The sequence below is a fragment of the Vigna angularis genome, chromosome 6, assembly GCF_016808095.1.
Source record: "Vigna angularis cultivar LongXiaoDou No.4 chromosome 6, ASM1680809v1, whole genome shotgun sequence".
NCBI classification, from domain to species: domain Eukaryota; kingdom Viridiplantae; phylum Streptophyta; class Magnoliopsida; order Fabales; family Fabaceae; genus Vigna; species Vigna angularis.
This window is the reverse complement of record NC_068975.1, coordinates 22,705,624-22,849,802: the sequence shown is the minus strand read 5'-3', so window position 1 is coordinate 22,849,802 and position 144,179 is coordinate 22,705,624. Positions and strand designations below refer to the sequence as shown.

At 33.2% G+C, this 144,179-nt stretch overlaps 7 protein-coding genes, 1 long non-coding RNA gene and 1 pseudogene across 12 annotated transcripts; 5 read left to right on the top strand and 4 right to left on the bottom strand.

The window, feature by feature from the left end:
* Positions 1-26,619: 26,619 nt before the first annotated feature.
* LOC108343291 (asparagine synthetase [glutamine-hydrolyzing] 2) lies at positions 26,620-31,125 on the top strand. 2 transcript variants are annotated; one of them, XM_017581481.2, is made up of 13 exons: positions 26,620-26,699; positions 27,665-27,803; positions 28,187-28,282; positions 28,477-28,618; positions 28,730-28,920; positions 29,158-29,319; positions 29,419-29,499; positions 29,598-29,819; positions 29,916-30,050; positions 30,133-30,213; positions 30,296-30,382; positions 30,470-30,577; positions 30,658-31,125. In XM_017581481.2, the coding sequence occupies exons 1-13, from the start codon at positions 26,620-26,622 to the stop codon at positions 30,871-30,873; spliced, it is 1,740 nt and encodes a 579-aa protein (XP_017436970.1). In that variant the 3' UTR covers positions 30,874-31,125. The 2 variants fall into 2 exon arrangements, with proteins under 2 accessions (XP_017436970.1, XP_052735088.1); XM_052879128.1 differs by lacking the exon at positions 26,620-26,699 and having other exon boundaries at positions 27,658-27,803.
* Positions 31,126-32,240: 1,115 nt separating this feature from the next.
* Positions 32,241-37,343, bottom strand: LOC108340985 (protein PMR5). Its single transcript, XM_017578576.2, has 5 exons — positions 36,840-37,343; positions 36,275-36,446; positions 35,604-35,782; positions 35,283-35,441; positions 32,241-32,758 (listed from the first exon to the last, which is right to left on the bottom strand). The coding sequence occupies exons 1-5, from the start codon at positions 37,175-37,177 to the stop codon at positions 32,416-32,418; spliced, it is 1,191 nt and encodes a 396-aa protein (XP_017434065.1). The 5' UTR covers positions 37,178-37,343; the 3' UTR covers positions 32,241-32,415.
* Positions 37,344-39,667: 2,324 nt separating this feature from the next.
* LOC108341489 (uncharacterized) lies at positions 39,668-57,790 on the bottom strand. 2 transcript variants are annotated; one of them, XM_017579165.2, is made up of 11 exons: positions 57,612-57,790; positions 53,815-56,664; positions 53,556-53,673; positions 53,359-53,441; positions 52,879-53,120; positions 52,569-52,655; positions 52,357-52,456; positions 40,783-40,990; positions 40,608-40,686; positions 40,236-40,293; positions 39,668-40,154 (listed from the first exon to the last, which is right to left on the bottom strand). In XM_017579165.2, exons 1-11 carry the CDS (start codon positions 57,693-57,695, stop codon positions 40,026-40,028), a joined length of 4,038 nt encoding a protein of 1,345 aa, XP_017434654.2. In that variant the 5' UTR covers positions 57,696-57,790; the 3' UTR covers positions 39,668-40,025. The 2 variants fall into 2 exon arrangements, with proteins under 2 accessions (XP_017434654.2, XP_052734694.1); XM_052878734.1 differs by lacking the exon at positions 40,236-40,293 and having other exon boundaries at positions 40,025-40,179.
* Positions 57,791-66,738: 8,948 nt separating this feature from the next.
* On the bottom strand, positions 66,739-69,580 carry LOC108341865 (gibberellin 2-beta-dioxygenase 8). The gene is made up of 3 exons (XM_017579523.2): positions 68,981-69,580; positions 67,167-67,491; positions 66,739-67,078 (listed from the first exon to the last, which is right to left on the bottom strand). Exons 1-3 carry the CDS (start codon positions 69,475-69,477, stop codon positions 66,833-66,835), a joined length of 1,068 nt encoding a protein of 355 aa, XP_017435012.1. The 5' UTR covers positions 69,478-69,580; the 3' UTR covers positions 66,739-66,832.
* A 12,101-nt stretch (positions 69,581-81,681) lies between these two features.
* Positions 81,682-85,492, top strand: LOC108341162 (PHD finger-like domain-containing protein 5A). 2 transcript variants are annotated; one of them, XM_017578815.2, is made up of 2 exons: positions 81,682-81,838; positions 84,998-85,492. In XM_017578815.2, the coding sequence occupies exon 2, from the start codon at positions 85,020-85,022 to the stop codon at positions 85,350-85,352; it is 333 nt and encodes a 110-aa protein (XP_017434304.1). In that variant the 5' UTR covers positions 81,682-81,838; positions 84,998-85,019; the 3' UTR covers positions 85,353-85,492. The 2 variants fall into 2 exon arrangements, with proteins under 2 accessions (XP_017434304.1, XP_017434305.1); XM_017578816.2 differs by lacking the exon at positions 81,682-81,838 and adding an exon at positions 82,760-83,020.
* Positions 85,493-86,703: 1,211 nt separating this feature from the next.
* On the top strand, positions 86,704-88,776 carry LOC128197451 (uncharacterized). The gene is made up of 2 exons (XR_008250057.1): positions 86,704-86,826; positions 88,515-88,776. It is a non-coding gene; the product is annotated as an uncharacterized LOC128197451 (long non-coding RNA).
* Positions 88,777-89,112: 336 nt separating this feature from the next.
* Positions 89,113-92,746, top strand: LOC108343361 (internal alternative NAD(P)H-ubiquinone oxidoreductase A1, mitochondrial). Its single transcript, XM_017581594.2, has 8 exons — positions 89,113-89,732; positions 90,449-90,662; positions 90,934-91,094; positions 91,198-91,263; positions 91,451-91,614; positions 91,756-91,870; positions 92,043-92,222; positions 92,304-92,746. The coding sequence occupies exons 1-8, from the start codon at positions 89,250-89,252 to the stop codon at positions 92,454-92,456; spliced, it is 1,536 nt and encodes a 511-aa protein (XP_017437083.1). The 5' UTR covers positions 89,113-89,249; the 3' UTR covers positions 92,457-92,746.
* A 50-nt stretch (positions 92,747-92,796) lies between these two features.
* On the bottom strand, positions 92,797-96,267 carry LOC108343360 (jacalin-related lectin 3-like; annotated as a pseudogene).
* A 31,137-nt stretch (positions 96,268-127,404) lies between these two features.
* Positions 127,405-134,503, top strand: LOC108343525 (U-box domain-containing protein 44). Of its 2 annotated transcripts, none has more exons than XM_017581862.2 (5): positions 127,405-128,080; positions 128,681-129,478; positions 131,235-131,541; positions 131,762-132,226; positions 133,170-134,503. In XM_017581862.2, the coding sequence occupies exons 1-5, from the start codon at positions 127,649-127,651 to the stop codon at positions 134,285-134,287; spliced, it is 3,120 nt and encodes a 1,039-aa protein (XP_017437351.1). In that variant the 5' UTR covers positions 127,405-127,648; the 3' UTR covers positions 134,288-134,503. The 2 variants fall into 2 exon arrangements, with proteins under 2 accessions (XP_017437351.1, XP_017437353.1); XM_017581864.2 differs by lacking the exon at positions 127,405-128,080 and adding an exon at positions 128,395-128,560.
* The last annotated feature ends 9,676 nt before the right edge of the window (positions 134,504-144,179 follow it).

The following is a 144,179-nucleotide window of genomic DNA, read 5'->3' as shown; positions in this document are numbered from 1 at the left end:
CAGATAAACAACCCCAATCACAAGATCAAAACCCAAAAACATTACAATCTCAATGGTTTTCTTCTTCACGGTTCATTCCCATCATTGACGCGTCGCCGTCGTCTCCTTCCGCCATCGCGATGTCGATCGCACTCCGGCGTGGTCGGAACTGAACCCGCGTCCACCATCGTGAGTCCCTTCGAAGGAGGAAAGCTCTCGCGACTCCCACCGCCCAGGTATGCCCACACTCAGATCACCGTCGGCGCCACTGCTGTAGAACCTCACCGCGTCGCAAGGAAGGGGTTCGCGCCCTAGCCACCAAAAAACTTATCTCCTACCTGCAAAACCCCTACCAGAACCGCGAAGGAGAAGAAAAGAAGAAAGTTGTCCCTCCTTAGGAGGCTGTACAGAACACCGTCTGAGTTGTGCCTCCGCAGCGTCGTCGCTTCCCGCCACCACTAGGATGTTGCTTGAGTTCGGGATGTAGAACATTTGCTTCCTAACTCTCGTTCCCCAACTTGAGTTTTGGTTTTCTTAAAAGAGAAATTTCCCAATTGAGGATTAATTAGGGTTTAGTAAGAAATTTCTCTCCTTTGGGGGCTTTTCCTGAGTAAAAAACCAGAGCTTTCTTTATCCCAAGCGCCTTTGGCTTTCTGATCGCATTGGGATATGTTTGTTCTTAGTACTGACAACATATGTGCACCAGCTTCATTTGTTCTTGTTATATGTTTTATTTTTCTTTTGCATCTGCTAGCATTATCAACTACAGCTTGGAGAAATGATCCAAGTTTATGAATTTAACATAAGGTGTGCATTTTGTTCTTTTTCTATCATCAGAATGAAGAGTGGAATTGGTCAGATGAAGATGACGTGAAAAGATGTTCCAGACTAATGGATTCTGCTTCATAACAATGTTTTCAATGCACTAGATCTTGTTACCCTTCTGAATAAGACACTAAGGATTAATATTAGAAGTCCGATGCTCAATGTTGTGGCCAACAATGGCACCATGGCAGTAGGGGAAGGCAAGGTCAACGAGAACGATGAAATTAAGGTGCCATGTAAGAGTATGTTTGATTCTGGGGTATGTTCTTTCTACAGTCTTGTTATTTCTACTTGGGAAATGGTTGACCAACGCATTCCATGAACCCTGATTTTAAACAATTTTTAAAATGTTTTTTTATAAAATACCATGTACAAGGATTTTTTTAATAAAAAGCCACACACAGGGAATGTGCAAGCCACGTGTCAAAAAATGTCCACGTCACCCTCACAGGTCATAAAAAACTTAACTTCGTTAAGTTGATTTAACGGCAGGGACCCAATTGAGTTAATTTTTCAATATAACGAATCAAATTGGCAAAACTTATAAGACGATGATCAAACTAGAAAAACCCTACATAAATAGGGACTTCCGAAGGAGTTTAACCTATTTGTAAAATAGATATTTCACTCAACCTCTTTCTAAATTTTACTCTTGTTTTCAATAAGTTTTTTTTCTTTTTTTTTCATTCTTATTCTCTACTCATCTTTCCTACATCCTTTGATGTTTTTGGTTTTTTACCATGTCTTTTTTTTTCTCTACATTTTCCAACTCCTCCTGTTGTGATATATGCTAATGAATAGTAGAGGGTTGTGTGTCTTTCAAGGTTGCATAAATCTTCAAAATTCCTTCATTAATGAATACTAAAATATTTTCTATTAAAGAGTTATTTGTAGATATGACCATTGACAGCATAGTTTACTATTTTTAGATATAAATGCACAAACTTTATGTTTGAATAAAAAAGGAAAAGTCAACTTTTTAAATCAGTCATAATATGTTAATTTTTCTAGAAAAAAAAAATAGTTTGCATGCGTTGATTTAAAGTAGATAGCTAGTCTAATTGTGATTTTATGAGATTCTTACACCTTTTAGTATATATTATAATTTGATACAAACATTGAACTGAATCTAATAATTCAATACTTAGTAACTTATATGACTTAAGTATTGAACATAAAATTGGCAAATTAATAATCAAATATTCATCAATAACTAAATATATTTGTTTAGTTATTCAAATTTACTAGTGGATCTCAAAAGTCCATACATATGTATCAATGCTCAATGAATAATAATTGATGTTGTATGTGACATTATTTCATCTATAGCCTAAATTAGGTGAGTTAAAGGATTTTTTACATTTTAAGTTAAAAGAAAGATTTTATGATTATTAACTATAACTTTTTACTCTTTAATAAGTGTTTATCATTTGTTTAATATTTATTATATATGTTTATGTGTATTAAAAATGTTTGATTGATTTATTTGATTATATTATATAAATTATTATGTATAAAATGTAGTTATAAATGGTCACTAGTAAAAAATATGGATGTTAACTCACATATTTAACATTGATTTCAATGCAATCGAAGTATAGAATGACATGGTGACATTTTTGCAATTATTGCAAACATATGGTTTGGGTTCTATGGCTAACTGAAACTTAAAGGGGTCTATGGTTTCGGTTCTATAAACAACCAATGTTAAATTCTACTGAAAATTTGACTTTTCAGTTGACTCATTTTTAAACTAGGTTTATAGCATCGGTTGTTTATAAAATTGATGCCATAGAGTCCTTATGCTTTGGTTATGCCGCGAACCGAAACATAAAATAACTGAAAATATTATTTTTTTAATTTTTTTGAGAGGCTTTAGGTAGTGGCTCTTAACAGAACTAAGGCCATCGAACCGTTATTGCTTTGGTTAATAAAATAACCAATGTAACAACATATGTTTCTAACGTTAAATTTTGTAAAGTAACAGAGTCTCTTCCACATTTCTTCGTTTTCTCTACTCTGCCGCTTCGCTTTCCTCTCTTCATCTTCCATTTTCGCGACCATCATCCTCAACATTTCTTCCATTTTTCTTTCATTTTATGTTGATTAAGTACCTAAGTATGATTTTCTTTCGTTTTGACTAATTGATTTTGTGTACAGGTACTCTTTGGATAAACGCTTTTGTGACGTTTGTTTCGTTTCGTTTCGGCATTAAACTCACCTTCAATGTTAGTTTCGTTTCGTTTTAAGTTTTTGATGTTTTTGTTTGGTTGTTTGTTCTTCATACAACATATACATGAAAACATAGGTATATGTAAAATTGAGAGTATGCTTAAACGAACTCGAAATGACCTGAAAATTTGTTTGAAAGAAGAAAAAAATCATGAAAACCTCTCACAAAAAATTGTAGCTCAAAATTCAAAGTCTAAAAATAAAAGAATTAGCGGCTATATGAACTATCACGACATTAGAAATTCTTTTTTACCTCAAATTGATATATAATAATGCTGTCAACTACAATAAAATTATAATCATTTAAAAATTTACAATTCAAATAACTTTTAAACTTTAAATTCACCTAAGGAGCTTCTCGAATATTTCGCTTGAAATAGGAGTGATAAAAAAGTATATTGAAATGATAAATAAATTTGTGAGAAATGTAAAATATATTGAAACCCAAATCTAATTATAAAAGTTGTTAAGTATTTATATAACAAACATGTTATTATGTGAATGTGATGTTCATGAAATCTAAACAAATGATACCACTGGATTTTAACACAATATATAGAAACTTGAATTAAATATATAATTAAATATGTATTAAATGAAAATGTTATAAAAATAAAAATTAGAAACTCAAATAATTTTATTTTTATTATGAAGATTTGGATTACTAACTTACTTTTTTTCTATATGATTTGTGTTATGATGAGATATATTGGATTGGTCATTGAATAATTTGTAATTGATTTATTTAATTTAAAAGTTGTGTTAATAGTGATAAAAAGGTTGAGGTGACATTTAGTTTAGGCTATGACTTTATAATTTTAGGAATGTAATTCAGGGAAATATTATAAAGTTGGTTTTATTCATGTATAGAAATATATTTAATTATTTTTCCACAGTTAACCAAACACATTAAAAATTATTTAAAAATGAAAGCTATTACAGAATTTAAAAATATTTCTTTCTATAAAAGTATTACTCACCTCTTAGTACAAGAATAAAATCGGTATAATCAACTAGATGTAAAAGATAAAATACTCTAAAGTATTTTTGTATAACTGTTCAAAAAATATATAAAAATAAATTTTCATATATTTTCGAAGAGTATAAAAAATTATGTGAATCAAATTTTCCTTAATTATTATTATTATTTAAAAATTAAAAATATGACTTGTAATATACTGTATATTCCCTGTGTGTGAAAGACGCGTTTGGCCACTAGTTTCCACAAAGTCAAAAAATGAGTGCAGTAGATTTCACAGGTAAAGTCTGTTGGATAAGTTAAATTTATTTTTGTTGCCATGCTACTTGACATATTATGCTGATTTGGTTATAAAATTATTAAAAATATAACTAACTTCAGTAATTAAATCTCACTTACTTTTGATGTGATGGACATTTTTTTTTATCATTAGTCAACATACAAATAGAGTTTAACTACTGTAAAAAAATTATATTACCAATCAAATCATGATGAATTTTAAAGATAATATAATTTGTAGTTCATAGACAGCATGTAAAGCGATTGCATGATGTGTGCATAGGCTTGTTAGATAATATAAAAAAATAATCTAAACTTATTTATCTATATTTTTATTATATATATGTATATATTTATTTATAATGGTTGATGTTGTTATAAGATTTCTTCAACAGTGTTAAGATGTGGACAAAAACATACTTATAAAATACACTTAAAAATAAAATATTAAAGTTGACAAATATTTTAAATTAATAAGATTATATTATTTTAATATTAAAAGTTTGATAATATAAATATAAATTTATAAACACGGTTTATTATTTGAAACATATTATTTTTCCTAAAACTCTTTTTTTAGATTTATTCTTTCTTTTCTTTAATTTTTCTAATACGTGAGTTATATGTGATATCTTCAACTTCATCCAATCAATTTTTTAAAATGAGTAAGTTAGTTTCTACTTTTTTTTTTCAAGCTGATTTTCTTTCATGTATGCGAGAATATCCTCTTTTGCATGCATATTCCTAGAGTTCTTATGTGTTTCTTGTTGATCAGTGATCGTAATGGTCTACTTTGATCAAAATTTTACGTTTTGTAGGTACAAATAGAGTTATTTGAACTGAGACAATGATAGTTTACTTTATAGAGTTGCTTGAGCTTTCCAACCAGGTAAGAGAAGGTAATAATTTCTTTAATTTCATGTTTATGAATGTATGTTTCATAGGTTGTGAGATTTATGATTGGTTGAATGTGTTAACAATTGAGATGAATGTTGAGTGATATTTGTATATTGACGAGTGAATATTGTTTATTGATGAATAGTGCTATGTATGATTGTGAAATTGGTACTTGCTTGAATCTTTAGGGCTACTGTTTTGAAGTTTAATTAAACTGTTGTAGAATTAATTGAAAGTGGTGAAAATGGAGTGTTGTATGCTTGTTTGGTTTAAAAAAAAGGGTTTTGATAGAAGAAACTTTGAAGGAATGGTTGGATGTGAAAACTTGATGTTTAGAGTATGTTTTTGGGCCCTTTAAGAGTTGTTTAGATAATCAGTTCACTTAATTCTGGTTAGTATGGTGTCAAATATGATGTATGTGTGTTTGGATAGTTGGGTTAATCTAATGGACCAAGACACTAACCAAATGAGCCAATTTGTATTCAATTTGAAGGGTAAACATGTTTTGAAATGAATTATAGTGTTAAAGATACAAGTTGGATCATTTGAATAGGTCTTATATTCATACAGATCAACTTTTGAAGTTTTTAAACTAATGGTGTGACGCTTAGCGATAGCCAACGATGCCCAAGTGTTAGAAAGCCGAGAGCTTTGGCGTTCAATGACATTAAGGTAGCGCTCAGGCACCAGTTTTGCTAGAAGAATGGCGCTCAGCGACAAGGATGTGCTGCTTAGCACCAGGTTTCTTTTCCAATTCTCCTTGTTGTGCAATCCTTCTACTTCTATGGTTTCTTTTAAGGTTTGGTTTGGCACTTAATCTTACTGCAAATGATCTTGATACACTTTTAATGTATGTATGTTTAAATATGCTACGTAAAGTTGGCACTAGTGCAACGAAGGGAAATGACAGCGGTTGTTTTTGACAATATGTTTTGGTTTTCGAACCGAGGTATATACGGACGAGGTAAAAAGGTTGGAGACTTTTGGCATCAGTTACAACCGAGGTAATATGTTGAACGATACTGCCTCGGTTCTTCAGCAACCGAGGTAATAACTTGGACCTATGGCAACGGTTCTAGCTTGAACCGCTGCCAAAGCGCTTTTTTTATTTTTTTAAAATAAATTATTGTGCACCCTATGGCATTGGTTGTAGTTGAACCGAAGCCATATGTAGGCTTTCTACCTCGGTTTTGGCTACAACCGAGGCCTATTCTCCTACAATTTTTTTTAATAGCAAGTCTGTTTTTGTGATATCCACTATCACAAAAACATACCTGCATATCAAACACAATATATATAACACATATTCAACACAATATTCAATATTTACATCACATAATGTTTAAAACATAATGTACAAAGTCTAATAACTATAAATCAACTGTTCTAATGTATTTTAAATCTAATAACTATGAAATATTATATAATCTAACTAAATGTTTTGCAAATGCCTTCCTCAGGTATGTAAGTGGCTTCTCAGGAAGTGAAGAAGGAGTCTTGAATCTCTGCACAAGACAATTGATATTAATTAGTGTATATGAATTGCAAATGTTGGAGAAAATCAAAATTCATTAAATTTAAATATTACCGTTTCCCAGCCTCTTGTGATATGGGCACAGATAATGTGGGTCATCCAATACATTACATAGTATCCGCACTCATATTACCCACTCTGTCTGTTACACCACAATATATCATCACAATTGTAAATAATTAGTGAAAATCATTAAAACAAAAAACTATAAGAAGGTATGACTTTAGCATATGTCAAATCTTGAGAGAAACTCATGCAAGCTTTCTACCACTAGCAGTTGATCTCCCAACCAACATCATACGTGCTGCAATAGAACTATATAAAAAAAAGTTTTAGCATTTATTTATATAACAAAGAAAGTCCAAACATTGAGGTTCTTACCAATCAACTACTTGTCTGAGATGTTTGGGAGGAGACTTGTGCAATGAGCAGAACCACAAAGCATAGCTCTCTCGTATGGAAATAACAAGTAGTTGCCTGATGCCTGAAATTGATAACAACTTAATTGTTATATATTAAAATCACACATGGATCTTTATGAAGTTAACAAACTTCACTTGCCCAGATATATAAGGAATAAAATATATTTCCTTCCCGCTTCCAAATCTGCTGGTGAGATATGTTGTGATGTCATCAAAATCATTTGCTTTGTGAATGACTTGGGGATCAATGAACCCATAGACATCATTGTACCCCAAGTCGTTACTGACACCAAACATATACCTGAAATCAAAAATTACCTTTGATATAAGTATACTTGATATATAAATCAATTTTATATAAATAATTGCTCATAGACTTACATCATTCATAGCTGAGTTAATGTAATATTCAACTCTTCTCTTCCTGACGCAAGCTCCCTAACATCTTGGCTATGTAGGTATATTGGGACCTTAGAGCCTCTCCCAAATACATTAGCATCATATTCAACCTTCATAGGCTCATCTCCAATGATGTCACAAAGTTGTTGCAATGCACCAATAGGATTGTCCTCAGATAAACAAATCTTCTCTTGTCCATGCGTTTGTTGTTACATGGAAAAATAGGATAAGTTTCGACATCAATAACATGTAAAATTTAAAATTGACAAGAGTAAAGTAGAAGTCCATACCGAGGGGTCAGAAACCGAACCAACCAAGTGTTTAGGCCAAGCGATAAAACATTGGAATGCCTATGCCACTGTGAAAATCTCATCTGTGGACAGAGGAACTAAGGCATCCGATATGATAATGTCATCTACTGAGACCTTCACCTCATCCTTTGATAGCTCCATACCATGAACAACAGTCACTACCTTAAACATTATTCCACAAGCTACCAACATCGTCCCGGTACCATCTAAAACGTATAGCAGACATGGACTATCATCGTCCATGTCATCCCCTAGGACGGCTGGTGCTGAACAACTTCCTTTTCCGCTTCTCCCTGTTAGAGTAAAGCTTAGATTATAAAAATAATAAATTATTGAACATAAATTTTTATTTATTTTACCTATGTGAGGCACAATAGGTTCCTGTATTGGAGATGGCTGCGGGCGCATTGATAACACTCTAGATTTGCATATTTTTCTAGGTTAAAAATCTTTTCTTAGAATTCTTTTCTTTTTAATTATTTAGAATTAGGCTAGTTTTAGGTTTTTCCTTGAATTCTTTAGTTTTGTATAAATTTAGTTAAAATTAGGTTTTTAGATATAATTTTTAGTTTTTGTTAATAATTAGAAAATTAATATTTTTTTTAGAAAATCTTTTAATAAAAAAAATTCTTTCTTTTAATTATTAAATTTTCTTCTCTTTAAGTTTGAATTGATCTCTTTTTGCTGCAGATTTGGGCCCTGGTTTCTTTGGGCTGCAATTTAATTGGGATAGTGAAAAGCACATACTGGGCCGCTACTGTTGGAAGTTGACGTTGAAGCAATTGGTTTCTACTAGGATTGAACCTGTCGCTGGAATTGGACTGCACAAATTGGGCTTGCAGATTGAGTTGAACGACACCGTTTTGGTGTGTTGCTATTGCCCTAGGAATAATTTGATCATTTTCCAAATGCACAGGTGCTGATTTGAAGAGCATTGGGTTGCACCCGCTGGAATTGAGCCGTAAGAGTTGATTGTTGCACCTTTGCTGGTCTAAGCCGCTGCAATAGAGTAGAAGCTGCCACTAGATTAGGCTGAAATACTGGGCCATTGCTGCTAGAATTTTGGGCTTTAAGTGCAACGACGCCGTTTTGGTGCGTCTTGGTAGTAGTTGCTTTTGGGGGTCTCATTTTTGTAATCCATTTGGCAAAGAGAGAGCATTCTTGAGCAATTCACTTGAGTGGAAACAAACCCCCAAAGCTAGGGCTCCTGTGCGAGACGAAGAGAAGAGGCGTCCTGACCAAAGATGACGACGCCAAGCTAGAGCGTATCACCTACCCAGAGAGATGACCGGAGCTTCCCGCTGGTGAGGATTAAACGACTAGAGAAAAAAAGCAAGGAAGAAGATAAACGGTGATCGTCCGATGAAGAAGAAGAAGTGTCCCAAGCAAGTTTCTATTTCCTTTCCCCACTTTTCTTTTTCTTTATTTTTTCTGTAACCCTATATAAAGGGGTTTGTTTCTGCCATATAGACTACTACACAATTTATACACTTTCACGGAGACGAGATACTGAGTTTTCTAGTTTACATTTTAGTCTTAGGAGTAGATAGAGAGGACGCGGGTTCTAGGGTTCTATCGCGCTTTCAGTAGAGTGAATTTGAATTCTCATGTTCTTACGCCTCGTTTGTTCGGTACATTTTCGTGTATTCTCGTTTCTTGTTAATAATACTTTCGTTTTTGATGTTCTTATGTGTTGAGTGTTTGTTGATTCTGTTATCTTGATTTTTCTCATTATTTCTGTGTTCTTGATTGATGATGTGAGAGTCTTTCTCGTTGTGTTGTATAAAAAAAATCTGACTTAGACTCTATTACTCCACATAGTTGAAATTCCTTAGGGAATTACATGCCTCCACAGTGAGCATGACATACCGAGATGTCTTCTCGAGTTTGGAGATGAGTCTAATGAAAGAAAAACACTGTAATTAGTATTTTGTTTTTGTTATTTCATTTTAATTAGAGTTTTGCATATTTTAGAGTATATTACATGTTTCAATTGCATTTAGATTAGGTTTTGCATTTGGTGATGATTAGAAACATGAATTAGGATTTGAACTTGCTGTGATTTGGTATAGTAAGTGGACATTTACCCAATCTAGGTTCTAATTTGGAACTTAAATACCACACAATGGGTATGACTGTCCAGGATGTCTTCCTGAGTGGTAAATGACTGCTTTTCTACACTAAAATTGGCACTTTTTATTGTAATTCACGATTCCAATCAACCAATCTTCTTCTACTCATTAGTTTAGGTGTTTGCTCATTTGATTTCAGTTTTATTTGAGAATAATATTGGCATTTTTGTTATTAGTTACTTCTGTTTAGAGTAGGATTTGTTGATTGATTTTAGGTTTTATGTTTTACATTCTAATTCAAATTTGATGCTTAGTTTAGAAATATATCTTGATTGTTAATACATTCTTTTAGATTTAGGTTCTGCTTCTGTTATGCATTTCTGTTTTAAAGACTTTCTTTCCTTATTCATTTTAGCATTTGAGTTTTGTTTAGATTGTAGGAAGTTGTAGTAAGTAGATTTTGTTGTTGTTTTGATACTGTTATTTTCTTCTCTTTCAGTACATTTCAAATTCGTTATTCTTTTAAACAGATGTTATTTTAGACTAGTTTCAACTCTTTTATTTTAGTTTCATTCATTTTAATTGTCCCCACCTAGTTTAATAGTAAATATTTCGTAAATAAAAACAAGACCTTAACCATATACTGTCATCTTAATTAGCTGAGTCTGCGGATTGATTCCCTGGTTGCCCTATACTACATTAGTGGGGACTAAGGTTTGTTGACTTTTTGTGCGACCAAAAAGCCTTTCAACAGGCATCCCATAACTCTCAAATTGCTGCTGGAACTTGCGGCGAGCCAACTTCATCTTCTCATGCCGAGAAGGTGGAGAAGGAGGCTGTGGGCTACCACCCTCAGATGATGGTCTACCTTCTGCCTTTTGCTTGAAGATTTTCTCCTCAAGCTTCCTATACCCACCACGAGATAATAAGTAGGGGTTCTTATTTTGAGCACTTATTCCTTGTGTTTTGCTTCTTGTTGCTTGTTACATATATTGAATTAATTAGTTCATATGATATACATTTGTTAATTAGGAATTGAATAAACATCAATTATACTAACTTGCCATTCCTCTAATGTCCAACTCTGTACAAAGAGGCGCCAAGTCTCCTCATCAATGGCCTTATATTTTTACATGGAGACTCATTTTTTTTGCCTCCAAATATATATCTCGAGGTCAACTTAGTCTTAAAACCCCGGAATTTTTCAGCAATAGATGATAAACACTTATTTCTAAGTGTGGCGACATTTGGAATGTCAAATTTCGTCTGCAATAGACATAATAAAGTTGTATCAGTATAAAATTATCAATATAAACAAATGATATTAATTAACTTACCAATAGATCGTTCCATATAATGTTCTAATCAATCTCGGACACATGTTCAAAAGATGGAGTAAGAATATTAATCCTATCACGGGCCAGTACTCCAAGGTATGATCTGAAGGCATCTGCATTTGAGCCAGATGCCACACCAGTAATGACATTAACATCCACAGGTGTCATTTCACCACTATTTCTTCTGACAATCAATTATTTCAACCTAGTGGCTCCTCTAGTAGGTCTGGATGAGGGAGCCTTATCCCTTGATGAATGTGGGTGGTCAGCCATATATCTGTCAAAATAAATAACAACATGAAATATTAATAAAAGACTTATGTAATATCATATAATTTAACAAAACATGTAATAGGGGTCATATGAAATATTATTAAAAGACTTATGTAATATTAATAAAAAAACTTATACAGAAATTTTAAATTCATACATAAATAAATCGATTAGTTATATGTATATCCCCTCATCATGATATGACCGAATTGCATGTACATCGTCAAGTAAAGGGTGGTCATCTAAATTTGTCGTTGTTTTCAATGAATGGTTGTTAGCAATATGAATATTAATTAGATTTTCTTCATTAACTTCAATTTGTTTTTTGCCTTAAAGAGCCACATACCAATGATTAGACGCATGATCTTTGACGTAAAAAACCTGAGATGCTTGATGTACCATGATAAACAGTTCGTCTCGATAACCCACCTTTCGAAAATCAACTAGTGTCATACCCGATTCATCTATTTTCACACCACTCTTATTGTCAAACCACTTACATTTGAACAATGGAACAAAAAACTTAGTGTAATCAACCTCCCATATCTCTTCTATTATACCATAATATCTCATTGATCCAAGTACATGATTTTGATCTTTTGATGTGGAAAATTGGAACGAGTCAGCTTCTAGACTAACTCTAGTATTTTGTACTGTGCTTTTATCATCCAAAGTCTTCGTATAGAATGTGCAATTATTGATTTCATAACCTATACAACATATGACATCAAACTTTTAAACCATTTGCAAGTCACAACAAAGTCTGAGAAGAATGTGGCTCTTTATCAACTTCAGATTTGAACCAAGACATAAATGTTCTATTATGATTCATCAACTGCCATTTCTCTGATTGTCTTGGATTTTTATTCTTCACAATGACTTTGTGTGCTTCCAAAAAAGGGATTACCTCATCTGTGTTGTTCAATATATAAATATGTGCTTGCAACAATTCTTCGCGGTCTTTGGTCGCCTTATTCATACCTCGGATGCTTTTACTTGTAGAACATTTATTCAACCATGATGTGAGAGGAACTCCTATTGGATTTGTTGAAGTCATGTAATCTGAACAAAACTCAATACTTTCTTCAACAATATACCTTTCAATCATTGAACCTTCGGGACGATACAAATTTTTAATGTACCCTTTCAAAATCTTCATATAATGCTCAATAGGATACATCCATCTTAGGTATATCGGTCCGCACAACTTGATTTCTTTAACCAAATGAACAAGTAAATGTACCCTGATGTCAAAAAAAGATGGAGGGAAAAACATCTTTAGTTGACACAAGATGATAACAATCTCGCCTTGAAGTTCATCTAACTTTGTAGGATCGATGACTTTAAAACAAATTGACGAGAAAAATGAACACAACATGTTTATGGTCTGTCTAGCATTTTTGGGAAAAATTCCACGAATAGCCATTCGTAACCATTGTTGCATTAAGACGTGACAATCGTGAGACTTCATGCCAACAAGCTTTAAGTCTTGCATCGACACTAAACCCTTCATATTTGAAGAGAATCCTTGTGGTACCTTGATACTCTTTAAACAAAGGAAAAAACTTATCTTCTCTTGTCTGGACATTGTGTAACATGTAGGGGGAAAATAAGTACGTTTACCAATCTCCCTGGGTGCCAACTCTTCTCGGATCTTCATGTCAACCAAATCCAAACGAGCATTCACTCTATCTTTTGTCTTTCCCTGAATGTTGAGTAGTGTACCAATCAAGCTATCACACACATTCTTCTCTACATGCATCACATCTATGCAATGTCTAACATCTAACTTTGACCAGTATGGAAGATCAAAGAATATTAATTTCTTCTTCCAAGGGATCATTATAGATGACTTCTTGGAAGTTTTCCCAAATATATGATGTATTTTATTAACTTTTTCAAGGATTTGAAGGCCAGTAAGTGAATTTAGTGCTTTGTCCCTCTCTTGATATCCATTGAATGCTTTTTTTAACCTTCGATATGGATGATTACATTTTCAAAATCTCCGATGACGCAAATACATCATCTTCCTTCCGTGTTTCAATTGCTGAGTTGCAGTGTTTTCTTCAAATATAGGACATGCTTTATGACCTTGACACTGTATCCTGACAAATTACCATAAGCTGGGAAGTCATTAATGGTGCAAAATAACATTGCACGCATCACAAAAGTTTCAGAAGCGAAGGCATGAAATATTTCAATCCCATCAACCCACAAAAACTTCAAGTCTTCAACTAGTGGGCTTAGATAAACAGTTATATCATTTCCAGGATGCTTTGGACCAGATATCATCATAGAAAACATCATGTACTTCCTCTTCATGCACAATGCAGGAAATAAGTTGTAAATTATCAAAATAACTGGCCAACAACTGTGATTGGTACTTAAATTACCAAATGGGTTCATTCCATCAATGGCTAAACCAAGTCTAAGATTTCTACATTCTTGACCAAATTGGGGGAATTGTTGATGAATATTTTTCCATTGCTTTGAATCAACTAGATGACGAAGCAGCCCGTCAATTTTTCTCTCATCTGCATGCCATCTAAGGTTTTTAGAATCTTTTGGATTCGCAAACAAACGCTTATGTCTGGGCACAATTGGAAGGTACCAAACTACTTTCAAAGCATATCCATTTTTTTCTATCTGACCATTATCTTCATTATTATTTTTTGACTTGTATCGTGATAACCCACATTTTGGACACTTTGTCAAAAATTCAAACTCTTTCCTATATAAAATGCAGTCATTGGGACAAGCATGTATAATTTTATGCTCCATACCCATTGGGCAAAGAATTTTCTTCGCATCATAATTACGAGTGGCTAGCGTATTTCCATATGGCAACACTTCATTCAACAACGTCAACAATTTTGTGAAACTCTTATCAGTCCATCCATTGGTCGCCTTCAAATTCATGAGCCTTAACACCACTGACAACCGTGTGAACTTAGTTGAACCGACATACAAAGGTGTTTCCGCATCAGTCGACATCGTCTCATACACATGAGCTTTGGCAAAATTTTCTACGCCAACATCGCGGATCATGTCCTCTAATTTGTCTTCATCCGGTCGATCTACTTCCATGGAGGAATCAATAACATTTTCAGTTTGGGAGACAATCGCGATCGCAGCTTCTCTGTGGAAACCACAATATCTTCTGAAGTTGCAAGATCACTACTTGTTAGAGTTCTGGGAAAAAGATCTTTTGCTGACTGCAATGCCTCAATCCACATGGCTCTGTCTTCTCGGGATACACACCGCAAGTGGAGAGTTTTTGTCCCAGAAAATATGGAAAGCCACTTTTCGTCAGACTTGCTGGAACGAACCGAAGAAACCTGTGAACAAGACATTTATATTCAGACTTTAGCATTCGCACAAAAAGACAAGCAAGGAAAGCTTATATAAGTAATTAGACATCAAAAACTATGCATCAAAGAGTCATTTTTGTCCATGATCAAAGTGCAAGATATAATCAAAACATCGTAATACTACTTCTACAGATATCAATTCAGTAGCAGCTAGTTAAAGACATTGTAATTGCACGACCCAGGCACATTTAACCAGTAGTCAATTACTCAATTTAACACAATGTCAGCAAAGTGCCGAAAAAGTAAGGATTCATGGATCAATATTATGAATTCAACACTACTCGATTTTGGTCAAAAAATAAAATACACCAGAATACATGTTTTCAAAATATTTCAGAGTAGATGCATGTATACATGGAAATGCCAAAAAAAAACGTGTAAGCGTCAGTTATAGATGACTCTCACATATTTATGAGCAAATTTGACCAAACAGCATACACAAACTCATAAAACTTAGAACACATACAGAACTAAAGCAGTGATCTAACTTGATAAAGTTGTGATCTAACTTGATAAAGTCATATCCATGTTGTATAACATCATAGGAAACCATCACAGATAAGATGTTCCCTAATTTGAGTTGCGTTCAACTTTCATCTATTCAAACAATTCACACAAGGACATCTAAACTTCACTTCATCATCACTTCTACCCTCATTACGTTGCGCAAATTGTATAAATTCCTCTACCCCTCTCTCGTACTCAACACTAATGCGTGGTAAATTAATCCAATTTCGATCCATACGATCCATACGTAAATATTCTGACTTATATTCTACAAAATTACAATAAAAAAAATTATTCACCATTTAACGACAAATTAAGGTTAATTCAATTCAATCATACAATCATACAATAAAAAACATTGAAATAATCACATATTCAACATAAAAAAATTTAAAAATAACATTGTAAAATAAAAAAAAATTAAACTTTATAATCATACCTTCATACAAAATTATAAAATCATACAAAATTATTCAATCATACAAAATTATATCATCATTCAATCACATATTGAATCATACAAAATTATACAATACTATTAAAAAGTAAACTTTAAACATTAATATAAGAACCTGATAGTGTGAAAAGCCAATACCGATGGACAACCCGCGATCAAAAGGTAGAAAATTCAACTCTACAAAATTCAAACCTACACAAATATACAAACAAATATTAGTTTTAGAAATAAAAACAAACAACAAAACACAATTTACCTCTAATGGGAAGAATAAAAAAATCCAAATCAAAAAATCGTTTCAAACGATTTTGATCAGTTAAAAAGCTTCCTAAACGTTGAAAATGGCCACGACACCAAACAAAAGCAAGTTTAAACAGTGAAAATGGATGGAAAATGGCAGCATTCCGCAATGGAAGTCGGGTGCTAGAGGAGGAGGCTCTGAAACTGTTACGCGCGAGGAAGACGATATTGTTCCTTTCGCGTTTTCTTTTTTTAACCTATGACACGTTATTACCTTAGTTCCCCACTTAACCGAGACCTATTCTCCTAAAAACAAATTAAAAATTCATTTCAAATGGAAATTTTGAAATTTTTTTCAAACTATATGCTTTGGTTTACCGCCAAAACCGAGGCCAAATCCTCTGTCAAATATTACATTTTTATTTAATGTTTAAAATTTGTTCAGATCAGGGAATAGGCCTCGGTTCCAATCGAGGCCTATTCCTTGACGGTCTAACTGCCAATTTAATGAAGGACTACACGTGGGAAGTATGTCAGAATTTGCAGGGACCTATGGCATCGGTTCTAAGGTGAACCGAGGCCTATTCCCTAACCTTTATGATGTTCAGACTGCAGATTGGGGAATGTCAGGAATTTGCAGGGCTCTATGGCATCGGTTCTAAAGGAAACCGAGGCCTAAATATCTGACCATTTCAATTGCCAACTTTCCATCAGTTAACTTTACTTTCCATCAGTTAACTTTCCATCATACAACTAACTGGATTGTCAGTGTTTTGCAGGGTTTTTGGCTTCGGTTCTGCCACAACCGAGGCCTATACTGTCCTTAAAATTGCAAAATTTCCATCGCACCATATTATGTTTCGGTTTCTACTAAACCGAAGCATAATAGGCACGATAATAAGTCCTGTTTTTACTAGTGTGGTGATAAGTTATGCATGTCTTGTGAATGGAAATGATGAAAGTGTATTCGGTTAAAATATACGATGAAAGGAATTCCATGGAAAGATAATTGTGTTCTGCTTGTGTAATGTATTGTTATAGGAGCTTTGAAATGGGGGAATGTTTTTGACACTCCAATATCTATCCAACCTCAAGTAGAGAGGGGTGATTATGTCATGAGGAGCAGCAAAAGATCTTTATCCTATGGTTAATTTGACATTAGGTGTTTGACGGATTAACCTTGTGTGGTAGTTTGAGCGGTATGTTATTTTACCATACATTCATAGGTCTCCCAATAGTTCGACACCAATACATATATTTGAATGGTCAAGTCTAGAGTCTAAATATATGTATATAAATTTGTACTTTTGGTTTTTTATGGACTTGATGTTGAATTTGTTATCACTAGTACAAAAACACCGTATAACGTCGGTGTTTTTCGATCTTTCACGTTGAATTCGAGGTCGACGTCATATCGGGAGACGTTAAATTGGCGTCGGACATAGAACAATTCGATGTTCACAGTAAAGCAAATTAACGTCGAATTTTTTCAATATACGACGTTAATAATTTTTTTTAATTAATTGTAATCTTTTTTTACAACTCTACGAGACCTGAAAAACAGAAAAACAATAAATTTCAGTTTTTGGTATTGTTTAATAAAGCATGAACTATGAACGTGTAGTGTAATATTAATAATAAACAACAATAATAAAACAACAAACAAGTTCAATCAAACAACAACAACAAACAAGTTCGACAAAAAAAAACAACAAACAAGTTCAACAAATAAGTTCTTCAAAACGAAAATGAAAACTAACCTTCAAAATGTGGGTTTGTCGGAATAAAGTGCTGTCACCAGTGAGAGAGAAAGCAGAATGCGCCTATGAAGGACAAGAACACGAAAATAATCGGTCAAAATAAACGAAAATGATATCTAAAGTAGTTAATTAACATGCCTTTGTAACAAATGAAAGAAAGATTACATGTGATGGTCATCAAACTTCATTCCAGAAAAGTTTGAGCAAAGAAGAGGATCTCGCGCACTAAGATAAAGTGAATAAATTTTCAATCTTCCGCTCAAATTATTGAATTCACTAACCTTTTAACGTCTAACACTGGGACATTCGACGTTTTATATCCTTTTAACGTATAATTCTAGGGCATTTGACGTCATATGTGGATACATGTTCACCTTCACGCTAAGCATTTTCGCAAAATTTACTTAATATAACAAATTAACGTCGAATTACAATTCTAAACGACGATTCATAATTGCATTTATTTATAAAAATGTCACCGATCTTTTTTAGCGTTGACTATTCAGTGTTTGGATGTTGAACATGTGACATTATATGTTGTGTTTGCACTAGTGTATATTTCTGATTTGATTGAATGACATGTTGGATTATTTTAAAATTAGTTTATCCTGTTTCTTGTGTTTTTGTTTGTTTGAATCTTTTTTCTTGAAAAAAATCACTTGATTAATTTGAACAAAGAAAGATATTTCAGTTGAGCAGGTGCTGGGTATCGAAGATGTTTCACTTGATTGGAGTAGTATAAGTTTTAATTTTGGATGTTTTGAAAAAACTTGAGTTTATGAGTGGATAATCTTATAAATAGAATACTTGTATATAAAATTTAAATTATAGTTATATTTTGAATAAATTAAATCTTATTTTATAGGTTTCCTTTTATCTTAATTGATCGTGATAATTTTATAATAATATTAAAATTATAATTATTGGATGTTACACTCAATACAAGTCATATACATTAAATTTAATAAAAATTAATCAATAATTTTATCCCATAATTTAATAAAAATTAATCAATAATTTTTATCTCATAATAAATAATGTTTTTTTTAATATTTTAATATACATTTACTTGAATGAATGAGTAGGTCAAGACTAATTTAAATGAGTATAGAACGATGTAATATATAATTAAACATAATTTCTATTACCTTAATCTTGTTATTTTGGTATGGTGTAATTTTTTAAACAATTTCGTCTCAACCTCTTATAGTACAATATACATATAGAAATTAACGTTGACACTTATGTAATAATTAGTATTATCTACATTCAATATTAAATATTAACATTTTTCAATTGTTAAAACCAGCATCAAATCCACATCCCCTTCATCTATAATGATATAACTAAGTATACAATTATAAATTAGTTCATTCAAAATCATTAGGAATCTTAAAAGAACTTCAATTTAACCCATTATTAAATTAATATTGAAAGACACATATTGAATCTCTAATATAAATTAATATTCACTCAAGATTAGTAGGTAATTCTAAAACACTAAAATTGGTTTTTTCATCCAAGAAGTATTTATGCAAAAATTTACACAAAACTTCTCGTGTCATACCAAAAATTAAATTTAAATAATATTTAAAATTTTGAAAGTAAAAGTCACTCTCTGTCACGTTAACACTTTTCAGAACAAATATTTTATACATTTACTGACACTTACAAATCTTTTACATTTTAGTGACATCATTCAAATTCAATTAACTACAACATCCATTTAAATAAATTATCATTTCATACCAATTTCTAACTTTCACAAATCACACTTCACACATCATACATTATTAAGTATTAGATGAACAATAAAAATCAGTTTCACTTATTTAGATAAATGCTCTTAAATACAAAGGTGCTCCACAAAAGTTAATCTCATATAAATTTCTTTATATCCATATAGAAAACTTTGATTAATAAGAACATATCTTTATAATCATAAACAAACATATTTATTAATAAGACTCAAAAGATGAATTTACTCTATTTAAAATCTTGATAGGATGGAACTGTAAATCTTAAAACTAGAAATCCTATGATATTCGAACAATTAAAGGATAGAATAAAATATTTAGAAAAAGATAAAAAAAATATTTAGTATTTTTTTTTAAATTCTTATAAAATAAAACTTGAATAATAGAAAATGATATTTATATTCTAACTTTTAATAATAAAATAATTTAGTACAATATTATTAGTTATTTTCTGAGTCCTTATGGTAGATATGAAAAATAATTTGAAACATCTTATCATATATTTTACACATATATTAATTTTTTTATATAATTTTCTTGAAATCATTTATGAAAACCCTTTTTTACAAATGAAACCTAATAAAATATTAATAATATATAATTAAATTAGCACGGGTGTTACGATTTACAACTTGAATTTTTGTTACTCTTGAATTCAACTTTAAATACTATCAAAAATTTATTTAATTAATTAAATTGTAAAAAGTTAAATAAATGAAAACATATACAAAATTCAGGATTAGACGAAAATTACGATTTTTTTTATAATCCGGAGACTAAAATCCCAAAATAACGTGGATCAAAATCACAACTGAAAACTAAAACGAAATCCAAAATTATAATTTGGTTTTTTATACAAAATTTTCCCTCAATAAGGAATTTTTAGTGGATTTTTTTTTATTCTTTAATTTGTGGGACTGACTTTTAAAGCATTCATACGAAAATTTAATATTCTAAAACGTTAATATTTTTGGAAAAATTTAAAAAGAAGTTTTCTATAAAACACCCTCAAAAGCAACTTTTAAATCTAAATGAAACTGGATCAACCTCTCTGACTTCTGTATTTTCAAATATTGATAATTTTGAGGTTTCTTTGAACAATTCTAAATAAGATACTCATAAATTCTCAAACCATGAAATGGAAGTTGAATCGGTTGACTCTAATATAAAGTTAGAAAATAGGAAGTAACCAATTGTCAAAGCCACGTCGATAACACGTGTAAGGGTTTCTACAATTAATTACTTCAATAAGTAATGTAATCATTTTGAGCTTTTCAAATTGAAAAGTATTATACATGCATAACATACAATAATGTATATAATATTTTTTTTAATCTTTTTTCATATTACTTTTTCATATAGAGATATATTTAGGAAAGAAAATAATGTTATTTATATTATTGGATAATCATGTTTTTTGTTTTTATGATTGATTGTCAATTTACATTTTCTCATGAAAATTGAAGCAATAAATGATTAAAAAGGTTAGCAATTTTGGGTTTTATATATATATATATATATATATATATATATATATATATATATATATATATATATATATATATATATATATAATTAAATATGTTAGTGTATATATTATTAATCAAAGTATTAAAATTATCTAACTATAATTATATTTATAACAAAGAAACAAAGAAAAATTTGCTGGTTAGTTATTCATTTTAAATAAGTTGCACAGTAAGATATAATTGTCACACTTTTTCTGGTACATTATTTTTTAACATCATTTTTCAATTCCTCGAAGTTATTTTGAGCAACTATTTCTGACCAATGCATTTACAAGTCCCACACGTTATTAGGCAAAAGTTAATTTCTTTTAACAAGTTGCTTAATACAGAAATCTCCATTCTCTCTTCAATATTTTATTTTTCTCTCATAATTAATAAAATTATTATGAGAAAATAATAAATAAAAATATTAAGTAACTTAAAAATCTATCATTTTACTTGCTTAAATAATTTTATTTTAAATTTGGAGTCTTATATGGATGTAAGATTCCACATAAAAATGATTTTAAAAGTTAACATTTCTAAAATAATTATTTGACTTAGTATAAAATTTTCTTTTTGTAAAAAATATATATTGGTACGAATCAATTAATCAACCTTATTTGTGAAAGATCTCATGCAATATACTCTTACGTCTTTTGTTTTAAAGAATTTTTTAATTAAATAACTAATGTAAGTATGTGTGCTGGATATGTTCTCCAGAGAAATGGTTATTTATTCCCACTTAAGATAATCCAAAATCAAATGTAACATATTAAAATTATCTTTTTGGAAAATAATGCTTGTACACTGTAGGTAATAAACACTGGAAGTTGGAGGTGAGATGGGAGTAACTTACCTCGACTTGTTTTGGTAAAGCTGAATTTTCGAGGACGAAAATTTTTGTTGTTGGGGAGAATGTAAGGACCGGGTTAAAAATGAAATGGTAGGGTAGGCCTTCTAATGGGCTGCTGCACTTTGTTAGTGGGGGAAGGAGCTCAGTGGACGGCTGCACGATGATGGTGGACGGCTGGGTGGAGTGGGCGGCTGGTGGATGGTGGACCTCTCCACTTCCGAGTGCTCCAAGCACCATGAGAACACCATCATCTCCTTCCTTGGTGGGCATAGCACTGAGCAGTGGCTGTGAGAAGCAACGTGTCCTTCTTCTTAAAAAGGGAAATCAGAGATTGAAGGAGGTTGGATGATGTATCTGGAGAAGAGAGTAAGCTTGCTGCAGACTTGGGAGAAGTGAGGTAGAGGTCGTCCGGCGTTGCAGCTGCAAGCTTGAGGAAGGTAGATTCAAGTGAAGTGTTGGGTGCTACATCCAGAGGTGAGGCAGAGAACGTCCAGAGCTTTACTGCATTCAAGATTTCTAGGAGGTCTTCAAGAGGTAAGGGGAGCTAGATCCTTTTCTTTGGATTGTATGAACCATGTATGTGTGTACTGAGATTTATGACATAGTGTTGTTGATGAACAAATTCCGTACTTATAATGACTTTTTTATGCATGAATCTGTATGCCTGGTAGTAAAATTATGTTGTTGAAGAAAATCTGGGTAGAAGGGGATGAAAATTGGGATTTTTCTGGGTTTCTGGAAAAACCTGCAAATCTGCATAATTCTGCAGATTTACGCGTGCGTCCAAATTGTTGGAGTGAAAATGGGACGTTCGTCCCATTATTAAGAGCGTTCGGTTTTGTGTTCAGCATTGGCGTTCGTCCTTCTATCATAGTATAGCGCTCGTCCTTCAATCTAAGAATAGCGTTCGGTCTTTTGAAATAGTTATATTAAACATTCGGTTTTGTATGTGTTAGCGCTCGTCCAAACAGTATTCCACCTGTAATCTGCCACTTTAACGTTCGGTTTTGATGTAAAAGTAATGGTGAGCGATCGGTCTCTTAGTATTGGCTGTATGTGCGTTCGTCCAAAACACTGTTTACATATTGAGTTTCTTTATCTATGTACGTTCATTCTGACTGAATGAACGTTCGTCCAAACAGTATTTATATGTTCGGTTTGCCTATATACGTTCGGTTATTTGATCTGTGTAGCGTTCGTCTAAACAGTATTGGCAGTAATCTAATAGTGTTCGTCTTAGTGAGCGTTCGGCCAAACAGGGTTTATGCTCTATTGTACGTTCGTCTTTCCCAGTGAGCGTTCGTCCTTCCAAGTGAGCGTTCGGCAGTGAGCGTTCGTCCCAGTGAAGCGTTCGTCCAAATAGTGGAGCGCTCGTCCAAATAGTGAGCGTTCGTCCAAATTGTTGAGCGTTCGGTTGCATGTTGAACGTTCGTCCAAACAGTGAGTGAGCGTTCGCCCGAATAGTTGACGTTCGTCCGAATAGTTGAGCGTTCGTCCGAATAGTTGAGCGTCCGTCCAAACAGTGAGTGAGCGAGCGTTCGTCCGAATAGTTGGCGTTCGTCCATTTTAAAGAGACGCTCGTGCAAATTGTTAAATGGCGTTCGTCCATAAACGTCCGTTCCAAGGTGTTGGGTGAATAGTGCTCGTTTGTATAGTACCCTATAACTAATGTTTTCTTCTATTAAATTGAACTACGTGTACAAATGTTTGGAATGTATACTGTGATGAGAATTATGTGAAAATATGTGAATTTATTAGGTGTGTTGGATTTACTGTAATATATGGGGATATCTGGTATTTGTCAGTAACTGTATAATTCACAGACGTAATTCCATGGTCCTCAAGGAGGGGATACATGGTGGTGGACGTAATTCCATGATCCTCAGAAAAGGAGACATAGTGGTGATTTGGGATGTACTTACCTTGCATAGTGTTGGGGAGTGCCAGCTGAACTATGCGAGCGTAAATATGAGTTGTGACTTACTCTACATAGTGTTGGGGAGTGCCAGCTGAACTATGTAGGTGTAAAGATGAATCGTATGTGTTTACCTTGCATAGTGTTGGGGAGTGCCAGCTGAACTATGCAAGCGTAAATATGAGTTGTGACTTACTCTACATAGTGTTGGGAAGTGCCAGCTGAACTATGTAGGTGTAATGATGAATCGTGTGTGTTTACCTTGCATAGTGTTGGGGAGTGCCAGCTGAACTATGCGAGTGTGAATATGAGTTGTGACTTACTCTACATAGTGTTGGGGAGTGCCAGCTGAACTATGTAGGCGTAAGGATGAGTCGTAGGAGGTTATGAAATGTGGGTTATGAGTATGCTGTAATTGTTCCTGTATATGTACCTATGTATGATATCATGAATTAAATGTACTAGGATATAATATGTTTTTTTATATCTAGCTCACCCTTGCATTGTTTGTGTTATGTGCTGTTTGGGTATGTTTCTCTAGCGATGATCATCCACTTGGATGGGAGCAGACGTCGTTGAAGAGATCACTTTGGAGCAAGAGCTGGACGATACTGAGGCTGCGGAGTAGTCTTCTTAGGAATCCCTATCTGAACACGTGTAGTGTTCGAATCTGTAAACTGTTTAAGTTTAAATTTTCCGTTTCTGTTATTTTGAATGACTGTAATTTTACATTTAATTACACGTCATGATCCGACTGTTCTCTTTATTGGAATGTTGACGTCTTTATTATGTAATAATTGTTATTATATAATCGGATGTTACAAATAAACTTTTTGCTCTAACAAATTATTTTTTTAAAGTAAAGTAACTAGTATTTTTATTTGATTTACTTATATTATAAATTAAACTTATAACAATGCTATTTCCCCACTAAATATCTGCTTCCAAATATAATAATTGAAAATTTGTCCTGTACTTCTCTTTTTCTTCCCAACACAAAGTATAGATCAGAAGGCGATTAAGAAAATATTTCATTTTTAACCAACATCTCAAATTACAATAGTTTACATTGAACAGTGCTGTTTAACAAATTTTGTACCTAAAGTAAATGATATGACATTATTTATATAAATATATATCGTTTATATAAATAATACCGTTCAATAAATTATATATATTTTTATTAAAGTAATTAATGATGGGATTTTTCCCCTTAAAAGTAACATTTTTTTAATGATAAAATAACGCAAAAGAATGATATTTACAATTAATTAATATAACTAAAATATTTTTCACTAATCCATAAACTCTATATTTACGAGTCTTTTTTATAAAAGAGTTTCTCTGGCTAATATTTTAACTAAGAAAAAAATATCAATACGATCATTATTATAGTCCTCCATAAAAAACATGTACTAAGTATAAAGAATTTATACATTCTAATACTAATAAAGATTAGAACTTTTTTAAAAGAAAACACATTATACATAATTAAACTAATCTTAACTATAATGTTGCATCTCCCTCACCTTGCATGGGATCAACTAGAAAATCTTTATTTCCTCACACCATCAAGATGATTATTACAAACAAAAATAATAAAAAAACATACAAAACAAAAAAGAAATGATAAACTAGATAAAAAAAAGTAATTATGCCACACTTATAGAGATATTAACACAAATAAACATTTATATAACAAATCCTAACACATACAATCATTTATATTAGACTTGACTATTCAAATACATGTATTGATATCAAGCTATGACTAGTATACACAATGTTATATTAATTTTTATAAATGAAAATTACATTAGTTATGTTTTCTTTTATTAAAAAATAAATAAAAGTTTTTAAAGTCAATTGGAAACTTCCCTAATCACTAATTAATTAATTAGTTAATTAAAATACTGGTTACATTCAGAAATTAAAATATTGGTGACGAAACATCCCAATTAAATCGAATTCCAATATCAAGTAATCTCACAAGAATCTTAACACTTGGCCTAATAACTAGAATAATATAAACACATATAAGAATAATATTTTCCACTTTCCAACAATTAAATATCTGAAAAACAGAACCCAAGCTGACGTAACACTTAATTGATTCTCATAAACTCTCGAAGAATTTAACCAAAGAAAAAATTATTAAATTTGATGATAAAGTGATAAACATCTCTCTCTTCAATCTGAGACGAGACAAAACGGGAAGCAGCGAATCGCTCGTAACAAAAGTGAAAAGGAATCAAATAATAAAATAAAAAATAGAAAATAAAAAAAAATTGTAATACAATAGTAATAATTAAAAAAGTGACAAAAATATCCCATAGCAAACCACGTCATACCACGTGGCGATACGCAAGAGGAAATTGGCGGTGGTCCCTGTGTAAGGGACCGGACACCCCGTAGCCGGTTAAATTTCCCACGGCATTGTGAAAGCGACATCAGACGAAACGACGCGTTTAGGCTCCAATTTTTGCATATAAATACGTGTACGTTGTTATGTGAATCACTTCACTCTTTACGTGTTGTCCATTCCCCTCTCATTGCTTCATCTTCGTTTCTCAGATAATTTCCTTCTTTCTCTGTTTATCTTCTCTTTTTATCATTGATCTCTCTTTCTTTTCTTCCTTTTTCTCTCTCAAGATTTTCTCTCTTCGTCATACTTCACATATCATATCATAGCAATTTTATCATAACGCAATGTGTGGCATACTTGCTGTGCTTGGTTGCTCTGATTCATCACAAGCCAAGAGGGTCCGCGTCCTTGAGCTTTCTCGCAGGCAATGATTCTCTTTTTGTCTTCTTCTTATTCACACAAAATCAAACAAAGCAAAATTAATCTTGAGCTGTTTTCTTTTCAAATACCCTTTGCTTAACTTTGATCTTTCTATTCAAAGTTTATTGTTTTGTGCATTTTTTCCCAGCCCAAAAAGAACAATTCTTTTCTAACTGAACTTTTCTATGCTAATATTTACTGAAAAGTGGAAAACTCAGCGTGATGGTAACAGTATTTTTAGCAGCTAATATACTGAAACTTAATCAACTAGCTGTAAAAAATGACTATGACACTTAGGAAGAGATAAAAGATGGAAAAATAAAGTGTCCCAAAGTTGTTGTTTAAATTATCATTATTATACTCTGTACACTGACAGGAGAGCAGAAGAACCATAAAAAAAGGTGGTGCTTGTAATTTGTTTCCTTGTTTTAAGTTTCATGGTGGTATCTTTTAGGGAAAAAAATTGTTGGACACTAATCTTTAGTTAATGCCAAGAGAGAAGTGTTTGCAAAAAGTTATATGATGTGATAAAAATCATGATAAAGTAAACCTCTATGCTTGTTATTTTCTACTATCAAGTTCATTCAATATTTTAAAGGGAACGACTAAAACATATGTAAGTGTTAAAATCATAGTTATTACTTAATATTGGGGGCAGTATGATGCCAACCTTTTAGATGTAACAAGTATTTAAGGATAAACATGTTTGGACTTTGACAAGCTAAGTGGATTCTAGAATAAACAAGTGTTCTGGTTAGATCATTAACTTATTTGGATAAACCAGTGGCATGTGGGGTCCACCTTGCTGTGAAATTATTGGTAACTTTGTGGTGGGAAAGTACAACAGAAGAACAGAAGTTGGAAAGTAATGGATAGGATAGGAGTTAATTTGTCTGAAAGTGCTAAAGGAAATTTTCAAAGTGAAGTTTGAACAAGTAGTTAATAATTTGCCATTCGATGACGTCACAGATTGAAGCACCGTGGTCCTGACTGGAGTGGGCTCCACCAATATGGAGATTGCTATTTGGCTCATCAACGGTTAGCCATAGTTGATCCAGCTTCTGGTGATCAACCTCTCTTCAATGAAGACAAAACTATTGTTGTTACGGTAAGCCTTTGTTCAATTATTTGAACTTACACTGTCATGGTATGGAAAATTGGTAATAATACACAAGAAAGTAGAGTCCTGCAAACACAGATTAGTCCGAAGTTATGAGCTTTAAAGTACTGTGTGTGAATTATGTCCATGAAAAAAAATAGTGTTGTTAGACTTTAACTATAATTGTCTTCAAAATCATTTAAACAACAGCTTCTGTTAATTTACACTGATTTACAATTTGACTATTAAACTCATGATACATAAATAGAAATACAAAAAACTGGAATGTATACCATAGTAACATATAGCTTTTGTTACATTTATTTATTAGTCTTACGAATTTAACAGCGATGAATTATGACTCACGTTAAATGTCATCCACTGAAAACCAGGTGAATGGAGAGATCTACAATCATGAAGAGCTCAGGAAACAATTACCTAATCACACGTTCCGTACAGGAAGTGACTGCGATGTTATTGCTCACCTGGTTAGTCATCTTTATGTATAATTTTGCAACAATTCTGACCTGGTCATGTATGCATAAAACCCAACAGAAACTTTATAAACTTTTTTGTTTTATTCATTAATTCTTGTTAACACTTCTTGAAGTTTTCATTTCTGTGGCTACTCATGATTGGATTTCTTGTTCTTATCATCTGTATGTTGTTGGTGTTGTTTTAGTACGAGGAGCACGGAGAAAACTTTGTGGACATGCTTGATGGTATATTTTCATTTGTTCTGTTGGATACCCGTGACAACAGTTTTATAGTGGCACGAGATGCAATTGGAGTCACTTCCTTATACATTGGTTGGGGTCTAGATGGTAATGATAAAATATGTGCCCTGCTTTTGAATTGAATTTGTGTGTTCTATTTGAAATCAACCAGCAGATTTGGATTGAATAATAGTGACTAATTTGCATACTTTTGTTCAGGCTCTGTGTGGATTTCATCAGAATTGAAAGGGCTAAATGATGATTGTGAACATTTCGAGTCTTTTCCACCTGGTCACTTGTACTCTAGCAAAGAGAGAGAATTTCGTAGATGGTACAATCCTCCATGGTTCTCTGAGGCTATTCCTTCAGCCCCTTATGAACCTCTAGCTTTGAGGCATGCCTTTGAGAAGGTAAGATACACAGAAGACTCAACACATCATTGTAATTGAAAGTTTATCCAAAAGCCACCAACTTGGTTAGCTTTGGAAAAGCCTTCGTGTAAACTATTTTTAGTTTATTTCAATAAGCTTCATCTAGAAGCTTATCAAATATGCTTTCAGGTGATAAGCTTTTATTTAAACATGTAGTTGATTAAGTTGTTTATCCAAACACAGCATTTTCATAGAAACATTGAATGTTATTTGCAGGCTGTGATCAAAAGGTTGATGACTGATGTTCCTTTTGGTGTTTTACTCTCTGGAGGTTTGGACTCTTCATTGGTTGCAGCTGTCACGGCTCGCTACCTGGAAGGCACAAATGCTGCCAAGCAATGGGGAACAAAATTACACTCTTTCTGTGTAGGACTTGAGGTGCGTGTGTACCTATTCTTGCAAGTGTTGTAGCTTTCTTCAATAAAAGAAGGAAACCATGAAGTTTGTCTTAATCTTTAATTATATTATGCTGAGTAGGGTGCACCAGATCTAAAGGCTGCAAAAGAAGTAGCAGATTACATAGGAACTGTCCATCATGAATTTCACTACACTGTTCAGGTATATATACATGAGATAGTAGTTTACTGCTCAAAATTTGGGGGCATTTTGATGTACAAAATCATAATTAATGAATACTTTATGTATGGTAATTGCAGGATGGCATAGATGCCATTGAAGATGTGATTTACCACATTGAAACATATGATGTAACGACAATTAGAGCCAGCATTCCCATGTTTCTTATGTCTCGTAAGATTAAGTCACTAGGAGTCAAGTGGGTTATCTCTGGAGAAGGATCTGACGAGATCTTTGGAGGTTATCTATATTTCCACAAGGCACCCAACAAAGAAGAGTTTCACCAAGAAACATGCCGCAAGGTTACAGGGTTATCATACTTATTGCCTGATCAATTTAATTGGCTGGACTTTTGAAGTAAAAGGGCTAATAGATGATACTTTTTCTATTTAATGCAGATTAAAGCACTCCACCAATATGATTGCTTGCGAGCCAATAAATCGACCTTTGCATGGGGTCTAGAAGCCAGAGTACCATTTTTGGACAAAGAGTTTATCAAAGTTGCAATGGACATTGATCCTGAGTACAAAATGGTAACTGCTGAGAAAGTTGCAATACACCATCACTTAAAAAATGTTACACTTAATTAAGTGGTTTACTACTTCATATTTTCAGATAAAAAAAGAAGAAGGGAGAATTGAGAAATGGGTACTGAGGAGGGCATTTGATGATGAAGAGCATCCTTATCTGCCAAAGGTAATCTCATTTGCAGCAAAGTTTTACAACGTTACAGAATTCATTTTGTTGAACTAACATGATAGAGTTTCATTTTATGCAGCATATTTTATATAGGCAGAAAGAACAATTCAGTGATGGAGTTGGCTATGGTTGGATTGATGGTCTTAAAGCTCACGCTGAGAAACATGTACAACTTGAAGAAAACTCTTTTTCTCTTATTATCATAACATTTGATATTGCTAACTAATTATTGGTTCTTCAAATTTTCCTAAAGGTAACTGATAGAATGATGCTCAATGCTGCTAACATTTTCCCATTCAACACTCCAACCACCAAAGAAGCATACTACTATAGAATGATATTTGAGAGGTTCTTCCCTCAGGTAAATTGAATCAAAGATACCAAGACATTGAAAAATCCATGCTGATCTAAATCCATGTGTTCCTTAATTTGATTTTGCAGAACTCAGCTAGGCTCACTGTTCCTGGAGGACCAAGTGTTGCATGTAGCACAGCAAAAGCTGTTGAGTGGGATGCTGCATGGTCCAACAACCTTGATCCATCTGGTAGAGCAGCACTAGGAGTGCATTCATCAGCTTATGGGAACCAGGTGAAAGCTGTAGAACCAGAGAAGATCATACCCAAGATGGAAGTTTCTACCTTAGGAGTTGCCATCTAGAACAAGCATGAGCCATAGCAAAGGACTATTAGAAATACTAGTCATCATTAATGAAATTTTGCCTGCTTTGTATTTTATCCAGGCAATGTCATATTATAGATAAAGGCTCTCCTTATCTTCCGGTGTTAAGTGTTGTTATCAACTTCTTGTGTTTACTTTCAATCTGTCACCTTACACTATCATAATTGTTAAGTGTTGTTTACCTGGCTCTCTTGTATCAGTTAAATTTGAATGCAAACCCCACTGTTTCAACACCATCTGTCACCAAAATTGAATCATAATATATGTTGGCCTTAGCACGGACATGTGAGTGTGATGACATGTCAATAGGAATAAAAAGATTGAGATTTTATTGCTCCTTTGCACGGACATGGTAATGATATTTCAATGGAAAAAACTTCAAGTTAATGATATGATCCAATATAAGATTGCATCTAATGGAATGAGATTAAGGTGAAATTTTCAATACTTTCAATACAGATAAGAGAAAGAGAGAGCAAATTGAGTGGGAAAAGTATGGAGAATAATGGAGATAAAATGGAGAGAGTAGATTTATATTGTTTGTATATCAAAGGATATTTCTAAAAGAAAAAGAGAAAAGGAGAAAAAATTGAAAATTTAACTTAAAAATGATTTTTTTTTTCCTTTTTGAAATTTTAGTTTTTGAAAACAACTTTTCGCGTTTTTGTCTTTCTCTTTATTCGTTCTTCGACTAAATAAAGAACTAACACTACAAAAATATCCCTTCCTTCTAATAATGCAAGCATGTTTCAAAGGTCACATGCATTTACTCCTAACAAAGACTTTAATATTATGTTTGGATAATAGGGAGAAATGAGAGAGGGATTAAAAAACAAGTTCTTTTGAATTGAGTGAAATAAAAAAGAAATAAGTAAAAAGTTTTAAATTTGTTTTTAATAAATAAGAAAAATGAAAGTAAAAATTGTTATAAAATGATCACCATACCTTAGTATGCATATTATTTTTACTTTTGTTTTCAAAGAAAAACTAGTCCTAAAATATGAAATACCACGTACATGAATGCATAACCAATTTCTGCCAAGTTTATCTCTTTGATTATAAATAAAATATTTATATTTATTAATCCCATAAATATTATATTAATCGCAAAAGATCTTAGGACTCAATATTTTAATATGCTGAAATTAAACGTTATGAACTGTAAATTACATAATTAAAAAATAACTGAACACAAATCATGAATGTGAAATATATCTTTAAGAAATGTAGTAGTTAATATGACTTATTCGGATCAAGATCTTGGTAAGTGTGATAGGTTACATTTGATACACTAACTTTTCTTACTTTGATCTACAGATTATCCCTTCTTCCTAAGATTTTGAAAATAAATAAATAATTCTTTCATTTCATTTCATTAGCATATCCTTTACACATGACAGAGTTGAGTTGCTGCTATTATGTAACTATCTAACCCTCTTAATAAATGCATTATCACCTATTGATACTCATAACAACAATGAAGTGGAAGAAATGTGTTAATTAGTTAGCAAAGAACAAAACTTAGTAGAACAAAGCAGTGTAGAAAAGTTCATTCCAAGTATCTGGCAGTCCAGGAAGACACCAGTGGCTACAATCTGCAGAATAGTCAGGTTTGGCTCTCTGTTGAGGGTTCAAATCACCACTGTAAATGGAGGGATGTGCATCTTTTCTGAATGCTGATAGCATTGTAATGTCAAGAAGATATGCAGGGTTGCTCATTTCTCTAATTACCATGTCTACAACCCTCATCTGTTCAGGGTATACACCAGGATATGTAGTGCCGGTGCTCATAATTGGAGCAGTTTCACCATAGCAGTTCTTTGTAGTTAGTCCTGCTGTCACTCCAGAATTCCATTCATTTGGGCTGCATGGCAATGACACGGTTTCACCGATTTGTATAGTGCAATTAGTACAAAAAAGACAGACTTGGTTAACCAAATTGATGGTTTTTTTTTCTTCTTTTGTTTTTTCAAGGAGGTTCATTAGGGGAGATAACACATATATTTGACATTAGTCCTGTTGGAAATAATTCATCTGAATCAAAATTTCACATTGAATAAAACAGAAAAGTTAAGATGAATGACTCGTTACCTTAAGGTTTTAGGTTAAAAATGAAATTTAGGCTAAAGTTATATATATAATCTCCCCTTAACGACACCTCTATATGAAAAAACTATCAGCAACTCACGTAAGTAATTCACACCACTTTTAATGCAAAATCTCAAGACATTGGATTTATGAGTTAGACTTATATTTGAATTATTTCCAACACAAATCACTAATGAAGATTTTACAAAATGTTAAATGTGACATTATTTGTGAAGCACAAATCTCTTTTTTTTCCTCTTTGTACCACAAATTAATGCCACTTGCATGGATGCATATACGTAGTATAATGAGAAGGCTTGTGTTTAGAAACTTTGCAGATTCTTTTTGTTCAAGGATTGACTAAGTTTAACTCACTAGTTATCATTTGGTACTTTTATGTTTTTGGGTACAAAATTATTCATCAAAGTCTTTCAATGAACTAGTTTACATCTCTTGATACATAATATGACCGATTCGTTCAATGTTATTTATTATACATAATAGTTTGTAATTGAATGCATGTACGAAAACTTTATAATGCAGTGAACATAAGATTGTCTCATAATTGTTTATTGTAATTAATATAATTATTAATAGCTATTAAAATATTATAACAGTAACTTATATATAAAATTAAGAATTAAAAATTATTATTATGTGGACTATAAATTAAGTTAAAAGCAATTGAAATGAAAAATAATATTAGTCATAAAGTTTAGTATTTATAGGTTAAATTAACAATAAAAAAGTCACCAAAACTTAAAAAGTGTGAGTTTTTTAAGAACCTTAAATGCTCAGGGCATCGGAAATTGACTAAAGCATTTCATAGGAAAAAAGGACAATAATGACCATATTGGTCAATAGCGATTTTATTTTATTTTGTCTAAAAAAGTTGTGTAATTGTTAAGGTCCAAAAGCCCATAAATCAGTATTGGGCTCCAGATCTAGACCAATGGACTAAATCTAGCCTTGCCTTGTTAAAATATGATAAAGTCTATATTCTTACTTTTTACATCACTTTACTTTTAATGGCACAATGCCACTCTCCTTTGTTTTTTAACTTTAGTTTTAAAATCTCTAAAAAAGAATTTATAGCTAGAACTTTTGGAAAAAAAAATTGATAAAAATTAATACATTTGAAATTAAAAACTTTAAAAATGAGAAGTCCATGTCACATCATCATATGGCATTTAAACAAGTGTTGAATGAGAAGCTCAAAGATAAAAACATATGAAAGGGGCCCACACATAAATGTTTTATTTTATGTACAAAAGGTATTTAGTAGGCAATTAAAACAGTTGATACATGAATTTAATTTCACCCACACATTTTAAAAGAAAAAACTGAAATTTTCTCAGACATGCATCAACATTATTATGCATTAAGGAACAACTTTTCTTCAAATTGAATTGAGATATCAGATTGTTTAAGGCTACTAAAAGTGCCAACCCACTTCTTGTGAGCATCAGTATTCACAAAAGTCACTAAAAAGTCTCTTTTGCATAAATTGCAGAAGTATAATCCAATTTTTCATCTTTTCTATGTTAAAATACTCGTACATATAATATAGAAACTAAAGTAAAGTTCAATAATATTAATCAAATTATCAATGATAAGAAACAAACAACAAAGGGCTTTCTTATGTGTACTTAGACACTCTTTTATGTATGCTGTTCTTCTAAATGCAGTAACTCATTCAGAGGCAAGATAACAAATGGTGTAAAATTTAAGTTTAACTCAACTTTGCAAAAACAATTTCTAAATTTCTAAGATGATGTTTTCATCAACAATGAATTTTAAATCTAACTTAATTTTATAAAATTAATTTATAAAATAAAATTTGTATTATAAATTGATCTTATTTTTAGTTGTTATACTGTTCTAAGGTGAGATTTCCAACACACACTAATATTTGAGCTTCTCATCATCAACTAAGATTACTCATTTGATGGTCACCCATTTATAGAGAGCTAAAAATCCATAATCAACAGTACTAAATGCATTATTAAAAACACTGGAGAAATTATTGACTAGTGACCACCAGGCAAAGGCAAAAGTGTCTGCCAGACTGATGGAGATAGGACAAAGAGCTAACACAAGCACGTGAATTTCAGCTCTAAGATAGGTAACTATAATGGGTCAAAAGAGGAGGCTCTTAATCCCTCCCTTAACTCATCAGACAGAGGCAGATTTATACGAGTTGGACATGCTATTCCAATTGAACAAACACAATTAGAAAAGCCACACTATGTTACAGTACAATAATTTAAGAGAGAGAAATGCAGGGTCAGAGTTCATACTTGGTATGTGAAGGAGAAATTCCCAGAAAGAACACCTTGGTTCTGCTTCTGTCAATATTGCTGTCCACCCAATTAGCCCATGTTCTCATACCCCTTTCCAAAGCTGCTAAACGATCCATGTCTGGATAGTATTTGCTTCCTAATTCAATGTAATCCCACCTGCACTTATTATCCAAAACACCAAATTACTTCAAAATTCACTTCATGATTTAAGAAGAGAAAAAAGTGCAGACTCAATCAATCAGAAATCGAAATCATACTCAGCATCACACATACTTAAGGTAGTAATGACAGTAAAAGTTTACAATATTATTTGCCTACCCTTGAAGAGAACCTTGATGCTCCCACCAATGTCCAGTGTTGAAAGAAAGGACATCAGCATTTCTCCATAGGTCACCATTCCCATCAACCTCCTCCAGCCTCAAAATTCTCTTCCCTTGGACCACATCAATCTCTACCAGATAAGGAGCTCTGTAAAATGAAATGGTAACACCGTAGTCCTGCACATAGCATACCAAAACCCAGTCATGACTTGGGACCATCTTTTGCAGCTGTAACATGCTGCTTTTATACAAGTCTACTTTATACAAACAAAAAAGCTTGAACATAATTTAGTGTTCCAGTTTGCATCAACTACTCCAAATATAATGGCTTAATAGTACATCTGGGCCCCTCTCTCAGAACCTTTTACAACAGATACTTTGTCTTGTTGAAAATATCAGAACCTACTCCCTCTCTAATTTCGAATGAAGCCTAACAAAGAGGGACACTGCACAAACTGTTCTGATCCAGGAAAACCACTGTGCTTACTTTCCTTTTCCCTAAACCAAAATTTGGAAAACTTTGCCCAGGAAATAATAGGGATCATTAACTGACAACATCATGACCTAAATCTAAAATCTCAATTAATGGAAAATAAAAATAGTGAGAAAATGTCCAGTGGGTAAACAAACATTATGATTGCTCGGAAGAAAAGCAGTGTTCTCACTCACCAAGAATCTGAAGGTTGAGAGTGGTTCCCCTCTGACTAATTGTGTTTGTGTCTGAGGAACTGCAGTGTATATCATGCAAATCAACGACTGCCATTGATTGCGCCCCAGTGAGTCACCCACAAACATCACCGTTTTACCCTTCATTTGCAGCAGAAACTCCTCCCCATTGAACCTACCATGAACATGCTACAAAACCATTTAGAGGCATACATAGCATACTTGGGTCTTCTCATTCAAAATTTATCAAGTTTAAAGAAAACCCAAAACAACTGGGAAACATTTTCTCATGTCTGACATCACCCTTAATCAGCTATTTGAATAACCTTGTTTTTTTAACAGGTATGTTCCTTGAAAGAAAAACATATTCTAAATATTAAATCATTCCACCAAACTCAACCCCAGCTGGTGAACAGTCTTGTTTACTTACACTCAAAAGTGAAAGCAGTTTTCTGAAACTAGAAATCAAACACATCCAAAGACACCATTTTCTGCAGAACAATTAACTTGAAGAAAACTAAAAATGTCATCTTTATGCACAAGTCTTTGTTTTGAGCTTGGGGGGTACCTTGGGAGGTCACAGTTGAGGGGTCTCCATCTGTATCTGAGGTATTCGGAATCCGGGCGACCAAACATTTTGCAGTTGAACTGTGGATCTATGATGGGGCAGTTGGAGGATTGGTAGAGAGGGTATGAGTCATCTTGGATCCAGGTTCCCACAAAGAGTGCACAGTTGGTTTGGTTGGCATGGATCATGGGTCTCTGCTGGCGGAGAGTGTTGTGGTGATGTCTCAAGCTTAGAAGGAGGGCACAGGAGGCTGTGTGGTGGTGAAGGGAAAGAAGGAAGAGAAGAGCAAACAAGTTTTGAAAAGCAGCAAAGGGAGACTGAAAATGGAGAAGTGCCATTGCAGAATCTGTGGAGAGAAAGAGAGAGAAAAAAGGTTGAAGACAAAAAGGACAGGGAAAGGGGAGAGGGAAGAAGGATGTTTGGACTGTTTTGAAAAAATGTGAATATATAAAGGATTGAGTTTTTTTTGTTGTCTGTGAATAAAATCATGCAAAACAATGGTGCAAGTTTTGTTTGGTTGTGTATATGGGAAGAAGGTAGATCAAATTCTTCAAAGTGAGGTAAAAGAAATTGTGCTATTTTAGTGTAAGCATAAGTAATTTTAAATGGAAGTTCAGTTTATCATCTTAAGGACACTAATCTCATTAACATAATCAATTAAGTATAATTATTGAATAAAAATATTGTACAGTGATTTCTTACATTGTTCATTGAAAAACTATTGAATTTGGACATGAAACCAACATTGTGTCTACATAGCATGAACACCACTTGTTTCTGTTTTTACATTTATATTTTTAAAACGGCACTAATTTTTTATGTGAGATATAGAATGAGGAAATAAAATATATCAAGTATGTAAAAATAAAAATAAGGAAAAATAAAAAAATAATCTTGATATACATTTTTTTTTTCAAATAAAATTTCAATGTTATTCCGAGCATCTTCCAAACATCTTTCTGCAGTGGAATTTACACACCCACAGTTGCATGTGCATGTGCCTCCCATGGTTATTTCCACTTTTCTCCTTACATATACATCAATTTTATTTGATTTTTTTCATCATTTTTTGACACCACACCAGCTTTTACAGCATAAATTCATATTCTTAATTAAGTTTATTAATAAACAAAAGTAAGCCGGTTTGTATAGTTATAGTCTGTTGGGATTACTCTTTACATCTCAATATTTCCCTTTCCATCTTAAAAAATAATTTTTGACATATTTTTTTTTAGATTGTATAATTTGATTTTATTTTTTACTTTTAAATTGTGTACTTTAAAAGTATGTATGAAGAAAAAATTATGAATTATATAATTCAAAAGTCATTTGACTTCTAAATTGTGTAATTAAAAATTTGTTTATGGATTATGCAATTTAAAAATTATCTTTTTGTCTAAAAAAGAAATTTATGGATTATACAGTTTGAAAACTATTTTTTCATAAGTAAAACTTTTATATTGTGTAATTTTACAGTATTTTTCAAATTGTACTGTCCAGAAGTCAATTCTTTTAATTGTATAATCTGAAAAAAAAAATCTCATGAAAAATTAATTTTTTGATTGTCCAAGACACTTTGTTCCTTGAATCCCTCATAACACTATACATAGATAAAGATAGTGATAAGAAAATTGTGACAATGATAAAGGAGCAACACGACTATGATAAAGAGGATCACGATGACACAAGGGACATAAAATGAACAATTTAGTCTTTTAACCATCCTACATACGAAAAGTATAGAAATACAACATACTTAAAAAATAAGTCAATTTTTATTTAAGAATTGATTATTACTAAAAAAATAATATTTTTTTTATAAATGTTGTTAAATACTTTAAAATATAATAATAATTTAATTTAAATATTTTTAATATAATAGAAGTCAACTTTATAAGTTGATTTAACAAATATATATATATATATATATATATATATATATATATATATATATATATATATATATATATATATATATATATATATTCCTATATAGTATTATTTGAATACAATAAAATACATTAAAATCAAACGAACCAACTTTTACGAGGATTTGTGATATAATTTATAAGTATGGATTTTCTTTTGATTAAAAGTATATAAAAAGAACTTTTAGAGTATTTTTGTTATTAAAAAAAATTCATTTTTATATTTATAAAAAAAATAAAGAGTAAAATAATAAATATAAAGTAGGTGTAAAAATTTGTTAAATGTCACTCAAAACAATACCCAACATTAAAATGCAGTTATTTTATATTCAAATTCAAATGATATTACAAGTATAACTTTAATAAAAATAATTTATATAGAGATAATCTAAATGATATATTATACACAATAACATTAGATTACAAGTATGACTAATAAAATAAAATAGAAATACAACGAGAATCTAAATATTTTCTTTAAATTTTATCTAATCACGAACTATTATATAATTAAGGATGATTAACTTTTTTAATCATTATTTTAAAAGTCCCAAAGAACATGAATTTTTATCAGTTGACATCATAATCAATGGTATATTAATATTGAATTCTTGAAATAATTATTATAAAACCTAATTATATAACAATGATTAATTAAATGAGTTTGAAAAAGAGAGAGAGAAAACATTTAGAATGTGCATTAATTCTAATGCATGTTTAAAATTGTAGGTGGCTGATAGGGTGAGATTTGTGGATGCTTGTCTTCCCAATTAGCACTTGGTAGCATTGTGTTGGTGGGTTAGTATAATAGTATCTCTCAGTGTAAGAATCCTAACTTGTATACTTAACCCAATGAAAGTATAAGTATAGATACATGGCCCAAAAGGGTTGTTTTACCCCTTCCATCAAAAGAACCAAATTCTGATACAAGCATATGTTCCTTGCTTTTCATAGCACATTACATTTTCAAAACAGAAAAATAGTAAAACAGATAATGTCCAATGTGCAACTATAACCTCACTCAAATTTACCGTTTCTATTTCACAAACTCAGATGACAGCAAAAAAGCACAGTGATGCAAGGTTGTAACAACATGAATGCAGAGCAAAATTACAGCTGCGCAAGCGCTTGTAACTGAAGTAGAGTTTTGTACAAGGCTATTTCTACACTGTACAAAAGTCTACTACTTGTGACATTATGTGGACAGATGGAGGATTTATCATGCAACAGCCATGATGCCATGCTAAATCCCTTGGTATCATTTTCTCATTTTCTTTCGTGTGTAGACAAACTTATACAGATCATCATCATTCCTTTCAACTAGTTCATCAAACGAGCACACACTACTGGTTGTTCCTTTCTGACACTGTTGATCCGGTTCCTTTACCTACGAACCAAGGACATTAACAGTCCTAACAAACAGAAAACATCCTTAAACAACACGAGGTGACAAAGGAGAAGAAAATACCATTCTAAATGGGTCAATAGCTCTTAAATCATGGTGATCATTATTGCCAGCACAAGCACTAAAAAAATATCATATATGTTAGTATAACAATGATTATATTATACCCCAAATAGATTACACAATTAATGCAGGATACATTATAAAACATACAAAGCAATCTTATAACGGAACAACTTTGAGAGCATCTTAAGTTCCTAATTTAAGTAATATTATAAAAATATACTAACGGGTGAAAGTACAGGGGTTAGACACTTCGTGTCAATTAATGTTGTCCCATAACCATATATACCATACACACACATAGCAATCATTTAATGTCGTTATAATTTTGTTCTCTCATGATTAGGATCAAAGGAGAGAAGTGTGACTTACTTTTCGTCAATAGCTTCTCCTTGGTGCACTTCACATATGGGACCAGACTTACTGGGGTTAAAACAGCAACGTTTAGACTCTGCAAAAGGAAACATCATGATGTAGTTCTTTCGTGTGATTCAAACTGGTTTACTTGTCTACTTTATGAAAACAAGAAATATAGAAGATTACATACCTGTTAACAAAACTGAATCTGAAGATGCTATGTTCATCAACAACTTTTGGCACATAATGGTACCCTCAAAATCTAGGAAAGTATAGTCCAGAAACTGAGATCTCTCATAATCAGTCATCTTTGCAAAGCCAAAAGAGCCGGTCCATGTCTCTAGCACACTAGGAACAGCCGGCAAAACCAGCCTCTCCACATCTAATTTCATGAGCTTCTGAAGTAAGTAAAGTACAAGTTAGAGAAACTGTAAGTAGGACTGCTCAAGAATAAAAAAATCATGATATTATAATTATCACCACTATTTATTATCTAGTCTCACCGCACACAAACTCTTCTTTAGACCTGAATAAACACCATTTCAAAAACCCCTAATCAATCACTATAAACAGATTGTATCCAGGGGTGTGCAAACTAACCTGTTCTAACTTGAACCGTTTTGAAACGGAATTGAACCAAACAGGATATAAAAAAAATTAACTAGACCGAATTTTAAAAGCAGACAATTGAACTGAACAATGTTATTTTTTTTAAAAACAGGTTTGGTACTCTTATAATCTAACTTTCTTCTTCTTCCTATACAACACAATACCGTTCTCCCAAATTCTTTTTCTTCACTTTTCAGTGGCAAATTTGAAACGCGAGGCTCAGATTCCTAATCTGACACTGCTTTTACTATTTCTTCTGCTAGAAACCGTGCTATGTTATGTGTAGATATGCAGAGATTAGGAAACCTTTCTGTAACCGTTAGATTCTGAACTTCTTGATTATTATTTTGACCTCCCTTTGATGATGCCTAAGTGCAACGCTTGTCATAAGAAAAAAATATCTAGTCACAGGTCAACTTTCATAAACCATATACTCGGCATTGAAGATGGTGCAAAAAAAGTAGAAAACATGGCGAAGACATTTTTTCTACTACGAAGTAGAAAACATGTAAAAAACAGATCCTGTACCGACAAGCCATAACATACGCAAGCCTCACCTTATAAATTTTTTTTAAAGTTGAGTTGGACTTAAAAGTTTATTTCCTAAGATTGTATCAAGAATTTTTTCTAACAATATTTCGTGCAGCCACTACTAGACCACGTAGATGTGTTTAGTCCTTGATATAAGAATATATATTTAGTCTTTTACCTAAGGAGATGTTACATCTTACATCGATTAGGATATACCAAATTATAGAAACTAATTATATGCCAGTTGATTTTATAAAATTGAGTTAAATTTAAAATTTATTTTCGAGAATTGTGTTCTCATATTTATTCTTGTTTATTTGCCTTTTTCAAAAATGGGTAGAGTTTGATGTTGCTCTCTTTTTTAGGTTCTTGATGTTGAGCTTCGAGTGGGGGTGGATTCTAAACCCGGTTTTTTAATTAAATTACAGCGTTAGTGTGTCCGATGGTTGTAAAAAAAGGGTTTTTGAAAAAAAATATTTGTTTGTTAATATTTGAAAATTTTATTTGGTGATCTCCTACATAAGTACAATAATTGATAATATCTCCTCTTAACTCAACACAACCTCTTAAACTTTTCAATGGTAAACGAATGTCTACTATTCTCATCTTGCCTCTAAGATCATAAAACCAATTTGGGGGAAGACCCTTTGTATAAGGCTAACTTTTATTTGTGAAGTGTTGATCTACATCCATGTGTTTGGTTCTATCATATTAAACTACATTGTGAGAAATACAAATAATTGATTGGATCCTTGGTTCAACATTGGTCTTACATGTGAATAATTAAATTTAAAGACAGTTATGCCAAAACTACATTGTGAATAATTATATTGACCAGTTATCTATCTAAAAGGATGATGTGAACGTGTGTGGTAATTATAGAGTTATTCTATTTAGTGATGGATAAAAAATAAAATAAAAAAATACAACCTTATTTGTTAGGAAATAGGTTAAATCAGAGTTCACACTACATTATTTATTTTTATTATTACTTCTCATATAGAAATTTTATTTCTATCGACAAATGTTAATTATTAGAATTACAAGTCCAAATTCTTTACTGGGGGCTAAGCATTAAAATTATACTGATGATAATTCTTTGTACAAAAAACCCAATAAAGAATCCAAATTCTAGTATTATGTTAGTGGGCACAACCTTTCTCTTCCTTCCTTAACCAACCTTATAATTCTAAGTGTTAGTAAGGGGACTTAAACCCACAACCTCTTTCACCTTCCAATTTTACCATCAAACCAACCTTATAAATACCAGATGAAAAGATTGTGCTGATTTAGAAGAACAAAAATTTCTCCTCTCTCATTTATAATCATGAATCCAGAGACATATAGATAGTTGGGTTCTCAAGAGAACAAGTGTTGACCAAAAATCTCTCCTCTTTCTTTCATAATCATTCCTCTCTCTTTTCTAATCATGAATTTAGGGATATGTAGATGGCAGCAGCGGCAGTGAAAATGGAAAAGCCCCAACATACATCTAAGGTGGATAAGGTTAAGCATTGAATGGGGAGTAGACCTAAACACCCTAGAACAATACTTCAACAAATTTAGGAGGAAACCTCATTTTTACTTGACAGTAAAGTACTAAAGTACCAAGAGGGTATATATAGGAACTCTGCCACCTTAAAAGATTACAATAATTACTAATAACTTATCCTACTACGATATCTAATTGTGGTAATTATAATAATTAATAATTTGTTCTTCTAATTCAAGAACTTAATAATATTTTCTAGTAACTCAATACATTAATTATTTTACTTGTTCTACTATTTGCAATATTTTTTTTTTCATTTTTACATTAAATTTGAAGATATTAGTATATGGTAGTTTTTTTATTACAGTTTACATTGATTAACATGATGAAGGTAGGTATCTACTTAACATTATGATATTTTTACTTTAATTTAAATTAGAATTAAATGAAAATATATTTCAATATGCATATTACAATGCATAGTATAAAAACTAAAATTTAAAAATTATAATAAAGAAACGACATACATGTATGTGTACTTTTGTTAGTGTATATTTATTAATTATCAATTAGTTTTTCGGCTTTTAGCTACTTTTCAGATTTCAATTATGTTTGTAGTTAGTGTTGTGAAGCGTAGCTTAACTGTGTTGCATATTATTAAAGTGGAAAATATAAATGGAAAACAACACTCCATTTCTCCATTTTTTAAAAGGGACGATAGAACCAATGAGAATCAAATTTATTAATCATTTCCATTTCAGGCATAAAGTTTGATAATGTATTTGTTAGGTTCTTAAGGAACCTAATTAACCACACAGTAGACAGAAAAGATAATAAAAGAATGAATCTCTCTTAAACCTAATTAATCACACATTATAATTTTTGGAATAAACAAAAACTAAACATGGATAATTGGAGCATAATCTTCCTTATAGGACTTTAACCGTATGTTAACAAACTCAATAAAAACATAACCCTTACAATATAATTTAGTTCTATTTATATTAAATATTTTTCTAGAATATGATTCTATTTACTATAAATATCTTATACGGAATATTTTTCTAAAATATAGCTCTATTTATTATATATATCTTATATTGAATATTTTCCTAGAATATAGCTCTATTTACTATAATTATCTTATACCGAATATTTCCATATGATATAATTCTATTTACTATAATTATTTCTCACTCATCCTAACTGCTACAACAGTTAGGATAATAACTCTTCAATTGATCGGCTCCAGTTCTTCATCTCTTTCCAGCGTTCGGCATCGAACCCTCACCGCCTTCAGTCGTTCGGCTTGACATCTCCCCGCTTTCCACCATTCAGTGCCCTTCTTCTTCTCCCTCACCGTCTTCCACCATTCGGCTCAATCTCTCCCCGCCTTCCACCGTTCGATATCCTTCTTCTCTCATATACTTTCTTCTTCTCTCGTATACCTTCCTACCCCTAACATTATCTATTACCTTATATCCTATCATTACACCCCGCTGCAAAACAACCTTATCCTCAAGGTTGGAAACAGGAAGATTGATCTCATGGCTCCTTTTCATCCTTGTGTTATCATATGAAGGGAACCCATTAGCTACAACCCTCCAATTCAGGTATGGAGGCTTGGGTGATGGCAATTCCTCCTTTAATGACTCCCCTTCTTCCTGGATCCTATTACCTTCCAGCATTCTGGACACCTATTTTCCATAATAATAGGTCTTGAGAAAATGGTCTTCGAGGTCTTTCCATACTTCAAACAACTCTCTCCCCTCTGTAGGTGTATCAAGAACCGCAAGCCCCTTTTTCTGTTCGCTAGCCCACCTCTTCACAGAATCCATCCTTCTCTCTGAGGCATTGATTCTTCCATCCACCCTTCCCTCCAAAGCCTTCATTCTTCCTTCCATCACGCTTCTCTCCCCATGATCCAGCCCTCCTCGCTCGTTCGGCTTCGGCCATCCTCTTCCGTTCGGGTCCATGCGTCCTCTCCCGTTTGATTCCAACAGTCCTTTCACGTTTGGATCTGGTCGTCCTCTCTCGTTTGGGTCCTACAGTCTTCTTCTGTTCGGGTCCGGCAATCCTCGCACATTCGGATCCGACAGTCCTCTCCCGTTCGGTTTCGGCCGTCCTCTCACGTTCGGATCTTGACTGTATTCTTCTGCGGTCCCCAACTGCTTACTGGCCGCCAACCTTTCGAAGATTGTACCCTTGTTCCGTTCTCCAAATCGCATCACTACTACTCCCTTCAGACCTTCCTAAGAACGATTCTTGGCTTTCTCCTTCTGGGCTCTGAACCAGTAGCCAACGCTACCTTCCATACTGATGTCGGCTAGGCGCGCCTTTTCCTCCTCTGCCATCCCTTGCAACTCGAAGAACTTCTCTACCTTAGAGATCCACCCCAACGGATCAAACCCTTCAAAAGTGGGTACTTCTACCCCTTCTACCCAATTAGGTTGGGTGATAGGGAAAATAGGAGATGGTTGGTTTATGAGAGAAGAAAGAGGGGAACTAAGGGGAACTAATTGTAACCGCTTAACTGCTTAGGACAGTTAAGAGTGGGCGGGAGAGGTTGTATAAATAGAGGACAGTTATATAGACATGGGAGGAATTGTTTAGTTGTTTGACGGGTTCATACATGTGAAAGAGGGTTATGCCTCTGTATTCTTTCTAGATACATGCGATATTGTGAATAATATACAAATCCCAATCTTTTTGGTGTTTCTTGGAGAGGAATAGAGTACTGGAATTAGGTTCCCAATCTAGGAACCTAACATTTGGTCCGACCTGCCGGATCATCCTATCGGGGAGGAGACACGAGCAATTGATGGAGGGAAGAGTGGTGGCAGTCGAAGGGCACTTGGAGGCGGTCGAGATTGCAATCGCCGAGATGAAAGCGAACACGGGGGCTTTGCGTCGGGAGACGATGGCGATACGACAGGACATTCAAGCAATCTTGAAAGCTCTTGGAGAACGTAACCACAATCACATAGACCAGCATCAGGATGAGAGTCAATCATCGGTGAACGATAATAGGGGTGGACCCAACGGTGGAGGGGGAAGAAGCGGAGAAGGTAACCAAGGGGGATGGTCAATTAGAGGAAGCGGGTCGAGTTACCTGTATTTGAAGGGGGCAAGCCTTGGGTATGGATAGGCCGGGCTGAGAAGTTTTTCGAGGTCCAGAAGGTGGCTGAGGAGGAGAAGCTAGAATTGGCGTTCATTAGCATGGAAGGTTACGCCGGAAGTTGGTTTCGATTTTGGCGAGAGAAGACCAAGAACCTTTCTTGGGACGGGTTGAAGAGGGCTATGGGAATACGGTTCGGAGGAGGAACACGGGGGACAGTGTACGAAAGGTTGTCGACCATCAGACAGGCGGGACCGGTGGAGGAGTATATACGCGATTTCGAAGTTCTGGTTGGGCAAACGGCACAAATACCCGAGGAGCAGATTATGGGTTACTTCTTGTCTGGCTTACGGGAAAAGGTGAGCGATCATGTCAGGCCTCATGGCCCAACGGATTTGATGACCGTCATGTGGGTGGCGAGAGATGTGGAGAAGTTGTGTACCACTTCCAAGGCAGGAGGAGGATGGGTGTCCAAGAATCAAAGTTCTTGGGGAAAAACGACGACTTCGATAACGCGAATAGACCCAAATCGCGACCCGACGATGCGAGGAGTACCGACTGAAAGTGTGGGGTCTGTTAAGAAAGACGCGACCCATGGGCGAAATAGCGGGATGGCTAACAGCGGCGGAGGTGATCGGAATGTTCGCAATCTTCCATACTCGGAGTATCTTAAACGGAGGGAGGAGGGACGATGTTTCAGGTGCGACGGACCCTTCAGCCCCGGCCATCGCTGCCCAGAAAGGGGACTGAAAATGCTAATTCTAGTGGAAGAGGAGGAAGAAGCTGAAGGCAATTAGAGTCTTGAGCTGAACCTCGCTGCGATGGAGTTATCTGCGCTGTCCGCCGGCGGATTGACGACACCCAAAACGATGAAATTACGAGGACTCATTGGGCAACGGGAGGTGCTGGTGTTGATTGATAGTGGCGCGAGCCACAATTTTATTGATCGACGGCTGGTGGAGGAACTGAAGATGGCGATGGCGGAGACCCAACCATACATGGTGAGCCTGGGTGACGGATAGAGGAAGAGAATTAGTGGGTGCTGTGAACAGGTAGAGTTGGAGCTAGGGGAAGCTAAGCTTGTTGAACGTTTTTACCTTTTCGAACTTGGAGGAGTCGAGGTGATCCTAGGGGTGGAGTGGTTGGAGAAACTGGGAGAAGTTCTGGTGGACTGGGGAAAACTGAGAATGGTGTATCGAGAAGGAGGGAAGGAGGTGATGGTGAAGGGGTGACCCCACGCTAGAACGTAGAGTGGTGGGCCCTAAGGCTTTACTGAAAATTGACAGGGCTGAGTCTTGGTACATGGTTTAGGAGTTGGGCTCAATGGAGGCCCAAAATAATAAAATGAGGGATGCGGGCCTCACCGGAAAGCAGAAAAGAGAGATGGAGATCCTTCTGAAAAAATATGACGTGGTGTTCACAGAACTCACGAAGCTGCCACCTAGCAGAGGGATAGAACACAACATACAACTTAACGAGGGGGTGGATCCGGTTAACGTCCGGCCCTACAGATACCCACATGCCATGAAATCTGAGATAGAGCACCAGGTAGCCGAAATGCTCCGCACAGGGGTGATCCGACCAAGCCACAGTCCATACTCAAGTCCGGTGTTTCTGGTGAAGAAGAAAGACGGCAGTTGACGTTTTTGCATATATTACCGAGCACTCAACCGAGCGACGGTGCTGCACAAGTTTCCGATACCGGTGATCGAGGAGTTGTTGGACGAGCTGGAGGGGACGTCCTATTTTTCGAAAGTTGATCTAAAAGCCGAGTATCACCAAATCCGTATAAGCGAAAAGGATGTTGGAAAAACGACGTTCCGAACACATCAGGGGCACTACGAGTTCGTAGTGATGCCATTCGGGCTTACCAACGCACCGGCGACCTTCCAAGGTGTGATGAACGCTCTATTCCAGCCCTATCTGCGCAAGTACGTTCTCGTATTTTTTGACGACATTTTGGTATACAGCCGCACCTAGGAGGAGCATATTGAGCATGTCGAACACGTACTCTTTACTCTGCAATGAGATCAGTGGGTTGCGAACAGGAGGAAGTGTGAGTTTGGACAGACCCAAGTTAAGTACTTGGGGCATGTTATTTCGAGTAGGGGTATGGAGATGGACGACGAGAAGATCAAGGCGGTAGTGGAATGGGAGAGGCCGAAAACTGTGAAGAGCCTGAGGGGATTTCTGGGGCTAACGGGGTATTACCGGAGGTTTGTCCACGATTACGGCAAGATCGCTAAACCCCTGACATAATTGCTGAAGAAAGGTGGATTCTCTTGGAATGAGAAGGCGGAGGAGGCATGGATAATACTGAAGAGAGAGAAGACGACAACACCAGTATTATCATTGCCCGATTTCACACAACCTTTCCACATAGAGTGTGATGCGTCGGGAAGTGGCGTGGGAGCCGTGCTGATGTAGGGAAGAAAACCGATAGCCTATGTTAGCAAGGCTCTTTCCGAGGGAAAGTTAAGCAAGTCCATCTACGAAAAGGAAATGATGGCCTTGGTGTTGGCCATTCAGCATTGGAGGCCGTATCTTGTGGGGCAGCGGTTTGTGGTTCATACGGATCAGAAGAGCCTCCGTCATTTGTTGGAACAACGTATCACCACACAGAACCAACAGGATTGGATCGCAAAGTTACTAGGATATGACTTTGAAATCGTTTATAAGGCAGGAGCTACAAATAAAGTTGTGGATGCTCTGTCAAGGCAGTTTGAAGGGGAAGATGAAGGGGAGAAAGAGTTAAAGGTGGTAGCGAGACCTTTTTGGCAAGATTTCGGAGAGATAACACAGGAAGTAGAGGGGGATGAGTTTCTGCAGAAGATAATGGACAAAATTAGGAGAGATCCTAACACCCATCCCGCTTACACAATAGAACATGAGAGGCTCCACCACAAGGGTAGATTGGTGTTGTCGGCACAGTCAAAGTGGATCCCAAGGTTGATAGCTGAATTCCATGTAACACAAATAGGGGGCCACTCTGGGGTGTATAGGACTTACAGACGTTTAGCACAATCATTATATTGGGCTGGAATGAAAAAAGATGTAACGGAGTTTGTGGCTAAATGTCTTGTGTGCCAACAACACAAGTACATAACATCTTCACCTCAAGGATTACTACAGCCCTTGTCGGTGCCGAACGCAGTGTGGGAGGAGCTGAGTATGGATTTCATAGTTTGCTTGCCAAAGTCCCAAGGGTATGACTAACTCTTGGTGGTGGTTGATTGCTTAAGCAAATACGCACACTTCTTTCCGCTCAAGCACCCATATTCGGCGAAAATAGTGGCTGAGGTTTTTATAAGAGAAATTGTGAGGTTGCATGGGATCCCACAATCTATAGTGACCGACCGGGACCCGTTGTTCCTAAGTATATTCCGGAAGGAACTGTTTAAGAGTCAGGGTACGCATTTAAAGATGAGCACCGCGTACCATCCTGAAACGGACGGCCAGACGGAGGTTCTAAATCGAGTTTTGGAGGGTTATCTTAGGTGTTTTTGTTCGGAGCAGCCCAAGGGATGGATGATCGTGCTGTCATAGGCAGAATATTGGTACAACACAAGTTACCAAGGAGCCATAAGGTGCACCCCTTTTGAGGCCATGTATGGGAGAGCGCCTCCCTCTTTGCATAGGTTCATTCCTGGTGAATCATTGGTGGAGGCAGTGAGTCAGGAGCTCCAAACCAGGGATGAAGCCCTGAAACAGTTGAAATTTCATCTGGAAAGGGCACAGAATCTCATGGTTAGGCAAGCTAATAAACGAAGGAAGGCTGCGAACGTGGAAGTAGGGGACTGGGTGTATTTGAAGATACGACCTCATAGACAAACATCCATGCCAACTAGGCTCCATCCAAAGCTCGCAGCTAGATACTTTGGGCCGTTTCAGGTGGTTCAGAAGGTGGGGGTGAACGCCTGTAAGTTGCAGCTACCGGAGACAGCCCGAATTCATCCTGTCTTCCATGTTTCACAGGTGAAGAAGGCAATAGGAGAACAAAGGGTGGAGAGGGACTTACCACAAGACCTGCAGGCCAACGGACCTTCATTCTGGCCCGTAAACATGTTGGGAAGGAGGCAGCTGCAGGAAGGAGGGGAGAGTGTGCCACAACTGCTAATTGAGTGGCAAGAAGGAGGGTCGGAAGGGGCCACCTAGGAAAATGAAATAACCCTAAGGGAACAATACCTCGAATTCAATCTTGGGGACAAGGTTAGTGTTCAAGGGGCGGGTATTGATAGGGAAAATAGGAGATGGTTGGTTTATGAGAGAAGAAAGAGGGGAACTAAGGGGAACTAATTGTAACCGCTTAACTGCTTAGGACAGTTAAGAGTGGGCGGGAGAGGTTGTATAAATAGAGGACAGTTATATAGACATGGGAGGAATTGTTTAGTTGTTTGACGGGTTCATACTTGTGAAAGAGGGTTATGCCTCTGTATTCTTTTTGTATAGATGCGATATTGTGAATAATATACAAATTCCCAATCTTTTTGGTGTTTCTTGAAGAGGAATAGAGTACTGGAATTAGGTTCCCAATCTAGGAACCTAACATTGGGCGTCTCCTTGGTCTTCATCCAGTTTCTCCTCCGAGCTCTCCCTTCTCCTTCTCCGATTCTCGTTAAGGACCCCTGGCTTTCATCCGAATTTCCATCTAGTTGTCGGGCTCGCCCTCCCATCATCCTCGTCAGTTCTTGTAAATCTTTGTGGATTGCCGCCGTCTCCGCCTCCAATCCCCCATGGACAACTCCACATTCTCCAATTTCAGCCCAATGTTCTCCAGTTTCCCTTCGACTGCATTCATTCTCCCCTCCATGACGTCTTTCACTCCTCTCAATCAGGATCCGGCAGGTCGGACCAATTGTTAGGTTCCTGAGTAGGAAACCTAATTAACCACTATCATAGTAGGAAGAAAAGATAATAAAAGAATGAATTTCTCTTATTAATGGTAACATAATTCTCTGAATAAACAAAAGTAAACAAGGATAATTGGGAGCATAACCTCCCTCATAGGACTGTAGTCGCCTATCAATAAACTCAATAATAAAAAACATACCCTTCACAATATAATCTAGCTCTATTTATATTAAATATTTCCCTCGAATATGACTCTATTTACTATAAATATCTTATACTGAATATTTCCCTAGAATATATCTCTATTTACTATATTTATCTTATACTGAATATTTCCCCAGAATATAGCTCTATTTACTATAATTATCTTATACCGAATATTTCTCTATGATATAGCTCTATTTACTATAATTATTTCCTGCCTATCCTAACTGCTAGCAGTTAAGATAGTAACTCTTCAACCGATCGACTCCAGTTCTTCATCTCTTTCCAACATTCAGCATCGAACCCTCACCGCCTTCAGCCGTTCGGCTCAATTCTTCACTGCCTTCCATCATTCAGCTCGACATCTCCCCGCTTTCCACCATTCGGTGCCCTTCTTCTTCTCCCCACCGTCTTCCACCGTTCGGCTCAATTTCTCCCCACCTTTCACTGTTCGATGTCCTTCTTCTCTCATATACTTTCTTCTTCTCTCGTGTACCTTCCAACCCCTAACATTATCTATTACCTTATATCCTATCAGTATTCCTAATTGATTGATGAATAAAGCTTTGGTATAAGCTAAATTCGTCAACTGGGAATACATTTGACAGTGAAATAAGATAGTGCAAACAGTAACTAGTCACCACATTACAGTATATTTTTAATGGTTTTCGAACATCCACCAAAACATAAAGGGGTGATTTACTTAAAAGAAAAAGAAGTGAATGATTTACAATAAATGTTTCGGAAGAATTAACGCTATTGACTGCTCGATATAGCAACAAAAACTAACTTTTACGTGGATTGGTTTCAAGTGAATTGCTATACCACTTATTAATTTGAATAGCTTCAGGTGATGACACACTGCAGTTATACTATACCACTTATTCCGGACAAAAAGAGCTTCCATAATTAAGGTAAAAGACAATAAAAAAAAAGGACATGTGTGTTTTGTGGGTTACCTTTTCAAGCTCATTTACTAAAATGCGACACATTCCATGTCGACGATATTGTAATCTGGTACCAACAAGAGGTATTTCAGCTACCTTCTTCCCATGGACCCTAAAAAGTTGACATAACAAATGAACTATGAAATACGACAGGCTAATAAAACAACTCAAATAGGACATGCACTAGTGCAATCAAACAAAAACAGTAAAAGACCTATACTTACCTAACAGTTGCCACACTAACCAGTTCTTCATTTCTCTCAAGTAGCACAGTGTAGAAACCCTGGAAATTTATTCGGTTAAGCTCTGACCTGTTAAGTTCCAAGCTATAGATGTCAGGTATAGATCAAGAGATGAAACAATAATGTATGACATTTCTTTAGAGGCAGATAACATTATCATGGACAAAGTAAATAAAGTAGATGTAAACACACCCATTAGTAAATGTCATCGATGTATCAATGTATATAACACAAATGCAACAAGCAAGATAGAAACATAATGATCAGGTCTTGAAGGATAACAATTTCTGACCTTCTGCTGAATAGAGCATCTTCCACGAGATCTCTGGAAGTCAAGGGTTCTTTTAGGGGCTCAAAACATTCATGCATCAACGAAAGAGCAAGATTGAGTTTGCAGTAACTTTCTGCCACTAAGTCACTTTCAACATTACCAAGATCACAACTGTCAGGGTTGATAAACTTCACCAAAGTCCAAGTTAGATTGCTAGCCACTGGAATTGGCTCTCCTAATAATTTATGAAGGCCCTCGTATATCTGCAAAAAATAGATACCATATTGTTTAGTAGAGCCAAACTAGTGTCCTAAAAAAGACTCTGAATGAAAACACACAAACTAACGGTCATGGAGGCTCCCATTTTTCATCAAATCGCAACAAACAAAAAGCTTGATGGTAAACCACAAATAGTAAGAAGCAAGTTTTCATGCACATTATAGCTATTTTTTTCTAAAATGGGGGAGAAATAAAGTACCAGTTGGAGTGGATTTAATCTACCTTTTCACAGTCTTTTCCACAGAACCAGTTTCCATTATATCTTGATGTATTTGCAGCTCCATTTTTCAGGCACCTAACATGATCTACACAAGTTTGACAAAAACTAAGACCACATTTACGTATGCGCACAAATACACTTCAAAGATATTCAAGAATGGAAATAAAATGAAAGTAAAAATAGGGTGTAGCTGGCATACATTTATGTTCACATTGTATGCAAGAAAGGAAGTGTTCAACCTCATCTCCATCAATTTTCCTTTGGCCACAAATCCCGCAACGACATGATGGACAAAACCAGTCACCTTCAGGGACATCCTATACAGAAAAATATAATACAAGCGGAAGTAAAAACCTAGATCTAATGTCAAAGCACCAAATTAATGTCCTGTGCTGTGATAAGTAAAAACAGGATAGCACTAAATATAGCATTATTCAGAAGGAGAATAGTTAATGTACCTCCAAACCAAGACACGTCTTATGGAATGAGGATGGACATTTATCACATAAAATAAGTTCACCACCATAGCGACAAACTGAACAAATGTAGTCATTATCAGCTAGAGAAAGATCACTTAATGCTTTTCCACTAGCTACACTATTCTTTTGACCTTGCATCATTTGTATCTGGCAGTCCAAGAGTGACTTCCCGTCATCCAAAAAGATATTAGCAGAGGGTCTGCAGGTACTACTGCCAGTAGCATGTTTTTCAAATCCAGCAAAACTGTATATTGTAAGGCAACAGTTACACTTGATTCCATCATGAGTTATTTTCCCCTCAGCCAAAGTTCGGACTGCACGGTTCGTGCCTTTTGCCTTATAATAAACCTTAGACCTTGGTAAGATGATGTTGCTGTCTATCAAATAAGACGGAATGTTTAGAGGCTTGTGATGTAAATGAGTAGAGGCAGACACCTTTTGCACCCTCTTATTTGATCTTAGCACCTGTCGAGGTCCATTGCTTTGGCCCTTAGGTGTGTTGGCCTTCAAATCCCTCTTGTTTTTCTTCTTTTGATTTGTAGTTGGTTTAATACTAGAAGCACCTTCATCCATCTCCTGCCATTCAAGGTCCCAATTAGGAATAGTTTCTTCAATGCAAAATTTGCATGCTGCATGGAGTGTTGGGAATTTCCGATTTTGTGGAGACATGTATATTATTCCCCTTCTCTTATTAAATGGAGGTGGATGGTCTAAAACCCATCCCTCTGATAACAGATGCTTCTTTGCCTTTAGTATCCACTTTTTTTTATCAGCCCGGCTCTTCTTGTATATATACATGCGATAATACTGCACAACAGCCCAAGGACAATACTCAGGTACTTCTTCAACTTCATCTTCAACTGGAGAAGATGGCACAGCGGGAGGAAAGATATCTAGATTCTGAATATTTTCAGCAGGAGGAAAGATATCTAGATTCTGAATATTTTCAGCAGGAGGAAACATATCTAGATTCTGAATATTTTCAGCAGGAGGAAACATATCTAGATTCTGAATATTTTCAGCTGGAGGAATGACATCTAGATTCTGAATATTTTCAGCTGGAGGAATGATATCTAGATTCTGAATATTTTCAGCTGCATGAATGATATCTAGATTCTGAATATTTTCAGCTGGATTAGAAGGCACATCAGAAAGATGACAATCAACTGTAGGATGCATTATAGTGTGACCATTTTGGAGATGCGTTATAGACTGAATATGTTCAGCTGGACTAGAAGGCACATCTGAAAGATGACAATCAACTGTAGGATGCATTATAGTGTGATCATTTTGGAGATGCGTTATAGACTGAATATTTTCAGCTGGAATAGAAGGCACATCTGAAAGATGACAATCAACTGTAGGATGCATTATAGTGTTATCATTTTGGAGATGCGTTATAGACTGAATATTTTCAGCTGGAATAGAAGGCACATCTGAAAGATGGCAATCAACTGTAGGATGCATTATAGTGTGATCATTTTGGAGATGCGTTACAGACTGAATATTTTCAGCTGGAATAGAAGGCACGTCTGAAAGAGGACAATCAACTGTAGGATGCATTATAGTGTGATCATTTTGGAGATGCGTTATAGACTGAATATTTTCAGCTGGAATAGAAGGCACATCTGAAAGATGGAAATCAACTGTAGGATGCGTTATGGTCTGATCATTTTGGAGATGCAAGGAGTTCATGTTGGGGTCCTGTTTCATAGCTTTACAAACTTCAATGAGTGAAAGGTAATACCTTTGGCCCTTCGTGTAAGGGGAAATATACTTGTAACGTTTAATATTTAATCTATTTGACCATTCAATTTTCCATCCAAGACATAAAAGATGCTTTTGTAATTTGTCCATCCAAAATGCCCTAACTTCACGTTTGGAAGCAAGTGGATATTCCCTAACAGCATCAGGGCATAATTCAACCCCAGACAACTTCACAGGATTCCAAAAAGAGGACATTAAATGACTTGAGGATCTATCTTCTCTGCTTTCATCAAAAGGACTATCACCACAGGGTCTAATTTCATTTTGAACGTCAGATAAGGTCCCTTTAATACGAGGGACAGTTCCTTTCTGCACAGCAGTTTGCTTATTATGCCAGATCATGCTTAAGTCAACATTAGGCATAGCTTCAGCAAATTCATGCTCTGGTGTTTCATTTAAAAGACTCCGAGGAAGGTTTAGGACAGAGATAATTTCCTTTAACGTTAGAGAGAAGTAGTGATTAATTATCTCCTTTATCAACTCGGTCCACAAGTACTTCAAATTACATGTCCACTCTCTAATCGTCTCAAATTCCTTTTTAATGCGTATATCATACCAAATCTGCTTGGCCGAAACTGTGACAAACAAGTTCCTCTTCTGCTCCTCCACCAGATCAAGAAACACCCAGTTCCCTCGTCGGGTCCACTCCTCAGTAATTTCATCCCAGTCCTGAGTAATCCGCAACTGATGAATTTCAACCGGTATTTCATCACCCAAATCAGGGAAAAACACACTCCTCTTGTCCATTCCATCACAGTAGTCAAATATAACTCCTTCCCACCAAGCTTCCTCATAGTTCACATCAACACATAAACCATATACAAGGTCCCCCATATCAAACTCAACCAAAGGAGGCAGTGGCCTGATGAACCCGCGTGCATAGAAGTCTGCACATTCAATATCACCGTCCAAAGCTTTTGAAACAATCACAACCTCCTCAAGATTATACACCCCCTCGTTATCCAAAATATTGTTATATCTGACACGCCGTTGCAAATCCTCACACATGATAACTGTCCCGGGGTGCCACGATCCTTGAAACCCGTTGTCCATACTCCGCACCTGCAATATTTTCTAAATTCAATTTTCAAGAATAGAAAACGAAAATCGCAGATGAAAATAGTCTCACACTCGAGTTTAGTACACCAAAACTCAACATTTAAAAAAATGTCACTTTTATTCAGTAATTATTATTACACTAAATCTTGATCAAAGTTCCCATTCTTGAGGGTATATAGGGGCACGGGATGGATTTAGAGGGTCACTTCCTTATAAATTGGTTGGCGTGGTGTCTGCGAAGAAAGACAGAGAAGATTGAACTGAAAAACAGAGCAAAACTATTGCATACAATCATCCTATTTACTTCATAATGCCTAATATCATCGTTCATGTCCCATCATACCTCTCTTCTAAACCCTTCTTCTTCCTCACTCTCACACTCACTCCACCCCACTCACTCACTCAGTCACGTTCCATAAATCCATATCAGCCTCCTTCCTTCCCCTCACCTATCTCTCATATCACAACAAACCATTACCTTTCAACACATCCTCTTCAGTGTCATTCGCATTATCAGATTCCCGAGGCTTCCAGACACCGCGGGAGTTTCACTTCTTCCGGGACGACCCAGCCATCCTTCAACCGGGTCTCCGAAAACTCTAAATTGCTGCGCGTTTACAACATTGAAAACTCAAAATTTGATTCGAGAAGAGCACCTAAATCACCATAGTAATGTATGCAAGTTTTGTCCAAAAAAATTGAAACTTCGTATGCAGGGTGTGAAGAAGGGAATTGAATAAGAAAAACGGCAATACCATGTGTACAAAAGCGTCTAAATAATTAAGTATCCGATCATGAAAAGAAACCAAAGGCAAAAATTATCAAAACCAAAAATAGAAAGAGATGCAAACAGAAAAGGCCAATAACACCCAACACGAGAATGCAACAATTCGTAATTGTATTTTTTATCTCAAAGAAACCCCAGAAATCCCAACATCGAAAAAAATTACCTCCACTTTTGCATCCACTCCAAGCTTTCTTGAAGTCTGTCGTTTGCGCTTTCTGCTCCCATTATCAAGACCTTTCATTACCATTGGAGCAAGAGTTCGACGACAACACTATTTTTTGTTAGAGAGTGCAGTCTCTCTCACATTCTGCCACTATACGCAGAGTGAATTATAACAGAAGATGAAAGAGATTTTTGAAAAAACAATGTGAGCGGAACAAAACACAAAATTTAAACCAACGAGATTTCAGAAAAACCTACGACCTTTTCGGAAAACCCACAACGTTCAGACTTGTGGCCCAAGTTATCCACACTCTTAATAACAAATTATATATAAATAATTTTCAGAATTTTGTTATTCATCCTTTTTAATAAAATTAACATAAACTAAACTGCGAAAAAGTTTTTCTTTTGTGCGTATATCTGAGCTCTCATAACATGTATTGATGAATACAACTCAAAATCAGAGACCCTCTGATGATTACTGTTTTACATAAAGTACACACTATTTATCAATATGAAATTAGCTCCTTAATAAATTATAACTAATTGATATTAAAAATTTAGAAAATAAAATGTATATAAGAGACTAATTAACATAAACACCAGATAACTTTAATTTATAAAAAAACATTAATTCATTTTTAAAAGAAGTTGTTTTGAATCGTGTTTATTTTCAATTCAAAGCTTATAAATTTTTCTATCATTTTTTAATTAGAAAATTTTATCTTTAATAAATAAATTTTATTTATTTATTTAATAAAATAATTAATTAAGCAAATTTCTCTATTTAAAAATAATTAAATAACTTTTATTTTAAACAAACAAGCACATAATTATTTTAACACTGTTCTTCCGAAATTATATATTTTTAAAATTTTTATAATTATTTTGATATCATTTCTACAAAATCACGTTTATTTTTATGTTGTATCATTTTAATATAATAAAAATTATAAATACACATGTATAGAATTACATATGTTTTTGTACTTGCGAAATTATTTTTATGTTTTCACATGAAAAATAATATGAAATATATGTTATCATATATATATATATATATATATATATATATATATATATATATATATATATATATATATATATATATATATATATATATATATATATATAATAAATAATAATAAAATGTTTAAAATCGTTCTATTTTATTACTTAATTTATTAAATTGATTTAATTAAGATAAATCTATATTTAAAGAAATATATATTATAAAAGATTAATTATATAAAAACTATAAATAATATTTTAATTGAATCAGAATCCAAATTAACAGAAGTTATATGATTATGGTTCCCATTTTATTTATTCTTATTTCTTTTCTATTCATTCCGGAAAAAATCAAAATACAAAGTGTTTTACAATTTAAAGATATACTTTTAGATATTGGAGATTGCTCAATGAATTAAAAAAAAGTTTAATTATTCATCTGTTACTAATCTATTTTTAAGAACATAATGTACCACCTATGGATGGATATAAGAGCATTTGTTATATTTGAGATTAAGTTGCAGGGCTTTGTTCTTCAATCCCGCAAATCTTCGCTCGTAATTACTTTCAAATTGTTACAAACGAACAATCATGTCACTCGCATATCCGTCTTTCTTAACAGTAAATCCCTTCATACGAACACAACTTTAGGCTTTGTTCTTTTGTAGGGATTTGGAGGAGATGATTTGAATGGATTTGAGTGGATTTGAAGATAATTTTTTTGTTATTTTTTTGAGTGGATTTGTGGATAATTGAGAGTGGATTTGAAAGTAAAGTTTCTCAGAATTAGTGTAGGATTTGATTGATCTGAGAGATAAAAGAAATTTGTTTGATGGGTAGAAATTGAAGATTACCAAAATGCTCCTAGTTATTAAAGTAATATAAAATGATAATTGTTAAGGTTATATTTGATTGTAAAATTTTTTATATAAAATGATAATATTAATTATTAAAATTAATTTTAATATTGTAAAAAAAATTTATTTTAGTAAAATAATTTTATTTTTATTTGTAATATTTTTGTAATTCAGCATCTAACTTTCTTTAACAAGGTGCACTTTAGAATGAATATTTATTAATTTTTTAACATTACTATAGCACATATGCAGATTTAAAATAATAAAAAGACCTTATAACAAGAACTTTGGCATACTACTGACCAAGTTATGGTTTTTTAATACAATTCAGTGACGCCTGTGCCATGTTTTCGTTCTTCCACGATAATCTATCAGCTACCTGCTCTGTAACGGAGAAGAGAGTCAATCCTCTGCAGCCTCAACTACTTCTTGAACCTGTTGATGAAATCATTAGCTTTCGCGTCCACCTCTTCGTCTTCTCTACACGATGTCGCTTCAAACCCTCGCCGTTTGTGGTCTCCGTCTCTCCACCTCCTCTTCCTCTTCATGTTCTATCGAGCCCCTCCTCTTGCTCGCCGATTTCGGCATCTCCGCCTTACCCGACCCGCCACTCGGATCCTCTCCCTGTATGGACTTCGATCTATACAGACGCGACAAGTTTAAGGACTATAGCCGCTGCAAGAGCGAGGGATTCCGAACCAGTTCCGGTGTCCACCACCGAACATGGCGCCTGTAGCTTTGTCGAACATGGCGCCTGCAGCTTCGTCGAACATGGCGCCTACAACTTTGTCCAACATGGCGCCTGCACCTCCACCACCAAGCTTCGAAATAAATGCTCCAAGGGAACCGAATAAGAAGACGTTGTAACCGAATCCATTATGAAACGCTACCCCAAACATAGAAGGAACCGAATACCAACGTTAGGAACTGAATACACCTTTCTTGTGCAGAATGAGAATCGAATAACCCCAATTAGGAATTGAATACGGGGTTTCATATAAACTCTTCACACTCCTGAAATCAAATACGAGTTGAAGGAACCGAATACACCTCCAACAAATTTTGTTTCAGCCGCCACTCTTATTCATCTTCTGCAGCTTCAAACTCCTTTTCATCTTCAATCATAATCTTCATATGACCATCTTTATTGCGTAAGGCTTCTCTCAAGCACTGAAACTCGACAGCTCAAGAATCTTTGCTGAAGCACGTGCATACTCGTGAGTCCACAGTAAAAGGGTAAATCAGATATTGCACCGTAAATCCCTCCAAATCTCTTCGTTCTCATGAGTGATCAAAAAGTGATGCATCCCGCAAATCACAGCAATTCCTTACTCGCTTTTCGTCTGAAGTGAACACAAAAATCATCACATTTCCTCGCTCACAAATCTGCGTAAACAGTGCGATATGCTGAAGTGAACACAGCGTTAGAGTTTTGTTACTTTGAAAATTTTCAAACTTGCTGCTCCATTTTATCTTGCTCGAATTTTCTCCTTTCTTTTGATGGCGGAAGCGTGACTCCTTCATCAATCCAGCGAAGGGTCTTTCGCGCATCAGTGGTGGCGTACATGTGGAGCTGTGAGACGCGACAGCTTCGTCGGTGGTGACCTGCGTCTTCGCAAGCGCGATCTGGTGCGTGGGACATGACGCAGGCACGATGACACTTGAACGGTGGTACGTTCGCAGTGGAGGTGTTCTCGTTCGTTGATGTGGTGGCACGGTGGCACGTTTATGTTTTTACAGAAAGCTTTAATTGAATTTTTGTCTTTATAACAGGGAAAATGTACATTTTCAACTTGTAGTTAATCTTTGAATTTTATTTTTTGTCCTCTCCATCTAATTTTATTTTTGTCATTTCTAACGAATATAAACAATAATTGTTTATAATCATATGTGATCACGTGTTCGCTCCTTAAACTAGCTTCAATAAACTTTTAGAAAGTAGACTGTATTAATATGTTACAAAATATAGGAAATCGAATGATTTGTTTAAGATGTACGTTTGAACAATTTCTTTTTAACTCATGTTTTGACTCTTCGAATACCATTACTTTCACATTTATCTTCATGTCTACTTTTAGAAAGTCTTACTGGTTCACAACATGAAAACTTAAAAAGAATTCAATGGCTTCTTTTGTAATATATCACTCTATAATTGAATCTTTTGGTTGATACTGATTCTTAACATATCTCTTTAAGATTTTTATATATTTCTCAATTGGGTACATTCACTTTAAGAAAACCAACACACATATTCAAATTTTTCTCACTAAATGAACTATCAAATGATCTATGATATCAAAATATGAGGGTGAAAAATACATTTCCAATTGACACAATAATCTGATGGCCTCATTTTACAAATCATCTAACAATCGAGGGTTAACAACTTTTTTACAAACAATAATAAAAAACATACTCAAACATGTGAGAATACCACTAACAAAAACAGATAATATAGCTCGAATAGCTACTGGTTAACTTTGTTGTATCAAGACATGACAATCATGAGACTTTAAACCAACCAACCTTAAATCTTTCATAAAAACAAGGTTAGTAACATTTGAAAAGTAAACTTGTGGAACCTTCACACTACTTAAACACTTACAAAAAAAATGTTTTTTTTTCTTTTTTACAAAGAGTGTGAAGGGGATGTAGGATTGTCTTCCAATTGACTATGGATGTAACTCACGGATGCTCATGTTAACAAAACCTTGTCATGGTTTACTCCATATTTTGTTTTTAGTTTTACATTTAGCAAAGTCTCGATGATACTATCACATATATTTTTTTCAACATACATGAAGTTTACAATGTTTTTTCAGTAGTCTTCTTCTGATGTTTCTCGAACACAACATCAATGTTTTGTACCTGGTTGTATAATTCTTCTTCATTGCAGGGTCTCAACACAACATCATGCTCAGAACTTCCATTAAATGTTTTTTACAATTTACGGAAATGGTGATTTTGAGTAAGAAATTTTCGATGTCTTGTATACACAATTTTTTGAACATGCTTCGATTGAAGATAACTGATATTATTTTCACAAATGGGACTTCCAAAATGGCCTTTAACATTGTAACCACTCAAGTTTTCATATGCTGGGAAATCATTTATGGTGCAAAACAATATTGCACGCAAACGAAAAGTTTTTTCAAAATATGAATTGAAGACCTCAACACCCTCTTCCCACAACATTTTCAAATAATTTATTAACGATTTTAGGTACACATCAATGTCATTTCCATGTTGTCTAGGACAATTATCATCATAGACAACATCATATATTTTTCTTCATGCACAACAAAGGAGATGAATTGTAAATATTAACAAAATTGGCCATAAACTATGTTTATTACTTAAGTTCCCATAAAGATTCATACCATCTAATAGTGAATGCATGTCTTAAGTTTCTTGACTTTGCACCAGATTATGGAAATGTTTCATCAATATTCTTCCATTATGGGGAATCACTTGGGTGTCAAAGAAAATTATCGCACTTCCTTCCATCAACATGTCATTTTAAAGCTCTTTGAATCTTCTTTAATGAAAAAAATATCGTTTCAACCTAGGTAGTATAGGCAAGTACCACACCACCTTAGTAGGTGGATCATCGTTGTCTTCATCACCATTATTTCCATCAACTTTTTCTTTTCAAACTGCGATAAACCACATGTTGGTCACACATTTGATGAAGCATATTTGTCTCTGAATAATACACCATCATTGGGCATGCATGTACCTTTTGGTATTCCAAATCAATTGGATATAAAATTTTCTTTATCTCGTAATTATGGCTTAATATCAATTTTGGTCCCTAGTTTTGTTAGTTGTGTTCAAAGTGATCCTCCTATTTTTAAGTTGTTCAAAGTAGTCCCATGTTTTGTAAAAATGGTTCAATTTGGTCCTTTTTGTTGATGACATTAAAAATGCTAACAGCGTAATGTCCACCTTAGCCAATAGTGAATAACTTGTCTAGTTACTCATTATGTGGCAAGCTCAGATTAATTGATGTATAAATGTTAAATTTTAGACTCAATTACCAAATTTATGCATTGTCTTAGACTCCAAAAGTCTTGCACCTGTCACCAAAAAATTTAAATCCTTAAATCTCAAGTGTTACAAACCAATAATAGAACTTGGTTTCCCAAAACCTCAAGTGTTACCAACCAGTAACAAAACTTGTTTTCCCCCTCCTTATGACACGATAAACTCTCTATAGCTTAAAAGAAAAGAGGTCATTGACCTTAAAATCAACTGTAGAAACCTCTTTCATTCTTCACCACCTAAACCTTGTCCTCTATATTTGTGAGTCTAATAGAATATAGGTATGACTTCATGCATGTCTGTAGTCAATATATAAGACTAATTATCTTACCATTATCTTCCTCCTTTAAAAGAATATGACTATACAACCAAAACATAACACACAAAACAATATATTGCATCCTTTTATATTAAAATAACCTTCTTAAAACATTTCATAATTTGACACTCTTCGTTCATATATATATATATATATATATATATAATTTGTACTTTTGTATTTTTTTTAGCTCAAGAAAATAAAAAAAAATGCTATGTTTTTATTTTCATATTAATTATCTAGTCACATTACTGTCAACCTCTAAACAGTTTTAATTTTAATATACAAATATGTATAATAATTTTTCTCACACTTGACAGATAATCTCAGAATGACAAAGTCTGTTATTATTGCATTTGAGAAATTTCGGGAGAGATTTTATTATTATTTACTCTTCATTATGTTATTATTGGCTTAAAAATTAAATAATAATTATACCATACATAGAAATTTTTTATTTTAAATTGTTCAAAGGATAATCCTGATCAAACATATAAAAAAAAAGATTAATAATTATAATATAATTTTTTTAATAATTATAGTCCTGTAATAAATATTTAAATGTAGATTGTTACTAAATTTTACAATTATAATATAAAATTATAATTTATCTTAAAAGATTTAAACTATAAAATAGAAATGTAAAAGAGATTATTTTTTCTTTTGAAAGGAAAATTCATGCTTTGTTTATTTTGAAAATTTACTTTTTCCAAATAAAAGAAGACGATAGTTAGTTTTATTTGTGTATGTAAATTGTTCATAAATGAGAGCGAATAAAGGAAGGGAAGTTCAGATTCTCCCTCCCTTCTTAGTGAGCAGATTTATGAAGTAAGAGAGAAATTTTACAAATTTGCTCTTATTTTATTTTTATAACTGACACAATTAAATTTCTTTTATAACTGATCAAAGAAGAAATGTCTATAATTGAGTGTCCATAAATGCATGATTAATTATGGAAGGAAACTTAATATATTTTAAGAAACAGATTGATTATGTCTATTTATATATAATATATATCTTCTTTAAACCTGTTTTTTTTTGTTCTATACTCTTAAAAAATATTTTTTTATTTTTTATTATATAGTATATTTATTTAGATGAAAAAATAAAGTGTAAAAATGCTTTAAAATTGGATCCAACATTATTTGATTTCTTCTTACAATTATTCACTTTAACTTAGGTTTTGTTTACATGCTTTAAAAATTAATAAATGCTGTAAAAATGTTGGAATGAAAGAAAAATATTTAATTTTATTTGCAAATAAGACTTTGTAAATTAATTAATAAACTAACATTACATAATAAGAATTAAAAAAATGAATTTAAACCAACAAAAACTACGTACTAAGAATAAAAAAATTAATTTAACTAAAAAAAAGAGAATTGATTTATTATTTCCTATAATGTTTACAATTACTTGTTTATAATTAATTTATTATTATGCTCAATTAAAAACGTTTTAAAGTAAGTAATATCTTCTTTGAATTTAAACAAAAATACATAAAAAAAACTAAGATAAAAATTAAATATGATAAAAATAAATATGTTACGATGTAAATAATTATAATAACATGAATGATCCCTAATTTTAAAAAAAAGTATAATGACACACACGTAGAGCTGTCAAAACGGGTAATCCGGTTCGACCCGGCCAAGCTCATCACGGGTTGGTCACTTAGTGAGTTAACCCAACCCGACTCACTTATTTGCAAGCTGAAAAAATTTGAACCTGACCCGACCCACCATCCATCACGGGTTGGTGGGTTAAACGGATTGGTTGAGTGACTCATTTAATTGTAAGTTTTTTTTTAAAATAAAAAAATTACAATTTTTTTAATTAAAATCTAAATAAACGTCACACTAAAATGATATTAAACTCCAAAGACAATTCAAAATAAAAATAAAAAGTTTCATATAATCCAAACGTAATCCAAAAACATGCAAAACAATAAGTTTTTTATATTGATAATTTTTGTATCATTTGTCCATTTATAATATTAGAGTCTTGAATAGATAAATTTATAATATTTTTCTCTTGTAAAACATCTTCTTCTTTATAACCATCTATAATATAATGAAAAAAAATGTTAATTAATAATATTAAAACACAAAATAATAAATAATAAAATTAAATTAGGTAATATGTTTATTCTTTCCTATTTAAAAATAATAACTTTCTTCTATTTAAAACTAATATAAGTTAACTAAATACTAATGGTTTTATTTTTGTTCATTAACAAAATAAATTAAATTTGTAAGAGTATAAAATATATATTTTTTAAGTTCAAGTGATTTTTGTGAAATGTAATTAAAAAAATAATTTAAATTTTATTTTTAATTTTATAAATCAATTACTTGTAATTAATAATTTTTCAAATTTAATTCATACTTGTTCTTATTGAAATTAAACTAAGTACATATATTTATTAAATAATTTTATTTAAATATTTTTTATTATATAAAATTAATCACTTTATAACTGTCATTATTCAAATTTAATTTGTACTTATCATCTAAACTTAGAGTCTAGTCTCAATCCATTATCTTGTGTAAGAGAAAGAATACCATAGAATAATAACTTTATATTGAAAATTTAACTACCAAACTATCTTTACAGTATTTTGAAAAAAACAATTTTATCAAAATAAAACAAATAGAATAAATATTAAATTATCATATATGTTTTAGTGCTAACAAATCAAGTGGAGAATCCTAATATAATTTATTTTTAAATTATGTTGTTAGTCTTTAATGCAAACAAACTAATAAAAAAAATTAAAATATTGTGTGTGTGTGTGTTTTTATTTTCTTTAAGTGACCAAAATCTTGTAAACAAACTCATTTTAATAATTGTAAAGTTATTATGGTAGGTTGGTATTTGAGTGAGCTCTATGAAAGTTGGTAGTAAAATCTATGTTTTTGAACATAGCATGAATAGAGTAGTGAAGAAGAAGATAATGCTACAACAGAAGATGGAACTGAAACTCATGAGTCAAAGCAATGAAACTTGAGAATTATGGCTGTGCTGAAATCTTGGAAGCCCAACTTTGTGGCCTAAGGCTTTGAGATCTTCTTGCACTTGTGCTCTGAACTCATTGTAAGTAAATGGCTTGTACTTTGAGCTTTCAATCACAACTTCTTCACCAGGGAACACGAAATAGCACAGTGAAATCCTCTCTTTATGTTTGTTTATTCTCACTCTGTGTGTCACACTCTTGTACCTGTCGTTGCTGATTGCCTAAACAAAACCAGAACACAACATCATGAACCTATGTCAATGGTTAATAATAACCATAGAAGCATGAACATAGAAAAAGAATATGGACCTGCATCATGTCTCCTAGGTTGACAACCAAAGTGTCGGGAATGGGTTTCACATTGAGCCATTGATGATGTTTGAGAAGCTGAAGGCCACCAACTTCATCACCTTGGTTCAAGATGGACATGACTGAGCTATCTGTATGAGCCTCCATGCCCCAACCAACGTTTGTATCAGGCAAATTCGGGTACCGATACACACGCATCATTCCACTTTTTTCTGCTAAGTATTCCTTTGTGCTTTTCATATTCAACTCAAGGTTCTTCGCCATAGCTTCGAATAATCTTCTGCCAATTCTCGACAAATGCTTTTCATACTCCATTACCAGAACTCTACCAAACCAAACACATTTACACACATATGCATCTTGTAAATTAGTTAATTATGTTAACTCCGAAAATTTATAGAATAATTAGTAAAAACTACTAAATTAAACACATAAGAATATTCAATTTTATATTGATATATGAAAATTGATATATATATATATATATATATATATATATATATATATATATATATATATATATATGACAAAATCAAATATAATTAAGTATAGTTATATATATATATATATATATATATATATATATATATATATATATATATATATATATATATATATATATATATAAATCATATTAACTAAAATTGTTATACTAAAATTAACTTAATCCCTTGGGAGTACCCATTTAAATTTTGCATAAACACATTTAAAAAAATCGTGATATATTTAAATATAGGATAGGATGGCTATGTTTGATGATGTTGAAATAATTAGTTTTTGGGTTGTTGCCTATGTCGGATGGCCGAGTAATTAATTTATATGAATTATGTGAAGATATATATATATATAACAAGATTCAAGCTTATCCTATCTTTTTCATTACCTAATAAGAAAAAGTGAAGCACCTAATCGATTTGTCTTCCTCCTCTAATTGTTTGCCTCTCATAATTTATTACCTGTGGACCAATTAGATTAGTTGAATCAATTTGTGGATTATTTCAACATGTCTTCTTCAATGACCTACTTCTCTCTACACATGCCGTCGCTAACTAAGGACGATAATTATTAAATATCTTATGTTTTTTTTAATTAAAATGAAAATTTTGCTATGGTAATATGTTTGTTTACAACTTATAATTTTATTTACATAAATTGCTGAAAAAAACTTCATAATTGTAATAAAAAAACACTTAAGGAACTGGGTTCATAAATTGGAAATAAATGTCTCTTCGATTTGTTCATGTTTTTCCTAATTTTGATGGTTATACGTTAAACATGGCCATCGAATCTGATCATCATCCTCCACTAAATCACACAATCCAATTGGTTTGAAGCACCCGTTCACGTGGTCCATCAAGTGTCATAATCACGAAAAGGTGACGGGTACCGAACAACCAAAACCATGATCCCTATGTGTTTTCAACACTAAATTATATTTTAATAATATTTCCGTATTATAGCAATACACGTAGAATATTATTTAATATAAAAAATTTTATGACCTCAATGAATAATAAGATTGTCTCAGGTTTGTGATATTATAATAAGAAAATATATATACCTTCTTAGAATTTATTAATAATTATGATAATAAGATTGAACATTATATGTAAAAGATTTAAAATGAATTTTTTGAAGGCACATGCATGTACACGACACAGCACAGAACACAACACAGAAAGTCCAAAAGATAGACCCGAGGGCCTGCCAGAAAGAAACAAAAACCAATAAACTATAAGGGAAACAAAAGGCATAGAAAAACATGGAACAAGACAAATGAAAATAATGCAAGTTGTTGGTGATGTTGTTCTGACCTTACGGACTCCAGTGTGGGAAGTTGAGGGTTGAAGTTGGACAGTTGACTCAACGGCACATCAAACCCTTCAACCCAGTTCATGTTTTGGGGGCTTCTTGTTAGGGCTGTCCCCGACGGTGTTAGGGCAGGGGTGCCCCAAAAATATGTCACAGGACTGTCACTGCATGCATTTTCTTTGGCCTCAAAGGACAGAGAGAACAGTTCCTTCGCTACCTCTTGAAGCTCCTTCAAAAGGGTCAACGGAACACCATGGTTGACCAGACGGAACAAACCCCAATTCTCGCAAGCTTCTTCCAACTTTTCATGGTCCAAGCACTCGAGATCTATGATGGGCACAGGATCCGGGTCCTGAAACTCTTCGTCCGGGTCGGAGTTAGGTGGTGGTGGTGATGGATGTTGCTGCGGGTCTAGGTGGCGGAGAACGGGAGGGTAGGATTCTAAGTTGTTCATGCTGTAGTTGTTGTTGAAAAGCTTGGATATATAGAAATTTATCATATGTGGTTTGGTGTTCTTTAATAGTAAAGTTGGAAAATGAAAACAGGCTGCGAATGCATGCTATGATTCAAACAGCGGATGAATGAGATTGATGACCATATATATATATATATATATATAGAACTCGCAAAACGGTTCGGTTCAGTACCATGTTGGATCAATTTTTACTTTTTAATAAAACAAACGGACAAAGAACTATTAAGCAGGTAAGAAAATTGGTCTAATACCGCGTTTACTTTTAGAACTATTGGAGTCAATGAAATATTGAGGTTTGGAACGTAAATAATTCACAGAAACCAGTGTACAGTGGTGGGAAATCAGTCTATTCTTGAAACAGTGAAAAAGTTGTGCAGAGGATGATTGGATTAATATGAAGAAAACAAAGGTGATACTTGGAAATTGGAATTGATGAAGAGTGTTTTGTTTGGAGTGGAAAAACTTATGTGATTCCAGAGGATTCTTCAAGGGTTGGTTAGGGGACCAAAACTACATAGAAATTGACAAGTGTCCATGAGCCCCCTCTGTGCAAAGGTCCAAACAAAAGGAGAGTTGTCCAGTGTTGGGACCACTGTACGCAGCATGGATTGGTCCCCCTGCACTCCCTACCCTATTCCAAAGGGATGGTGAACAGATGACCAAATCAGATGCTATATCATGTGTATGTATCACCACCGACCCATGTGTTTTCCTTCTCAGTAAGATGCATATCACTTTCTCAGAACAATTTTCTGTAACTTGTTAATCTTAAGAGTTTCTGTGTTTTTCCCTTAGAATTGGAATTCCAAAACATGCCACTAGCTAGTTGAAGATAATGTGAGATAAGATTTCTGAAGTAATGTTTGATATCTGGATCTGTTTTTAATCAACTCATCACATCAAAATTAACTTCTATGTTGTAACTGTCCAACTAATCCAAAGATGTAACATGCAGTTGATGGTGGGACCATTTATATGACCCTTCTCCTCTTCCAAGGAGTTCGAAATCCAAAAGGGATGGCGAAGAAATAAACAAATAAGATGCTATATATCATATCAGTGCCGCCCCATGTCATGTGTTTGGATATGCATGCACCTTCTTAGTTAAGGCCTACATTGATATTTTCGAGAAAAAAGTTACTGCTAAATTACCTCTTCAAAAGTTCACGTTTGAGACCACCCAAGTTACAGCCAAAAATGCATGGCAGTGTACTGCATGGCACTAATTAATATTGTTTGTCTGTTTAATTCAGTGCTTTTTCTGTTTTTGACTTTTATCTCTGTAAAAAAGTACAGAGGCTTTTTCTTTTTTATGCCAGAAGTGTTAAAAGTTTACGAAACTAAAGTCGAGGGAGAATATTGCAGTTTTGTTAGGGCTTTGGTCGCAATCTAGTTGAGATCAAAGACTCAATTGTGATGTTTCATGAACTTTTGGGTCTGATAAATACTGAGCAACTATTATTAATTGATTTATGTTAGTTTTTAATATTGTTCTGAAATATGATTTTTTGCTTTAGTTCATTTGTTTAGATTTTTTTTCTTCTAAACGATGATGTTTGGTCTTTGACTCTTAAGTGGCTGCACTGTTGGTGCAATTTTGGTCTGATCCATACTGGCATATATATGGGGTCTGTTTGGTGTTTCATTGATTCATTGCTCCAACGGAAGCTAGGTTGGCTATGTTTTATTGCTTCTAATGCTTGTTTTCGGTAAATAAATAATATTTAAAAGAAAAATATTTTTTTAATAATTTTTTTTACAACATTTTGATAACGTGTGATTTGTAATTGATTTGTTTCAAATATTTTTTTAAAAATAAATTTAAATAGATTGATAAAATAGTAATATATAATCATTATTAAAAAATTGTTAACTATAAGGTGATATTGAAAAGGTCTTTATAATAGTTATTTTAGTTTGGTTATTATTTCTAAGTTGAATAGTTTAATATAAAAAATTGTGTTAAAAATTTGACAAAATCATAAAAATACTGTAATTTTTATAAATTATTAAAATTGGCAAATCTGAAAAGAGAATTACGAAAATAGAAAATCATAATTTAACACGATTTTTGACTTGATTTATATCAAAATATAGTAAAGTTGTGTCAAGATACAATTTTATCATAATAAAATTATATTAAACTTGTATGATTTGCCTATTTTTCATAATCTTTTAAAATTTGTCTATTTTAATTATACAATTTTAAAAACAAATTGCACCATGTTAATATTAAAGAAATAATCATTAAAATGGCTTTGTATCTGACTAATATTGCCTTCTTAAAGAACATTTAATCTAGCTGGGACTTGGAAGATGAAAATTGGAAAAATAAGAAATTTTGCATTATTGTAGATAAATGCTTATTAATTATTACCAATGATGAGATGAACGACCGTCTATCTTATTTCAACTTTCGTGATAACTTTTTTTCTCAAGTGGCAAGAAAGGAATCAAGCGAACAAAGCACTTTGGGAAAGAATAATTTTCTATCATATCTTTGTACTTAATTTTATTCTGGTCTTACAAAGAATTTGATTAGCTAAGTGTATGAGTATATTATTCACCATCTAAAATAAATATTTATAACATGCTTTTTATGATATTAACAAACAATAGAAGTCAACGAACATTCTTACTACATTGTATCAAAAAGAATAATTAAATTTCCAGTCCCTCTCAATATTTTTATTTTTTTTAAATAATTTTTATTTACTATTTAAAAAATGTAAGTGTTATTTAATTTTGTGGAGTGGAAGTTAAAATTTTTAAATAATGACAAATTTTAGTTAAAAGTAATTAGCCAGTGACAAATTTAGATATTAGTTTAAAAATTAAAAATTATTAATAATTACAATAGTTTTTATGAATAAAAAAATTATAATTAATTTTTAAATTAGTAAAATAGTTTCTATTATAAATTGGTATTTTAATTAATTATTAACATTAGAATTTTTTCTACCAAATAAATTGATTTTTAAATTGATCTTTAATTAAAAATTTGATATTTAAATATATATTTTTTATCATTAAAATTGATCATTAATTAAGAATTTTCTTGTAGTGTGATGTTAACTTGCATGATCATTAATTATGTGTTTTTCATGAAAAATAAATAAAAATTTATTTAATTATTTTTTAAATCCTTCATAAATTTAATTATTTTGAATTAAATTGTTAAAAATTTCTAATTTTATTGAATGTTCAAAATCTTTATCAATAAGAATTTTTATATGATTGATTTGATTTTGTGTTTAGTATTTCTGTATATTATAATCAATTGCAATTTTTACGTGATATAGATTTGGTTAATATTTAGTTTATTAAATGAAACAATTCAGTTTTTTAAAATATCATTTTTATTATTATCAAAGTTTATCATGCTTGAGATTAAAAAATCAAATAGTAACTATAATTAACAACAGATACTTAATTAAAAAATATAAATATTTTAGATACTTGATACAACAAATTTTTTTGATAAGTTATTAAAGACTTAAAATTTAATAAAAATCTTTTTTATTTTCTACATAGAGCGAGACAATGTAAATTAAAAGATACATCATTCGAGGTAACCGCAATAAATAAAAAAGACAAATATCCATTGAAATACATATATAAAAATTTAAAATACTTGAACAATTTTAAAAGAGAATTAATTCAAAATCCCTAAATTTATGAGCAACTTTTAAACTCAATTAAGTGAAAAAGAGAAAAGAATTTGAATAGCTAAAGAGAATAGTGTTGAATGAAAAAAATACATGGTCTAAATAAAAAGGTGCAAGAACCATTAAAGGAAATGAAGGTTTGCCAGCTATATACGAGTGATTCTGTAGTAAGAAAGAGAATTAGAAGTGATTTTCCACCCTTTGTTCTGCAGCCATACGAGCGATGACAGAAACTAATCACTTGTTGAATATATTCTTTCTACTTTAAGTTATTGCAGAAAATAGAATAAATTGAAAGCAGCTTGAAGTTGAGACAGGATGAAATAAATATACAACCTTATTCTGATGAGACAATATGAGGATAGCTATGTTCACTGTTCCATGGCCAGAAAGAATGATACTATGATCCCTATATATGGATGTCAAAGGCATAACATGTGTTGGAAAGATGTACCAGAAATTTTGGAATATGTTCCTCCAGGTGTGCCTCTGCCTTTCCTGTCACATTTAACCTTCACCTGTCATATCACATAATATGCATACACATTGATTTAGGTTTTGCATTATAAAAACACACCACCCAAACCACATGCCACTGCTTATTCAACTTCTACTTTTTCTGTTGTTGAAAGAGATATAGAAGATAAAATAAAGTCAATTGAGTTGCATCATTGTTAAGATTTTAGTTCAAAAAATAAAGTCAAATGAGTTAGACTCAGTCTTGATTGAATCTCTTGTATGAAATTTTCCTCAAAAGATCAAAGTATCAGTTTATCAATTGATAACATTTGAACATGGTTTAAAGAATTTAATACAAGATGTGTGGTTGAAATTATTATGGTAAGCAGTGTAATGTAGTGAAAGGCACATGGAAAGCACGCGAAGTTCACGTTATTGAGCATGGAATCAAATGGATTACAAGACCAAATATGACAAACCATGTTATGTTATGCATAGTTGATAACTACAACTCAACAAATTGGAATTCATTATCAACTAATTTTCTCCCTTTCATTTTAAATTCCTTTCAATAATTCTTCTAGCTGTTTAGATAGGTGAATTTTTTGGAAATATAGGTTGATTGTGTGCTTTTTGTGCTATTAATTAGTTTCTGAATAACTTTTTTTCAGCTTTAATTCGGTTTAGAAGACGGCCAAAAAATTTTCAAATTGCTGAAAAAGCACACGTAAAGAGAAACTTTCACTCCCTGAAATAACATAATAAAGGGTTTCAGTTTTTATTCCTAACAATGAGATAAAAAGACCTAAAAGAGAAAAGACGGAAAAAAAATGACCAACTAAATATAATATGAACATATGAGATATTAAAAATTTACATATATAACATAAGGAAATATTCATATATAATAGATCGACTCATGGAAAATGAACAGGGATTGCTTTAAGAAATAAATTTACTGAATACAAAATATGTTATGACTCTAAATAAGTCAAAGGTGAATGTTAATTGGAATTTATTGTAATGGTAAAGTTGTTAAATTTAATTTTATAAAATACTAGTTGTTATTTTCTTATATATTTGGACCTATTTTTGCTGTTATTAATATCTATTTTATTATCTATAAAAATTGTCTAAACGTTATGTAATTATGTAACATCCCAAACATACAGTATAAAAACTATATAAGGGGATAATCACATATTAATAATATGCAATCTAGACCGAACGGTTTACAGAAGACATACCGAACGGTCATACAAAGAAGAAAACAACAGATGACCGAACGGTTATAACACAAAGAAACTAACTACTGATCGAACGACTCTACTGTTTGGTCTTAACTTCTACCTTGACCAAACTTTCTTCTTCCAGCGCCTCTTCCAGCAAAACTTCTCCTTCTGCTCACATCCACACGGATAATCATTGCAACAAAAGGACAACCACCGAACGTACAAAACGGACAAGACAGGAAATAGGGTAAGTTTATGTAATTTAATTCAATTATCAACATATATTTCACTCAATCAATTTAAACAAGATAACTTATTAACTCTTTCATGCAAAACCTAATACTAGACTCTGACTGTATGAATTTTGTGTAGCTACGACGTTCATGCACCCGGGTGATGTAGTAACTCGGATACCCTCAACAGCTGCCACCTGAGGTTAGTCCGTTCCATCCAAATTGACCATAAGGACGAGGACCTCCTGCCATTCCCACACATGACTTACCCTTCTCTACGTGAGAAACGAGTAATCACGGAATATCAGGATGAACCGCCAGCTTAGCGTGCCCACATTCATACTTTACCATTCCAATATCAAATCATGAGATATTCCTCCCCGGAACACTCTTCCATAACCAAAGTCATTTCATCCATATCGTATTCTATCATCTGTCATTATTAAAACCTCAACTGAACCAATTTGAATTAAAGATCCCTTAGGATACCAAATACTACATGTTAGTTTTTAATCCAGAACAAGACCGAACACTTGGAGTGAGACCGAGATGTCTCCAACTTAAAACATAATCAAATTGAGAGAGTTACTCACTAGTTGTGAAAAGGACCGAATACAATAATACTTCTCAAAGACTAATAGAATCGAATGTATTTTACCAAGTGAGCCAATTTAATGAACTGACTCTTGAAAGTTCAAACCGAACACCGTAAAGCCTAGGCCGAGTACTAAGACTCTAGGCCGAAACCAATTGAGACAGATACTGTAGGACATCAAATAATAGTACTTGACGGAATCATATGAAGAAACTTATCGCCAATAAATACTTAGCTTTTTAATGAGCTAAACCTCAAGGAAACCGAATGTCAGTCGAAGACCGAGCACTGTAGAGAGCGAACTCTATTGAGTTTGGACGAACGCTCTTATTATAAAGATAGATTACGGAAACGAGAACGAGCGCCTGGTGTAAGACCGAACACTTACTTAGTACGAGCGCTTGGTGTAAGACCGAGCACTACTAAACTTATAGAAGAAAGGCTTGATAAATATAATAAGATACCATTTAAATAGTGTTCAAGAACGAACGAAATATACAAATACATATAGATATACTTGAGTTTATAACCAAATACCAAGGAACGACTACCCTTGATGAACGCTCATGTACAAATATTACAAAGTGAAGACATTCGTCCTCAACTAGAATTCTTTCCAAATGAAAGAATCCTGTTTCAACCGAGTCCACAAGAAAACCCAACGGTCAAAGACTTTCAGTGACGAACATCAATTTTCACATAAAACTCCAGACTTAGAATTCATACTCTTATCAATACATTTCTCAACATTTATCTTCATACATTCATACATTCATATCATAGTAAATATTCATACTTCATACAGTCAAAACATATCAACAATCATACTTCATATTCATTCAGAAATCAACGAACGTACATCCATTCAAAACAAGAATCTTAATCAAATTATATAAGCTTCCCTTACCTCTAAACGTGACCGAACGTTCACAGTTCAGAATACGGGTTCACCTTTACTAGAGACCTTAGAGTTCTACAGTCACGCCTTAAGAAACTAAACCAAACAGAAATCCAGAAACTCTCTAAACAAGATCATTGACTCATGCAACCCATAAACTAGGTTTGCATGTACCAGGAAACCAACCGGCTGAATGAACAGAGAACTTACCAACTCAGAACCCGAAATTGGTCGGTTCAAACGAACGTCATCGACGTCGGAAATGCTCAGGTGTGGTCTGTTTGATGATCGGAAGAAGAAAAGAGTGAGATTTTGTAGAGAGAAGTAACAGCTTTTTAGAGAGAAGGAGGAGAAAAATGAAGTTTCAGAAGATTGAAGAAGATGGTTGCATGTAGAGAGTGGCGTGAATTTTGAAAAATAAGTTTTACTTCTACCCTCCAAAACCGAACAGTCACTCGACTGCTCACACCTGTTTTTCACTTTTTGATTTCCAGCTCCCCTTACTCGACATTTGTTTTCCACTCAAATGGGGTTTTTAGTGTGTTTTTAATGGTTCTGACAAATTATAACATTACAAAAGTTGATTTTTTAATAATTATTATAATTTTCTTATTTTTTTAATTACATTTATATTATAATGAAAATAGTAATATATCTTAACAATAGTAGAATAAATTATAATAAGAAAATTTATAGAATATTCAAATGTTCTAGATTGTAAAAAAAATTCAGATGGTTTGGTTACAAAAATATTTATATTTTAGTAACCGTAAAATAACATTATAATAAATATTTTTTGAATATCGTAAATACTAAAGCATAACAAATTTATATTATACTAAAAGCATAATATGGTTCTGAATTTTCAAAAAGCTTATTTCGAAATCTTGTTTTTGATTTTTTTTTCATTGAATTTGTATTGTCTATCCATTTTCAAAACATGATTATAATTTTTTTTTTATCAAATTTAGAAATCTAAATTTTGTGAGTGCAAATAGAACAAAGGAAATGCAGTATAAAGATGAGGCATAAATGAATTGTCGTAGACAGCTCAATGGGTCTCAAATAGGGTTTTAAAACTTAGTCAAAGTCAAATCTAAAAGCTGCTAGGAATAATTTACGAATAGAAGAAGTTAAGGGGTGTAGGAAGAATTTTGTGGGGTCCAGGAAAAAGATCTCAAATTTTTCTGTTGATTGAGTTGGGCTTTTTATTCTCTAGATTGTTCTGGAAATTTGTGTTCCTTTATTTCCTTCTATGCTCACTCAATTCTCGTCTTTTGTTTTCTTTTTTGCATACATTGCCAGAGAACGGCTAGTCGTTCTGTGTTCAAGCAAAGCCGTGCAATTTGTGTTCTCTTCCCCACCAATTTTTATGCCTAATAATAATAGTCTCCATATGTATTTATATTTTACTATGTGAAGGTCCTCTTGTTGTTTGAATTGATGCTTAGTATTTTACTATGTGAAGGTCCTCTTGATGTTTGAATTGATTTTTTTTAATAATTATTATAATGTTCTTATTTTTTTAATTACATTTTTATTATAATGAAAATAGTAATATATCTTAACAATAGTAGAATAAATTATAATAAGAAAATTTATAGAATATTCAAATGTTCTAGATTGTAAAAAAAATTCAGATGGTTTGGTTACAAAAATATTTATATTTTAGTAACAGTAAAATTGTAACATCCAAAAAAATATAGTATAAAACTATATAAAGGAGTTTTCATATAATAATACAATAGGATATTTACTAGAAATAAAGTTAACCTTACAGTTATCACAAAATAACCATAAAATTTAAAATTTTACAAAGTTTCTATACTATTACAAAACTATGTACACAACCGAACGATTATTACAAAGTTAGAGTTGTGATCGAACGGTTCTCACAAAACTATAAACAATTATATGACCGAACGATCATAATCTAAACAGCAGGGTTCCCGCCATCTAACGCCTGCTTCAACGAACACTCTTCCTCCTCTGCTCACACCCAAAAGGTGATCATCGCAAAGAAGAATTACCGAACGGAAAATATAACAAAATAGAAAACAAAATGGTAAACTAGAGTAATTTAATTAATCATATGAATCATTCAATTAAAATAAGTATATACAAACATGCAACATACGAGCATTTCAAGCATACCAAGATAACCAGATAATACATACTATGACCGAACCAATGACTTGACAATCCGGATTATATGAATATGTAACTTGAGGCCGTTCTTGCACCCGGGTGGTGTAGTAATTGGAAAACCATCAGCTGCCACCAGAGGTTAGTCCGTTATAACTCACCCAAGAACCTATGGGCTAGGACCTTCTGTCATTCTCACACAATGCATTACCAATCTCTACTTGAGAATTGTAATCATCAGAATTTCAGGATGAACACTATGAATTTCACTGTCCATATTCATACTTTACCACTTCAATGCACATTCACTAAGACATTCCTCCTTGGAATTCTCTTTCATACCAAATTGAAATATAATATCTTTTAATTTCATAACAACTCGCGTAGTTAAAATTAACAAATTCTCAAACAATAATGTAAATTACATACAATGCCGAACACCCTGTAAATGTTGGAGACCGATCGCTCTCTCACTACCTAAAGAACAGGACCGAACGGTCAATAATAGATACAACTGAAGAGAAGGCCGAGCACTATTACTGACCGACAACTAGAGAATTTCGAGTACCACAACATGACCGAATACTACCACCATACTAAGTACTAAGTTTAGACCGAACACTTATGGCTTAGGCCGAACACCTATAACTTAGGCCGAACACTTAGAGTTGATACCGATTACTAAAATATCACGAACGATCATTAGCAGGTAAGGACCATGAGAGGTCGAACGCATTTAAAACCGAATACAAGTACGAGATCGAGCACTAGTACAAGAACGAGCGCTACTAAGAGACCACAAAATCCACTAATAACAATCGCTACTAATAGACCACACAACCCACTAATAACGATCGCTACTAAGAGACCACACACCCACTAAGACCGGTCATTAACTGAAGAGCTCTATAGAAGTAGAACTTCGTTAAGACCGAACACAAGAAGAAAGCCGAACATTCAATGAATGACACTCTGCGATTTGCATAATTCTACAGAATAATGATCAACACATAACCTTACCAATTCACAGCCTTCTTACCAACTTCCAATGCCCCAAACTTATATGATACACATCTTTTACTCTTAATTAAGATAATTTAAACCTTTATAATATTATCTAAAGAGTTTCATCTCAGATTTGAGAGTCAATTTTGCAGAATCACGAACTCAAGGATCGAAAATCAAGATTCTAATTTTTAGTACAGTTTTGAGTGACTTAAAGGTTTTAACAAATCCTAAGCAACTTGTCCAAATTCTCTATACAATCCAAACTTCCACCGAATACAATTTTCCCAATTTCACTTTCACATTTCCTCACCATTTCACTCGGTCACTGAATCAAAATTCTACAGAAACACAATTATCATGAACACAACACTTAATAATTCATATCAACAACATCAAACACCAAATCATTCAATTATTCACACATGCAGAATCATCAAACCCCAATTTTCATACATCATAAACCAATTAACTAAATTACTAGCTTCCCTTACCTTTTGACCGAACATAAGCTATTACACCTTCGGAAAAATTGTTTGAACTTCAAGAAAATCTAAGAACACCTAAAGGTCACCGATTGAAAAGAAAGGATCGACCAAAAGACTGAGAACATGATCAGAAATGAGAAGAAGAAGCTGATGAACACATGCAACGAAATTTCCTTTGCATGCACCAGAAAACCGAAACACTAAAAAGAGAAGATGAAACTTACTTACTCAAATAACTGGATTAACTTGTTGACAAGAAATCTTTCAGCTCAAGGATCACTTAAACTCCTTCTGAACGAAGAATAGCTAATTAACGGATGAAGATTTTTAGAGAGAAGGGGGAGAAAAGAGAAGAGCAGAATTTTGGAGAGAGAGAGTGTATGCAGAGGATGGGACGAAGTTTGAAACTTTCCTTTATATACTACTCTCAAAATCGGACGGTCCAATCTAGTGCATACACCTGTCCTTCTCCAATTTTCTTTAAATATCTCGTCTCTCACAAAAATAACATTATAATAAATATTTAGAATATCATAAATACTAAAGCATAACAAATTTATATTTTACCCTCTAATAGTGACTCTAGCCGAACAAGAGATGTAAGACAATGATGAGGTCTAGCTGTTAGGATGAGAGTGAGTCGCGTGAATAGAAGTAAAGAAGAAGTGGTTTTGGTGTGTTTATGATTGACCACAAATGTATTTCCCATTCAAGAATACATTTCAAATTGATTACTCCCAAAATATTCCTTCCTTATGGGTTGGATAATCATATGTAAAAACAGATTATTTAGTTCGATTTTGTGCAATTTATTACAGCTGAATTATTTATTAGCAAGCTAAAAAAAATCAAACTCACTAACTCATATAATTATATTATAAATTTTTTTTAATTTTAAAAAAATAATAATTTTTTCTAATTTAAATATAAATAAATTTAAGTGTAAAATGATATTAAACTTCACAACTCAAAATAAAAAATACATATTCTTTTTTGAATTTTCTTTAAAATCCTTTTCTAAATTTTGTCAGATTTGGAAATTTTTTTTTGGAAACTAAATTTTGTAATCTAGTTATAAATTTTATGAATTTTTGAAATTCAATATTAGATTTTGAATTTTAAAATATGGTTCTAAATTTTCAAAAAGCTTATTTCGAAATCTTGTTTTTGATTTTTTTCATTAAATTTGTATTGTCTATCAATTTTCAAACATGATTATAAGTTTTTTTTTATCAAATTTGGAAATCTAAATTTTTTGAGTGCAAATAGAACAAAGGAAAGCAGTATAAAGATGAGGCGCAAATGAATTGTCGTGACAGCTATGGGTCTCAAATAGGGTTTTAAAACTTAGTCAAAGTCAAATCTAAAAGCTGCTAGGAATAATTTACTAATAGAAGAAGTTAAGGGGTGTAGAAAGAATTTTGTGGGGTGCAGGAAAAAGCTCTCAAATTTTTCTGTTGATTGAGTTGGGCTTTTTATTCTCTAGATTGGTCTGGAAATTTGTGTTCCTTTATTTCCTTTTATGGTCACTCAATTCTCGTCTTCTGTTTTCTTTTGCATACATTGACAGAGAACGCTAATAGTTCTGTGTTCAAGCAAAGCCACACTGTTCTACACCCACTTTCTCTTGGTCAGAAACCCTAATCGCGTCTTGTGGTTCCTGTAAGTCCCTAATCCTGATTCTCACATTGTATTGATTTTCTAATTGGTGCGATTTGTGTTCTCTTCGTCCACCACCAATTTTTATGCCTAATAATAATAGTCTCCATATTTATATTTTACTATGTGAAGGTCCTCTTGTTGTTTGAATTGATGCTTATTATTGTTCTTAAATTTTTGGGTTGATGCTAGCTGCACCCAGTGTTCTAGGAATAAAGGCAAACAATTAAAGCTCATATAGATCTAGGACCCTCAGTCTAATTTGTATTACCTTGATAATACTTGAACTGGATTGCAAAAAGTGTTGGAGATTTAGGTTTACGGTTCTTTGGGTGCCTGTGATTATTTTAAGTAATGTTCCTTGCAATTTGTCCATCATTTCTCAATTAGTAATGGTGATTGTTGGATCCTTATTTGGTTGTATTTAATTTATGATAAGATTTCTCAAAGTTATTATTAGCTTATTTTTTGTTTGTATTTCTTTGTAATGATTATTAATATGGCATGAGCAAATAAGACTGCAGGAGATAAAGAGTCTGTACCATAATAGTTGTGATTTAGTTTGATTATAGAATTTTGAAACATACTGTTGCTACCTAAAACTACTTTAGATTATATATACATATGTATATGTAGAGTGGAATTGATGTTCATCTTTTGAAAACACTATATAAGCATCATGTAAGTGGTGACATTTTTATTAAAACATTCTTAAAAAATGTCGTAATTTGTAATATAATATGACAATTTATTAATTACCATAATTTACATGTATAATATGACATTTTTAACTTTCACACTATTAATAAAAAATATGATATTTTAAAATGTCATTTTTATAATAAATTATTAGTTTTTCTTTACATCTAATGTTTTATTTCCCTCTTATTTTTTATTTTGGTGTTTCTCTGTTTTACACATACTCCCTTTCTTTCTAATTTCTCTTTGTGATTTTTCATTTTCCCCAATTTGGTGCACACTTTCCCATTTCATTCATATTTTTCAAATCCATTTCCATCGTCGTGGAGCCCTCGCACCGTGAAGGCCTCTCGCCGTCCAGCCCTCTCGCAGTCGAACCTTCTTGCAGTCTAGTCTTCTCACAGTCCAGTCCTGGCACTGTCGAGCCTTCACGCTAGCGAGTCCTAGCTCTATCGAGATCTAGTTTTGTCGACCCATCGCGTTTTGGTGAGCCCTAGTGTCGTCTGCTCTCTTTTCTTTTCACCCATACTCTTTCTCTTTTTCACGACTTTAGGTTTTCTTGACACTTTGAATTTTGGGATTAAACCCTTGATTTTGATTCATCTTTAGGGCTTTCGTTTCTCACTTCTACATCTCAAGGAACACTAGATGTGAAATGGCTAATGTTGCTAATTCCGTGGATTGATATTTGTTTATGTGAAAAGAACACTTAATATTTACATGACTAGCAATTTTCTCTGTGCTTGTAGACAATTTTTGTTGTCTTATTCTTTAAATATTCAATTTATCCATTTGTTGCTTTCTTTCTTTTATCAATAAAGTTATCACTTTAAGTAGTTTATTCGATTTTGGTGTGATTTGTAAGCATGTTAGTTTAGCATTTTTTGTGAATTTTGAGTCAAAAAGGATGCATGGGAGTACTTTTAACATAAGGGAGAAAAGGAAAGGTCTAGGGTTGAATTTTAGTTTACCTCGATAGTGCTGTTAGTAAATCACTCGGATTGTTTAATATCCTATCCAAGGTAATTAAATGGATGTTTAGCAAAGGGCAAGGGATGATAATGGGAACGTATGGTCAATTGATGCGAGCTTTAGATATGGACATGGCATGCATATATTTGGTTTTGGATAGATTTCATTCCAATGGCGTTGATTAATCTATGTAGCTGACTTCAGAACAAATCTGGTTGTTGTTGTATGCTAATATTAATTTGCAGTGTGTTCCCTTCTAAAATGTCCACAATTTTGGTGTATGCTTTACATGATTTTTTCTTATGGGATAAATCTCTCAGTAGCAAGAGAGATATAAATGATCTTCATTTATTGAAAAGGGTTATAAGCTATAAATAAAGAGATTAAATAATGCAAAATCATGATTTGCAGTATCCATACAATTTTAGTTTCTGATAATCTTCATTTGGAGTTTTAAGTGTTGCATTGTGCTTCCTATTTTTTTTCTTCAAGTGCACTGGGGTCTTGAAACAATGGTTCTTGTTCCATATCTATGAATTTCGTGGAAGTAGTTGCCTTGTCCCGTCATGTAATGAAAAAAGGAAAGGTTCATATGTAGTTATTCAGCCCTACAGTAGAAAAGTTGGAAATTAATTTCATGCATTAAACTAGTGAGCCTTTAGCCTACGCATAAGACATTTCCAATTCATACTAATAAAGAATTAGTAAATGCTTTGTAGGATTTGCCCTCTGCCTTTGTGTGTGAGATATGGTATAACTGGTTAAGGTAAACTGTTTTATTGTCGAGGCAAAGCATAGCTAACCAGTTCATGGTTTCCAAGTATGCTAGGACTGAAACATTAGTCATTACTAGTCATTTCCCTTCTCCATTTCCTGCGGTAGTATGATATTTGACCAAGGAAGGATAATGCAAATGAAGGTGCTGATATTGATTGGCCTTGTACGGGCATTCTTTTTTTATATGAAATAACATCATTCAGTACTTGCAATGCCACGGAAAATTGAAGGTTCTGCAATTCTATATGTTTTGGGTACTGCCAAGTTGTACCTATTAATGCATATCACATGCTTATTTACTACGGAGTATTAGTTATTAAGCCTAAATCCCAGTATTTTGTTGTAAATTTTTGTGTTAGAACTTGTTTTTGCTAGAATTGGCATTTTACTTCTATAGGATCTAGAATTCGCCATAGGAATTGTTGAAAGAATTCAGATAGCATAGCGCAGGAATGTGTTGAAAAGGAAATAAAATATCAGATAAGGCTTCTCTGCCCCCAGAACTGCCCAGATGATTGCCTCCTCCCCAAATTTTCTCTCCTTTCTATCCTTCCTATCCTCTGTAGTCTTTTCCACTTAAGCAAGATTGTTATAACCAAAATCCCTCTAAGGTCTAGCACATGAGTGCCTTAACATACTGATTTGCTTCATTTTTTGTTCAACTTTCAGATGTAGATTGTAGACAGTACTTACTGGTTATATACATGTGTTCAGTGTGTAGCAGGTTGTTGAAAACATGGCCAAGCATCATCCTGATTTGATTATGTGTCGAAAGCAGCCAGGGATTGCCATTGGGCGACTGTGTGAGAAATGTGATGGCAAGTGTGTGATCTGTGATTCTTACGTGCGTCCTTGTACACTTGTCCGCGTTTGTGATGAATGCAACTACGGGTCGTTTCAGGGTCGATGTGTCATATGCGGAGGAGTAGGAATATCTGATGCCTACTACTGCAAGGAATGCACGCAACAGGAGAAAGATAGAGATGGTTGCCCCAAAATTGTTAATTTAGGGAGTGCCAAAACTGATTTATTTTATGAACGCAAAAAGTATGGTTTTAAGAAAAGATGATGAGGGTAGTTTACTGAGATGCTTGTATCTCTTAAAACTTTTTGTACGTGTCTTGTTCGGATAGAAGAATTATAGGATGTGACCTTGAGTTTGTAAACTTTTATATGTTAAAATGCTTGTTTAGATTGCTGCTGATAAAAGAATTATGGAAGCATCATCAACTTGAACTACCGTAAGATCTTTGTTTGTATTCGTTGCTAATTTAAACAGATGGCCTGATGAAGTGTTTAGATTAATATCCGGTTAGAATTCGTGCCTGTTGGGGTGCAATTGGCACTGTTACTGGTGCAGGATGAATGATTCTGTTCCTGATACTTGTTCCTGCATTGAGGAGTTGATTTGGTCTGAAGTATGGTTATCTCCTCTCGAGTTTCTTTTCCTTGCAGGCTATTATTGTGTTTTTCTTTTGGTTTGGCACATGGCTTGGGACATTCGGGTTAATTCAAGGCTGTTTTTATGTTTGTTTTTAAAAATATTGTTTGGAAATTTTAAAGGAAATTACGTAATAATAGTTATTATCGTAAAGCACTTGCTTGTGTCCTTGTAATAATTTGTTGATATTTTTCTAAGCAATTTGTAGATAATAATTAGTATTGTTTCACAAATAATAATAGCAGTTTTATGGTGAAATGGATGATGCAATGGCTTGTGCTTTTTATTAAATTTTCAAAAGATTTGAAATGTTATTTTTTTTAATTTTATTATTTTTATTTTAGGTAATGTATATCATTTTAAATAAAGTAAGAAAAATGAATGATCTTTAATTAAACATATAAAAAAATGAATCTAAAAGAAATATAAATATTTTATTAAAAACAGAAGTAAAACAAATAGCTAATTTGAAAATATTAATAACTTCAAAAGAAGTTAAGTTTTTTTTTTTCTATGAAGACGTGTAAGGAGTTAGTTATTTTAATCCAGTTATAAAAATAACAAAGAAACACTATATATATATATATATATATATATATATATATATATATATATATATATATATATATATATATATATATATATATATATATAATATCAGTATTTTATTTTTCTTACACACAAAGCTCCTTCAAAATATATATAGTTTTGAAGTAACCCAACCTTTTGCTATGAGTTAACGTTTAAAGAAACAATTTCCGAAGAGGAATGCACCTTACGTGTGTTGGTATAGTCGTTGACCATAGGTGAAGATCCTATTATTATTATTATTATATTCCAACATTTCGTAATTGATGAATCTAACACAGCTTGCATTTTAAGGAGTCAACTTCCTGATCCAATACCCTTCAAACACGTGTTCCAAACACGTTGATTATAGTCCTCTCTCTTCTATAACTAGATAAACAAAACCTTGGACTTTGACCTAATAGAGGGCTACAAAAAATGGCATTTAGAACTGGCTCCGCTGTCTTCTTCTTCTTATCGTTAACTTTCTTCATTCTGTGTTCTGCCACAGCCAGAAACCCTAGTTTCTTTTCAAGTGAGTTTCCCTTTCATTTCATCTTATTTGTTTGAATCTCCCTTCAATTTGTTTGGTAACTAGAAACTATCTAAGATATATGTACCAACATTATTTTTATTAAAAGGAGATTTTGATTTATTGTTCATGATCATATTTTATTTTGGTTGCTGATTATTTGAAGAACGAAAAGTTGTTGGGACACATGTCTACCTTTTGAAAGTATAGATTAAGCAAAAAAACATAAGTTATACTTCTCTTATTATGGTTGTTCCCTTTTTCTTTCTCTTTAACAATTTAAATCAGTTTTTTTTCCTCTTTCTTCTGCATGATAGGCAATTCATACAATATGACAATCTTTAGAATATATATAGAGATATTATTTGCATGAAATATGAATACTATTTGGAATAAAATTTTCGAACCACTTAGCTATCTATATAACTGTTAATTTGCTTTTTTTTTTAAAGTAAAGATGATCATTTAAATTTAATACTTAAATATACTAAATTATAAAAATTCATAATTACTTTTAATATTACAAATTTTTATATACCAAAACATTGATTTACTCATATAACTAGTATAATTTAGTTGTTTATTTTAATTAATATTTTTTATTATTTGACACTCTAATCTTCTACCTAACTTACTCGTATATAAAGTTCAAATTCTTTTATCAATCAATATAGTTGATTATTATAACAAAGGTTAAATATGTTTTTTAATCTCTTAATTTTTAGTAAAAAAAGAATTAGTTTTTTTTTTCAAAATTTTAATCTAATTTAGTCTCAAACTTTATAAATGCGTGAATTTAGTTATTTTAACTAAATTTTGTTAAATTTATTTGATGTTTTAGACATGTTTCATAATATTATTTAAGTTGTTTTCTCTCTTTGACACATTTATGTTTCAAAGTTAGCATGTTTAAAACGTCAAATAAATTTGGTTAAAGAAATTAAATTCATGTATTTTTAAAGATGATAGACTAAATTGGTTTAAAGTTTTGAAGAAGAATTAATTACAAATTTCATTGAAAATTAATAACAAAAAACATATTTAACTATTTCTTTTTAAATAATAAATTAAAAATATACATGATAATCCATATTGCATTCTTAAAAATTATTTTTAAACTAAGATTTTTAAAATAAATAAATAATTCTTTAAATTAAATAAATAGTCCTTACACATATTTTAACCATTATTAAAAGTTTTTCTTAATATATTTTCAACATATTTATTATGTTAAATAATGACTTATATTTAGTATTATTTTTTTTTCTTTTATGATTTCTAATTACTAATTATTTAATAAAATAAAATTTTTAAAAATATGTTTTACTTTTATTTCTTAAAATAATATTATTTAAAATATAATATATGTTTATTGATAATAAACCGTCTTATATTTGATCTTTAAAATAATTTTTATAAGCTCTAAGCAAATTGTTATAAATGTAAACCTTACATGATAATTTACAATAGTATAAAGTTCTTTTACATCATGAATTTGATATAATTAAAATCTTTAATCAGTTAAATTTAAATATATGTGTTAGCCTCATTGTAATATTACAATCATAACATCTTGGTTAATTTTAATGTTGTTTTTCTGAGGAAGATAAACACATTGTAAGTAAGTACAGATTATATCTTGTTTTTATATTTGTTTTTGAGTAAAACACTGTTGAGATTGGGATTATTAGATGATGATGAAGCTTGGAGCATGGTTGGAAGGTCATTGAAGACAGTAAACCTTGAAGATTACAGTGAACCAACTGCAAATCCAGGCCACGATCCATGGAAGGCTTGTAATTGGGGAAATCATGTAGAAGGAAGAACTGGCTGCAATTAATTTACACCTTTTTACTGCAAATGTAATATTATCTAAGTTATTTCACTCAATGAAGTAAATGAAATATTTGTTTTTTCTTCATAAATGCAGTCAATAATATTTATAACCTTTTATATTATAAAGGAGGAGGAAAATTATTCTAAAAATGAAAAAAAAAAGTTTTTTGTTATATTTTATTGGAAATTTAAATGAGTTCAAATTTCATATCAATTTAAAAGAAAATCTAATTATTCTTAAAAAAATACACCATTAATTGGACAATAGTTGACTTTCTCATCAGCTTGTGCACCATTTTTAAAAAAATTATGGTAGAATTTAACTCATATTGTGTACATAAAATTTTTCATGCAGATAATCCTTATTATCCTTCATGAGAAATGATGTGAAGACATTTGTCAATAACAAGAGGTGGCAATGCCACCTTATGTTATAACTAAATCCAAACTTCTTCAACTGAAAACAAAACCAACATGTTTCATTTTCTGCTCCAAATCTAAATTCTGTGATGCACATCTAACAAAATCCAGTGAAACCCATTTGAGGTTGAGACCAAAGAAACAAACATACAAGCTAGGATTATTCATTCATGGCTTTGTTAAGAAACCTCTGCACCAAGTTTTCCACCATGATGAAAGCATCATCATCATCATCATCATCATCACTAACAAGAACTCAAACACCCAAAAACGCATACTCATTCTCCTTCACTTTCCTCTCCCACTTCAGCACCAACCCAGTTGAGGAAAAGCCTTGTGTTAAGCCCGTTGTTGAGTATTCGGGTCTGGAGCCAACAAGGGCCCATGAGAAACCACGTGTTGTGGTTCTGGGCTCAGGGTGGGCCGGGTGCAGGCTCCTCAAGGGCTTGGACACGAGTGTGTATGACATAGTTTGTGTTTCACCTCGTAACCACATGGTGTTCACCCCCCTGTTGGCCTCCACTTGTGTTGGAACTCTTGAGTTTAGATCTGTTGCTGAACCCATTGGAAGGATCCAACCTGCTATTTCCAGAGAACCTGGTTCTTATTTCTTCCTAGCCAATTGTACTCACATTGATGCACATAACCACATGGTGTGTATGTTTGTGTTAACTACTTTTTTCTTCTTCTTATCAGTGTTTTCTTGCACTGAAGTTTTATCAGTTTCTAAGTTAGCACTTGAAGACAATGTATCTTTGAACACATTTCTCTATTAAGTCCTTCTAGAGTAACAAAAATAAGAAAAATACTTATTTAGCTAATTTGGAAAGACTCTTTCATATAGCTTGTTTAAAGATTTTAATTTTAACTTGGGCATAAGCTAGTTTGTAAAAGTTTCTTATGTAATCTATACAAGTTTTTGTTTGTGGAATAATTCATCTAGCTTTTATTTGTGGTTTTCTCTCCCAAAAGTACTTCTATAGGAAACTTGTTGAAACAAGTCTCTATGCTTAATTATTTTCTTTGCATTTGAAGTAAATTTGTTTTTGACCTTCTAAATAGAAAAAATAATTTTAGAAAATTAGCTTTTTGAAGAAGAGGGTGTCAACAAAAGTGGTGAGAAATAGTAACGTGATGCTATCTACTTTTAGGAATTACAAATGATTTTTTTTGAAGATGTGATTATTTTTATCTTCAATTTGAAGGACTACAAAAATTTTAAAGATTAAAAATATAATTAAGCATTTGATTTAATTATAACTATTGTTGGATTCATGATGTTAAAAAGGGTTGTGATTGGTTGGACTTGAAAGATTGGTATCATAGCAGTGTGGCTTAGTTATGGAGAGTTTGGTGCTTGATTTTGAAGGTGCACTGTGAGACTGTAACTGAGGGAGTGGAAACAATAGCTCCCTGGAAATTCAGAATCTCATATGATAAGCTAGTCATTGCATTAGGATCACAGCCTTCCACTTTTGGAATTCAAGGAGTCAAAGAACATGCCTTTTTTCTCAGAGAAGTTCACCATGCACAGGAAATTCGTAGAAAGCTCCTCCTCAACTTGATGCTCTCTGATGTTCCAGGTCTGTTAAACAGTAGTGTTACTATGTTAGAAAAATATTGAGTCATCATAATTTTTTTATTACTGTTATTTTCTGCCTTTTCAACTTAAAAAAGTTATATTGTCAGCTAATCATTGGATAATTATTGTATGACCTTTTAGATAATTATTGTAAAAATCAATAAACCTGACACACACGACAGTATGACAGTATATCATTGGATAACAGTGTAAAAGTATTTTTCATACATGATTTGCTCTTTAATGTTTGGTTGTGCTTTGTTTGTAAGCAGGAATTTCTGAAGAGGAAAAACAAAGGCTTTTGCACTGTGTGGTTGTGGGGGGTGGTCCTACTGGAGTTGAGTTCAGTGGTGAGCTTAGTGATTTTATCATGAAAGATGTTCGTCAAAGATATGCCCATGTGAAGGACTACATTCGTGTCACCTTAATTGAGGTATGCTAAGCATCATTAGATATATGATTTGTGAACTTGTGGAAGCCAAAATTGTCTGATCAGGTAGTTTATGTTGTTAACCAATTCATGCATGCTTTGTTAGGCAAATGAAATATTGTCTTCATTCGATGACCGACTTAGGCGATATGCTACCAAGCAATTGACAAAGGTGAAATATATTTTTGATGAAAAATCATGTCATTTTAAGTGTTATTTGTTTGAATCTTCATTTTACTATATGTCATTCTTGATCACTGTAGTCCTGTCTGAAGCTGGTTGACAAGCTAAGCTAGCAAGTTGTTCTACTTTTCTGTATTAGTTTCATTATATTTTGCCAATATTGTAGTCTCTCTCAGTCAGGAGTTCGTCTTGTTCGTGGCATTGTGAAAGATGTTAAAGCTCATAAGATTGTTCTTAGTGATGGTTCTGAGGTTCCATATGGGTTGTTGGTATGGTCCACTGGTGTTGGTCCATTGCCTATAATTCAATCCTTGGATCTCCCAAAATCTCCTGGAGGAAGGTTAGTTCCTGTTACTCAATATAGTTGCTTTCATTCCCTGTGACAACCTAGGCAAAGTTACAAACTAGAAGCTGATTTGAGGTAGATATAGCTTTTTTATGCCATATATAAGGAAAGCTTCTGAATGATTTTGTTTCATAGGATTGGTGTTGATGAGTGGCTTCGTGTTCCTTCGGTACACGATGTGTTCTCAATAGGTGACTGCAGTGGATTTGTTGAAAGTACTGGAAGACAAACACTTCCTGCATTAGCCCAAGTAAGTGATATTGGGTTTATTGGCTTCTCCTGCACACTCCTTCATTCCTTACATTCTTTCAATTTGTGCTTCTCTTTTAGGCTAATGTGTAGTGTTTGCAGTTTCATCTCTTGCAAAAAAGCATGTTGTTGGCTAATGTCAGATATGATACATTGCCTTTTGAATACCACAGGTGGCAGAGAGGCAAGGTAAATATTTAGCAGCTCTGTTAAACAAAATTGGTAAAGCAGGTGCAGGCCATGCAAACAGTGAAAAAGAAATAGGATTTGGGGATCCATTTGTTTACAAGCACCTTGGAAGCATGGCAACTATTGGTAGATACAAGGCCCTTGTTGACCTTCGACAGGGCAAGGTAATGTTTATCATTATTACTGTGATACTGTTGTTGGTGCTTCAAAAACTTGGTGTGTCTCACTTACTATGGCTCTTGCAGGAGGCAAAAGGGTTGGCTCTGGCAGGATTTCTTAGTTTTTTTATTTGGCGTTCTGCATATATCACCCGTGTTGTCAGCTGGAGGAACAGATTCTATGTATTTATAAACTGGATTACAACTGTAGTATTCGGCCGTGATATAAGCAGACTATGAAGATCCTGTGGTAATCACTTCGACCATGATTAAGAATTGTTCCCCAAGGTTTTATGTAATTAAGTAGGAACTGGCTTGAAGGACAAGCCAGTAAAACTTTGACCATGATTAAGAGTTTTCCTAAGTCCTTTTGTACATACAGAAAAACAAGAAATCAATTTTCATGTTCATGAAATGTACATTAATATCAGTTCAGTTACCTAAGTGTTCTGTAGAAGGACTGTTCGGATAGAAGTTAAAGTAACCTTTAGGAGTTTTGGTATTATAAATCTAAGAAAAAGTTTGCAGAAGTTCCTTTTAATTTTGTATCAAAATATACTCTTAACTTTTTCAGCATCGATAAGAGTCAAACAGAGGCTAACTGACATTATATTAATTCACATAGTATAGCAAATCTTACAGTTGGTTAGAACATTCACCAAGCATTATTTAGATAGTATACAAGTAATCATGCTATTTCAGCTCATTGCTCTTCATATTCATTATTGTTCTTCACAAATCAAAATAGCTTGAAGAAGGATAACTTTGAAGTTTTCTGACTTCCTAGCCAGTGTTGCATATGGACACCAATGGCATCCAGATACATGCTACTCCTCCCATGCAAACCAACGACCTTACCCTCTGTTTTGGTTGAAGTGAAATATTTCCCTACTTCATCACCAAATGGACCATACTGTCCTCGACTAGTATGGAATGTGAGTGACTTTATGATTGTAGGTTGTTCATTAGCAGTGATTGAACCATAATAGCCAGATATGCAAGTCACAACCTCATTTGGGTACTCCAATTTGATCTGAAACCAGAATAGCCATGAGTTAGACTAAGAATGCAGAGTGTAGTTAATTTTTCTGCTATAACAGAAGGAATGTGATTAAAACATGAGTTTAATATCTAGCACTCTCATGTAAAACTATTTATACAGAAATCATGATAGATATGATTCATAGGATAGTTATTCAAAAGTTAACGAAATTACTAAACGAAGTAATTTATGATTGGATAACAGTGTAATGTTTTACTATATTCATGTACTGTTAACCCTTGAAGTGGGAAAATAAGCATCAATTCAGAATCATACCCGATGCATGCTATTTCCTCCATTACCACCATGTTTTACAGACCACACGGATTGCTTATATCTATCATACTCAATTTGAATTGAGCAAATTCCTTCAGGTGCTCTTGTCAAATAAATCTGCTTAATCCCAGAAAAAACTCCATCATCCCAAGGTCTACCTCCATCCCCACCCCATGGACCTGGTCCACATGGGGCTGGTTCTTTAATCACACAACGAGAAACCTATATGTGAAATACGGGAACAAAAGTGAATAGAATATCCTCTCCCCTTTAATATACAGGCTAAAATATTCACTTGTTCATATAGTTGTTTTCATTCTAAAGTGTAGTAACTATACAAAATTTGTAGCATTAGTCCTATGCATAAACATTAAGTTCGGTCCATGCCATTAACATAGAGACTATTCTCACTGCCAAAAAAAATTCAGTGCTAAATCTTAAAATGGGGACAAGTATAGAAACATAATGAATGGTTAAACCTTAAATACAAATGGTGTTCAACGAATACCTGTTCAATTGGTGCTGATTTGGCAACAATTGCCAGTTGAGGATTGTCTGTTTCAGTAATAGTTGGTTCTCTTGACATGATTTCCATGGAAGCAGGTGCTGCCACTGGCACTATTACTTTTCCTTCTATTGTATGCACACCAAGAGAATCTAGAAATAAGCCACTTCTACCATGAAAACCAACAACCTTCCCTTCTCTAAGTTTTGTTGTGAAATAAGTTCCATGTTCATCTCCAAATGGACCATAGGACTTTTTGGTGGTGTGAAAAGTCAGTGACCTTATAACAGCAGGCCCCATGTACATCAGAGATCCAAAGTAGCCAGTTACATGTGTTAGGACTTCATATGGAAAATTAAAGACTATCTGCAACATGATGCACAACAAATGGTATAAAAGTAAAAATATCAATTCCACTGTCTAGTTTATTCGGTAAAAGTATACTACAAAGGTTTTCTAACTCCTAGTTTACCTTTTCATGTTTGAATCCTCCAGTCCCTCCATGTTTGTATCCCCATACTGCATCCCCATCAAGATCATACAAAATTCTAATCCATACAATTCCAACATTTCGGGACACGTCAATTTGTCTAACTCCTGTGTAGGGTCCATCATCAAATGCATATCCACCGGTACCACCCCATGGTCCGTATGTGACTACTCCTTCAACCATTGATGGTGCCCTCTCCACAAAGACTACCTGAAATGAATATAGATTCTTAGTTTTATTTCATGCAATGCAAACCATGGCTATATTTAAATCAATTGAAGGTGTAAACTATAGTGGGATGATACTTGTTTCAGTGTTTGCATTGTTCAAAATAGGAATGAAGCAAAACTTGATGGAATGCATTTCATTATGCATGGCTGAAGTTGAAAAGAAAATTAAGCAACATTTCAGAGACAATACTCAGAAAACTCTTTATCTGTATTACCTTTTCTTTTGGCTCAGTGTTGTCTGGTTCTTTGAAGCTAGAAATCTTCACGGTTGGAGCTTTTCCAAAATCATCTTTCTGTTTTACAGCAAGAACTATATCAAAGCCTTGGCCAACACTTCCTTGTATTACACTATAATTACCATTCTCAGGAGAGTTAGTCATGTAGCTCTGTGAATAAGACAAAGCTTTGGAAGGGCTTGGTTGCTGAGAGGACTTGAGATTGACTCCAATGGCATCAACGTGCCAACCATACCTGCCATGGAACCCAACAATCTTGCCACCTGTCATTGGCAACGAAAAATATGTCCCTTGTTCAACTCCAAATGGTCCATAGATTTTCTTGTTACTCTCAAAACTCAGAGACCGAATGAAGATTGTTCCCCGTTGGCTTAAGCTACCGAAGTATCCATCAATTGATGTTAGGAATTCATCTGGGTAATCAAGCTTAATCTGGAACACAATCACAATATGATGCATGAGTTTCCTACGTAGCAAAGAAGCACAAACTTCATGATAGTAAACACTAAATTTTGTAAATGTTAGACTTATATATACACCTGGAATAATCTTATAAAACACTTACACTAATACATGGAGCAAAATTCAATTAATTAGAAAAACTGTAAGATAGTATTTAGTTTACAATAACTTCAATTTGTTTGGAAAACATGAACAACTCTTTCTTATTATGTAATTAATATTTTTGTCTTAAGTTAATTTGATAATTTGTATTATGCCATGTCCATGTTATATCAATTCTATGTCAAGTTTCTTAAGGTTTTGCTGCAATGGTAAGGTTTTCGGATTCTGAGTTCAATTACAGTCACATCAGTAGTATTTGTTCATAACATACCATAACATCAAGCGTTGCAATGAAATTGCAATTGTAACATCAATTTAAAACCTTAGTTTCTAGGTTACAAGTAGCATACTTCTAATTTCAACATGAACAATTAAGGTCACAAAAAATTTACCTTGTCAATTTTGTAGCCTCCACTTCCTCCATATTTGAGTGACCAGTTAGATTTCCCATTCTTGTCATATTCAATCTGGATGGAGTCAATTCCTTCTCCATGACTTACCACCAATTGTCTAACTGTTGAATACACACCATCATCCCAACGGTATCCTCCGCTGCCTCCCCATGGTCCAACTGATACAGGCTTCTCCTCAAAACTCTGCACTCAAAATATCATTCAGTTCTAAGGTGTTAGAAAAGTAAGTCAGAAAAAGAGGTTGAAGAGCACAAAAATGAGTTGATTCATGAATAACAAAAACTTCTTTAAGTTTGCAATACCATCTTCTTGTGCTTGTGAGAAGAGAGACAAATAGAGAAGTTGAACTGTATTTATGAAAGCAAAAGGGTGTATTTAGGGAGTAATTAAGAGAAGTTTATGGAAAAAAAAGGTGCATTTAGGGTGTGCTTAAGAGAAGCTTATGGAGAGAAAAAGGAGCATTTATTCTTGACATGTGACTATGTAGAAGAAGTTAAGTGGAATGCACCACGGAGGGAAAGAATTGAAAGGCAAGGGAATCAGGTTCTCCATAGAAACGAGTCTCGTGTTTCCAGACATTGACAGTTTCATGTGTGACAGTCACATTCACATAGCAGTGTTTTCCCACAATCTTATTCTCCATTTTCACAACAAAATGCTGTGTGAAATTCATGGAACTTTCTATGTTACATTAAAGTTCATACTTGGAATATTTATACAGGTGCCGTCCATCTATGATGGAATATTTAAAGTTCACAGACCAATGCATTCATTGTGATAATATAAGATACCACATTATTAAAAAACCAAATTATACTTAAAGTATTTAAGAAAAGGCTCATCTTCAAAATCGCAGTGATCACATTGATGTTGATGAAAAACTGAATGATGATTCTTTTAGAAAGGGAAAGACATGAGATGTTTCCTAGTTTAATTATAGAGATCAATTCTGGTTTTCTTGCTTCGTTTTTTAGTTGAATAAAACATGAGCAAGCAAAACATTACAAACTTTACAAGTATTTAATTATATGATTAAATAATTTAAAAAAATTATAATAAAGATATTTTCTATTTAATATATTATGACTAAGTTGGACCAAACTAACTCAAAACGCATACCTAATAATTGGTAAATTGTTAAGTTAATTCTTTAAATTTATAAGTGCTCAGTAAAATCATGAATAACTAAACAAATTGGTGTCTGGTAGAAAGTTGTTAAGCTAATTAATATTTCATAAAATTATTAGTTGAAGGAATTAATAAATATAAATGATGGAATTAGATATTTTTATTGGCAAAATATATTGAAAGTATTTCTAACTTGATTTAATTTTAAACTCTTGTAATATAATTTTTATAGATGAATAATTTTAATCATAATTATTTCTACTATCAATCATAATATGTTAAGTATATGATTTTACTCAAATTTTAAGCATGGATTTTGTAGATAGGTGACAAGATCGTTAGGGTAATTTGATAGTTTCTTTTATTTGGAGAGGACTTTCTTGTTGCTGAGAAGGGAAGATCTACTTACTAAGATTCTTTGATGCTCAAGTTACTAAGAGAGTTAAGATATATTATATGAGACTGATTATCAAGTATTAAGTGTGAAGTGAGTATTATTTGAGGGTTAGTGTTATATTTATTATATTAACATGAGTTGTAGGACTATGTCCCTATTAGAATAATACTTACCTAACGAATATAATAACAATATAATAATAATAACAGAAAGATAAATAATAACCAACATGTCAAATTATTGAGATTTAGATATAATATATAAATATGAGATAAATAGGTTTAGGTTGCTTCATAATGAAGAGCCTTAAATGGCCTATTGGGTTGTGCACTTAATATACCTTTTGGACCGAGTAGGAACATAAGCTCCTTTAGTCTCAGGAGTTTGGTTTGGGTCGACTTGCATGGTTTGCAAATAGGTTGGCCATTCAACCGAGTTCACAGTTAGGTCATTCGGCCATGCTTCACAAGTGGATTGGCCTCGAGGCCAAGTTCATGATATAATTAGGTCATTCAGTCGTACTTTGCAGGTGGATTGGCCTTGGGGCTGAGTTCCAATATACAATTTGGTCTCGGGACCAAGCTTTCTTTGAGCTTTTAAGTAATTCAGGCCTCGTGACCAAGCTCTTATATGAGTTTCAAAGTAATTTTGACCTTGTGGCCAAACACTTATCTACGCTTCAAAGTAATTCTGGCCTCGTGGTTGAGCTTTTATCTGAGCTTCAAAATAATTCTGGCCACGTGGCCGAGCTTTTGTTTGAGCTTAAATAATTTTGGCCACGTGGTTGAGCTCTATCCGAGCTTCAAAATATTTTTGGATTTGTGGTTGAGCTCTTATCTAAGCTTCAAAGTAATTTTGGCCTCATGGCCGAGCTCTTATTTGAATTTCAAAATAATTTTGGCCCCATGGTCAAGCTTTATCCGAGCTTCAAAATAATTATGGCCTCGTGGTCGAGCTCTATTTGAGCTTCAAAGTAGTATGGCATCAAAGTCGAGCTCTTTCTGAGCTTAAAGCCTTGGGGTCGACCTTTCTGAGCTTAAAGTAACATGACATCGAGGTTGAGCTCTCTCTAAGCTTAAAGAGTATGCCCTCGGTCGAGTTCTCACTAAGCTTAAAGTAATATAGCCTCAAGAACAACTTTCTCTGAGCTTAAATTAGTATGACCTAGGGGTCAAGCTGTCTTTGAACTTAAAGTAGTGAGTGTAAAGTAATATGGCGTTAGGGTCGAGCTCCTTAAATGGCTATTCTGTTGACCTATTTGGAAGTGGTGGACATAGAGGTCGAGCAGTTTGTAAGTGGTGGCCATAGAGGTCGAGCTCCTTGATAGCCATAAGGCCGAGCTCTTTAAAAGGTTTCCATTTGGTCAAGCTCCTTGATGGCTACATGGCCGAGCTCTTTAGAAGTTTACCCATTTGGCCAAGCTCTTTGATGGCTTCAAAACCGAGCTCTTTAGAAGTTTGGCCATTTAGTTGAGCTCCTTAATGGTCATTAGGGTTGAGGTTCTTGATGGTCGTGAAGGTCGATCTCTTTAATTAGCCCTGAAGCCGAGCTCCCTAGGTAGGCAAGATCTTTACATCGTCGTTTGGGTATGGCATTTCCACCTTGTTTTATTAATTTTAAGTCGTCTTGGCCTGATGTCACTATTTTGAGGTGGGCTTGTGCTTTGTTTTGTTAATTTGAGGTCATCTCGACCTGGTGCTGCCACAAGTTTCGCTTCAGCGTTATCGATCTTGAAGCAGTATTTACTCTGGTTTACTTCGTAGTTTTATTTTGACTAAGTTTTGGATGTCGGCTTTGGGTATGGTATCATTGTTTGCTTTCACTAAGCTAGATGCCAACTTCGAATGACTTCATGATTGCGAAGATAGAGAAGATTTTGACATTCTTAGTGCTTTGGTTCTTTGAGCATGACTCTCTACCTTCTCTCGAGTCTTCTCTATGCTTAGTTGTCTTGGTGTTCTCTGGTCATGGATCTTTGTCCTTCCCCAAGTCTTTTTCATGCTTGGTTGTCTTGGTGCTCTCTACGCATGGCTCTCTACCCTCCCCAGAGTTTTATCCATGCTTAGGTGGTATGTTGTTTTTCTCTTGAGGATCTTGGAGTATATGTGGTTAAGCTAGAGAGACAAGGGCGACCTCGTTGTTTGAGGTCAAGATGTTTTATTGTTGCTTTAGGGCTCTTCTCTTTAGTGTACCTTCTTCTAATAAAGTGGTCGCCTTATGCATTGTCATCAGCTCTAGTACTGTAGAGTTGGGTTATTGCACTATTTGAATTGGGTGTAGATGTGGTAGGGTTGGGCTTTTTTCGTGTTTGAGCGTTGTAGGGCTCATATCGGTACTTGCCTGGTTTGGGTGTCTTTTCTTTTATCCAAAGGTTCACCAGGCAAGGGTGGTCTTTTCTTTTATTGGTACTTGGTCAGATGCAAGGCTAAAAGGATGATTTTTACCATTGAAGTTTTAAGACATTTTGAGAGACTGTTTGGTCTTGTCTATTTTCTTTTGTGCTATTTTGAGCAGGTTGCTCTGCATTTTATTCTGTTTGTTCTTTCTTTTTGGTGAAACTTATTTTTTTGTGTCGTGGATTTATGGACTCGGGTTTTGTTGAGTTACCTTCGTGTATGGGCACCAAGACGATGTTGTATTTTGTGTTTCGCATTCTAGTACTAAAAGCATCGAATGGTGCCTAGTCATGTTGTGTTCTTGAGGCCAGACTTCTTTTGTAAAGTCGGGCTCCTACAATACTTCTAGTTGTAGCCTAGTTTGGTTATGAGCTCGGATGTGCAATATTTTGAGGCCAAACTATTTCTGTATTTGGGTGCGCGACGAATTGTAAGGTTGGGCTTTAGAAAGGCTTGGTTATTTTCTGTTTTGATATATATTGCATGTGCATTCGGGCATTGTGATGTCAGGCTGCCTTAGTATTTAGGTGCATGGCATACTGTAAGGCTAGAATGCTTTCTAAGTTGGGTACTCACTGACTTCGTTCTTTTGTCCTTAAGTGTCGAAAGGTCAAGTTTCTACTAGTACTCAGTCTAATTTGAGTAGCACGGTATTTGTTTTGTTTTGAAGTTTGTTGAGTAAGGATGACAACCTGCTCATATAAATGAACGGAAGGACCGACACTGAGGTCAGGCCACCTTTGGAGATTGTTATTCCGAGTATGTGATGTTGGATTTTTCTTATATTCTTTTATATTGTTGTGTTGAGTTTTGAGCCTACTTCTTTTATGTAATTTCTACACTTGGGTGGCTTCGGACGCTACTCTCTACCCAAAACCTTAAGGCAATGGGTTAATGGGTCTTTCACCTTTATATACTGCTCTAGTTTCTCATTTCTATCCAATGTGGGACTTAGACTCACACTTGGATTCCCAATAAATGTTGCTAACCATTGTTGCCACCTACGTGGATTTTATTATTGCCATTTTCGTGGACGTTGTTGTTGCCATCTCTATGGACTTTATTGTTGCTATCTCTGTGGAGTAAACACCAACCATGATTAATAAACTCAATCATCCATCACAAAAAGTGGGAAAACTCCCCCAAAAACACAGAAAAACTATAACAATTGAAATTGTATTAATCAAAATTGAAATTTTATTGATATAATATTTAATAAGTACATATTATCCATCATTTTTAATGTCGTTTTCTATACTAAGAAGGTTTACAACTCTCATACAATCAAAATCTCTGCACAACAACTCAACGTCCTTTAATAATTGTAAGTCTAACAACACTTGTTCTCTTCACACGTTGTCCTTATCTAGAATCCAATCACTTACATATTTTTGTTTAAATCTGAGCAACTCCTTCTGAAATCAACACAATCAACTTAAAGATATTACCACAACACCGAAACCATCAACACATTCATCAAGTCTTTTAACAAATGTAGTTTTACTTACATTGGTGCTACCAATCTTGACATTGCGAAAAGTCGAAACCTTAAAGAAAGGACACACCTTTACTCCTTGATGGACATGAGGACAATGGGGAAGAGGCCGAATGTGCTTCGGTGGAGAGGACAACGAGAAAAAGTCGCTAACAAAAAGAGGAAGAGACGAAGAAAAGGGGAAATATGCTTCGGTGGAGAGGAAGAGCGAGACAGAGAAACAATCCGGTGAGATTCTGGGGAAGACACAGTGAGACCAATGGTGGAGAGAGAGACGACAAAGAGGGAGTGAGACCATTGAGACCAATGGTGGAGAGAGATGGGAAAGGGAGAGAGAGTGAGACTGCAAATGAAAATAAATGTTTGCTTCCTAAGATGAAACTGTGAAAAGGAGAAAACCAGTTTCTCTCTGCCTTCCCAAAATACCCTCAACGTACATTTCATTTTGGAAAAGTAACATTTGAAATGGATCAATTGTCATCTGCGACGTCACGTTCTCAAAAAATTGGCAAATTTTGGTTGTTAAAGAAACTTTATCCTTTTATTATTTGCCATCTTTGTGAACTTTCTTGTTTCTGAATGTCTTTGCTATAATTGTTAACATAAAGGACAGAACAAATAACTAAACAATATCAGGAATTTTAAGTAAAAATTCTTCGGATAGAATTTTTTGTTTATTTCTTTCAGTGTGTTATTTTCGTATCATCTTTGTAGTCTTTTTTCAAAGGATGTTTTGTCCTCGCCTTTTGATTCTTGTCTTGGGGTAACCTTAGTTGGTATTCTAATTTGTAGCAAGATACTCGGTTGCTAGAAGGTCGCATTTCCTCCATACTCGTTGAGTTTTTACTTGTGATGTTGTGTCGTGGTCAATAGTTTATCGAGCACATCCTTGTATCTGGGTACCGAGTTGTACTACCGTGCTTCGAGGTCGGGCTATGCTCTCTGATGGCCCAGCTTCGCAGCCAAGCTACGCTCTTCTGATGGTCGAGCTTCACGATCGAACTACGATCTTATGATGGTCGCTCTCAGATGGTTGAGCTACGCTTTGTGTCGACCATGTCGTGCGACTTGCTTTGAGATCAGGTTGTGTTCTGTGTTGCATATCTGAGCTTTTACCTGATGCCCCAAGATGGTAATTATACTTTTCCTTCTTTTATACTCGGGTGCATACTTGCTGATTTTTTGTAGTCGACAATGAGATATTGGGTTTTTCCGACTCGCATGCTCAAGTGACCTCATACTTAACCTGTTGTTTTATGTTGAGCTAGCTTAGACCTATATGGGTGGAATTCTTTATTGGAGGAGTTGAATCTTCTGTTGGTCAGGCTTTAAGGCCGATCATTATTCTCGGGTGGTCGAGCTTTGTACGCACTCGTGCCCCAAGATGATGACGATGCTTTGTCCACCATTTTATTGATGCTTTGTTTTGGAGGTGCTCCAGATGAATGTTTCTTCTGCTACAACCTGGATCTTTATTTTGGGTGCCACATTCGTGGGCTTATAATGTAGTAACTATGGGTGCCACTTTTATGGGCTTAAAACTTAGTAACTTGGGTGTTGCTTCCTCCACCACCACACTTTTCTCCCTCCACCTCCCCTTTACTATTTTGTCCCTCAGTAAAATTTTATTTTTAGGGTTATTATTTTTTAATTTTACCCATTCACAACCTATTTTACTAATAACCTATTCTAGTCCCGTACATGAGTAAAATACTTTTCTTTCATTTTAACATTATATTTTTTCCTCTCTTTCTTTCGTCGTTGTGAGATACTACAAGTTGAAAATGTTGGTGGTGATGGAAAGAATTATCAAGCAGTCTCCCTCTCGTGGTGCAGTGTCGCTCTTGTGGTGCAGTGCGTGGAGTGGTGCAGTGTGTGTCGTGCTTCCTCGTATTCGAATAAACCTTGAAATAAAACCCTAAAATAAAAAACGTAACCTTTAAACGGAGGTGACATCCTTCAACGGATGTCAACATCCTTCAACGGATGTCAACATCCTTCAACGGATGTCAACATCCTTCAACGGATGTCAACATCCTTCAACGGATGTCAACATCCTTCAACGGATGTCAACATCCGTTTAAGGAAAAACGGATCCGTTTTTCCTTAAACGGATGTTGACATTCGTTGAAAATGTCACCTCCGTTTAAAGGTTACGTTTTTTATTTTAGAGTTTGTTTTATTAGGGGACATCCGTTGAAGGATGTCACCTCCTCCGTTGATGTATACTTCCTCACGCTGGTTGATGCTTTGGACGCTCCTCGATGTTCCTCCACACCACGGCGGCGACGCTCCTTCACACCACGACGGCAATGGAAGCTTTCAAACCAAAAAAAAAACTGGGAAGAAAAAGGAATGGAAGTGCGGGAGGTGAAACGAAAATGGGGAAAGGGGAAGAGAGTTCCGTGGGTGGGTGCTGGGAAAGTAAAATTAGGGTTTCAAATTATTTAAAATAGGGTAAAAGTAAAAATCTTTTTAACTTAAGGATATAATTGTATTTAAAATAATGTGGAGAGGTGGAGAAAGTATAGGGTGGTGGTGGAGGGAGCAACACCCTAGTAACTTTCAATGCCACATTCGTGGGCTTACAATTTAGTAACTTTGTTTCCTCGTTCGAGCTCTTTTAGGTACCACATGTGAAATGTTATTAGAAATATAAATTGAAAGATATATCTAAAGGAAACAAGTGTAATTGTTCACCTGTAATATTTTTTAACTTTATGGTGTTCCTGACACCGTTTGCGGTATAGCTTGTGACCTTTGTAGCAGTTTATTTCTATCTTGCATTGTGGTAGGACTTAGAGGTGGACAAACTTATCCTCGACAGTTCAAGCTGTGGAGCCGAGGTTATCTTCTACAACCCAAACTGTGAGGCCAAGGTCGTCCTATCGAGGTCATCATTTACAGATTATAAATTATACAATTTAAATAACAACAATAAATTGATTTTCTATCATACTCAATATTCTATTTATAAGAGATTAAAAATTATTTTATATAAAAATAAACAAATAATATCGTATTTTATGTGTGGATAAAAAATTATAATAAAATCAATATAATTTATACTAGATTCTCCTTTCATATTTATTTTTCAAATTTATCTTTTAAATAGATTTTTTAAATTAATAATTATTTTATCAATTATCTTTTTTTAATTTTATTGTTTTCTTAATTTCATTATTTTTTAAACTTAATATTTTTAATTGTACAACTTCTTATAAAAGAATATTTACGATAAAATTATAAAATCTATTCATATTTAATTTTATAATTATAATAATAACTATAAAAATAATAATTTTTTATTTTTATTATTATTAAAAGTTAAGTAGTACGTGTATTTTTTAAGAAAATAAACTTATTAAATATTTTAAGGTTAGAATAGGAATAAATATAAGTAACTAAAATTCACTAACATTTTTGAACTACAACACAAGTTTTAGTTTCTTTTTTATAGGTTCTATTGTTCGGTATTATTTATATGATTTATATTTACATAATAAAAGATATACTTTAAGATAAAAAATAATAATTTTTATTTCATCGAGTTAAGGCTTTAAGTTTTTTTTTTAATAAAGATTCTTATGAAAATTAAATATTAAATTTATAATCCTAAACATGAATTTGCATTAGATATGTTTAGAATAACTAAAAACTAGTTGAGATTAAAAACCACTTTAACATGCCAAACGCATCCTTCTAACCATTTTAAAAGTAAAAACTTGATATCCAAACTATAACATAATTATAAATGATATTAGGATTGTATTAATTTGTCCATAAACTTCTTTTAAGAATAAATAAATAAAAATAATTTTAAATTATAAAAAGTTATTTTTTTCATTTTTTTTTTCAAAAATCATATGGAGAACTTTCATGCTGTTGCCAATAATTATAAACTTTTATAACAAACAATGATATTATCCATCAAAACTAAAACCCGAAATCATATATATAATAATATACATGAATAATAAACGTAATAGAAAAACAAATTCAAAATAATATAAACTATCTTTAAAGAGAAAATGTTTTTACTGCACCCACTCTTTAAAAATATATTCTAATATAAGATTTATATTGGAATAATAATTTTATTCATAATTTTTATATATACTAGATATAATATATACTAACTATAGTTATACTAGATATAATATTTATATAATATATATATATATATATTAACAAAAATTCAAATTTATAATATAAATACATAGTATCTCAAAAAAAAAGTTTCACATAATATTTTAGGAAATAAGAGGATATAAAGAATTAAAGTTTATAGGAAACTAATTGTAATTTTTCGTTATAATTTAAAAATAAAAACATATGCAATTATACATTATTTATTTAATTTTTTTAGTGATGAGTTGTCGCTTAAATGAGGACAATAAATTTCAATGGAAAGTATTATTATTTAAGTGATCAAACAAATACTTAATTGATAATATTTTTTGCTCAAGCTACCATATATATTTTGATCAAGAATAGTGATTGATCTTTAAGAAATATTTTACAAAAACCAAAATTGATGTACAAAAATTTTGAAGTTCCAAATATATAAAATAATTAAAATTAAATAAATTATTTTTATTTATATATTTATATATATATATATATATATATATATATATATATATATATATATATATATATATATATATATATATATATATATTAAAGAAAATTAGGAGGGTCAAAACCCCTCAAGATACGACATTCTCCGCCAACTATGAAAGGTGCATAATTTTTTTTCTCTTATAGAAATATCATTATTTAAGTGTTATTTGGTCACTCTAAGTAATGAATAACTAATGAGTTGAGTTAAGTTTTGGAAAATTTTTAATGTAACAAGTACAACATCATTCATTCAAACATTCAATCCAATAAGTGATTTAGTATATTAATCAAAGATAAAAATCATGCCTAGGTAAAGTCAACAAAATTTACTTTATTCACTAATGCAAAAAATATTTTTTATAATAATTTTTTATATAAGTTATAATCCATCAAATAAAAAGTGGTGTGATGGTATAATTATAAATAAGATAACAATTTTTATACTGATTATAATTATAATCGGTATAAAAAGTAGATACGATAACATTTTTATAATAAATAATAAAACTTTCTATATTAATTATAATCGATATAGAAAGTAACTTTTTATTTTTATTTTTATGATACAAACCTACAAACCCTCCAAATTTTGAAATCACCACGCCATGTCACCAACTATAATATGTCAGCAATTGTCTTCATCAATGCAAGTTCTTCCTCTTCTCTTCCTGTCTCTTTTCTCTGCTCGAATGTCATCCCTTGTCTGTGCACCACTCCTCCATCTAGCAATGGTCGTCATCTGCAATGTCGATTACTACTAGAGCCATCATCGATCAAAAATACTTCTTTGTTACGAACTTCATAGAAAAAAACAAACCTCTAAAAGCTCAAACATTAATGTTGGATCCTGACTTCGAAACTCACATAGGATGCAACGCTAAAATAGGTTTGGTTGGTGGGTTGGGGTTCGAAGGTTGGTCGCAACCACCTCAGCCTAGTTTTTGGCATGGGAATGGGTTTTGGAGTTGATATTGGCTTCATCTTAGGCGAAGGCTTCAACCACCATAAGATTTTTAGAACCCCACAAAACAAAACAATTGTTATTTAGATTTAATTATATTATTTTTCTTCCTCCCATGTTCATTGTTCATCCTTTAAAGTTAACACATTTTATTGATTGTCTATGCACAATATTCATAAATTAATGTCATATGCTTTATTTCATTTGGTTTAATCCATGAAGTAACAATCACATGGTTCCAGGAGAGAATAACGAATTGAGAGTTGGTGTTATACGTGTAACAAAACAACAAAGTCTCATGTCTTCTTCTATGTCAAGTTAAAGTATGCATCTTGGAGTGTTTGTCACTCTTTCATGCATTTTTTACTAAAACAATGTTTGTGGTATATTACAAGCCTACGTGGGTTTGCATGTTAAAGTTTGCTTTTGGTGTCATAAACCATAATTACAACATAACAAAATGTCTAACCATTGTTTCAACCTAAATTCTTCTTCTATTTCAATTTAGCATTTATAATCTTTTCATCATCCAGGCTTTATTTCAATCTATTTGAATTTAATATTTACAACCATTTATATTTTTTTAATACACGATACTTTCTATATCGATTGATATTATAACTAATATAAAAAAAACTTATACTAATTTTAAAATCAATATAGAAATTTTAATACTTACTATATTTCTTATTTCTATATACGGTTTTAAAAATAGAATAAAAAGTCATATATATATATATATATATATATATATATATATATATATATATATATATATATATATATATATATATATATATATATATATATATATATATATATATATATATATATATATATATAAAAGGTTTGTTAATTTGCGTACGCATGTTTTTCAATTGATACATTTTACGAATGTGTGCCGGGTTTTAGTTAAACAAAAATACCATAATATATCATGGATTCAAAGTTTTAAGGTTAAGGGTATTTTAATAATTTTCATTCTCAAAATTAAAAAAAAAAACAAAAAAAAACCCCCAAATCCTTGTACACCTCCCTTATTCCTCTCAACCCTTTTTCTTTCATCTCTCTCCCTCTAACATTTTCTTTGTAATCCCTACGGTAGCCCCAACTAAAAAAATCAGAAACACTCGTTGTTAAACAATTTCTTACTAAAAATGATTTTATAATGAGTTTTCATTTTATAATTTTTGTCTTATCTAATTTTATCTAATTTTCACAAGCATAATAACATCTGAAGGAATTGGTAATTAGCTTGAAAAAAATTAAAAACACTCGTTGTTAAAGAATTTCTTACAAAAAATGATTTTGTAATGAGTTTTCATTTTATAATTTTTGTCTTATCTAATTTTATCTAATTTTCACAAGCATAATTACATTCGAAGGAATTGGTAATTGGCCTGGAGGGTTTTTTTAGATATGATGATTTAACATCTGCAAATGATGATTCAACATCCGTAGATGATGAAATTAGAGAGGTTAGTGAAGATGATGAAATTGAAGAGATCTTGAATGAACCTTTGCTTGAAGGCGAATATGACAATGAATCAACTATTTACAAAGGCAAATTGTTTAACAACGAGTGTTTCTGATTTTTTTTCCAGTTAAAGCTAGAGTAGGGATGACAGAGAAAATGTTAGAGTCAGAGAGATAAAAGAGAAAGAGTTGAAAGGAATGAGAGGTTAGTAAGGATTTAGAGATTTCTTGTTTTTTTTTTAGTTTTGAGAATAAAAATTATTTAAATACCTTGACTTTAAAACTTAGAATTCATAATATATAAGAGTATTTTTGTCTTCTAAAATCTGGTACAATTCACTAAAATATACCAAATGAAAAAAGAGTGTACGCAAGTGATTATGAATAATTTGCAATATTTCAATTCAAATAATTTATATAATACATTGTAATATAAAAATATATTGAGTTGAGCATGTTATTAAAAAGAGATAACATTGTTTTATTAATTATTTAAATCACAAAAATCAATACATCACGTGAAAAATTTGAGAGATTTTTATATAATATTTGTACAATAAATTTATTGTAACTTATGGATTTCGTAACTCATGAATCCGAAATCCATGTAGACCAAAAGTAGCAAGAATTAATTTTTTTTTTAACAAGACATACTTAACAATAGTTTTAGAATGCATTTATCTATTCTTGTTGTGTCCATTTTGAATGGATTGCTTTAACTAATCTTGTGGAAAGATAACATATCAGCAATAACTACAAGTGTTATTTTGTATAAAAATATAACATTGAACAAAAAGATTACATGAATTGCTGAAGAAGCAGTTCTACTTTTCTTGGGAGGCTACTCTAATTGCCTTGTGAAGATTAGAAAAAAAAAAGTGTACCTTTTAAGGGCAACATATAAAACTAACGCAACGCAATCAACACAATACACGTTCTAGAAATATTTTGAATTGACAACTTGCCACAACACTTTGCCATATTTAGTTTGTGTCAATTTGACTGATCCTAAAAGTTCGGAGAACACTGCAAATGTTGTCCACTTCTGATTGGACACTCTTGTCTCCATACTCGTGGCATCAGCTGTTCCTTTGACTTTTCTCATAATTACCTTTCCTATTTCTTTAACAAGTGGAGTTTATTTAAGGTTTTTTATCCCTCCAAAATTACTTACAATTACTTGTTATTGTTTTATTTCTAAAATGTAGTTTAAGCTTCTTTTTAAATAGAGATGTGAAAATGGGTAACTCGGTCTGACCTAACCCGACTAATTACGGGTTGATCATTTAGTGAGTCAATTCAACCCGGCTCATTTATTAGCGAGCTGAAAAAATTTGAACCCGGTTCGACCCATCATGGGTTGATGAGTTAAATGGGTTGGCTCACCGGCTCATTTAATTATAAGTTTTTTTTTAAAATAAAAAATTACAATTTGTTTTAATTCAAATCTAAATAAATTTCATTCTAAAATGATGTTCAATTCCAAAGACAATTCAAAATAAAATATATATATCATACAATCTAAGCGTAATCCAAAAACAAGTACAAAAGACGAACAAATAAGTTGTTAAGATTGATCATTTTTGCATCATATGTCCATTTATAATATTAGAGTATTGAATAGTTAAATCTATAATATTTTTTTCTCTTGAAACATATTCTTTTTTATCCCCATCTACAATATAATAAAAAAAATGCTAACTAATAATATTGAAACACAAAATAATAAATAATTAAATTAAATTAGGTGGGTTGGTGAGTCAACCCGACTCACCACAGGTTAAACCCGAGTGAGTCGGGTTCTAAGTAGGTCAGGTTAAAAACTAACCCGCATAAAAAAATTATATTTTTTTCAAACCCAACCCGACTTAAACCCGTGGTGAGCCGGGTTACAACCTATTTTGAGAGCACTACTTTCAATAAGCCGAGAAATCTAATAAATTTTGAGTTTAAGTAAAATATTCATTTTTTTTATTTTATATATTTTATTATATAATATATTAATATCTCTTTATTCAAAGTTAGAATACTATTCTCAATGTTATTGTATAATACCTGTTTAAGGCTCTTTATCTCAATTAAGAAAGCATTCAATTCTTTCATTTTTAATTCAATTTTAAATGAATTATTTATTATGTTTTTTCAAATTTTCTACTTTAAAGAACTTTTAATATAATAAAAAATTAAAAGTAAGAAAATAATTGAAAAATAAGTTATCTTTTAAAACTTAAGTATTATATAAGAATTCTATAACTCTAGTATTATTTTGATAATGAATTTAAATGAATAAAAAATAGAGATGACGATGAATGCGGGTATGACTATTTCTTTTCTCATATGGGAAGTAAATATTATTTTTATACTTAATGGATATAATTTTTTTTTCATATTTCTATCGATAGTTGTTCCTTTATTGTTTTATATATTAATTAAATAATACTTTTATAAAATATAAAAAATCACAGTAAAAACTAATATATTATCAAGTATTTGTCAGAACCATTAAAAACGCACCCAAAAAAACCCCTCTGAACGGACGTCAGGTGTCAAGCAACGAAGATGTGGAAATCAGATAGTGGAAGGCAGGTGTCAGCAGATGAGCGGACACTCGTTTTGACGTGGGAAGCAAAACTGACTTTTTCTGAAAATTCTCGTCACTCTCTTCTACATGCACCCTTCTTCTCCAAACTCTGAGTTTCTCATTTTCTCCTCCTTCTCACTAAAAGTTCTCCCTTCTCTCTAAGAAATCTTACCCTTTCTTTTCTCCGATCACCATTCAGGTACCGTAGGAGCGTTTCCAGCGTCCTAAGCTTCATTCTGAACCGAACAATTTTGAGTTATGAACTGGTAAGTTTCCTTGTCTTTAGCCGTTCGTTCTCTGGCTCATGCAAATCAAGTTCTGGTTGCATGTTGTCATCTTGTCTGAACCATTTTTGGTTTTCTGTGGTTTGATTTAGTTCGAAGAGTTGTTGAGCGTTGAGAGTAGAAATATTTGTAGACAGACGAACCATACTTCAGCCTCTAGGACGATCGTTCACGCTCAGAGGTAAGGGAAGCTTATTTAATTTAATTTGTATGTTGTTGTAATGTATGAACGTTCGTTAGTTGACTGAATGAATTGGATGCATGATGGTTGATATGATTGGATTACATGAACGTTCGTTTATTTAATGAGTGGAAATGAAATATGACTGAGTTATGTTATGATGTATGAAATATACGAAATCTCTATGTTTGATGGTATGAAATATGAAAGTGATTATGATATGAATGTATAAAGTTGTGAAACTATATGTTAATAAATGAGTTGGAATATAAATGATCCGGATATGAATTACCCTAAGAAAGTGTACGTTCGTTACTGAACGGTCCTTGACCGTTCGGTTTTCTAGTGAATGTGGTTAGTGGTGGATTCTTTCATTTGGGAAGAATCCTATTTGAGGACGAGCGTAGTTATTTCGAAATACTGTACTTGAGCGTTCGGCCAAGTATAGTTCTGTCTTGATATCCTGTTATAACCTTAAGTATGTATATATATATATATATATGAAATTTTATATTTTAGTTATTCTTAAATACTACTCTAATAGTATCTCAGTATATTTATCAAGCCTCTTTTCTATAAGTTTAGTAGCACCGGGTCTTATACTAAGTGTTCGTCCCAAGCAAGTGTTTGGTCTTATACCAGTCACTCGTTCTATCTCCTTAAGTTAAACTTCCTAATATGAGCGTTCGTTCAAGCTCTCTAGGGCTCGCGCACTATAGTGTTCAGTCTTTGACTGACATTTGGATTTCTAAATACTAAATTCAATTAAACTAAATATTCAGAAGTGTTTGGTTTCTTCATGTGAATCATTCTAAGTATTATTTTTGAATGCCTGGAAATATCCTTATTCATTGGTTTCATTCTGGAGCCTTCGTTCTTGGTCTGGTCTTTTTGGATGTTCAATTGAAATTCTCAAGAGTCAGTTCATCTAATTGGCTCAATGTTGTATTTGACGTTCGTTCCATTAGTTTCTGGTGAGTTATGATTGTACTCGTTATCTTTCTCAACCCGATATCAACCCCTTGGCTTTAAATCCATTCTTAACTTTGAGATCTCTTGGTCTCGCTCTATGTGTTCGGTCTAGTTCTGAGTTCGGGTAGGACGTTCGTTATTTGTAATTCTCATGAATCTATGTACGAGTTGGCTAAATGAGATGTTTATTAATGAAAGATGAAGAAAATGTGATATGGAAATGTTGTGGATTATGGACGAGCGTTCCGGGGAGGAACGACTCATGTATGAATTTGGAATTTGTAAAGTATGATTGTTGGCATGCCAAGCTGGCTGTTCATCCTGATGTTCCGTGAGTACTCGTCTTCACGTAGAGGAGGGTAAGTCATGTGTGAGAACGGCAGGAGGTCCTAGTCCTTAGGGTTACTTTGGACAGATAGGACTAACCTCGGGTGACAGCTGTTGAGGGCATCCCAGTTACTACATCACCCGGGCGCACGAACGCCTGAAGCTACACAGATTTCATACAGTCCGGACAGTCAGTCTAGTTATAGGCTTTGTATGATATGTATGTTGAAATTTACGTTGTATGTTGAATTGTTTAAAATGTATTTTTATGCATGAATTAAATTACATAAGCTTACCCTGCGTTTCCTGTCGTGTCTTGTTTTGTACGTTCGTCTTGTCGTTGCAATGATCATTCGTGTGGATGTGAGCAAAAGGGGACGCGCTATTGGAAGATACGCTGGAAGAAGAAAATTTGGTAGAAGTTGAAGTTAAGACCGAACAGTAGGACGTTCGGTCAGTAGTCTAGTTATAGTAAGGTGGTCGTGTGAACACCTTCTCTTTTGATTTTATTTGACCGTTCGGTATAAACTTTTGTAAACCGTTCGGTCAGGTTTGCTTATCTTGTACAGTTTTAGTTGTAACCTTTCTGTAAGGCCGTTCGGCCAGAACCGTACGCTTTTCTTAGTGTAAGACTAAACTGAAATATTATTAAATGTAATTATTCTATATAGTTTATTGCTGTATTTTTGGGATGTTACAGTATTTAATATTAAAATGATACAAAATTTTTTATCCAATATTAAATATTAAGAAAAAAATTATAATTTTAATAATGGAATAAAGGTCAAATAGTTATAAAAAATAAAAATATTAAATGTGTGTCTTAAAATTAAGTTATGAAACTAAGGATCTAACAAAAAAATTAATATAAGTTTTTTTATATTATCTAATAAATTAAAAATATTTTAGTAAATATGTATCAGGATGGGAATAAGATGAATATGTGCATATTCATCCCGTCTCCACATTCGAGTTAAAAGTTGAGCATTTTCCAAATTCATACACGTACCTAGTTAATACAGGATTTTGTGTTAGTGTTTGAGTTTGGACAATATTTGTAAAGACAAACATATTCATTTTTCATCCCTCATAAGAAATGAAAGTCATAAATAAAAGTTAGATTAATTTCTTATTTTATTATAAAATGTTTAGTTTTATAAAATAGTTCCTCCAAAAGACAAGATTTTGAGGAATTAAAAGAGTTTTAAATCATTTTGGACATCTTATATTTAGTGAGTATAATCAATCCTACTTAATTTGTATTCCTTTTGTTTTAAATGGGTAAGAATACCACATAAGTTGATACCTTATTTATCACTACAAGAAAAATCGTAATTATATACAACCGAAATCCGTATATAACCTCTAAAATCCGTATAAAAAGTGGTGTTATATACAGATTACATACGGCCAAAAATCCGTATATAAATAGGGTGTAGATAACATTATATACGGATAATCCGTATATAAGTTATATACTAATCCGTATTATATACGAATTATCCGTGTATAACTTATATACGGAAATCTGTATATAACTTATATACGGATTATCCGTATATAAGTGTTATACAGTTTTTGACCAATTCATGTGAATAACAGACCTGCTCATATCCAAACAGACAATTCATAAGACCTGCCCATATCCAAACAAACAATTCACAAGATCTGCCCATTATATCCATTCAAACATTTGACATATAAATTAAGTCTTAAAACCTACAAACAAACATTTAACATTAATCATAATAGGAAAGTTTACATAATTGTTAATTATAATAAGTTCAAATAACATGAAATAAGTTCTTGAGGGAATAAGTTTGAGTCATAGATGCCCTACTTCTAAAAACATAACTAGTAATCTCCATAAACATTTCCATCTTGTGGTTGATCTGTTGGTTGCTGTGGTTGTTGTGGTTGATGTGGTTGTTGTGGTTGAACATTAGTTTGTGGCTGATTTTGGGATTGAATAAATTGTTGTGCAATTGCAACTACAGGAGGCGGAAGGTACTGCATTATGACGCCAATAAAGCCTTGCAATTGAGAGTTCATCTGTCGAAGTTGGTCATCATGGGTTGATACTCGTGTTTGGAGGTTAAAAATGTCCTCTACAATCGGTTGCTGAGAAGAAGATGCCTGTGTCTGTTGTATGTAACTATCGACACAGTCATCTTGAGCACTGACATTTCCAATGTCGTATACGCGTCCCTTGTACCTTCAACCAACAACATCCAACCAACATTGGTTCCTCAATCTTTCCTCGTCTGCAGGGTCTAGGGGAGCACATGCTGAAGCACCAACAAATGCAGTCTCAGATCTTATTTGAGAAAATCTTGCTTGAAACTCTTCCTGTTAAACGAATACATGATTATCGTTAAATAGATAGACCTAAGATTTAGAACCTAATAAAGAATATAATAGAGTTAGTAGAAACTAACATGTGTTCGCCTAGACCTTTCATCGACAAATTCTCCTGTTGATGCTCGAATATGTGTCTGCTAAAATATTTCATCGACATGCACTGACCGACCAAGCTCCTGTGACTGCAAGCAAAGAAGATGTAAGTTGTTAACAACAAATATTTGTAAAGTTTATGAGTAGAAATGTAAAAATAAATTAATATGTCATCATACCAGACGAATAGCATGCTCATGCACGCTAATGGATCCCCTAGTGTGCAAACAACCACCCTTGTTAGATGTCCTGTTCTTCTTGGCCGTTTCACACTTTTGTCTATAAAGTGGCATGTTCCACTTCTCCAAAAGACCATTCCAAACAATATCCCCCATCCAATCAGGTTTTTTTCCTTGTGTTCGAACTTTTTTAAACATCTCAGATAATCTATGAGATGCTTTGGTGTGGAAATTTTTTTTCCTTTTCTTCATGGTTAGTCCTCCATGAAACCTTTCTTTGTTGACAAAAAAGATGAATATTGGATAAGATAATTGAGGATTATGCAAGATATTAGAAGATCTAAATGATCATGTTATGTTATTAGTCTATAAATAAATACGTATTAGTTTTTTATGCTTTGGTTATTTTAAATCTCCAAAAACTATATTATAACTTCTGTACTCTAACTCAGTTATAAACTCTTGGTAGTTGGAAACACAAGAATACAAAGAGAAAACTTAGTTAATGATTCATCTTTTAAGTGGCAAACGATGCTTGTAATAAATCACTTTGATCACAATGAAGATTTCATAATAGTATTCTGAAAGATAAAGAAAGTTTTCCTATGTATTTACACTTTGTTTTTTTTATGCATTGATATATTAAGAACTATTGTTGTCTTGTAGAATTGTTTTTCATAATTTGTAGGTGAGTTTTAGTCAGGTAAAACATTTAAAAGTGGCAAAGGGTGATCGAACCAACTATCGATTAAGCTCATATTTTGAAATGCTTAAGGTTTATATCATCCTCTTATAGGCTTTCCCTGGTCTACGGACTGATAATAGCCTTATTCAATACACAATAAAATACAACACAAGATCATTCTTTGATTTTTTATACAGTCATTGTATAGCATATTTGATAGGTTCTCTTTAACTGTGTAATTTCTAAAGGGTTGTAAAGATAATTGGGAAAAGAATCAAGGTTAAAATGTAAGGTCTGGGGCAATCAAGAAACAAGAGCTGCCATTTTTTATAGACACCAGAAGAACACATAAATTTATTAGTGAAAAATGAAGATAATATTACAAGATCTTAGAAGATAATATATCTTAAATTCTAAAAACATGCAATACAATCATTTTCTGTATTGAGAAAGATGATTATGAGAGAAAAGTTACTAAAACACAAGCATCATTGTCTATGATTGAATAATACATGTAGGAGTATCGAATACAGCTAAAAAGTCGAGGTAAGTTTCTCTCATCTCATCCTCTAACTTCCAGGTAGAGTTGCCTGTTATACCATCCCAGACGACCTTGACTCATTTGACAGTTCGTCCTCAATCTTTACTGGTTGCACTTGAACTGACAAATCCTTTCTGGCTTGCACACTCTCAACCTCAAGCACTGTCCTAAGGTGATCTTCATGCTCACGTGAAGGAGGTAAACCAGAAACTTCTTCAGGAAAAACATCTAAGAAGTCATTCACAACCGCGAGGTTTACACTCCGATTCTCCTGTGCCGCATGATCTGAAACTTGAGTCGCTTCCATAGGTGATAACACTAAGAAGCAACTATCATCTCCCAGGAGGTCTTGCCTCAAGACACTGATCGACAGAGACATACCTTTGTCTTCATCATTTGAAACCTTTCATCTTAGCCTATGCTCAAACCTTTCTTCTGCGTGACCTACTAATCTTGAAACATCCAACTAAACTTGACTCTGAATCATCCACTTGCGGATAAAACTTGATCATCTCCTTCAAATTTTTCACTTAACTTAAGATCGAACCCTAGTAGCTTTGACCGAACGTTAAAGACCGAACGTTATCCAGACCCATCGCTACAAGATTGAGCACTACCTACAAACGATCACTAACTATTAACGATCCTTACCTGAGACAAGCATCATCCAAACCGAGCGCTACCTATGAATGATCACTACCTGAAACATGCATCATCACGACTGATCACTACTTATTAATCGATCACTACCTCAGAACAAATGTCAAGATCGACCTTTCCCCATAAACGATCGTTACCTCAGAACAACATCATCAAGACCGAACGCTCGCTACTACCTATGGACGTTCGCTACCTGAGAACAAACATCAAGACCGAACGCTCGCTACTACCTATGGACGTTCGCTATCTGAGAACAAGGAACATCAAGACCGAACGCTCGCTACAACCTATGGACGTTCGTTTTGAGTCTTGGTTGAACACATAGAACACATTACCGAACACCTAAAGTACTGGTTGAACATATGGAATCCTGGCCGAATGATTTCAACTTAACCGAACAATATTAGATCAAAAACTGACCGAACGGTACTAAATCAGTTCTTGATCGATCAGCATTAAATCAAATCCTGAGAATCCTAACTTTATCCGAACGCTACAATAACTAAAACACCAAGACCGAACGCTACAGATTTCTTCATGAGAGTAATTAATTAAGGACGAACGCCTAAAATTACTAATTCACTGTATACAGTTTGGACGAACGTCCAATATATTTCTAACTTTACCTAAGGACGAATGCGAACGCTCGTTACCATAGGACACCAAAACCGAACGCTCATACTATTTTAGCCAACCATGGTCGAGCAAATTGGACGAACGTCCAATTTTGACTCACCAAAATTGGACGTACGCGCGTTTTGCAGAATTCTGCAGAATCGCACCAGATTCCAGAAAAAACCCAGAAACCCCATTGTTTCACCCCTTTTTCCCAGATTTGCAAGAGTATAGTTCTACAATCACTCATACGGATTCATAGCAAAGAAGGATACTCTAAACACAAAATTATACATCAAACAATCATAATATGATCTCAAACATATTATCCCTACAATATATAGAAACAGATCTAACTCCCCTTACCTGGTTTTCTCCAAGCACAACCATCCTACAGCCAAGAACTCTGCCCCGATCAGAATGACGAAAACGTTCGGTTGAAATGAAGCCCTCTACTCCGCGGAGGCCATGGTAGCAACAGAATTGAATTCCTATGGTTTAAGGTGCTGGAAATCTAGAGAGAAGTCAGAGGAAGTATTTGTTGAAGTTTTAGAGAGAGGAATTGGTTTTGGAGAAAAAATGCACTCCCCCCACAGTTGCACTTCCACTTTCTACTTCCGTAGAATGAATGCACAATCATTTCAAAAGAAGCCAAAAATGACAATTGCTGCTCTCTATTTGCCAAAAATGAGACCCTCTCCTTATCCTCCCCTTCCAATAATTGCACTCTAATAATGCAAGAAGTGGTTGACTGCCCTGTCCCCACCACTTCTCTTAAAGTATGCGGTCCTTACAATAAACATGAATTTCAGAAAACATGTCAATAAATCTCTTCCAAAGATGCACACATCCTAACAGTAAGAAAGAAGTTTATGTTTGTATCCAAACTAGTAGAAAATAAATACTTCTAGATGTAATCACAAATAAAAAGATCAATCATTTCAAACATTAATCAAATTATACTCTAAATCCTAACCAACTTCTTAAACAAAATCTTAAACACAACACTTGCCATCAGATAAGATGCTTCAGTTACATATCACATAAAAAGCCAGAATCTGACATCATACATTATATTTACAAAAGAAGAAAATGATATCAAACCAAAGTAAGAAGAGAAACCAAAACCAACCTTAAACACTTACAGATTCAGTATGCCCAGTCAATGAGTGTACTAAGCTTCCGTCAAATGCATTCCAAACAAAAATTCTGCAATCTGCAAGAATATCATGCAACCAGATAAAATAATAATCTTCTAGCTTCAAATCATGAAAGAAGATTACAGCGGCTGCAACATTATTATCCTGACACTTGCACAAGAGTTGTATGATAACAAGAACAATGCTTAAGTAATTAAGGGTTTGCTTAGTAAAGAAAATGATTTTACATTTTCATCACTTGTCCTATTACTGATAACAAAAGAAGCTAGTTGTTTTCAAACATTTGCACGTTAAAGGATGAAAACACCGAAAAGTTGTTTTCACTCTTTCCTCTTCAAATCAAATATCTAAACACAAAATAACTTCAAAACAATGTGACAGTTATGAAATCTTTTAATAACCACTTATTTCAGGATGCAAAAGTAAACACACAAATGGAATACACACTTTCATGCATTTTTCGACCTCCTCAACACAAAAACTCATCTCCATCAACATCCCATCCCATCCCCTCCCTGAACACCCATTTTCAATAACACTCAAGGTTTAAGACAAACCTAAATCTAAACAATTGAAACTTACCAGTTGTAGAAGAGAATGCCCGCTCGAGCTTATATCTTCCAGATCGACGAAACCAACCTACGTTTCCTTAATCGCAATTTCAAACCTCCAAACAACAACGACCAAAAATAGGTCAATGTAACAACAACCAGAGCAAAACAAAAAAAAAAGAACCTCAAAGCTTCGACTACTCACCGGGGTTCGAGTACGAGGACAACTACGGTTTGACTCAGGGAAAACGATGCCTCCAATGCCACACTACGGTTCGGCAGAAGGAAAAAGAGGGTTCTCGTCCCACTACGGAGAACGACTGCAAGGTTACTGTTTCAGTGAAGGAGAGCGAGTGTGAGCTTACGGACCAACAAAGTTGCAAATTGATTTAGGTCACGGAGAATGAGTGTGAGGGAAGAAGAGAGTGCAAGGAGAATGTTAGGACACCAGAGTGAGAAGAGTAAGGGGGAGAAGGTTAGGGCTCGAGAGTGAGAAGAATCGAGACTGAGAAGAGTCTAGAGTGAGAACAGTCTACATTGCACATGCTGAACTAAAAGTGATTTTTTAATTACTAAATGTTCTTTTTTAATTACTATTAACTCATTATCCGTATTTAAAATCAGCAGATAATATTATGTTTCACTTACATACGACCTTATATACGGATCAATCTTTGGAAAAATTTGCGCCTAAACGCGCCAATATTACATACCGATATTACAGAGGGATAATCCGTATATAAAACTTTCCCCCAATTACACACGGAAAATCCGTATGTACTGCCATTGTTCAGATCTGTATAAATTAACCGTATGTAAAATTCACATTATAGACGGATAAAAATCTGTATATAAATACCATTTTTCTTGTAGTGTATGTTGTCACTCAAATAATAAAATGCTAGAATGTGATGATGTTACGTTAAATGTTTCTATACATATGTTCAATGTTAATGGTATAATGATGTATAAAATGTATATGATTAATGATGAGATGCATAACATGATACATTTATTGAGTGGTGGATCCTAGTTTTTGACCAACTTATATACATGTATATATGTATATAAGGATTTACCCTTGTTAGGTGGCTATGGATGAATGATTTGTGTTTCGGTTTATGGGATTGAGATCTGTCTCCTTATCTGAATAATTTTATGCTCTCAAGTGTGAGTCATCAAATAATATATGAATCATTTTGAGTCGTTCGGTACATCTGGGAGTTACCTGTAGGAAGCACTCCGATGCTCAAGTGAGTGATTTTTTACTCAATAATTATATGGTAAAGATGAATAGTCAAAAGTAATTACCTAAATTCCCTTGTCAAACATATATTTATAAATCTTATAATGAGCTTACAATTAGGTCTGACTCATTAATTACTATTAAATAACTTTCATTATTCCTATTAATTTCCAATTAATGACTATTATTCTTATTAATTATCAATTAACTAATGTTCCTGACCGGTCAGTCATTTTGTTGTTGGATGGTCAACCACCCGGTCCTTAGTTGACCGGGTGGTCATACAGTACACAAGCCCCCCAAGCCCGAGCATGATATAATGTGAGAAGAAGTTTTATGTAGTCCACTTTCGATGTGGATTAGTTTTACCATCTACACTTGTCTTTGTGTGTTATTGTGCGTTGACCAAGATCTTGAGCTTCATCGATCACTTGTTGTAAGTAAGGCCAGAGTTAAAAAGTGTTCCTTATAGGTTGATTGAAGGTAAGTTGTGAGTTTGAAAAACATTCTCTGACCACTCATAGAGGGCTTGGTAGGAGTTGAAAAATATTCCCTACCGGCTAATTGAAGGTAAGTCAAGAGTTGAAAAATGTTCCCTGACCACCCGTGAAGGACTCGATAGGAGTTCAGAAACATTCCCTATCAGTTGGTTGAAGGTAAGTAAGGAGTTGAAAAGCGTTCCCTTACCACTTGTGAAGGGCTCAACAAGAGTTGAAAAACATTCTCAGTCGACTGGTTGAAGGTAAGTCAGGAGTTGAAAAACGTGCCCTGACCACTCGTGAAGGGCTAGACAGGAGTTGGAAAACATTCCCTACCGGGTTGTGGCTATAAGGGGATGCCTCTCGACCCCACGGTGGGTGCCAAAATGTTTTGGTTTAAGTGGTCGAGGATCTGCCTCCTTCTTAACTGTTCCGTACTTCTAAGCCTTGATAGCTAAATAATCTATGAATCCTCTTGAGTCATTCAGTACATCTCGGAGTTACTCGACTTCCCTTATCAAACATATATTTATAAATCTTATAATGGGCTTACAATTAGGTTTAATCCATTAATTATCAATAAACAACTTTCATTATTCATATTAATTTTCAATTAATGACTATTATTCTTATTAATTATTCATATTAATTATCAATTAATTATTGTTCCTGACCGGTTAGTCATTTCGTTGTTGGTTGGTCAATCGTCCGGTCCTTGGCTCACCAGGTGGTCATATAGTATAATTGCATGATTCTTAATGAGTGTTAAATAATACTCAAGGTGATATCATATTTTGGATTGTAACGCCCAAAATTTAGGATGTCACGGGTTGTTACAAAAACCGATAAATTTCAACTTTTTATCATAGCGTGGAAACATATTTTTCAAAAACCTCAATAATTAATCATGCATAACATATTTAAAACGTAATAGTTTCAAAAACCTTATCCAATTACATTATTCAAAAAATAATAATGAAAATAACAAAGGAAATAAAGAACTCCAATTACACTGTCTCAAAAGTTCAAACACAATAACTTTAAAGAAAAATCTCAAGTTTGTCCATCGTCATCTCTCGAATCTATCATGTCTCAACAACATCTGCAATACCATCTACTCACGTATAACACATTATACGATCATTGTCGACAATTTCATTCACAAATACACAAACACAAACATGTATGGGGTAAGCTACCGATAAAACAATCATAAAAAAAAAGATACATACATAATAAGTATATTAACTATAATCAAACAACCCATACATAAAAATAATATTAATAGGATTTCTAATCCTTTAAACATAACAAATAAATCATATTCATTTATCACTCCTCGAGACTCGATCCTTAGTTTTTTATCCTCGATGTCATCACGAACATCACAAACATAGACTAACAGTTTATCCATTCCTCAGCACATATGCTAACTACACCATATAATCCAATCATTAACAACATAGTATCCTCTAGACCATCATCATCATTACGATCATCAACACATGTACCTTTATCATGAATATCCCCATCATGACATCACCATGAGCATCCATAATACCATAAACTCCACAGTGAAAAGAATCAGTCAAACCCTTGTACCCTACCTCACACACCTGTAGCCTCCCTTAACAGGCCCTCTATAGCCTTCCCTACAAATTCGCTCGAGTAGTCCCGCCCACCAGCTAAGGAACATGTTTTCTTGCCACACAAGGATAAGGAAAAACACCATAACGCCACACAAGAAAGGTTCAATACTCGAACACCCCTCCTTTTTCACACACAAGTCCAAAGGGAGCCGTTATCCCGTATCACACAACCAATAGTCTTAGGATTTACTAGGTATAACAAATAGACCTATCATCCACTCTTACGCTCATTCACCACACATTTAGGTACACTCCAACACTCACACATGCTCCAACTTCAACCATAAGTCAAACCTGACCCTAAACATAACCACTAATCATATTCTTTGCTCATTATCACGTTCTACAACTCATCTAGCTTGGTCCACATTCATTCTTCATCAAAAATGCACTTTTCCAACAAAAATACACTAGGATATTTGATTATCACTGATCATAATCGATTATTCCAAACAACTACAGTACCAATTTTTCAATATTTCAAAATATGAAAGGATAATCGATTGCAATCCCAAATAATCGATTACTCTAGTGATGAAACTAAAAAACGACACACAAATAATTAATTATCACTTAAGATAATCGATTATTGCCAAACCAAATTCTTAACAAACATTAAGTATTCAAAACACACAAATATTATCCTCAAACTACGATGAAACATATTTAACACATCATACATGCATTCAAGCCTCACATACCCTTGTAAATAGACCCAAATATTACTTTATTTGAATCATTCAAAACCCATCATTATGCAGATTACAAACCAAACAAACCTAACATACTACATATGACCATCACTTTACAACAAATATTTGCATGATAAAAAGAATAAACACCATACCTTTGTCCTCTTTTAGCATCAATATATATTATCATAGGATAACCCAACAAAGCCATACATACTTTCATAGGGAAAACTCAACATAAACATGATATAAACCCTATTATGAGGCAAAACATATTCTCACACATACATAATTATCCAAACAAACATTACCTTTCAAGATAATCAAGAACACATCATATTTATCATATAATCAAACAAGAAAACAAAGGTAAGTTTCCTCATACCTTGGTCAATCCTAAAGTTTTATCTACAACTCCAAAACACCATCAATCTTCCTTCACTAAGGTTTTCTACGACTCTTTCTTTTCTCTCTCAGAAAACGCCTCTATCTCCCTATCTCTCTCTTTTTCATTTTAGGTTTAGGGTAACAATATAGGCAGACCTTTTTCTTCTTCTCCTTTTTATATTTTCCACTCTATCTCTATCTTTTTAGTTTTAATAAAATCCCTCACTTAATCTCTAAAACCAACTAAGATTTCCTCTCCTATTTTCTTTCAACTACTTTTTAAAATATCAACAACTACCAAATCTTTTCAAGATTCACGTAATCCCTTCTAACTTTAGATTATTTAATTTTACTTGCATGTTTTTACTTTATTTGAATAGAATCAACCTTAAAAATAATTTACAAGTTTAGAAAGATATGTCTATAAAAATATAATTAGTAGAAGACTTTCTAAAAATATAAAGAATAAAACATGTGCAAAATTAGAGTAGATTCTCTAAAAGTATAAAAGACATGTAGAATATGTAGAGTTGACTTGTTAAAAAAAATATAAATTAGTGTATGAATAGACTGATATAATGTGAATTATTAGATTCGTCTAATTATGTGTTGACAAACTCATTCAATATATGTTCTTAGACTCGTATAATAATCAGTATATGGATATATTCATCTAATGTGTATTGTTTGACTTGTCTAACTAGTATATGAACAAAATTGTGTAATGTATATAACAAGACTCACCTAATCATAGAATGGACAAAGTCGTATAACGTGTATTAATATATATTAATCTAATATGTATATGAACAGACTCGTCTAACGTATATTGTTAGATTGATGTAATCAATGTATAAACAAACTCATCTAATATATGTTACAAGACTTGTCTGATCAGTGTATGAACATACTCATCTAATATGTATTCTTAGACTTGTCTAATCAGTGTATGTAATGACTCATCTAATATTTTTTTCTATACTTATCTAATCAGTATATGAATAGAGTCGTAATGTATATTGTTAGACTTGTGTAATGTTTTTTGCTATACTCATCTAATCAACGTATGAATAGAATCGTCTGATGTATGTTGCAAGATTCATCTAAAGAGTAAATGAACAAACTTGTCTAATATTTATTAATAGACTCATATAATTTATGTGATGAAAGACTTGCTCAATGTATATTATTGTAGTCATCTAATAAATATATGAATGACTTGTATAAAATGTATTATTAAATTTTTTTAATCAATATATTCCTAGACTTGTATAATTATTTTTGTTATACTCGTCTAATCAACGTATGAAATGATTTTTCTGATATTTTTTGTTATACTCATCTAATTATTGTATAGACAATCTCATGTAATTTTTTTTGTTATATTCTTCTAATTAGTGTATGGAAAGACTCATATAAGCTGTATTGTTAGACTCGTCTAATAAATACATTGGTAAACTGACTTAATATGTATTACTAGACTTTTTAATTAGTATATAGATACACTCATATAATGTACAAATATATTTATTATTATTTTTTTTCTCTATCTCTAATGCTCTTTTAATAAACTCAGATACCAACATCAACTCATAGGTAAACACGAATTTAAACTAATTAAGAATAAAAAATGGTATTAACAAATTAGTTTAAAAATAAAATAAATAAATAATAAGATAAGATAAATTTTATGTACATATAATAAAGAATAAAAACATAATATAAAAAAAATTAGTTTAAAAAATAAATAAATAAATAAATTGAACTTTGTATGTATGTGATAACAAAATAAATGTGAATAAAAAAATTAAAAATTAAAAAATAAAATAAAACAATAAAATAATTTATATATATATATGGGGTTTGATAATATATAAGCTATTTTTTCAGTAGGTACATTTTAGCAAAGTGTACCGGGTTTTTGTAGACAAAAATACTCTCATATATTATGAATTATAAGTTTTAAGATCAAGCGTATTTGAATAATTTCCATTCTCAAAACTAAAAAAAGAAAAAAACAAGAAAACCCCAAATCCTTACTCACCACTCCCTCTCCCTCATCACTCATTCCTCTCAACCCTTTCTCTTTCATCTCTCTCACTCAAACATTCTCTCGGTTATCCTACATTAGCCTCAACTGAAAAAATCAGAAAAACTCACCTAACCCTAATTCACCTTCCTCACTAATCCAATTTGTTTCTCTCTCATCTTCATCCTCTCTCACATCCACACATGACAACCTGCAACACCGCAATTTATTACTCTTGCTATGTTTGTTCATTTGTTTTTCACTTTAATAACAAAAAAATTGATGATGTTGATGTTGATTTTTTATTGGAGGGCTGTGTTATATCTTTTCCCTTCTGATTGTTATTAAATTTGTAAAAATCTACAATAATTTCAATAATTTCAAAACTAAAAAGAAAAAAAAACAAGAAACCCCTTATGAAAAGACATTAGCATCAATCCATAATAGTTGCAAAGCATTTAGTTTTTTAATACCAATTTTGATAAAATCATAGAAATGAAAGGAGTACAAGTTAAACTATGAGCGTGATGGTAACAAATTTATTAAGTTTAAATTTCAATTTGAAATTCAGTGTGTTTTTGTTTTTCTTAGTTTCACTTCTGCGACAAATGATAGATCAGGATGACAACATCATGTTTATAATTTTGATAAAATCGTAGAAATGAAAAAAGTAGAAGTTAAAGTATGAACATAATGGTAATAAATTTATTAAGTATAATGAAATTTAATGCGTTTTACTTTTCTTAATTTCACTTTCAAATGATAAATTAGAATGAGAATAGTAAAATAAATATAAAAAAAAATTAAAAAAGTTAAATAACTAAAAAAATAACTTTTAAATCTTTATCAATGAAATAAAATAAATTTATTAATATTGTTTTTATATTATAATAGATATGACCACTTAAATCAACCATATCCGCAAAGTTGATGCGAGTGCATTCAATTATTGACCTTTATGAAGCTTACAATCGCACGCATAATAATGCAAATTTCCCTGTTAGCTACGTTACTATTCCGCATTAATACACTTTTATATATAAATACACTCCAAATAAGGTCTTCTAACGCATCACTATGAAAATATATATTCGTTCACTATATTGCATAGCTATATTATATATATTTATATTAAATAAAAAATAAAGTATATTTTATATCTTGAAAATATAAAACACATTTTTTCATTATTATAATTTTTGTAAATGTAATGTTTCTAAAATGATGTTCTGATTATTAGTAATTGGTTATGTCGCACTTTGCATTTTAATTTATAAATATTTATAAATACTAATTATTCACCGTAAATTTTATCCATAAATATGCCCATACAAATATTTTGTTGTCATCCTAATTTTATTATAAAGTGAGAAAATAAAAGAGTAATTTAGAAAACTCAACGGTAGGAGTGAAATTAGTCAAAGTCTTGACCTTCGTTCTTCTTCTTTGTTGTTCACATTCTTCTCAAATTCTGTGTATCAGTTCGATTTCATTCCATTCTCACACACAACCCAACCATGACACAATGTCCATCCACTATTCTCCGCCCTCGTTGCCCACCCTTCAATCCATCCGCCGCTCTCTCTCCGATATCTCTTCCCCGCCGCCAGACCACCGCCCCTTCGACACCCCACGACGCTTCGCCGCCTTCGCCAACCGCCTCTCCCAACTGCTCCTCCCCCCACTTCCTCAATCTCCCCCTATCCACACCGCTCTCAAGGGACTCGCCGCTGAGCTCTCCAAGGCCGCCGAAACCCTCTCCGTCTACAACAACGGCAGCAAGGTTCTCGTCCTCGTCCACTGTAAATCCCTATGCTCCTCCCTTCAAGATCGCGCTGTAGCCATTGCCGCCTGGCTCGCACTCCTCGCTTCCGCCCTCCCATCCGGCGACAGCGACGACGACTTCCGCAAGAAGGTCTCCGACCTCGCCAGAGACATGAAGCTCGCCCAGTTCAGAGTACCTTCTCTTTCACTACGTTTTTTTTTTAAACTCAAATATTTAATATAATTCTTAAAATTGCACTATTATTATTTTAGTCATATAGTTATCTGCTATTCAAATTGAACAAAAAATAGATGCAATATTCCAAGTCACTAAAATATAAATGACGTTATTGTCATTTCCTATTAAAATGGATTTTTAATATGCATGTCTTATGAATGTAAATAAAATATTATATTATTAAACAACTAAAAATAGTTTTTTCATATGATTTTTGAAGGAGTTATTTAAGTTTATGTATCAATGACGATTTATGGATGAATGATAGTATTCAAAATAATGCATTAACCACCTCCTTTTACCATACTGTCGTGGATTCAATTTTTAAGTATGTCCGTACAGAAAAACACGGATGTCTACGCCGCAAGGATTAGTGTCTGATTCTTGGGCATACCTTTAATTTTTATTATTATCTAAGTTTTGTTGTTAATATTGGTGGGTGGTAATTTCAGTGAAGGCTTACATTTAACTTGGGCTTAGAATTTCAAGGATCAATGTTGTGTATTATTCGGGTTTATACTGTGTTTTAGTGACTAATATGGTGTTTGATGATAGGTCTCAGAGAACGAAGAGAGGGTTTGGTGCACGCTGGAAAAGGAAGGAGATGGGAGAGACAGCAGTAAAGCAGTGCAAAGTGGTATTGTCATGGATTTGGCTCGTGCTTTGGGGTTTGACCCTGGTGATCGTGCTGAGTTTTTTAACCAGGTGAAGCTCTTCAAAGGTGATCCTTTTAGATCCCAATCTGTACCTGAGAGAAGGGTGTTGGTGTCCTTGGAGAGAATTCTTAGTAACTGGTCTGCGGAGCCTGTCACTGTGACCCCCAATTGGGACTTTGAAATTGCTGAAGATGCTGCTGCTCCTGTTTTTCCATTTAAGAGTTTTCTCTGCCCCTTGACCAAGGAAGTCATGAGGGACCCTGTGGTTGTTCTGGAGTCTTCTCAGGCCTATGAGAGGGCTGCTATTGAGTACTGGTTTGAACGGTGCATTCAAGATGGCCGTGATCCCACTTGTCCGGTTACTGGCACGGTTCTTAAGTCCTTGGAGCTGAAACCTAATATTGGGTTGGCTGGGGCAATTGAAGAGTGGGTTGGCAGGGTTATCGATTATCAAATCAAATCTTCAGTGCAGTCTCTTAATGAGGAACCCTTGTCTGTTGATCAAGTTGAGCGTGCTCTGGATCATGTTTATAAGGTTTCTGAAGAGCACCCCTCTAGCAGATACATAATCAGAAATGCTGGTGTTGTGCAGTTGATAGTAACACTGCTCAGTAATAACTCCAAAACTATTGGATCACGTTTGAGAAGCAAAGCTCTAACGACTTTACTTAGTATGGCCAAGGATGAAGAAAGCAAGGTCAGTTAGTTATCTTTCTGTGCTTATTTTTTAATCTTTTGTTTCTTTAATTTTCTCAACAAATTAACAAAATAAGATTATGCTAGTGTCACCAACCAATATGTCAAAGTGCCATGACGAGGTATGGAAAAGGAAAACAGGACTATGTTCAAATCATATAAAAAAGTTTCGCTTGCTGCATTTCTTTCCTTTACAGGATACTGATAATTATTCTGTGTTACACAAGTTTCTTAACTTTGGAAGATTGTTTTTCCTTAGGTTCCCATACTTCATGTCGGGTTCTGTATTCACCGTCTACAACTCTTCTAAACCAGGCATCTATAATTTATCGTCAGCATGACACATAGTAAATTAAAAACTAAATTCATTTGGTCCCTTCAATTTTGACTTATTGCGATGTTGGCGTTTTAAATTTATTTTTTTAGCTAGTAATGTTTTTTATATTTTTTAAATTAGGAAAGTTTGGTTATGTTGTTTTTTTTTTGTCTAAGACTTTTAAATTATTATTTTAATCTTATTGGAATTATTTCTCCACCTTGAAATCCACATTATATGCAAAACATGCAATAACACAAGATGTACAACTTTCTTGAAAACTTATCAAGCAAACTACAAAACCATGTAGAAACCTTTCGGAAGAGAAACATCTTGGAGAGTTCTTGAAAGCTAGAAGGAATGATTATAATTGTTTGAGACTTTGAAATACGCAGAAAAACTTTTATTAAACTGATACAGAAGTGATCTAACCGATCAAATATAAGGATAATCAATTATATTGTTCATAATGAATTTAGAAACTTAATATGAACAATTCTAATCGGTTATATCTAGACATAATTGATTATCTATGAAGCTTGTATTTGAACCAAGTTCTAAATAATTGATTACCACCTAAGATAATCAATTATCTACCTTATGGTGATCGATTGTTTATGAAAGCACAACAATGTGCAAACACAAAAGATACTAATTATATTTTAAAGTAATCGATTAATATATTCAAATCACTATTCAGAAGATTTCGGAAAAAGATTTAACTTTTCCTCAAAGGCGTGGAATGAATATGAATTGCATTAAGCTAATGAATATTAATTGCATAAACTGATGCAGACTGAGATTAATGCATCAATAATTCACATTCACACATGAAAGCAACTCATAATAGCTTATTGGTACATCATCAAAACCAACTATCATTCTAAAAAATTTTCAAACCTTCAAGAGCTTTGATAAACAAAAACAACTTAATTTAATTTATGGAATTTGTGATGATTTTGAGTGAAAAAAATAACATTTGAGGGATTTCAGCAATTGAGCTAATTGACTTTAAAACAACTTGAGACACTTACATTGCCCAGGTTTAAACTAGAGCAACTAAAAGTACAATTAAGCCCAAATTAAATCTAACTAGTATCTGTCCTATATGATGGATGGCTGCATGCGGAAGTGAGTAGAAAACATCATTACATAGTTGTTTTGTGGCGTAAATATCAAATGTTCGTCCATATTTATCTCTTGGAAAATCGCATTTTTCTCCTTGTTCTCTTTCTAGTGGAAAACTGAGTACTGATTTTACATTATCAATGACAGACAAATTACCCAAAAACAAAGCAAGCTTTAAGAAATTATTTACATTGATGTTGATGCCAACTGTTTCTTTTTGGGCTTTACACTTTTCTGTTGGTTTCTTGGAACGTATGCTTTTTTCTGTACATATGTACTACTGTTCCTGATTCAATTTCTTTCTTAATGCTAGAAAATAATGCTGGAACGGGGTATCACTAGATTGGCCGTACATAGTCTTATTGGGAGCTCTACGAAGGAGAGAGAATATGCTACCAAGTTATTACTGGAATTCTGCAATGATGAAGATTGTTGTGCAAGAATAGCATCAGAAAAGGGTGCTTTAGTTCTTCTCTCAAGTATAGCAGGAAATATGGAGTATCCGTCTTTGTCAAAATTAGCTGAGGAAGTCTTGAGGCTAATGGAGAGGGTAGAGGATAATGTTCAATGTTTGGCAGCAGCTGGAAGATTTGGACCATTGATTTCACGGTTACGTGATGGTATGTATCATTTCTGCTTGTCCCCGATGGAGTATATGCTAATGATTATTTATTAAAAATATACCAGTTGAATGATTTTTTGTGGATATTTATCCTTTTCTATCGGTTAAATATAGCACCACAAAATAAACTTCTGGTGATGTTTGAACACGGTTTTTGGTAACTTTTAAGGTTGAATATACTAAATTATAATTTATAATTTTTCCAAATTCGGGAGCAGGTTCTGTTGGTGTAAAGATAGAGATGGCTTCTCTGGTGGGAAGGATGACTTTGACAAATAGCTGTAAAGAACAAATTGCAAGGCAAGGTGCCCGAGTATTTGTTGAACTTCTGTTTCATCAAGAAGGAAGGGGACCGAGTCTGCAAGCATTGTATAATTTGTCAGGATTGGATGGCAATGCAACTATCCTTATTGAGTCTTCAGTTCTTCCATCTCTTATAGAAGTTTTATTTCATACTGAGGATCCATCTCATGAGCTGAAGTCATTAGCAGCTTCAACAATTGCGAATATTGTATCTAAGCCAGGGCATTGGGAATTAGCATCTGCTGACAAGGATGGAAACCCAATGCATTCAGAAATTATTGTTTTAAGACTTTTGGGGCTTTTGAACTGCTTGCCTTCTCAGTGTCAAGTGATAGTTCTTCGCATTCTTTGTGGTATTACATTATCTCCTCAAGCATCAGGTAATTTCCACAAGCTAGCATTAAATTAATAGCACTTCTTCATGAAGGCATTACACTTTTTCTAGAGTTCACAACCTCAATCTAGCCTTGTAATTAAGTGAGAGCTGCACCATTTGATATTTACACTAAATTTTTATTTTTCATGGTTATACAAACAATGAATATTCAAGCAGTTTTGTGACACTTTCCTAGAAGTTAGTATTAGAAGATTATATCACTGGAAAGAAACCAGTTACTCCTTTTGAAAAAGTGCACTTATCTTTTGGTGTGTGTGCACATGGTGCTGTTCAATTAAATGACTTCCCCTCAATTCCTATTTCTGGTCATGTTTTATTCCTGTCAATGTGTTAATGTTCAGAATAACTGTTTTAATCGTTAGGTCTTTGTTACAGAGAAAAATTGCATTTACAAGTAACTTTTAATTGCATTACAGCAAACGTCAAAGTTTCACAAATCCAAATACTAAAGTTTATGTTATACTCCAGAGTTTGTGTGCGTGGCTGCGTTCAAATATATTTAGGGTGCATTTTAGTCGTTTTGATTTGTTAAAGTCAAAACTCAAAATAACTGTAGTAACTATTAGAATTTTATGCTAGAAAACTTTTGCAAAAATCTCACATTTCTTGAAGTAATAGTTTCGACAAACCCAAATATTTGAAGTTATATAGGGTCCATAGTTCTAGTTTCTTGTAATTATTGATCTTTTTTTTCTGTTATTTTCGTTTTCTAGATAATGATTAATAATTTTTCTCCGTGATTTTCTTTTTCGTATGTAAAATAGTTTTAGATGAGATTGGTTTAACAAATGGTATATGTAATGATAGTCATCCTGCTTTGGTGGTGGGGGTTCGCTTGTATTGTTTTGCTATGTGGAGTAGAAGGATCCATCTTCACACTGACATAATGGTTAATGATATTTTGTACATTTGTTTCTCCTATGTAGAGTTAGTAGCAAGCCATATCACGTCTAAGGGTGGCTTTGGAACGATTATACCATTTCTGGAACATCTAGAAGTTGAACATAGAGTGTTTGCTTTTAAGCTTACAAGGCTACTATCTGAATGGTTTAGTCAATACATTGCAAATGAGTTGAGACTTTCAAACAAGCTTACTATACTCAAAGAAAAACTGTTAAATAACCAATCTACAAGTGATGAGAGATCAGATGCAGCACAGATACTTGCCAATATTTCCCTCTCAGAAGATGAAATACGGACACTTTTAGGAGGTAATTTTGTGGAATGGACTGCTGTTACTCTCAAGAATCAGCTGCGTGTTTCCAATGCAAGGTCTTCTCAGACTGCAGCAGGCATGCAGGAAGGTCTTATAGGTCTCTTGCTTCACTTCACTAGGAACCTTGATCAAGAAACTCTTAATATAATTAGAGAAAATCACCTTATGGCCATTTTCTGCGAGCAGCTAGATTATAGTTCAAAACCAAAGGTAAAACGACTAGCTGCCATCGGATTGAAAAACTTGTCTGAATTTGGAAGGTCAGATACTGCTAGGGATTCTAAACCACCATCTTCCAGTGGATTCTGTTCCTCCCTTGTGCTTGTGTGCGGGAGAGCCTCTAGTCAACCTTCCACCTGTCCAATTCACAACCGTCCGTGCCATGAAGATAGTCAATTGTGCCTACTCAAGAGCAACTGTATCAAACCCCTGGTTAATATCCTCAATGACAGTGACACCGATGTTCAACTAGCTGCAGTGGATGCACTTTCTACTCTACTACTACTAGATCACACATCTCGCAGTTTTAAAAGAGTTGTTGATGAGCTTGAACATTTGGGTGCAGTTGATGCTCTTACCACTCTTTTTACTGAAGTTAGATCTGAGGAGCTTCGGGAGAAGACAATTTGGATGATCGAAAAGATATTGAGAGTGGAAATTATCAGCAGTCGGTATGCACTCAATCATTCTCTTGTGAGAGCTTTGGTTGAAGCCTTTAAGCATGGCAATACCAACACGAGGAAACATGCTCAAGATGCTCTTACCCTTCTAAAGCAGTTATCAGGAGTTAGTGGAAAGACATCAAGTCAAACTCGAATCAAGAGATAGCAAAAGTTGCATTTATTCAGTCGTTCAAATGTTGTATAATCAAACAACAATCTTTGCCCATTGTTTGTATAGAAGTCATAAGAGTTATGATTGTACATATCAACCATGTAATAATGACATTATAGGAATATGACGCAGTGTAAACTTTCATCTTGCAAAGGATACTTGTATTTTGACACCCCAATTTTTTTTACTACTATTTGACATTACCCCTCATTACTATTTAGTCCCTCTTTATTTTAAAAATACTAAAGTTAACTTTTGATAAGAACATGTTATTCTCGTAAAAGTATTCCAATGGTGTCATAATTTTTTCCTTTTGCAAAGGTTACTGTAACAAGGAAGAAACTGAACAAATATTTGCTTGTCCGTGGCCCGTTAATTATGAATCTTGGAGTTATTTGGTGCATTTTGATGGACTTGTAATTATGTGCAATCAACAGTTCGATTTGTTTAGGCACGTCAGCGTGAACAGATTCATTGTTCATTCGTACATCACTGATATGTAACTAAGCAACGTTGTTTGGTGACTTTGAATTTCCAAGCATGAACACTGAATTTGATAATAATCCAGTGTGTAGCTTGAGGTTCCCTTGATTCAGATTTGAATTGGTGATGAGTTTGAATTTCAAGCACGAGGTGGAAATTTCATTTTTCATTGAATTTTTATTCAAGCATAACTCCTTGCAGTGGAGACCTTGCATTTCTTTCGGTGATCAACAAATTGTTATAACTTAAATTGAAAGCGAATGAGCAGATCGTTCATGCAAATCAAATGGTGTTAGAAAATAACACTCACTTACATATTTTTTAACATATGTCTGGTGTATTTTCATATTTTTTTATATATGTCCAGTATATTTTCATTTTACATAAGCCTCACAATTTATAGGATTAACATTAGACTTTTCATCCACTTACCGCGATGTCTCCAATTATTACAAATAACATACTATAATGACCATAAATAAGAAAACCATAATAGAAAAAAAATTTGTCTCTTCATCTTCTAATGCAATAACCACTACGGTTGAAATTGGTATCGGTTTAGCGGAACGCTTAAAGAGCGTGTAAACCGTCAATAACCAAGAGGGAGGGGTGAATGAATTCTTTTAAAAATTATGATTTTCTTTCGCAACTTTTATCAAACAGTTTATAAGCAAGAGTTATAGAGTTGAGAGTTATAGAGTTGAAGAAAATCGCACAAAGGATTTTATCCTGGTTCAAATCAATAAATTCTACATCTAGTCATTAATCACTATAAAGATTGATTAACTTTTTTCACTAAAAATTAATATCAGATTACAAACAAAATAATGCAAATATTTAGACACAGAAAACACCTTCCTTTGATACACGATGCAAAGAACTCAGCTCAATCAACTTGAAGAAAACCGTTTGGACCTTAAACACACTAAACACAAGCTTCTCATTTTCACAGGACTTGATTGAACACACTCTAAAGCTTAAGAACTTCCTCGAAACAATTTTGTATTCTCAAAAGGCTTAGATTCTTTTTAAAGGTTTAAGAAAGGTGTATATATAGGTCAGGAGTCAGAAATTGAAAATTTTGCTCCCAACTGCCATTAATAATCGATTATCTCCTGTGATAATCGATTATTGCCACAAGTAACTCTTTTCTGTTTTAGTCATTGACAATCGATTATTCCCTTGGATAATCGATTATTGACGTAAGGAATCACTAGATGCAAAGAGATTTCAATACAATAATTTCTATAAAGAATGCTTTTAACATTGATAATAAAGATTCTTCAAGTCTTCAAGGGTATCATCATCAAAATCACTTCAAGACATCAATGCTCCTCATTGGCAACAACTACCACTCTCAATAATGATCCGATAACTCTTAAATTTAAGTTTATTTCTACAAAACTCTTTCATAAGCTTAAATTTTATCTTACTTCATGTTTCTTCCTACATTAACTCACATCAAACTTGCTCCTATCATTAATAATAACAATTGGGTTCATGACTGACTTGTTTTTCATTGTGGTTCTCTTCTCCATTGCTTTGGTCGACCTCTATTTGTTTTGGCCGTCCTCTTAGCTACCTTGGTCGACTTGTTGACCAATAGATTAGTTCTTTGCAAATCCATCAAGTCCAGATGGAGGGATTCTAATTTGGATTGTAACTCATTCTCCTTTTCTTCTTCCTTGGTCACTTCAGATCTAGGTTGCATGTTGATCTCCAAAAGCTCAAGCATAACCTTTTACAATAATACATGTTGCTCTCTTGTGTTTTCAAACTCCTACTCTAGGATCCCTTTCTCTATCAACAATTCTGCTTCCTTAGATTTTGGTTGCGAAAGTATAGTTAGGAGGACAAAATTCTCTACAAGTAATTGAAGCTTCTCCTCCTAGATTTTTACGAGGTATCCTTTCAAGCCCTTAATATTAGGCAAAATATGAGATATACGCATTTCCTCTTGCTTCTTCTTCTTGGCCTCTTCAAGTGTTGTCTTCTTAGCATCCTTGTATTTGCCTTATGTTTCTTCAATCAATTACTCTAGATCATCCTTTGCCTCCTCCTCCTCAGGAGCATCATCATTGTCATCTTCATCGTTATTGCCCTCATCATTACTTAAAAACATGATCTCGTCAAATTCATTGCTCAAAAAGTTAATCAAGTTTACCTTATCCATTCCTAAGCTCTCCACTTCCTTTTTCACCTTTTTCTCATAATCAACCTAGCTCCCTACATTCTCTTTCGAGATACACAAAGACACCGCCAAGCTAACTAGGCCGGTCTCACTTTCTACCGAGCTACTTGGTCTTCACAAAGAGAAATTCGAGCTCACCACCTACTCTCCTGGACAATTCGGGCTCTCCACTAACTCCTCCAAGTTCTCCCTCAAACTATGTAGACATCAATATGGGCTTGTCCAATGCTCCACTAGGCTCCCAAACGAGCTCTCCAATAATCTATCCAGTGAACTCTCTCGTAAACCATTCATCGAGGTCTCAAACGAATTCTCTACCAAGATTTGCATTGTTGTTGTCTTAACCGAGTTCACTAAATTCTCCTTCGAGATCTACACCGAGTTGTCAATGCTCTACAAGTTGTGTGAGCTTTCCTTTCCCCTTTCTAGGCTCTTTCTCTGAAGCTCAACACCACGGTCTTGAAGCTTAGCACCCCAATCTTGTCGCTCGGCAACACAACATCTGAGCTCATACTTGGTAGCTTGGCATTTGAGCTTCTTGCTATTAAGAGAATTCCAATTTCTTCACTAACTTCCTCAATAAGAAGATATGTCTCCTTTTTTCTCTCATCCTAATAGTATTTTCCTATATGATCAATCTTACCAACACAATAACATTTTATCGATTTGCACTCATTCGCATAGCGATCATGTTTGTCGCATTTATAACATTCATCATTAGACTTACTTGACCGACCTCCTCGGTCTCCTCTTTTCCATTGTCACATTAGTTATGTTGACCGATTTGCTCTTTGTTGTCTTTATAATCACTTTCATCATCACTTTGTCCACAACCTCTTCCTCCAGGACCACATTAGCCTTGAGAATTTCGAGCGCCTCCCTTCAGGTCAAGCTTGGCCTGAAGGACTTATTGAGTGGCTCAAACAATGCCCTTCTTCGCTATTCATGTTCAACTAAGAGCAAGGTCAATTTCTTGGACTCCTTGATAGCATACACAATATTATTAAAGTCCTTAGTCAGCGACCTTATATGATCTTTTCCACAATCGGTCACTCGTTCTCTACTCTTCATTCTCAGACTTTCAAACTCGACTCTAAGAGTTTGAAATTTGACTTGCCAGACACAGTTATCACCTTTGTATGTTTTCTCCAAAATATGTCATGCTTCTCTTGAAGATTTTGCATTCACTATCTTCTCAAATCCAAATTCGTCAACAGCTTGGTACAATATGTACAGAGCTAATTGATCTTCACAAGTTATTTTCTCAATGCAATAACTTGAGTCACTGTCTATTCTTCATCCATTGACTTTTCGTAACCATTCGAAATAACATCTCACACGTATTGGGATCCAATAAAGACTCTCATATGCACACTTTAATTGTCAAAGTTGACTCTCCTTGTCAACTAAGACATAAACACATTGTTTGTTAGGTTGGACATCTCTCTCACTATCTCTTTCTAACTCAAACATTGCTCTAATTCTAATTAATTAAACAATAACACTCATTTAGATATTTTTAAATATGATTTTTGATATATTTTTATTTTATAGAGATTTTCAATTTATAAAATTAACGTTAGATTTTTCATATACATATCTTAATATCTTCAATTATTACAAATAACATATTATAATGAATATAAAAAAAAACGTAACATAATAACTTCCTAACTCTCTTTTCCCAATACAATGCCACTCTCAATAACTATTTTGACAATTCCTAATTTAAATTTATTCTTACAAATAAGAGCTGCACTGAACTTATTTGATTTGAGGGTTCTTCAATTTGCGCATGCAAGTGCTTTCTATTCGGTTTCAAATTGTTTAATTACAAGTAATGAATTCTTTCCTTATATTTATGAGACATATGAGATATATTATCAGACAATTTTGATGATTTGATATTGAATTAAGGAATGTTATATGTATGACCAAGTCGACCTCGCACCACTATAATAGAGAGAATCTTGGACGAATGGTCCACATTGTTTATAAATGACTAGATACATAGTGAGAATTTAGGGTCATAAGAAACAAATTTATATATGCATTATACCATTAATCAATAAATCAAACAATAATAATTTATTTTAAAATATGGATCATAAGTCCATTATAAATTTATAAATAGGAAGACATTTTGCAATTATGAAGTTTAGTTGAACAATATTTATTCCTCATAAATATCAATGAATTAAATGAAAGACATTTTGCAAGTAATTTTATCTTGGACTTCTCTGAAGGTATTGTTATTAACATCGATAAAAGAAAATAATGTTATGGTTTTTTAGTGAAAAATATTTGAAATGAGGAAAGAATCTTTCTCGACTCCAATTGTTCTTACATGTGCTGAGAAAGATTTTTTTTCTTACTTCAAATATTCTCTTCCAATAAAACTATTATTTTCTTGTCTCTCAAATATATAAATAACAATATTTTAAGAAATGGGAGATCTACATTTTCTAATGATTGATTATTGTTTGATCTATTGATTAAAAATATAATTTATACGTAAACTTGTTTCTTATTAAATTAAGTTTTCGGTATGTGTCACGATTTACACACTATCTCCATCATTGATCTGAGGTCCACTCCTTTAATGATCTAAAATCTACTTGACTTAATATAATATAAATGATCAAGATTTACTTGAGATAATGTAATATAAATAATGTTGACCATAAATTATTTTTTAATATTAATAATTTATTTTAACATATTATATTTAATTGGTTTGGTTAATATTTTATTCATATTCATTAACAAGGACTTGTAATTATTGTCAAGGAAACTTTATATTTGAATTTCAAAAAATAATATGTTTCTTAAATTATGAGAAAAATATATTTTTTAATAAAAAAATAGTAATTAGTAATGTGTACTTTTAATTATTTGTTTTCAAATATTCATTTAAAATTAGTTAAAGCAATTGATAATTTTTTTCTGACAAATTAAATTAAACAACTCACTATATTTTAAAAAAAAAAGGTTACAAATAACAATGCAAACAACATTCGGGACCCCTTGAAAGCAACTTCTATTGGTGACATAAACCTAATAAATCCTGTGTACAATTATTACAAATTAGTGAATCTTAAAATCATATACATCCATGAGATTACATTCATTCACAACAGTTGAGTTAATATCATTCAAAAAACTGATAAAGATAAATTAATCGATGCAATATTTTTTCTACTTTGGTTTTTCTACTTGAGTCTTTGAGTAGATTTGCTTCGTCAAATTATATTGAAATGAACTAAGTTATGAAATATTTATAAACCATATCAGTATGAAAAGAAGGCTTAAAAAACTATGTGAATGAATAAGAAAAACTTTGTTAATAGTGAATTGTTTACAAGTTTTTAAGCTATTTTTTTACTGAACTGAATACAAAATTATTATTTGAATAAATATATAGTTTTTTTCTTAACAAAATAAATGTTAAAAGGAATACAAGAATAAATAAAAAGAGATGAAAATATATAATTTACAAGCATCCTAATTTAGTTCATCTAATTATTATTTTCAAATTAGTTTAGTTTTTTTAAGTGAAATTCATGATAATTGTATTAATTAAAATAAAAAAAGAATAGTATATGGGAAAAAATATGAAAAGGAAAAGGCATAGATATATACAGCCCCCATAGTCAGAAAGTGAAAAGCAAAAAGATGTTTGTGTGTTAATTCTCCCACAAAGTTAGGTATTAGGGCAAAAACATTGCTTCACTTTGTATATGCAAACATAGGGAAAAAAAGAAAGAAAACACGGACAATGCTCTTGCAGAGGGTAGCAGCCTTAGGACATCTTACAAACACAAACTTCTATTGCTTTTCCTCCACCCATTTAATAAAGTAAGACGACAAGTTTATGGTAGCTGTCAAATTAACAAAACACTTTATTTTTCAAAACATTCAATATTAATTTCAATCAATCTTTTATTTTTTTATTTTCTCATACTCCAACTTTTAATATAAAGCTGAAATATCATTTTTTTTAGTGTAAATACTCTAGTACAAGTGTTGATATTTTTCTTTTTTTTACAGTACAATAAAAGAAGAAAAATTATAATTTTATTATAATTTTTTTTATATTTTAATTTCGTTAATAATTTTTTATATCATTTTTTAGTGATTTTACGTGTATTTATTAAAAAAAAATGCTAACATGTAGTTAATTTTGGAGAAACCATTCAAAATTTTAAATTTACAAAATAAATGATTTTAAGATTAATTACATATATTTTTTAATAAACAGATGTAATAATACATGTTTTCAATTACTATATCCATTAAAAAAAATTAAATAAAATTGATAGAATTAAAATTTTGTTACTTTAATTATTAGCAAAATTTAAACAAAATTAATGAATTTAAAATTTTTATATTTTTCATTATATTAAAAGTGAGAATACACCTATTCTCGCTAACTATTTTTTTTTTCACCTTCACACTTTGAAGATATAATAATAAAAGAAAAGTAAAATAACACTGTCCTATTTTTTTTTTTAAAACTATTGAATTTTAAATGTAAATTTAAATCTTACATTGAATAGAATTGAGAAAATTAAATACCATATAGAATACAAAATTAATAAATTCATTTTCTTCAAATTTTGGATTAAAAGTGGTTTCAATTTTGATATGATCGAGATTTAGATTTGATTGATATTATATCTAAATTGTTCGCTCAATTAAAGTTTATTAAAATACTATTAAACTTTAACCATTATTCTAACAAGGCTAATGCAATTTTTATTCAAGTGTATTCATATTATTAAATTCAGAAAGGTTTTGTTATAATATTATTGATGAAATTATTCTTCTCAAAAGTTTTGGAGAGTATCACTCTCGAAGTCATCCTCTAAGAGATAAAAGTTGAAAAAATTATGGATCATAATTGGTAAGTGAAGCAAATAACTTTTTATTTAAATCTTCATTAACTTTTGTACAGTATAAAATATTAACCGAGTGGTTACAAACAACCAACCGGATATTCAGGTAATCTGTTTATATCTTATTCTGTTTATATTTTATTGGGCTTATATCAGCTCAGGATCCATGAGGTAAATTATAAATACAAAGCCAGGGCCAAAAACCAGGTACGTTCCACTTACGCATTATTCACTCTAGGTTACTCTCAAATACTCAATAGTGATAACTATTCACTAAATATTCAATCAAGAGCTGAGGCTCTTCAAATCACACGCCTAACTTGAACGTCGGAGTATCTTTTGCAGGTACATCCACCCTCGTCAAGAAGGAGACCGATCGGCTTGCGCCAACACCGATCGACCAACTGTAGGAGTTTGGAGGCGAGCGAGCGGTCCAGACGCGTCAGCAGGTTAGTCTCTCGGTCCCCAAAAATATCCACCGAAACATTTTGGCGCCCACCGTGGGGCCGAGCGTCAAACCCAATGATGACCACGAGGAGCATGGATGAACAACAAAGCACCAGAAAGATGATTAGAAACCACAAGAAACCAAGACGAGCGTTCGGTCTCGACATCACTATTTCAGATCAACAGTTTAAACTTTCGACAAAGTGAACACTACAGTAGATGAATCATCATCTCTACGTGACATGTCATCAACAAGATAAGTATTTTTTGAAATATGAATATTTCATAAAATATCTAATTGATATTATAACAACTATTTTTATAATCCCTAATATATTATATGATATATGATATATTATATATAATATAGTATATAACTATAAATATAGTTATCTAATTATTATAACCGAAACATTTTCTGGCATGATTAAAATAGTCAAAGAAATTGTTGTGTGAGAGATAACTACCAACAACAATATTATAAAATCTCGAAACGGTTTTGATACCTTGTTTATTATCTATTTTATTTATTCGGTGCAATTCATAATATCTGATAACCGAATCATTTATTATATGGTTATATACCATAATATATATCATCATGAGAATTTCAGCAATGAACATCTTGAAGAAATATATATCAAAATCCACGCCATCAACTATGCAAGTGCAGACTAAGATCTAGTCATAAACAGACTTCATGCTTAAAGTATCATGGAATTCAATTAACGAAGGGGAAGTCTCCTATTGCAAACACTGATTGCCAATTTCGTCAGCAAAGTTCATAATTAACGACCTAGTTCAAATACCGAGCGGTAAATCCCTCTCGGGAGAGAGGTAAAGCCCTCTCAAAGACGAACGGTAAATCCCGTTCACTAGGAAACACTCCTAGCTCAAAGCAGAGGTAAAACCCTCTCAAAGCCGAACGGTAAAGCTCGTTCACTAGGAAGCACTCCTAGATCAAAACAGAGAGGTAAAGCCCTCTCCAAGACGAACGGTAAATCCCGTTCATTAGGAAACACTCCTAGCTCAAAGAGAGGTAAAACCCTCTCAAAGCCGAACGGTAAAGCCTGTTCCCTAGGAAGCACTCCTAGGTCGAAGACCGAGCAGTAAATCCCTCTCGAGAGAGAGGTAAAGCCCTCTCAAAGACAAATGGTAAGTCCTAGGTTAAAGTTGAAGACCGAGAGGTAAATTCCTCTCGGTTCCTGTTGAAGGACGACCGGTAAATCCCGCTCAGTTAATGTCGAAGGTCGAGAGGTAAAACCCTCTCGATTAATGTTGAAGACCGAGAGGTAAATCCCTCTCGGTTCCTGTTGAAGGACGAGCGGTAAATCCCGCTCGGTTAATGTCGAAGGTCGAGAGGTAAAGCCCTCTTGGTTAATGTTGAAGACCGAGAGGTAAATCCCTCTCGGTTCCTGTTGAAGGACGAGCGGTAAATCCCGCTCGGTTAAATGTCGAAGGTCGAGAGGTAAAACCCTCTCGGTTAATGTTGAAGACTGAGAGGTAAATCCCTCTCGGTTCCTGTTGAAGGACGAGCGGTAAATCCCGCTCGGTTAAATGTCGAAGGTCGAGAGGTAAAACCCTCTCGATTAAAGTTGAAGACCGAGAGGTAAATTCCTCTCGGTTCCTATTGAAGGACGAGCGGTAAATCCCGCTCGGCTAATGTCGAAGGTCGAGAGGTAAAGCCCTCTCGATTAATGTTGAAGACCGAGAGGTAAATTCCTCTCGGTTCCTGTTGAAGGACGAGCGGTAAATCCCGCTCGGCTAATGTCGAAGGTCGAGAGGTAAAGCCCTCTCGATTAATGTTGAAGACCGAGAGGTAAATCCCTCTCGGTTCCTGTTGAAGGACGAGCGGTAAATCCCGCTC

Coding starts and splice junctions, on each gene's coding strand:
- LOC108343361 (XM_017581594.2), top strand. CDS start 89,250: ATGGCTTTGTTAAGAAACCTCTGCACCAAGTTTTCCACCATGATGAAA. Junction 91,615..91,755: donor CCAAAATCTCCTGGAGGAAG/GTTAGTTCCTGT, acceptor TTTGTTTCATAG/GATTGGTGTTGATGAGTGGC. Junction 92,223..92,303: donor TTGACCTTCGACAGGGCAAG/GTAATGTTTATC, acceptor TGGCTCTTGCAG/GAGGCAAAAGGGTTGGCTCT.
- LOC108341865 (XM_017579523.2), bottom strand. CDS start 69,477: ATGATAAATTTCTATATATCCAAGCTTTTCAACAACAACTACAGCATG. Junction 67,492..68,980: donor CCCACACTGGAGTCCGTAAG/GTCAGAACAACA, acceptor TTGGTTTGGTAG/AGTTCTGGTAATGGAGTATG. Junction 67,079..67,166: donor ACCTAGGAGACATGATGCAG/GTCCATATTCTT, acceptor GGTTTTGTTTAG/GCAATCAGCAACGACAGGTA.
- LOC108341489 (XM_017579165.2), bottom strand. CDS start 57,695: ATGGTAATGAAAGGTCTTGATAATGGGAGCAGAAAGCGCAAACGACAG. Junction 53,674..53,814: donor AGACGTGTCTTGGTTTGGAG/GTACATTAACTA, acceptor TTTTCTGTATAG/GATGTCCCTGAAGGTGACTG. Junction 52,457..52,568: donor GTTAGTGTGGCAACTGTTAG/GTAAGTATAGGT, acceptor TCAACTTTTTAG/GGTCCATGGGAAGAAGGTAG.
- LOC108343291 (XM_017581481.2), top strand. CDS start 26,620: ATGTGTGGCATACTTGCTGTGCTTGGTTGCTCTGATTCATCACAAGCC. Junction 28,283..28,476: donor GCGATGTTATTGCTCACCTG/GTTAGTCATCTT, acceptor GTGTTGTTTTAG/TACGAGGAGCACGGAGAAAA. Junction 29,820..29,915: donor ACCAAGAAACATGCCGCAAG/GTTACAGGGTTA, acceptor TATTTAATGCAG/ATTAAAGCACTCCACCAATA.
- LOC108343525 (XM_017581862.2), top strand. CDS start 127,649: ATGTCCATCCACTATTCTCCGCCCTCGTTGCCCACCCTTCAATCCATC. Junction 131,542..131,761: donor GATTTCACGGTTACGTGATG/GTATGTATCATT, acceptor ATTCGGGAGCAG/GTTCTGTTGGTGTAAAGATA. Junction 132,227..133,169: donor ATTATCTCCTCAAGCATCAG/GTAATTTCCACA, acceptor TCTCCTATGTAG/AGTTAGTAGCAAGCCATATC.
- LOC108340985 (XM_017578576.2), bottom strand. CDS start 37,177: ATGGCACTTCTCCATTTTCAGTCTCCCTTTGCTGCTTTTCAAAACTTG. Junction 36,447..36,839: donor CTCAACTGTGACCTCCCAAG/GTACCCCCCAAG, acceptor TGTTCATGGTAG/GTTCAATGGGGAGGAGTTTC. Junction 35,442..35,603: donor CATCAAGGTTCTCTTCAAGG/GTAGGCAAATAA, acceptor TAATAAGTGCAG/GTGGGATTACATTGAATTAG.
- LOC108341162 (XM_017578815.2), top strand. CDS start 85,020: ATGGCCAAGCATCATCCTGATTTGATTATGTGTCGAAAGCAGCCAGGG.